The sequence below is a fragment of the Phoenix dactylifera genome, unplaced genomic scaffold, assembly GCF_009389715.1.
Source record: "Phoenix dactylifera cultivar Barhee BC4 unplaced genomic scaffold, palm_55x_up_171113_PBpolish2nd_filt_p 000427F, whole genome shotgun sequence".
In the NCBI taxonomy this organism is placed as follows: domain Eukaryota; kingdom Viridiplantae; phylum Streptophyta; class Magnoliopsida; order Arecales; family Arecaceae; genus Phoenix; species Phoenix dactylifera.
In genome coordinates, this window is record NW_024067863.1 from 218,595 (window position 1) to 362,773 (window position 144,179).

Consider the following 144,179-nt stretch of genomic DNA (forward strand, 5'->3'; position numbering starts at 1 on the left):
TTTTTTAAAAAAAAAACAAAATCGTATGCCAAGAATGATTCTTGAATGTTGAGTTTATAATGTAAGAGGCTAGTTCCTAACAATTAGGTCTTCAAGTGAATATAAAATCGTTACCTTGAGGAAAGAATTTTTTTTTACTGAAATATTTTTTCTTAAAAGCTGATGCCTAAAAAGATGGTTTTTATAGAATAGTTTATGTTTGATTGAGCATTTACTTTTCTGAAAAAGTTATAGAAAAAATTTTATTACGTCCTTAATAAAGAAAAAGATCTTATTACATTCTATCTAAAAGCTTCAGGGTATTTTTGAAAGAAAAAAAATTATCTCAATTTTCAGTCCATAAAAATTGGATCTTTCTATGTCTCACATAGGATTTTTTTTTTAAATTTATTTTTATAAAAATTATTTTTCTATCTCTCTCCTCTGACTCTAAATGAGGCATTTTTTTTATTTTTTTTATTGATCATATTTTTCTTTCTTCTCTTTTCGCGAACCAAAAGAGTCCTCAATGCAAATTGGATTGCAGCCTGCGGTTTCCTAGCTAGCATGGTAAATAAGTTTTGTCCTAGACCTAGCTATAAGTTTTACTCTAGTTTCACTTCCTGTAGACAAGCTCTTTATGTTGTTGTTTCTTTCCTTATCTTGGATTTACACTCAGCATTCTAGATAAGTAGAAAATATTGATGCAGCTGAAAGAATAGCCGTGGAATTCGTGAGAACTAATCACCCTGCTAAGCGACAAACTTCTTCGTTGGTGACGGCCTTAAGAGCTTTAAATTCTTAATGGCAGATTACTTAGAAGGTAGAATAAATTTATTCAGGATATTCTGGTGCACAAAAGAAAAGTGTCGTCTAAAATCAATAGTTCTAAGACAGGGTTGGCACGCAGACAGGTGGAAACCGCATCACGGCCATGGCTTATGACTGGTTCAGCACTGCTAGCGAAAAGGATAAGTGCATCCTCTACTTCTGGATATCTGACAATTAATATGCCAAAAAGTACACTATTTTTGAGGCAAATCAAATTTACCGTAATACAAGTAGAGCTTCTAATTGAATAACTTCCTTCGTAGCCGATCACCACTCTGAAATATTATGGACGGCCGGCAGCCTTGCCATCATCATTTTGGAATATTTTGTTTGTTGATTTTTTTAAGATGTACTCATACTAAATATATACGATTCATTCGTCTCAGCAATAATAATAATAATAATAACAATAATAATAATAATAATAACAATAACAATAACAATAACAATAACAATAATTATAACAATACAAATAACAATAATTATAATAACGATAACAACAACAACAATAATAATAATAATAATAAATAATAATAATAATAATACATAAGTCATGCAACTCTATATAAGAAAGTCGAGGGCAAGTTTGGAGCTATGCGAAAATACGGTCATCTTGACTTGGTAAGCTCTAGATGACACATTAAATGAACAAAACTTCCATGCTTGCTTGTCCGAAATGTCTGCTTATAATTTCCATAAATTAGCTATAATTTGGCTCATGTTTGTCCTATTTGTTCAATTATTTCTTTCTTTCCAAGTCTTGAGTCAACATATCGCTTTTTTCATGAATCCAAGGCTATATTTTCACCTAACTAAAATATGAGGACTACATTTTCACCAAACTTTGATCTTAATCATCAGTTTTAATATTTAAGTGGTGGTCGTCAGCCGGAAAGCTTAGGCATTTGATCAGTGGGCTCTTGAGAAAGACTTGTAGATTAAATGGTAATTTATCAGCATGATGAATTAATTAATATTCAGAGCACTCAACTTGTTGGCGATCTCAAGATCAAAACTAGGTGGTAATTTTCGCCTGTTTTAACTCAACTAGTTGGCATTTTTTTTTATTTGAAAGATATCCTGGTTTTGAACTCTAGTGATGCCACCCTCATGGTATTTAAAAAGAGAAAAAAAATAATATTATTTTTTTTCGCTTTTTAAACCAATAGTTCGTAGTTGATTTGTAAGAAAGGCAGTCGATGATTTTAACAAACAGTGCGTGCTTGAGTGTATATTTATGCATGCGAAAAATATTTTTAGGCTCAAATTTAAAATTCTAAATGTTTACATACTTGATGTACCCGATATGCTTCTACTAAGATGATCAAAAAAAGTGCTGAACATGTATATCGGACGGCAAATAGAACTACTGATTGAGCCGCCTCCAATATAGCACAGCATTTTGAAGGGATCTTTTGGACAATCTTTTTCATAGTTATGTCAGATTATGGCTTTTGATTTTATTGATTGCATCTATAATACAATAGAGGGAGCAGTCGTTGTAGTAAAAAAAAAAAAAAAATGAAGAGGTAGAAGGAGAAGAAGAAAGAAAGAATAAGAAGAAGAAGGTTCCTAAATATATTCGGAAGGTTCCTCCGTGTTCCGAGTCCCTCTTCTACGTCACTTAAATTCTACAGGGGACAAGTCCCAAGGACCAGCTGCACGAATCCCGAGGAGAGGAGCATTAACCTGGTAAACCCTGGAATGCGTGCTTTCACATAAAGAATTAGATTAAGAAACCCTAAGCTAACTAAGCCATGATTAATTAGGACTAATAAATCCAAAAACGTCATTCCGGTTGGCATTATCTGAGCTGGTAAAAGTCAAGCCTTACGGTGTTGTGGGCCCGCCCGCTGCTTCCCTGGCTGCTGCTCCTCGCCGGATTTTCCAAGGACTGGGCTATCTTTATAAGCGCTTGTACGCCTTCCCCTTTCTTGGCCACAAGAGAGGAGTCCATAGAGGAGCTCTAAGCCTGAGCCAATAAATTATCTCCCAACCTCTCTATAACCATACAAGGAAGAGAGAGTAGCAGCATGGAACTTCCGGGCTTCAGATTCCATCCTACGGAGGAGGAGCTTCTGGACTTCTATCTTAGAAGAGCAGTCCTGGGGAAGAAGCTCCAGGTTGACATCATTGGCACCCTCAATCTCTACCGCCATGACCCTTGGGAACTACCTGGTATGCTCTCTCTCTTTCTCTCTCTCTCTCCCTAAAATGGCTTCTCACAGCCTGAACTCGTCAAGGGCTCGCAAAGAGTTCGAGGTTAATCTCATGAACATGGCGAAGCCGAGATTATATAGTAGCTATTTTTAAACATTGATTTTGATTTTTTTAATAAAAAATAGTTTAGAAAATAAAAGAATTAATGAATGAAAAAATATTGGCTGATATCTTTATATTTTTCGGTCAAGATATCAGAATTTGCAAATTTATATTGGTTGAAATGATAGGAGCTGAAAATTTTCTATATATCATATCAAAGCAAAATTATGGCCATGGAAACTTTTCATCTTCTTTATACGAACGTATGTGCTTTGCGATGCATGCCATGTGGGGCATTCAGTGGACTGCACAAGTCTCATGAATTGCATGTATCGATCCCATGTAGAGCAGTTCTCGGGAAGTACTGCCGTTGGATTCACTAGGATTAGGTGAATATAACGTGAGATTAAGCCGTTCCAAGAATCCAGTGTTAGCACTTGTCAATTGCTGCATTAAAATTTGACAACGAAGCTTCAATCCATAGAATTTTACCTCCATGGAGCTATTGGAAGCACTCCATGGCGTTTGTGATGCATGATGAATGGGGAATTCCACATGCATGTATCTATAAAGGAATCCGCATCCTGGATAAACTTCTATAATTGGCAAATTTCTAAGAATCACCACATAGGACATCAAAAACTCCATCACCTTTCCTCTTTTTCGCATTTAATCAAAAGAAATGTTTCATTATGTATATGTTAATGTAATAATATTATTGAGGCAGGGCTGGCGAAGATAGGAGAAAGAGAGTGGTACTTCTTTGTGCCAAGGGATCGGAAGCAATCCAATGGCGGTCGGCCGAATCGAACGACGGAGCATGGGTTTTGGAAGGCCACCGGTTCAGACCGACCGATCCGTAGTGCGGCGGACCCGAAGCGGCTTATTGGCCTCAAGAAGACCCTGGTCTACTATGAGGGCCGAGCCCCACGTGGCTCCAAGACCGACTGGGTCATGAACGAGTACCGCCTCCCCGACCCTACCACCCCTCCCAAGGTATCACATCCACCATCTGATCACCATCAAACAGCCTAACATGTTCTGATTTTTCTTTTTCATCCATTAGCTAGCAAAGTTATAAGATTTACACTATTAAAAAAAATTTCAGGAGGATATAGTGTTGTGCAAGGTCTACCGAAAAGCAACATCACTGAAGGAGCTAGAGCAAAGAGCGGCAATGTCGTCACCGAATTCTAGGTCGACCATAGAGTCACCATCGGATCAAGAGAGCTTGCAAAAATTGACGGCCGTGGATGATGATGGATGCATCAAAGAGGCTAAAGAGGAGGAGGTACAGAAAGAGGTGGTGGCCAAGTCGACTCAATTGGTGAATTTGCCTAAGCTTAAGGTTCCGATGTACAATGGTTTAGAGTGGATGCAGGACCCTTTCTGGAGTCAGCTTAGGAGTCCATGGTTTGATCCATGGTCTCCTTCCTATGCCAATGTGCTTAATTTCTGAATTTTGAGATATATTTATATCGACAAGTTTTCATAGAAGGTGTTAGCCAAAGAGATGGTCTTGGATGTAGAGGAGGAGAGGTGGAAGGAGTTGAGGTTTGACTTTATTGATGTTAAATTTGTGAATAGAAATGTATATTATTAAGTTAATTTGCATTTATTGTAGCTGCAATGGATCAATTTGCATGTGTAATGTTATAATTATTTATCAAATTAAAAGAAATGTAAATTACGATCCAAATTTCCTTGGTGAAGAGGTATGTTCATTTGCTCAAACGTAGGTGCATGTAGTATTGCCACGTTGATTCTTATCAGTTCCTTAAACCTTGAGCTTCAAAAATCTAAATAAGGGGCAGTTTTATACGGTCAAAAGGATAATGGCCAGATTGTGGAGCATTGAGTAAGATCTTTGAAGTATTAAACCATTGAAAAAAAAAGGAATACAAAGGAACTATGGATTTAATTAGTTGAGGTAGGATGAACATACTGGCGTGCACATGCGCCTGCATGCACACACAAACACGCGTAGTGTGCATGCATATGTATATGCATATATACATATATGTACATATATATATGTATGTATGTATGTATGTATGTATGTATATGCATGTATGTATATATGTGTGTATGTATGTATATGTATAGACACACATTATAAAGTTACACAATTTTTAATTGAATGATAAATGGCCTATATTGATGATTCGAGCTATTAGAATGATTTAATACCTTTAAACTATTTACATATAAAAAATCATATGATTTGGAGTCCTCTAGTGTATGCATGAAGTGATCAAAATTCGGACAATTCAAGTAATACAAAAAAATGTCTACTTTATGCATAGATGGTGGTTTCTAAGTCATATATATTTTGGTATACAAGGAATATTTATCATCCAATTCAAAAAAAACAGAAGGTGTATTTGATTGTGACCCAAAAGACTAATATATGTATATGCGTGTGTGACAACAAAAGGCTAATATGAGCTCATGCAATATTGGCGAACATCTTAAATAAATTGAAAAGAACTTGCTTTTGTTGATACAGATACTGGATGTGGACCCATTGCCCATCTTCTTGAGGTATTGGCAAGGGATTCTCGATCAACATTTGACAATGAGCATCCTTCTTGATCAAATTTTGTTTTCATTTTTTTGCCTAACAAAAAAAAAAAAAAGTACCGGCTATTGTTTTGCCCCTACTAATGTACTTTTACTTACCGAAAGGCGGAAAAGAAGGTGTTTCATCCCGGGTTAGGCTAGTCCTTTAAGAGGTGTTCTTCTGTCGTCACTAAATCAAGCCGATGTTATGCATTAGCCGCCCTATGTTGCCCTATTAAGTAAGGTAAGTCCAAAATCCAAAAGGAAAAGTCACAAACGCATGATTATATTACAGAATTCCATGTTCAAGGATAAGTCGACCATGACTTTGCTGAATCCAGAAGTAGTTATCTGGTGCCAATGCATAAAAAAATAAAATTTTTAAGTGGAACTTGTCACTGGCTTAGTAGACATGAAGTTCACTTCACAGAAGTGGTAAGCCACGCATAATCCATAAGTCAAAGTCGCCCACGTTCCTTTCACTCTCCCCATATGAAATATACTTATAAAAAAAGGGGAAACGTTACCATTCCCAATATCAATATCTATCCATCCATCCATCCATCCATCTATCTATCTATCTATCTATATGTATGTATATATGTATATATATATATATATATGTGTACCGTCTCTATATGAATTATAGAAAACAAGAAAAACACTACTGTTACGGGGGAACTTAGCCACCATGCCCCACGTGACCGGCACGCGCACCCAGGAAGACTACGGCAGCCCCTTGATCCAGCAATCCGACCCCGAGTCGGACATCTTCGGCTCCGCAGCCCGACCCCGAGTCGGCAGCCCCTTGATCCAGCAATCCGACCCCGAGTCGGACATCTTCGGCTCCGCAGCCTGACCCCGAGTCGGCTGCCCCTTGATCCAGCAATCCGACCCCGAGTCGGACATCTTCGGCTCCGCAGCCCGACCCCGAGTCGGCTGCCCCTTGATCCAGCAATCCGACCCCGAGTCGGACATCTTCGTCTCCGCTGCCCGACCCCGAGTCGGACATCTCTCGACAACGACAGGCTATTCCCCAGAGGCACGCCGCAGCCTCCTGCTCCACTACTCCCTGCAACGGTTGTATCAGGCGCTGCTCCACGATCCCCTGTAACAGCCGTACAAAGCGGAGCTCCACTACGCCCTGTCATGGCCGTACCCAGCGCTGCCCCACGACGCCCTGTAACGGCCATGTCAGTGGCGGCTCCATCGTGCTACACGATGACCAACCCCCCAAAAGGACCCCCCAGCCTGGTATATATGCGGCTGGGGGGAGAAGGGGGGGTAAGCAAGAACTTCCAGAGCATTCTCTTACTTGCTACTATTATCTCTCCTTCTCCTCCAATCTTCTCTGACTTGATCGTCGGAGGGCCCCCACTACCCCAGTGGTGGTGCGAGGCTTGCTTGCAGGTTTCCCGGTGGAAGGTGGAGCGCAATCAACATGTCACGACCCCCGCCCCGTTCCCGGCGGGCCGCCGCGACGGTCCTAGGGTGCGGGTAGGCATAAGGCCACCAGCCACCGCGTAGAACCCTACTACCTATCAATCATCAATAAATCTTGAAAAATTTGGCATGATGCATGCACAAAATGATCACTTTTCCTATAGTGACCTGTCAGGATTATCTCAATACATACAACACACTACCTGTCAGAGCAGCAATCACATAATCCGTCACATAATGAACCTGGACAATATATATTAATACATTATCTCAGGCATATAACTCATCTGTATAAAAATCTGGTTCCCATTCCATCCATGGTCAAACCCATATCCACAACAGGATCTATGACTGTAACTATACACTATATACAATAGAAGGTTTATAATACACCAAAAGGGTATAAACCTCTATCTACATTATACTATACTATACTATGGAGCGGCACAGCTAGCAGGCAACCACTAATCCTGCTCTTCTCTATACAATACCTGCCCTGCAATCAAAAACACCAAACTGGGGAGTGAGTATATAAATACTCAGTGAGTGGAGTAGAGAATACTATGCACATGAGACAGAATATAATCATGGCTCGAGATGAAATCTCAAGATCAATAACAAGATGAACATGAACTCAACATAAAGAATATGGAGTAAATCATCAATATCACCACAATCAATATCAACTCATCTGAAGCATATATGGAATAATCAAGTCAACATATATGCTACTCATGAATATGTTCAACAGGTCATAGTACTGAATCATATAAATCAGGTGTCAATAGGCTGAATCATCAACAAGACAGCTATCGGGAGGTGGGTTTTACGCCCCAGGCGAACCAGCAACAACTCCCTACTGCCATATGCATACATCGAATATGACACCACACCAATATGTAAATCATCACTAGACAGCTGTCGGAAGGTGGGTTTATGCCCCAGGCGAACCAGCAACAACTCCCTACTGTCACATGCATATGCAGGATAAGACACCATATCGATAATGTAAATGCTAGACAGCTGTCGGAAGGTGGGTTTTACGCCCCAGGCGAACCAGCAACAACTCCCTACTGTCACATGCATATGCAGGATAAGACACCACACTGATCATATAAATGCCGGCCAGTATCCAGAACAGAAATCCATCTCACATCTACATACTAAACGGCACCTCGCGGGAATTCTACATCCGCGGAAAGCCATACTGCACCTCGCGGGGTCTTACTATGCCCGGCGGCAAGCAGAATATAAGTCGTAGGACCGGCCGATCCTACGCCTAGGGCCGTGTCCCCCCCTAGGAAGGGACTGGGCTCCGCCCACCCAGAAGGCTACTATGTGCACAAAGGCCGATGTTCAACCCCATCGACTATAGGTGTCCTGCAGATACTGTCAAGCCATGCATGAATGCCATAATGCACCTTCCCAATACTCTACTAAAAAGGAGTATAATCAAGACTACCACTCACTTGATCATGACCCAATCATAAACTAACATCAGGGTTAGGAGTGAGGGTCAAGGAAGTGCAATACAACTCAATATACCATTAAAAAGGCTCTACAAATCTTTGAAATAGAGGAAATGAAATCAATTTACAAAAGAAATCATTTCACAATTCAGAATCAATTTGATTACTCATCAACCCCTCGTAATTCCTCTCAATATTTCCTCAAATGCATGTACAGAATAATCAAGCATGGAGAATCAAAATATAGAGGAATATACAACAACAATTAATCAATAGGCTCAGGTGGAATCAATTCACACCTGGCGACATTCATGAAAATGAATTAAGGATGCTCATGGTGCAAAGTACATGACTCCCACTCACAAGTCTTTGAAATAGATGAAATGAAATCACTTTACAAAAGATGTCATTTCCCAATTCAGATCCATCATAATTCCTCTCAATGTTCCCTCGAATGCATGTATAGAATAATCAAGTATGGAGAACAAAATATAGAGGAATCTACAACAACAATTAATCAATAGGCTCAGGTGGAATCAATTCACACCTGGCGACATTCATGAAAATGAATTAAGGATGCTCATGGTGCAAAGTACATGACTCCCACTCACCTGTCAATCTGGCACAGCCCTGATACGCCTCCAAAAATCTACAGCAGGCAGTGGGGAACTTCTTCTTCTTGTTCCCTAGCTTCTTGCCCAACTGTGACATGCATTTACAATACATTTAGTCTTGTATCAAGGGCTATAATCTACGTGCCAATTATAACATAGGGAACTTTAATTGATTCAACTCCCCTGTTCCCTAAATCTTTTCTTTTCTTTCTTCTTTTCCTTTTTAATTAATTAACTCACCATTTATATGTATTAGGGACTCCCTTGCATGAGTACAAGGTCCCTTTTAGCTTGATCTAGGCTTAATACCCTATTATAGCATGAAATCCCCTATTTTCCACCCGGATGAACAGTAACCCGAACTGACAGTGGGTTACTTCATCCCGGTTTTGATCCACTTTCAGGACTCCAAATTTGATGAAATTTTTACCTAACATTCTACACTCATAGAGGATTCCAAAGAGATAATATGCATCATCATCGGAGGCCGTTTGACCCCCTAAATAATTCGCCGAAGTTGGGACTTCGACACAGCTTTTCCGTAGTGCCGGAAAAATTTGTTAAAATCCGATTCTTCCTCTTTTAACCACCTCTACAACCCTTATCCGACCCCTCTAGACTATATCCACCCTTTGTATAGCCTAATGTCATCAAAAGACTAGATAGGGATGGATATTTACCTTTTTCTTTTTGGAAATCGAGGTCCTTGCGTAGAGGGGAAGGAGATCTACACTTTTCCCTTCAGCTGGCAGCGCAACCGGGATCTCCTTCCTCTTCCTTCTTCTTTTTTCTTCTTCTTCTTCTCTTTTTCTTTCTCTCTGTGTCGTCTGAGAACCCTTCCCCTCTTCTCTCTGTTTCACTCCCGTGAGCCAGCTCAAACCCTCCAATTAAATCACATCAAAACACTATTCACCCTTTTTTTAATATTATTAATTTCCCATTTTGCCCTTGCCACTTCGATATATCTGCAATTATGCCATTATCTTTTGATTCCTTCCCATTTTGCCCCTAACACTTCAACGCATCTACTATTATGCCATTAACTTTTGATTCCTTCCAATTTTACCCCTTATATCAATTTTAAAGGACTATTCTATCCTTTTTTTATATAAAAAAAATATTTTGGGGTTATTACATCCTCCCCCCCTTATATAAAATTCGTCCTCGAATTTAAAAGAGTAAATTACCTGATTACTCAAAGGGGTGAATGTATCTGCTCTTCATATTCTGCTCGGTGTGGTATTGGGAATCAAATAAATTGGGAGTGTTTTACCTTCTATCTCTACCACACAGGTAGGATACACATACTTCGCTTTTATACTATCCCCTACAGATGTACTAATAGCTAAGGAAATATGCATTAATATCTTATCCTTAGCTAACTTCTTAGCAAAATAAGGGGACACAAATAAATGGGTAGCTCCAGAATCAAATAACACTCAAGCTTTAATCTTATCAATGAGGAGCATACCTGTCACAGCTGCATTCGATGCCTGTACCTCCGGTGGATTTACCGTGAACACCCTTCCTTGCCCTCTGCCTATTGGAGCTGACATTTGAGATGGTCCAGCACTCTGCTGTGATGTTTGTGCTTGACCTCTGCCTCTGCCTACAGGCTCCCTACTACTAGGCCTATCCATCTGCACAGAAGGGTAGGATGCCAAAGGCACAAACTGCTGGGTGGCACCCTGCAGGCATTCTCTGACAAAATGACCCGGCTGTCCACATCTGTAGCACACTCCCTGGCCCATTCTGCATCTGCCAGGGTGCTGCTTCCCACATATGCCACATACTGGCCATGATTGGAACCTAGATTCAGTTCTGGCCATAGTGACTGGAGGACGAGGTACTGATGGTAGAAAAGTATCTTGTGATTGACCTCTTTTCCTCCATTTCCTCTTACGTGGGACAGGTGGAGCTAAGCGTACAGACTGCTCCATCGGGCCCTCCGAGAGATCTACTCCCTCAGATCTATCTCTACTGCTTTGCCCTTTCCCCATACTCATTTTCCTCTGTTCTCTTTCAGCTCTTTCCTCTTTGTTTCTGGTCTCCCACTGTTTTGCTTTATCAATCAGCCTAGATAAGGTGGGGACCTCTACTGCCAGTACTGCATTATAAAGCGGGGAAATCAGACCTCGTCTGAACCTTTCTATCCTGGCAGCTTCAGTGGGGATGATGTAAGGAGCATACTTCCCCAATCTAGTGAACTCACGAGCGTACTCAGATATGCTCATTCCGGGCATCTGCTTCAGCCTCTCAGCCGGAGACAAGAACTCATCCATCACTGCTTGCCTGAACTCTTCCCAGGTTGGAGGATTCCTACTGTACAATCTGTCCTCCATATGCCTCTGGTACCAGTCCCAGGCATCTTCCTTCATTGTAAGCCCTACAAGTTCTATAGCTCTTGCATCAGAACAGGGCAGTCTCCGTATCATCTTTTCAGTCTCCTCCAGAAATCTCTGAGGATCTTCACCTTCTTCTCCCTTAAACTCCGGGGTTCTGAGCCTCAGAAATTCCTGTACAGTAATCCCCTCATCATCTAGAGCCCGTCTGGCCAAACTTCCTGGCACAGGTACAGGAGGTGGGATGGATACTACTGACGGGGCAGGAGATTTCCCCCGAGCAATCTGCTCCCTCAGAGCCTGATTTTCCGCCAGTAACCGTTCCATCAATGCATCTCTACTTCCTACCTCTCCTTGATCATTAACCCTCCGTCTATCAGCAGGAGGAGATTTTTCTCTTTGGGGCTCGACATGTGCAGAACCCGCATCCAATGCTATATCTGGCTCCATCCTCCTTCCAGGACGAGCAGGTCCTCTCCTTGGAGGTATTCTTTATATCTCTCTAAAAAAGTCAAAAAGAGAGGATGGTCGTTACACACTGAGTCATGATATATTTTACTGAGTTGTAAATGACTCATAAATTAACATACAGAAAAATCCTATGCTCCATAGTATAATCCTATACTTAATCCTGACTCATCCTATTGCTCTGACAGGACTCTTCTTAACCTTTGCTCTGATACCAAGCTTTGTCACGACCCCCGCCCCGTTCCCGGCGGGCCGCCGCGACGGTCCTAGGGTGCGGGTAGGCATAAGGCCACCAGCCACCGCGTAGAACCCTACTACCTATCAATCATCAATAAATCTTGAAAAATTTGGCATGATGCATGCACAAAATGATCACTTTTCCTATAGTGACCTGTCAGGATTATCTCAATACATACAACACACTACCTGTCAGAGCAGCAATCACATAATCCGTCACATAATGAACCTGGACAATATATATTAATACATTATCTCAGGCATATAACTCATCTGTATAAAAATCTGGTTCCCATTCCATCCATGGTCAAACCCATATCCACAACAGGATCTATGACTGTAACTATACACTATATACAATAGAAGGTTTATAATACACCAAAAGGGTATAAACCTCTATCTACATTATACTATACTATACTATGGAGCGGCACAGCTAGCAGGCAACCACTAATCCTGCTCTTCTCTATACAATACCTGCCCTGCAATCAAAAACACCAAACTGGGGAGTGAGTATATAAATACTCAGTGAGTGGAGTAGAGAGTACTATGCACATGAGACAGAATATAATCATGGCTCGAGATGAAATCTCAAGATCAATAACAAGATGAACATGAACTCAACATAAAGAATATGGAGTAAATCATCAATATCACCACAATCAATATCAACTCATCTGAAGCATATATGGAATAATCAAGTCAACATATATGCTACTCATGAATATGTTCAACAGGTCATAGTACTGAATCATATAAATCAGGTGTCAATAGGCTGAATCATCAACAAGACAGCTATCGGGAGGTGGGTTTTACGCCCCAGGCGAACCAGCAACAACTCCCTACTGCCATATGCATACATCGAATATGACACCACACCAATATGTAAATCATCACTAGACAGCTGTCGGAAGGTGGGTTTTACGCCCCAGGCGAACCAGCAACAACTCCCTACTGTCACATGCATATGCAGGATAAGACACCATATCGATAATGTAAATGCTAGACAGCTGTCGGAAGGTGGGTTTTACGCCCCAGGCGAACCAGCAACAACTCCCTACTGTCACATGCATATGCAGGATAAGACACCACACTGATCATATAAATGCCGGCCAGTATCCAGAACAGAAATCCATCTCACATCTACATACTAAACGGCACCTCGCGGGAATTCTACATCCGCGGAAAGCCATACTGCACCTCGCGGGGTCTTACTATGCCCGGCGGCAAGCAGAATATAAGTCGTAGGACCGGCCGATCCTACGCCTAGGGCCGTGTCCCCCCCTAGGAAGGGACTGGGCTCCGCCCACCCAGAAGGCTACTATGTGCACAAAGGCCGATGTTCAACCCCATCGACTATAGGTGTCCTGCAGATACTGTCAAGCCATGCATGAATGCCATAATGCACCTTCCCAATACTCTACTAAAAAGGAGTATAATCAAGACTACCACTCACTTGATCATGACCCAATCATAAACTAACATCAGGGTTAGGAGTGAGGGTCAAGGAAGTGCAATACAACTCAATATACCATTAAAAAGGCTCTACAAATCTTTGAAATAGAGGAAATGAAATCAATTTACAAAAGAAATCATTTCACAATTCAGAATCAATTTGATTACTCATCAACCCCTCGTAATTCCTCTCAATGTTTCCTCAAATGCATGTACAGAATAATCAAGCATGGAGAATCAAAATATAGAGGAATATACAACAACAATTAATCAATAGGCTCAGGTGGAATCAATTCACACCTGGCGACATTCATGAAAATGAATTAAGGATGCTCATGGTGCAAAGTACATGACTCCCACTCACAAGTCTTTGAAATAGATGAAATGAAATCACTTTACAAAAGATGTCATTTCCCAATTCAGATCCATCATAATTCCTCTCAATGTTCCCTCGAATGCATGTATAGAATAATCAAGTATGAAGAACAAAATATAGAGGAATCTACAACAACAATTAATCAATAGGCTCAGGTGGAATCAATTCACACCTGGCGACATTCATGAAAATGAATTAAGGATGCTCATGGTGCAAAGTACATGACTCCCACTCACCTGTCAATCTGGCACAGCCCTGATACGCCTCCAAAAATCTACAGCAGGCAGTGGGGAACTTCTTCTTCTTGTTCCCTAGCTTCTTGCCCAACTGTGACATGCATTTACAATACATTTAGTCTTGTATCAAGGGCTATAATCTACGTGCCAATTATAACATAGGGAACTTTAATTGATTCAACTCCCCTGTTCCCTAAATCTTTTCTTTTCTTTCTTCTTTTCCTTTTTAATTAATTAACTCACCATTTATATGTATTAGGGACTCCCTTGCATGAGTACAAGGTCCCTTTTAGCTTGATCTAGGCTTAATACCCTATTATAGCATGAAATCCCCTATTTTCCACCCGGATGAACAGTAACCCGAACTGACAGTGGGTTACTTCATCCCGGTTTTGATCCACTTTCAGGACTCCAAATTTGATGAAATTTTTACCTAACATTCTACACTCATAGAGGATTCCAAAGAGATAATATGCATCATCATCGGAGGCCGTTTGACCCCCTAAATAATTCGCCGAAGTTGGGACTTCGACACAGTTTTTCCGTAGTGCCGGAAAAATTTGTTAAAATCCGATTCTTCCTCTTTTAACCACCTCTACAACCCTTATCCGACCCCTCTAGACTATATCCACCCTTTGTATAGCCTAATGTCATCAAAAGACTAGATAGGGATGGATATTTACCTTTTTCTTTTTGGAAATCGAGGTCCTTGCGTAGAGGGGAAGGAGATCTACACTTTTCCCTTCAGCTGGCAGCGCAACCGGGATCTCCTTCCTCTTCCTTCTTCTTTTTCTTCTTCTTCTTCTCTTTTTCTTTCTCTCTGTGTCGTCTGAGAACCCTTCCCCTCTTCTCTCTGTTTCACTCCCGTGAGCCAGCTCAAACCCTCCAATTAAATCACATCAAAACACTATTCACCCTTTTTTTAATATTATTAATTTCCCATTTTGCCCTTGCCACTTCGATATATCTGCAATTATGCCATTATCTTTTGATTCCTTCCCATTTTGCCCCTAACACTTCAACGCATCTACTATTATGCCATTAACTTTTGATTCCTTCCAATTTTACCCCTTATATCAATTTTAAAGGACTATTCTATCCTTTTTTTATATAAAAAAAATATTTTGGGGTTATTACACAACACCAACCAAGGCAACTCAAACGGAACCCCGTTCACACCGCTGTGCCAATCGTTCTCGGTTTGGACCACCAGCAACAGTTGGCGCTAGAAGGAGGGCCGAATCTCAGAGCGATCGTAATGGCACGGCGAGGTGGTCGTGGAGCTTCCAATGCCTCCGGTCGCGGGGCCTCTCGCGCCTCCGGCCGGGAGGCCGCTGCGTCTCCAACACATTCTCAGCAACACTCCACCGCTCCACCTCCCATTCAGATGGTCGAAGCCGCTCAGTTCGACCAGTTAGCCCAGCAGGTTCGCACCCTCGCGGAGGCAGTGCAGAACCTGCAGGGTGTGATGTCTCGGGCGCCGCAGCGGGCCCAGGAGCCGCTGCTCCCTGAGCGCTCACCTGTCCTCCTCAACCCGTGCTCCTTCCTCTCCCATGGGGAGGAGCGCCGGTGCGAGGAAGATTCTCGAGCACGGTCCATTCTGGCGGGACCTTCCCATCGGAGCTGCGCGGGGTACGAGAGGCGGGCCCGGGCGCGTTCCCAGACCTCCCAGTCCTCAAGGAACCCGCGCTCCAGTCGGTCCCCCTCTCGGTGCTCCTTGTCTCCCACCCATCGGTCGCGCTCCCTGGACCGGCGGGTGGACGATCTCCACCGACAACTCCAGGTCCTGAAGGGCCACTCCAAAGATCCCTTCGCCGACTTGGAGATCTCCTCCCAGCCGGCGCTTGCCTCGAGGATCCTGCGGACCCCGAATCCGCCGGGGTTCAAAATGCCGGCGATCGAGCCCTATGACGGGGCGGCGGACCCGCGGGATCACGTCGAGAGTTTCAGGACCCTTATGCTCCTCCACGGAGCATCAGATCCTCTCCTCTGCAAGGCCTTCCCGGCGACCCTCCGTGGCCCGGCAAGGGCGTGGTTCGCCGGCCTGGAGGCTAACTCAATCCAGTCCTTCGACCAGTTCACTCGCCTCTTCATCACTCATTTCGCCGTCAGTAGCCGGCGGCGACTGGTCTCCGACTCCCTCTTTGATGTTCGGCAAAACGAGGGAGAAAGCCTGCGGGATTATCTCACCCGCTTCAACAAGGCTACGCTGGAGGTCCGGAACCTGAGCCAGGAGGTAGCTCTTTCAGCCCTGAAGCGCGGCTTCCGGAAGGGCAGACTCACCTTCTCCCTGGACAAACGCCTGCCGAGGAGCTTCCCGGAGCTGTTGTCCCGGGCGAACCAGTATGCGGACGCCGAGGAGGCGGCCGCCCACCGGAGCAAGGAGGCCGCCGAGATCCCTCCAAAGCTCGGGAAGAAAAGGCGAAAAGAGGCACGCCAGAGGAGGAGCCCGACGCCCCAGCGTCGGCGCAGAAGCCCGTCGCCGGCGAGGAACCACGGCGCCCCACGCCCACGTTCTCCGCCCCGACGTTTCAGCCGGTACACTCCTCTCCTGACTCCCCGGGCCCAGATCCTCATGGAAATCAAGGGGCGGGAGGACCTCCCGGTCCCGAGACAGATGAAGAAGATTCCTGGGAGGAGGCCCTCTCGGGCGTACTGTGAGTACCACCGGGACCACGGCTACGACACCGAAGACTGCTTCCAGCTTCGGGACGAGATCGAGGCTCTCATCCGCCGGGGGCGTCTCGGACGATATGTGAACGACCGACGTCCCCCCGCGGACCCGCGTCCAGCCGACCCGGCTCCTCCGGAGCCTCGGGAGCAGAATCGACCCGTTGCGGGCGTGATCCACACTATCACTGGGGGCTGCTCACGGCCCGTGAGGAACGCAGGGGGCTAGGTCCTTAGCGCACAAGATCATGAGGCAAGGCTATTATTGGCCTACCTTGTTGGAGGACTCGAAGGATCACGTGCGAAAATGCGGCGCCTGCCAGCGCCACGCCAACGTCCAGAGAGTCCCTTCTGTCCCCTTGGCCCCGATCATCGCACCCTGGCCCTTCGCACAGTGGGGAATGGATATCCTCGGACCATTCCCCGTCGCTTCAGCTCAGCGGAAATTTTTGATTGTTGCAATCGACTACTTCACCAAGTGGGTGGAGGCAGAGCCGCTGGCCACTATCACGGAGGCGCAAGTCCGGAAGTTCATGAAGAAGAACATCATTGTCCGATTTGGGGTACCTCGGGTCCTCATCTCGGATAATGGTCGACAGTTCGACAACAAGCATTTCCGTGACTTCTGCGAGGAGTTCGGGATCGAGCATCGGTTCACATCTGTGTCGCATCCCCAAACCAACGGCGAGGCCGAGGTCACAAATCGTTCAATCCTCCAAGGAATCAAAGCGCGAATCGGTCGGACGGGGCAAGCTAGGGTCGAAGAACTCGAGAATGTCCTTTGGGCGTATCGGACCACGCATCGGACCCCTACCGGGGAGACGCCTTTCAGCCTAACCTATGGCACGGAAGCCGTTGTCCCCGTGGAGCTCGGACTCCCCTCACCTCGGGTGGCCGCGCACCGACCCGAGGCCAATTCGGAGCAACTCCGAGGGAACCTGGATCTCTTGGAAGAAGCGAGGGAAATGGCGCAGGTTCGGATGGCGATGTATCAGCGGAGGGTGGCCCGATATTACAACTCCAAGGTCCGACCGAAGCTTTTCAGAATCGGAGATCTGGTGCTAAGGCGAGCTAAAGCATCTCAACCTGCGGAAGGTGGGAAGCTAGCGCCAAATTGGGAAGGCCCGTATAGGGTTCGCTGGGTAAACCGACCTGGCTCCTACCAGTTGGAGGCCCTAGATGGTCGAGAAATTCCAAGGAGCTGGAATTCCGCTAACCTGCGGATGTATTACCAGTAGAGCAACAATGCCAGAAAGACAGTTCAAAAATGTATAACACTTTTCATTTCAATAATTTCTGGTTACAATGGCGTGCTCGTGTGATTACAAGGAATTCCCAGAGGGAAATTAAGGTGTAAAGAAAGTAAAGAAGAGGTGGAGACTCCGAGGAGCTGAAGATCTGGGATCCCGAAACCTCCATCCGAAGCGGCTGCAATCCCACCGGAAGTGGGTGCTTCCAACCGGAGGCGCCATCGACGTCTCACGAAAAAGACGAAGAGCCGGCGCGGATGAAGAAGAAGTGGACGAAGGAGAAGTCCACACTGCTCCTACCCAAAGGCGCCATCCACGCCTCACGAAAAAGACGAGGAGCCGCCGCAGAAGAAGCTCCCGCTGCCTCCAGGGGAACGCCACCTCCAGGGGAAGGGATATTCCGGTCCTCCCCAGTGTTAGGGGAGAGAAGGGATACAAGGGAGAAGAGCATATGGAGGCGCGGTCCCGGATTAAGCGTCTGGTGCGGAGCTCAATCGGGAGGCTGAACTTCAAGGAGGGGAGACGTGATCCCGGATGAAACGCCTAGAGCGGAGTTCCGCCGGGGAGAACCTCCTTGTTGATCCCAGATGAAACGGCTAGTTGGCGGAAGTCGCGAAGGGCGCGCCTCCCGTTCCTTCGGTAGGGGTCTCTCAATCATGCGCCGGAGAGGAGGCCCACGATTCATGGCAACCTGAACAGCTCCGGCTTGGCAGGCTCCATCGCACCTGCACCTATATTTATAGCCAAACTGCGGCCCCCGGTCGTTCCGATGCGGGTGGCTCCAATAAATGCGGGCGCATTGAATCCGGAGCCGATCCGGCTCTCGAGGCGTATCTTCCCGCGATTTCCTAAGCGTTATTCTCCTTAATCGCATTCTTTGTGCAGGACACTCCGGGTGGCCTGTACCCCTAGGTCCACATATCTCCGCTCGCGCCCAGGCCGCATCCGCCTCGAAGAACGCGCGTATCGCGGCCGCTTAACTGACACTCCTCGCAAGCAGCAACTGGTGATCCGATTTCCCAGGTAACCCCTCAATTAGCATTTAATGCCCATCTGGTGTTCCCCAGGCGACGCTTGGAGAGGAGGAGAAACACGATCGCAGCTGGCCACGGAGAAATTCCGTCGGGCGGCAAGCAACAGGCGCACGACCAGCGAGCGGAATTTCCCGAGGCTCGGCCCTCGGATGCCAGGCTAACCCGATGATCATCCCGGGAGCAGACTAGCTTGAAGCCCCGACCGGTCGCCTCGGCTTGCGCCAGCCTTGGCCGACCAACGAGCGGAATTTCTCGAGGCTCGGCCCTCGGATGCCAGGCTAACCCGATGATCATCCCGGGAGCAGACTAGCCTGAAGCCCCGACCGGTCGCCTCGGCTTGCGCCAGCCTTGGCCGACCAACGAGCGGAATCTCCCGAGGCTCGGCCCTCGGATGCCAGGCTAACCCGATGATCATCCCGGGAGCAGACTAGCCTGAAGCCCCGACCGGTCGCCTCGGCTTGCGCCAGCCTTGGCCGACCAACGAGCGGAATCTCCCGAGGCTTGGCCCTCGGATGCCAGGCTAACCCGATGATCATCCCGGGAGCAGACTAGCCTGAAGCCCCGACCGGTCGCCTCGGCTTGCGCCAGCCTTGGCCGACCAACGAGCAGAATTTTCCGAGGCTCGGCCCTCGGATGCCAGGCTAACCCGATGATCATCCCGGGAGCAGACTAGCCTGAAGCCCCGACCGGTCGCCTCGGCTTGCGCCAGCCTTGGCCGACCAACGAGCGGAATTTCCTGAGGCCTGACAACCCTCAGATGCCAGGCTAACCCGATGATCATCCCGGGAGCAGACTAGCCTGAAGCCCCGACCGGTCGCCTCGGCTTGCGCCAGCCTTGGCCGACCAACGAGCGGAATTTCCTGAGGCCTGACAACCCTCAGATGCCAGGCTAACCCGATGATCATCCCGGGAGCAGACTAGCCTGAAGCCCCGACCGGTCGCCTCGGCTTGCGCCAGCCTTGGCCGACCAACGAGCGGAATCTCCCGAGGCTCGGCCCTCAGATGCCAGGCTAACCCGATGATCATCCCGGGAGCAGACTAGCCTGAAGCCCCGACCGGTCGCCTCGGCTTGCGCCAGCCTTGGCCGACCAACGAGCGGAATCTCCCGAGGCTCGGCCCTCGGATGCCAGGCTAACCCGATGATCATCCCGGAAGCAGACTAGCCTGAAGCCCCGACCGGTCGCCTCGACTTGCGCCAGCCTTGGCCGACCAACGAGCGGAATCTCCCGAGGCTTGGCCCTCGGATGCCAGGCTAACCCGATGATCATCCCGGGAGCAGACTAGCCTGAAGCCCCGACCGGTCGCCTCGGCTTGCGCCAGCCTTGGCCGACCAACGAGCGGAATCTCCCGAGGCTTGGCCCTCGGATGCCAGGCTAATCCGATGATCATCCCGGGGGCAAACTAGCCTGAAGCCCCGACCGGTCGCCTCGGCTTGCGCCAGCCTTGGCCGACCAACGAGCGGAATTTCCTGAGGCCTAACCCTCGGATGCCTGGCTTAGCACCGGAAGAAGTTCCTGAGGCCTAACCCTCGGATACCTGGCTTAGCGCCGGAAGAAGTTCCTGAGGCCTAACCCTCGGATGCCTGGCCTAGCGCCGGAAGAATTTCCTGAGGCCTAACCCTCGGATGCCTGGCCTAGCGCCGGAAGAATTTTCTGAGGCCTAACCCTCGGATGCCTGGCTTAGTGCCGGAAGAATTTCCTGAGGCCTAACCCTCGGATGCCTGGCCTAGTGCCGGAAGAATTTTCTGAGGCCTAACCCTCGGATGCCTGGCCTAGTGCCGGAAGAATTTTCTGAGGCCCAACCCTCGGATGCCTGGCTTAGCGCCGGAAGAATTTTCCGAGGCCTAACCCTCGGATGCCTGGCTTAGCGCCGGAAGAAGTTCCTGAGGCCTAACCCTCGGATGCCTGGCTTAGCGCCGGAAGAATTTTCCGAGGCCTAACCCTCGGATGCCTGGCTTAGCGCCGGAAGAAGTTCCTGAGGCCTAACCCTCGGATGCCTGGCTTAGCGCCGGAAGAAGTTCCTGAGGCCTAACCCTCGGATGCCTGGCCTAGCGCCGGAAGAATTTCCTGAGGCCTAACCCTCGGATGCCTGGCCTAGCGCCGGAAGAATTTCCTGAGGCCTAACCCTCGGATGCCTGGCTTAGTGCCGGAAGAATTTCCTGAGGCCTAACCCTCGGATGCCTGGCCTAGTGCCGGAAGAATTTCCTGAGGCCTAACCCTCGGATGCCTGGCCTAGTGCCGGAAGAATTTCCTGAGGCCCAACCCTCGGATGCCTGGCTTAGCGCCAGAAGAATTTTCCGAGGCCTAACCCTCGGATGCCTGGCTTAGTGCCGGAAGAATTTCCTGAGGCCTAACCCTCGGATGCCCGGCTTAGCGCCGGAAGAAGTTCCTGAGGCCTAACCCTCGGATGCCTGGCTTAGAGCCGGAAGAATTCCCTGAGGCCTAACCCTCAGATACCTGGCCTAGCGCCAGAAGAATTTCAAGAGTCGGGAGTCAGCGAGACGCTACCAAGAGTTAAAAAGAAGAAGGACGAAAGTGAAATGAAGAAACTCTATTTGCATTAACTTTCATTGTTTCAGGGCCGAGACCCATACAACTTGGCAAAACGCCAACACACAAAGAAAAGAACAAAAATACAGAAGGTCAGCTTGGAGGAACCCCCGGGTCGGGAACGCCGGGCACGTCCGTAGGGGGTAGGGAGGCGGTTGGAGAATCAGCAGGCAATGGCGCCGGAGAGGAGTCTAGAAGAGAGATCCCACTCAGGTCAATTTCGGGGTACTTAGCCGACACCCTTGTCAGGCCTTCCTCGAAGCCTAAGATAAAGGAGTCGGACCCCGCGTCCGACATGTCACGGACGAACTCGTCAGACTGACGATAGGCCTGTACCGCCTCCGACATATCACGGGTGAACTCGGCGGACTGACGATAAGCCTGTACCGCCTGACGCCCGATTTCCGCACTCTTCTCGGCCAGCGCCGCCTCTGCCCGCTCCATAATCTGAGCTTTCGCCTCCAAGACCTTCGCCACAATCCGGTCGTCCGCCTCGGAGGAGATCCTCAGCAGATCAGCCTGAGCCTCCTTGTGCTTCGCCTCGGCAGCAATGCGAGCAGCCTCAGCCTCCTCCAGGCGCGACTGAAGCTCCTGGTCGCTCGCGCGGGACTTCTCCAAGGCCGACTCCAATTCGCCCAGCTTGGCTTCAAGAGACCGGGTTCGGTTGCGGGCGTTGTCGGCTGACCGCTGGGCCTTCTCCCACCTCTCCCAGTAGTCGGCAGCCTTCCGGGACTGCTTCTCGGCCCGCTCCTCCGCCTTCTTGATCTCGCCCTCGAGACCCGAGGCAACCTTGAGTTGCTCCTGAGCCTCCAACAGTTGCTTCTCGAGGGTGACGAAGCCGAGTGCCCGCTCTTCGGCCACCTGGAGCCTCATCTCGAGGTCCCTGGTCGTCCTCCCCGCCGCAGCCTGACCTCCCTCCTCTACTGCCTTCAGTTGGCTCTCGGCCCTCGCCAGAAGCCTCGCCTGTTCCTCGTAGCACTCCTCCAGGCGGATCATGTACTGGGCGAGCTAAGAGATAGGAAAAACGAGGGCGTCAGGCGGGGATCAACAGAGCCTATAAATGATGAAAGCGACCAAAAGAACACTCACCGACATGAGACAGACGCAGCTGGCAGCCCCAATGTCAGGGACCCTCATCTCCCGGACCTGCCTGCGGTCCTTCTCCAGCAGCACCGTCTCGATGAGGTTTCGGGCGCCGGCGAAAGTGAAGGCCGACCCCGACTTCTCCCCGGAGTCGGACGGTGGTTCTGCAGCCTTACCCTTACCCATCGCTTGGGGAAGAGTCATGCTGACCATGCTCGGGGCGGGGACCGCCCCTGGAATTGACAGGGTCCCGCTCGGCCGGGGCCTCGGCGCGTCCCTCCTCGTATCATCCGGAGCCGACCGAGTCGAAGGCTGGGCTGGGGACCGATCACGTCCGACCCGTCCATCTCAGGCGCGCCCGGGTGATGCCTCCGGAGAAACGTGTCACGACCCCCGCCCCGTTCCCGGCGGGCCGCCGCGACGGTCCTAGGGTGCGGGTAGGCATAAGGCCACCAGCCACCACGTAGAACCCTACTACCTATCAATCATCCATAAATTCTGAAAAATTTTGGCATGATGCATGCACAAAATGATCACCTTTCCTATGGTGACCTGTCAGGATTATCTCATTACATACAACAACGCTACCTGTCAGAGCAGCAATCACATAACCTGTCACATAACGAACCTGGACAATATATATCAATACATCATCACAGGTATATAACTCAACTGTATAAAAATCTGGTTCTCATTCCATCCATGGTCAAACCCATATCCACAACAGGATCTATGACTGTAACTATACACTAAATACAACAGAAGGTTTATAATACACCAAAAGGGAATAAACCTCTATCTACATTATGCTATACTATGGAGCGGCACAGCTAGCAGGCAATCTCTAACCCTGCTCCTCTCTATACAATACCTGCCCTGCAATCAAAAACACCAAACTGGGGAGTGAGTATATAAATACTCAGTGAGTGGAGTAGAGAGTACTATGCACATGAGACAGAATATAATCATGGCTCGAGATGAAATCTCAAGATCAATAACAAGATGAACATGATCTCAACATAGAGAATATGGAGTAAATCATCAATATCACCACAATCAATATCAACTCATCTGAAGCATATATGGAATAATCAAGTAAACATATATGCTACTCATGAATATGCTCAACAGATCATAATACTGGAACATACAAATCAGGTGTCAATATGCTGAAATCATCACTAGACAGCTATCGGGAGGTGGGTTTTACGCCCCAGGCGAACCAGCAACAACTCCCTACTGCCATATGCATATATCGAATATGACACCACACCAATATGTAAATCATCACTAGACAGCTGTCGGGAGGTGGGTTTTACGCCCCAGGCGAACCAGCAACAACTCCCTACTGTCACATGCATATGCAGGATAAGACACCATACCGATAACATAAATGCTAGACAGCTGTCGGGAGGTGGGTTTTACGCCCCAGGCGAACCAGCAACAACTCCCTACTGTCACATGCATATGCAGGATAAGACACCATACCGATAACATAAATGCTAGACAGCTATCGGGAGGTGGGTTTTACGCCCCAGGCGAACCAGCAACAACTCCCTACTGTCACATGCATATGCAGGATAAGACACCACACTGATCATATAAATGCCGGCCAATATCCAGAACAGAAATCCATCTCACATCTACATACTAAACGGCACCTCGCGGGAATTCTACATCCGCGGAAAGCCATACTGCACCTCGCGGGGTCTTACTATGCCCGGCGGCAAGCAGAATATAAGTCGTAGGACCGGCCGATCCTACGCCTAGGGCCGTGTCCCCCCCTAGGAAGGGACTGGGCTCCGCCCACCCAGAAGGCTACTATGTGCACAAAGGCCGATGTTCAACCCCATCGACTATAGGTGTCCTGCAGATACTGCCAAGCCATGCATAAATGCCATAATGCACCCTCCCAATACTCTACTAAAAAGGAGTATGATCAAGACTACCACTCACTCGATCATGACCCAATCATAAACTAACATCAGGGTTAGGAGTGAGGGTCAAGGAAGTGCAATACAACTCAATATACCACTAAGAAGGCTCTACAAATCTTTGAAATGGAGGAAATGAAATCAATTTACAAAAGAAGTTATTTCACAATTTGGAACCAATTTAATTACTCATAAAAGAGTATAATCAAGCTACGACTCACAAGTCTTTAAAATAGAGGAAATGAAATCAATTTACAAAAGAAATTATTTCACAATTCGGAATCAATTTGATTACTCATCAACCCCTCGTAATTCCTCTCAATGTTCCCTCAAATGCATGTACAGAATAATCAAGCATGGAGAATCAAGATTATAGAGGAATCTACTACAATATCAATCAATATGCTCAAGTGGAATCAATTCACACTTGGCGACATTCATGAAAATGAATTAAGGATGCTCATAGTGCAAAGTACATGACTCCCACTCACCTGTCAATCTGGCACAGCCCTGATACGTCTCCAAAAATCTACAGCAGGCAGTGGGGAACTTCTTCCTCTTGTTCCCTAGCTTCTTGCCCAACTGTGACATGCATTTACAATACATTTAGTCTTGTATCAAGGGCTATAATCTACGTGCCAATTATAACATAGGGAACTTTAATTGATTCAACTCCCCCTATTCCCTAAATCTTTTCTTTTCTTTCTTCTTTTCCTTTTTAATTAATTAACTCACCATTTATATGTATTAGGGACTCCCTTGCATGAGTACAAGGTCCCTTTTAGCTTGATCTAGGCTTAATACCCTATTATAGCATGAAATCCCCTATTTTCCACCCGGATGAACAGTAACCCGAACTGACAGTGGGTTACTTCATCCCGGTTTTGATCCACTTTCAGGACTCCAAATTTGATGAAATTTTTACCTAACATTCTACACTCATAGAGGATTCCAAAGAGATAACATGCATCATCATCGGAGGCCGTTTGACCCCCTAAATAATTTGCCGAAGTTGGGACTTCGACACAGTTTTTCCGTAGTGCCGGAAAAATTTGTCAAAATCCGATTCTTCTTCTTTTAACCGCCTCTACAACCCTTATCCGACCTCTCTAGACTATATCCACCCTTTGTATAGCCTAATGTCATCAAAAGACTAGATAGGGACGGATATTTACCTTTTTCTTTTTGGAAATTGAGGTCCTTGCGTAGAGAAGAAGGAGATCTACACTTTTCCCTTCAGCTGGAAGTGCAACCGGGACTCCCTTCCACCTCGAATCCCTCTTCCTTCTTCTTTTTCTTCTTCTTCTTCTCTTTTTCTTTCTCTCTGTGTCGTCTGAGAACCCTTCCCCTCTTCTCTCTGTTTCACTCCCGTGAGCCAGCTCAAACCCTCCAATTAAATCACATCAAAACACTATTCACCCTTTTTTAATATTATTAATTTCTCATTTTGCCCTTGCCACTTCGATATATCTGCAATTATGCCATTAACTTTTGATTCCTTCCAATTTTACCCTTACCACTTCAATGCATCTACAACTATGCCATTATCTTTTGATTCTTTCCTATTTTACCCCTTATATTAATTGAAAAGGACTATTCTATCCCTTTTTTTATATAAAAAAAATATTTTGGGGTTATTACATCCTCCCCCCCTTATATAAAATTCGTCCTCGAATTTAAAAGAGTAAATTACCTGTCATAGCTGCATTCGATGTCTGTGCCTCCTGTGGATTTACCGTGAACACCCTTCCTTGCCCTCTGCCTACTGGAGCTCACAGTTGAGATGGTCCAGCACTCTGCTGTGATGTTTGTGCTTGACCTCTACCTCTGCCTACAGGCTCCCTACTACTAGGCCTGTCCATCTGCATAGAAGGATAGGATGCCAAAGGCACAAACTGCTGGGTGGCACCCTGCGGGCATTCTCTGACAAAATGACAGCTTCTTCTTGAAGCCTATTTCGAGACCATCCCGGCTGTCCACATCTGTAGCACACTCCCTGACCCATTCTGCATCTGCCAGGGTGCTGCTTCCCACATATGCCACATACTGGCCATGATTGGAACCTAGATTCAGTTCTGGCCATAGTGACTGGAGGACGAGGTACTGATGGTAGAAAAGTATCTTGTGATTGACCTCTTTTCCCTCCATTTCCTCTTACGTGGGGACAGGTGGAGCTGAGCGTACAGACTGCTCCATCGGGCCCTCCGAGAGATCTACTCCCTCAGATCTATCTCTACTGCTTTGCCCTTTCTCCATACTCATTTTCCTCTGTTCTCTTTCAGCTCTTTCCTCTTTGTTTCTGGTCTCCCACTGTTTTGCTTTATCAATCAGCCTAGATAAGGTGGGGACCTCTACTGCCAGTACTGCATTATAAAGCGGAGAAATCAGACCCCGCCTAAATCTTTCTATCCTGGTAGCTTCAGTGGGGATGATGTAAGGAGCATACTTCCCCAATCTAGTGAACTCACGAGCGTACTTAGATACGCTCATTCCGGGCATCTGCTTCAGCCTCTCAAACTGAAGAGCCCGATTCTGCCTCTCAGCTGGAGACAAGAACTCATCCATCACTGCTTGCCTGAACTCTTCCCAGGTTGGAGGATTCCTACTGTACAATCTGTCCTCCATATGCCTCTGGTACCAGTCCTAGGCATCTTCCTTCATTATAAGCCCTACAAGTTCTATAGCTCTTGCATCAAAACAGGGCAGTCTCCGTATCATCTTTTCAGTCTCCTCCAGGAATCTCTGAGGATCTTCACCTTCTTCCCCCTTAAACTCCGGGGTTCTAAGCCTCAGAAATTCTTGTACAGTAATCCCCTCATCATTTAGAGCCCGCCTGGCCAAACTTCTTGGCACAGGTACAGGAGGTGGGATGGATACTACTGACGGGGCAGGAGATTTCCCCCGAGCAATCTGCTCCCTCAGAGCCTGATTCTCCCGCCAGTAACTGTTCCATCAATGCATCTCTACTTCCTACATCTCCTTGATCATCAACCCTCCGTCTATCAGTAGGAGGAGGTTTTTCTCTTTGGGGCTCGATATGTATGGAACCCGCATCCAATGCTATATCTGGCTCCATCCTCCTTGGAAGTATTCTTTATATGTCTCTAAAAGAGTTAAAAAGAGAGGGCAGTCGTTACACACTGAGTCATAATATATTTTACTGAATTGTAAATGACTCATAAAATAACATACAGAAAAATCCTATGCTCCATAGTATAATCCTATACTTAATCCTGACTCATCCTATTGCTCTGACAGGACTCTTCTTAACCTTTGCTCTGATACCAAGCTTTGTCACGACCCCCGCCCCGTTCCCGGCGGGCCGCCGCGACGGTCCTAGGGTGCGGGTAGGCATAAGGCCACCAGCCACCACGTAGAACCCTACTACCTATCAATCATCATAGATTCTGAAAAATTTGGCATGATGCATGCACAAAATGATCACCTTTCCTATGGTGACCTGTCAGGATTATCTCATTACATACAACAACGCTACCTGTCAGAGCAGCAATCACATAACCTGTCACATAACGAACCTGGACAATATATATCAATACATCATCACAGGCATATAACTCATCTGTATAAAAATCTGGTTCCCATTCCATCCATGGTCAAACCCATATCCACAACAGGATCTATGACTGTAACTATACACTATATACAATAGAAGGTTTATAATACACCAAAAGGGAATAAACCTCTATCTACATTATGCTATACTATGGAGCGGCACAGCTAGCAGGCAACCACTAATCCTGCTCTCTCTATACAATACCTGCCCTGCAATCAAAAACACCAAACTGGGGAGTGAGTATATAAATACTCAGTGAGTGGAGTAGAGAGTACTATGCACATGAGACAGAATATAATCATGGCTCGAGATGAAATCTCAAGATCAATAACAAGATGAACATGAACTCAACATAAAGAATATGGAGTAAATCATCAATATCACCACAATCAATATCAACTCATCTGAAGCATATATGGAATAATCAAGTCAACATATATGCTACTCATGAATATGTTCAACAGGTCATAGTACTGAATCATATAAATCAGGTGTCAATAGGCTGAATCATCAACAAGACAGCTATCGGAAGGTGGGTTTTACGCCCCAGGCGAACCAGCAACAACTCCCTACTGCCATATGCATACATCGAATATGACACCACACCAATATGTAAATCATCACTAGACAGCTGTCGGAAGGTGGGATTTACGCCCCAGGCGAACCAGCAACAACTCCCTACTGTCACATGCATATGCAGGATAAGACACCATACTGATAACATAAATGCTAGACAGCTATCGGGAGGTGGGTTTTACGCCCCAGGCGAACCAGCAACAACTCCCTACTGTCACATGCATATGCAGGATAAGACACCATACTGATAACATAAATGCTAGACAGCTATCGGGAGGTGGGTTTTACGCCCCAGGCGAACCAGCAACAACTCCCTACTGTCACATGCATATGCAGGATAAGACACCACACTGATCATATAAATGCTGGCCAGTATCCAGAACAGAAATCCATCTCACATCTACATACTAAACGGCACCTCGCGGGAATTCTACATCCGCGGAAAGCCATACTGCACCTCGCGGGGTCTTACTATGCCCGGCGGCAAGCAGAATATAAGTCGTAGGACCGGCCGATCCTACGCCTAGGGCCGTGTCCCCCCCTAGGAAGGGACTGGGCTCCGCCCACCCAGAAGGCTACTATGTGCACAAAGGCCGATGTTCAACCCCATCGACTATAGGTGTCCTGCAGATACTGCCAAGCCATGCATAAATGCCATAATGCACCCTCCCAATACTCTGCTAAAAAGGAGTATGATCAAGACTACCACTCACTCGATCATGACCCAATCATAAACTAACATCAGGGTTAGGAGTGAGGGTCAAGGAAGTGCAATACAACTCAATATACCACTAAGAAGGCTCTACAAATCTTTGAAATGGAGGAAATGAAATCAATTTACAAAAGAAGTTATTTCACAATTTGGAACCAATTTAATTACTCATAAAAGAGTATAATCAAGCTACGACTCACAAGTCTTTAAAATAGAGGAAATGAAATCAATTTACAAAAGAAATCATTTCACAATTCGGAATCAATTTGATTACTCATCAACCCCTCGTAATTCCTCTCAATGTTCCCTCAAATGCATGTACAGAATAATCAAGCATGGAGAATCAAGATTATAGAGGAATCTACTACAATATCAATCAATATGCTCAAGTGGAATCAATTCACACTTGGCGACATTCATGAAAATGAATTAAGAATGCTCATAGTGCAAAGTACATGACTCCCACTCACCTGCCAATCCGGCACGGCCTCGATACGCCTCTAGAATTCTACAGCAGGCAGTGGGGAACTTCTTCCTCTCGTTCCCTAGCTTCTTGCCCAACTGTGACATGCATTTACCATACATTTAGTCTTGTATCAAGGTCATAATCTACGTGCCAATTATAATATAGGGAACTTTAATTGATTCAACTCCCCCGTTCCCTAAATCTTTTCTTTTCTTTCTCTTTTTCTTTTTCTATTAATTAACTCATCATTTATGTGTATTAGGGACTCCCTTGCATGAGTACAAGGTCCCTTTTAGCTTGATCTAGGCTTAATACTCTATTATAGCATGAAATCCCCTATTTTCTACCCGGATGAACAGTAACCCGAACTGATAGTGGGTTACTTCATCCTGGTTTTGATCCACTTTCAGGACTCCAAATTTGATGAAATTTTTACCTAACATTCTACACTCATAGAGGATTCCAGAATAGTAATATGCATCACTATCGGAGGCCGTTTGACCCCCGAAATAATTCGCCGAAGTTGAGACTTCGACACAGTTTTTCCGTAATACCGGAAAAATTTGTCGAAATCCGATTCTTCCTCTTTTAACCACCTCTACAACCCTTATCCGACCCCTCTAGACTATATCCACCCTTTGTATAGCCTAATGTCACCAAAAGACTAGATAGGGACGGATATTTACCTTTTTCTTTTTGGAAATCGAGGTCCTTGCGTAGAGGGGAAGGAGATCTACGTTTTTCCCTTCAGCTAGAAGTGCAACCGGGATCTCCTTCCTCTTTCTTTCTTCCTTTCCTTTCCTCTTCCTTTCTTCCTTTCCTTCTTCTTCTTCTCTTTTTCTTTCTCTCTGTGTCGTCTGAGAACCCCCTCCCTCTTTCTCTCGGTTTCACCAGCTCAAACCCTCCAATTAAATCACATCAAAACACTATTCACCCTTTGTTTAATATTATTAAATTCCCATTTTGCCCCTAACACTTCAACATATCTACCGTTATGCCATTAACTTTTGATTCCTTCCAATTTTACCCTTACCACTTCAATGCATCTACAACTATTCTATCCCTTTTTATATATAAAAAAAAAATTTGGGGTTATTACAGAAAGGTTCTGATTGCTAAGTCAGGTTTAGCACTAAATTGAACCTAAATTGGATTAGAGGTATTCTAATCAGGTTAGGTCAACTTGCATCTGCACCTACTGCTGGCTAAGATAAGGAATCCAATGGGTCACACACTAGGGAATTGATCAAGGTCTAATTGGATTAAATCATGTTTGCAAGATGAACATGCTAGCACGTGTTGCAAACCCTAGCTCCTGATTCAAATTAAATTCGAATCTGATTCTTAGATTAGGTTGATCTAATATGATTACATCATGACCTAATATGGGTTAGCCAAGAGTTGAAACTCATTTGGCTTTAATTAGACCTGATTTGATGAGGTTTAATGTTTCCTTTAAGTTGGTTAAACCCAATTTGATTGGTTTTGATAGGGCCTTCACTTCTGGACCATTGGATCGCTCCCTGGATGAAGGATCTGGTCCACTGGTTGGCGCCTTCATCTGGACCATTGGATGGCTTCCTGGATGAAGGATCTAGTTCACTGGTTGGCGCTTTATTCTGGACCACTGGATGGCTCTCTGGATGAAAGATCTGGACCGTTGCTCAGCGCTTGAATCTGGACCATCGGTAATGACATCTTGCTTCTGGACCATTGGATGGCACCCTGGATGATGATGCCTTGATCTGGACCATTAGATGGCACCTAGATCTGGACCATTGGCTTTGGTTCACTGCATTTGGGCCCTTGGATCTTCAGGATTTAAGAGGAAGACATGAGAAAGAAGTTGATACACCCTTCTCCTTAGCACCCCATCATGATGGGATGCCTCTCTTGGCACATGCCTCATCATGATGAGGTGTGTGGATGGGATGCATCCCTCCATCTCTTATAAATAAGGAGGTGCCTTGGGGTTCTAAAGATCATCCAAAAAAAAGCCTCTTCTTCTCTCTCCCTTATCCCTTCTTTCTTACAAGCCTCTCTCTTTTGTCCTAACCCAAAACAAGAGGGTCTTCTTTAGGACAAAAGGGCTAGTGAATGTTTTAGAGGTAGAAAGGAAGAAAGAAGTGAAGGAAAATCAGCCAATTAAATCCTTTGGAAGGATTGAATAACTAGAATCAAGTTTTGGTGGAGCTAGAGTCTTGAACCCATTCCTGTGTGGATCAACATTGAAGGGTGAACATTTGGGCACCTTAGGACATCTTCAGACATATTGGATATAGCATGACAGGTATTCTTCTATACCAAGATTATATTTTCTACATTATTTGGTTATACTATTAAGGTGATCTTGGCTTATTAGGATTTCATATAATGGGCTTTATAAGAAAATTTTATAATTCTGTATCTTCTGCTGCGCCCTAGGGCACTGGGAAACCCAACATCAACTCTAGCACAGTTGGAGTCGACTTGATCTCAGTGTATCAGAAACTGACCTTCTATCTTTGGAGTTGGCTCATCCTCTGTTGGAGTCGACTCGATCTCTGATTTGGTCCTTGGAGTCGACTCGGCCTTCATTGGAGTCAACTCGATCTCAGTGCCGTAGAAAACATTCTTTTATCATTCTTGTCGAAGTCGACTCATCCATAGCTGGAGTCGACTCGATATCAGTTGGCTTAAAAATGAGGCTTCTGTCTTTTCGTAGGAGTCGACTCATCCATAGTTCGAGATGACTCGATATCAGTTGGAGACGACTCGATATCAGTTGGCTTAAAAACTGATCTTCTGCCTTTTCGCAGGAGTCGACTCGCCTACAGTTGGAGTCGATTCGGGCACTGTACCTCAGAAAATACTTCTCTGTCTTTGCTCTTAGAGTCGGCTCGATCTCAGTCGGAGTCGACTTGTGCTCTGCACTTAGAAATTCTGCTTTCTGCCAATCCATCAGGAGTCAACTCGTCCGAACTGAGAGTCGGCTCGAGGGTGTGCCATTTAGCAACCTTTGTGCTAGAGTCAACTCGAGAATCTTCGGAGTCGACTCGAGTGTAGGGTAAAAATTGAAATGGTTCCAAACATAGTAAAGGTAGAATTTAAAAACCTCGAACCAATTTTTAAGTCATTCTAGCACATTCAACAATATTTTTTTTGAAACACTCATTTGAATTCATTAGTATAATATGAAATATACTCAAGTATTTTTGGCTCATCAAAATCAAATAGGGGAATAACAATCACTCAACAAAAACTATCCTTGGAATCTATATTTAGAGATCTCTTCTAGCTCGTATATCAAATATCTCATTCCTAAAGCTAAACTTTTTATCCTTGATTTTGGTGATATTTGTTACCCCTGAAATTGTTTCAGATTTACTCTTTTTGAAAAAGAGATAAAAGAACCTTAAAAGAATGTTAAAATAATCAAATTTGTTGTGATCTCATCATAATTTTGAAACTATCTTAATTGGCTCTGATCTATACTCATTATCTTGCCCTGACATTATTGCCTTGAGTTACATGATCCATATTCTTACAATAATTTGACATGCATTGAATGAAATGTTGCTTTGTGCTTAATATTTCATTATTTTGCAACCTTTTTGATGTTGTCAAAAAGGAGAAAAATCTGAGTATATGCTCATAATGCTTTATGTTTTGAATTGAATATAAATCAGCTTAGTTTGAAATATGTTGATTATGTTAAAGCTCATTAACTCTAAAGCATTGTCATGAAGTATGTTCTTAAAGTGTCTCCTCGATTTTGCATTTATTTTGACTAGTGTTTACTCTCTGTTATTGTCTGTATTTCTTCTCTAAAACATTGTACTTTTGGTTTGGATGAAATACAATGTTTCATCTTGAGTTATGATATTTGTGATTGCCATTACAATGCTATCCATTTCATTGTTATTCATTCTTTTTGATGATGACAAAAAGAGGGAGAAAATATAAGAGAGAAACTAGAAGCAAATTCTATAAGAAAGATTGTATAGGAGAGAAAATATGGGAGAAAATATGAGCATCAACCCTTAAACTAAGAGGCATATATTATATACTTAAGGGGGAGACATGTGACAAAAAGAAAATCTGAATTTTGACAAAAAGAAAAATCTAAATTTTGATGCATAATCATAGAGATTTTTCTTGCCTCGATACATAACATAAAACTCTTGTTTTGGCACAAACTTTTGAAAATTTTGCTTTTAATGATACACAAGAGTAAGGTGGGGGCAAAGCTGAAATTCTTTTGACATTCATTTGGATAAGATAGGGGGAGTTTTTGGTTCAACCCATGCTATATGATACGGCCTACCATGATACTATCTTGATACTCTTGAACCAAAAGCATTTTAGGAATGTTAAATCTAACTTTTCATATGAACGCCAATTTGCTTACACTAAATGTTTTGTAATCATCAAAAAGGGGAAGATTTAGTATCCTAGTGTGATTTTGATGTTTACGAAGCCATTGAGGCCATATGGAAGTACTAATGCCATTAACTCAATTGATCAAGTATATAAACACTCAAGTAAGAAAAAAGCAATACATTCTCGATATATTCTTGATCTTATACGTTTAAAACAACTCTCAAGAACTTTTATCTAAGGACAAATTTATTAGAAGAACTTAAGAAAAAAATCTAAATTTCACTTTGACAAAGTTAAGAGTGAAGTTTCCTTGTTAAGGGGCAATTCTGTTTTTTTTACTAGTCAAAGAGATGAAACTTTTAAGTGCCAAGCATCCTAAATTACTTGCAATGTCTTTTATTTGTTTTATGTGTAAAACTAACCTTAAGATGTAGAAAATCAGGATTAGAGTCGATCTAAAAAAGTTTGGAGCCGATTCTGATACATTTGGCACACTTTGGCACGCTTGGCATAGGGCTCGAGTCGACCGCCAAAAAAAAGGCACAGTACTCGGGTAGACCCCAACTATTTCCAACAAAAAATTGCTCTCTAGATTTACTGTCAGAATCGACCCTAAGCAAGGTCAGGTCGACCCCAGCCAAGGTCAGGTCGACCCCAGGAAAGCTCGAGTTGACCCCAGCTTGAAACATCAGAAAAATAGTTCTTTGGATTCTTTGTTAGAGCCGACCCCAAGAAAGTTGGAGTCGACCCCAACCATACTCGGGTCAACCCCAACAAAGCTTGAGTCGACCCCAGCATGTGGCACATTAGCTTTGGTCGACCCTAGATCTGCTCGGGTCGACCCCAGCTCGACTGACAGCCTAACGGCTAGTTCTGCAGAAGTACATTTTAAGGCTTCAACGACTATAAACAGCTAGTTTCTTCAATCCAACGGCTAGTAACTGATATTTGGAGGTTGGAGAAGTATTTAATAGCCACTATTCATCAAAGGAAAGCATCTTGGTGAGAATTTAAGTGTGCATTCAAGAAAAAAAAGCAAATCCAAGAGAGTTCCATTATTGCTTCAGTTCAAACTCAAAAAAAAAGTGTGTTGAGCAGAAATACAAGTGCCTTCAAGAGCTCAACCATCCATTAAAGTGTTAAGCAATCTCAGCAAAGAAGAGAAGAGCATCTTCAAAGCGATAATTATTTTCTTATCTCTTCCTTTAGTGCATATATTTGTTTTATTTGCTCATTTAGGAGTTTTACACCTTATTCTTCTGTTTCTTTGTAAGGTTTGTTGGTGAGCTCGTAAGACCAATGGTGTAGATTTGTTAGTGAGCCCATAAAACCAACGTTAAGGTTTGTTGGTGAGTCCGTAAAACCAACGTTTAGGTTAGTTGGTGATCCCATAAAACTAATTGTAAGGGTTTTTGGATTGTGAGTCCGAAAAAACAATCCAACTGTAATTCGAGGGGTTATAGTGAATTTCCAAATGGATGCTTGGGGAGTGGATGTAGGTGCCTTGGGGTGCACCGAACCATTATACATACTTGTGTTTATATAATGTTCTTTTCGTGCCTCTTGCTTACTCTCTTTGTTATATCGTGTAGTTGCTCTAGCTTAATTTCTAAAAGTGATTTAATTGTGCTTAACTAGAGCTTAACTAATTTTGCCTTCACTGTACTTATACACTTCACATAAGTCAAATTGCATATCCGTTTATAAATAAAATTTAAGGTCATAAAATTTAGAAAACCCAATTCACCTCCCTCTTGTGTTGTCACCTTGGGCAACAAATGTATAACCCCCAATTGCTAGGATTGAAAACATAATCAGGCTGAGAGTCGAAATCTGATAAATATTAAAGTTCTTTTTTTACAAAATAAATAAATATCATAATCTAATCAATATAACACTAGTATAGAAAATATTACTCTGAGTTATATATCTATTTTTTCATTCAAAAGACTATCTCATAAATTCATAATTCACATATAAATCGATTAATAATTTACTTGATGTAAAAATAATATTATATAAATAAAAAATCTAGAAAAGTCAGATGATTACTTACCTTGCAATGCAATCCAACTAATAGATCTTATTAATCTCAAAAATTCTTATTAGAGCCTAATATTCCAAAATTATACTTTTTATTAGAATTTTATCATAATTATTTTAAAATTAAAAATTTTAAATTTCAACACCCTCATAGGGCTGACTAAGAAGAAATGCCCAACATTTGGATTGGTCCAATCAAGATGATTTTATCGAATCATGTTCGAACTAGAACACAGATGGTTCAATAAGGAACTGGGGTGATCAAATTCAACAGTGTTTGGTATGGGCCAAGGTGGGCTGACACATCGTCCGACAACCTTGGATCGGGACCCTTCACCTAGGTCGATCCAGAAATCACTAAAAGTCGTACTTATAGGTCCAATCAACTCTAAAGAGAGAAAATCCAAATAGAGAGAGAAACTTTGTAGAGAGAAATACGACTGAGAAAGGATGGAAAAGAGAGAGAAATAGAGAGAAGAGGGAAGAATAGAGAGAAACCCCTCTCTTTTCTCTCTTCATGAATGGGGAAGTTTCTCTTCCCCTTCTCCTTTTCCTTTCCCCCTTCCCCCCACAAGTTCAAGGGGTTGACAGCCGCGGTGGCCCAGCCACACACCAGACAACATCCACAGGCGGCCGCAACCTATACTAAACCCAGCGACTGGTGGCAGTGGGATTGGAAGATGAATACCAAAACAGGGCACCCCTATTTCGAACGATTTTTCGGTGATTCGGTGGCTCAAATCGTGATGGTTCACACCTAAATCTTGGGTGACAGAGAAGGAGATGAGGAACACTTACCTCGGTCTGGCAAGATGGTCCGGTGACTCCTTTTGATGACAAATCGAGAAAGATGATCCAGAAAAGAAGCTTAGGATCGGTGGCTTAATTTTGGATGAACTTGAAAGAGGAGGAGGAGATCTCCAGCCTTATTCGGCCGGTTTTTGGATTATAATGAGCTTTTCGATCTTCGATGCAATCGGGAAGAAAGAAGACTCTCAGTTGAAGTTTTTTTTTTTTTCCTATCTTACTTACGTGCGTCACATGTGAAGGTTGGTCCAAAAATTGGCTGGCTCAGCCAAGTGGACCGGGCCTAGTCCACTGGTTTCAGTGGCCTGTTTTTTCTTAACGCAACCTAGTTCGCAGGTCCCAGCTTTCGCAGGAAAAGCAAAGGTAAAGGAGTCTCGCTCGACTCGGACTGGCGTGCGACTCCCTTCTCCCAATCCTCCATCTCTTCTTTCTCCGCCCTCGCGGCCTAGGGCGGAAAGAGAAGGCACGCCGGTCCAAGTGGCTCCTGCGAAAGCGGGGACCTGCGAACTAAATCGATAAACCCAGTCGCTCCGTGACCATCTCCGCCACAAGAATAACAGGAGCCCTTCACCTCCCATTCCCACTCCCGCCAGTACCATCCCTCTTCCGCTTCGCCCGCCTCCCCCACCTCCTCAAAGGACTAGTTGGGTTTCCTGTCCATGTTCTGCGCTTCCTGGGCTTCCACCTGTCTCCCAAGGCGCCAAGTGTTCGGCTGCTTTCCGGTCCTGCAGAAGGAGAAGTCTCATTTGAAGCTGTTTGTGGGCTGCAACGTTTTCTTGGACATGAGCGCAACCGGTGCGCTCTTTCTCTTGATACTAAATAACTCCGCTTATATATTTGTTGCATTTTGATGAGGTTGCTAGGTCCTAGAGATCACAATGCCGCGTGCTATTTAAAAAAACTTGTGCTCTCTTCATATTATGACTTTTGATGAAGCAGATATTTTCTCTAATTCCAAGGATTTCATACTGATTCACAGCAAGGAGTACATGTTGTTCTTTCTTATTATTTCAGACGATTGTGTAGTATTGTTTCATTGTTTCTGTTCTCCCATGTTGTGTCATTGCTTTCTGCTTCAACAAAGATTTTATGGTTTCCTTCTGCTAATGCAATTGTAACTACAGTACAGACGCTGACTTTACCCCCTAGAATTTTCTGTTTTGTAACTCAGACACATGATATATCATGTTCTTCTTGGGAATGCTTACTTACTAGTAAGTATTCTAGAGTAGTTATGCTATGTTATTGACGTTATAGACCTGCATCTGCTTTGATTAGGTGCAGTGTGAATGTCGTGAACTAGAGAAGATCATAGAACTAGGAATAGAGTAAATAGATATAGTTGTCGAACACATAAATTTTTCTCAATCCTTTTATGTTTTTATTTGCTAATTTTCCATAGGTATTGCAAATTATTGTATGCATGGTCTTGATGGGAGCACTGGCTGATTGGATCTGTATTCTGGAATGAACTGATGCGGTTGGATCCACTAGACCGCCTCGGACTTAATCATTTGGTTATTTTTGCTTTTGAGTCCTTGATGTTAATTTTATTTCAGCATAGCCTTGCTCGGGTTAGCCGACTTGGCCTTTATTAAAGTCGCTTTGGGTTTAGTTGTTTCTTGAATTCAATTAGATCAAGTCAAGTTAAGGGATCAGGTAGCCACCTATAAATAGATGTGGTGAGCACCTATTTCAGTATGCAAAAATTAATTGAAAGGCTTTTGCCCTAGCTCTCTTCCCTTCTCTCTTCTCTTCTTGCGACGCCTTCCCCCTCTCCCTAGGCCGCCGTCCAAGGCCGCCGCCCCCTCCTTCATCCGGCTGCACCACCTCTGTCCCGAGAGGCCAGCCACCTTCTCCCTCTTCTTCCTCTCCTCCTTGATCCCTTCCAGCCTCTACAAACAACTCCATCCCGTCGGATTTTCAGCCCGTCCTTCCCTACGCAGTCATCAGTCGGAGGCTGATATCTCAAGATCCCGACATCATCTCTAGACCCACGACCTACCGCTGGAAAGCTAACGTGGAGATCTACAACATATCCAAAATTGAGATCGATCTGACGGACGGATCTTCAGAAATTGTGTCTGCAATAAGGTCGGAACTACCCTTCCAGAAATCAAGAAGAGTCAAGAATCTTGAGATACGGATCAAATTCTATCGGATCGCATCAATTTGGTATCAGAGCAGTTCAATCCTTGGCCTTGGAAGATGGTGAACACCCGCTCTACAACCTCGAAGCAGCAAGAAGCGGCATCTTCAAAGGGCATTGACCCACATCAAGAAGGCTCGCGATCACCCGCGGCCTCGGCGGACCTGAGACCCGATCTTGATTCCACCGACCGTCTCTTGGAGTTCTTGCGTGGGAATCAAACAACTATGCAGCAGAGCCAACAACAATTGATGGAGAAGATGGATACCACGCAATGCCATATCGAGATGATGTTGCAACTATTGCTAAATCAGCGGCAAGAAACTCCACCGGGGGGAGCTCCGCGTCGGACCCGGGTGGAATCTCCGGCCCCTACCCGTGGACGACCAGGACGGAGGGGACCCCCTCCTCGTGAGCCTCTCCTTCCCAACCCACCAGAGGAGATGCGGCTGGACCAAGGAGAAGATCGACCTAGACCTCGACCCGAGCTCATACCGATTGGCGCACGCGCTAGGGCTCGGGGGATGAGCCCGATTGGCATCGATGACGGGTCGGATATGGAGGATGATCCCATCCAAAATTTTCAGATGAGGAACCAGCGTGTGGGAGAGTACCCACGCCGAGGATATGAACGAGATCGGGACCGTAATGGAGATCGAGAGGGAGGAAATCGCGGACTGACTCTTAGGCTGAAATTTTCCCAAGTTTAAAGACGGCGATCCTCTCGATTGGGTGTATCGAGCTGAGCGGTTCTTTCACTACCATGGCACAACGGAGGACCAAAAGGTATTGATCTCATCTTTTCACCTAGAAGAGACCGCCCTGCGATGGTTTCAAACCGTCGACCGAGCCCGACCTTTCAACGGTTGGGAGGATTTTTCTGCAGCAATTTGTCGGCGTTTCGGCCCTACCGAGTACGATGACTTCCAGTCTATGCTATCAAGGGTCACCCAAAAGACTACTGTTAGAGCCTTTCAAGAGGAGTTTGAGAGGATCAGCAACCGAGTGGTGGGGTGGAGCGACTCCGCGCTGAAAAGCGTATACCTCGGAGGACTTCGTGTCGACATTCAAGCCGAGGTGAGGACTTTGCGGCCACAATCTCTGGAGGATGCCTTTGCCTTGGCCCTAATGGTGGAAGAGAAGATCAAGACCACTCGATCAGCGGCACGGGGCAGCTGGACCAACCCCCGGGCCGGCCAAACCGCAGGGGGCTCCATCGGCCAGCCGAGAGCGCCGACGGTTGCAGCAGCCAACACAGGGCCGAGGACCCCTCTTCGCTTGTCAGGTGACGTCAAGAGGGTTGAGCGTCCACCCGGGAGGACCTTGACACCAGCACAAGTGGAGGAACGTCGAGCAAAAGGCCTATATTTTCGCTGCGACGAGAAATTTACACCGGGACACCGGTGCGCGCGGCCCGTCGGAGCGGTGATGTTGATCGACGGATTGGAGGACGAGGCCGTGGCTGAAGATGGTGATGAGGTTGCTGAGGATGAGTCCCAAGATTTAGAGGCCAAGGAAGAGGACGTGCCACCTCAGATTTCATTGCATGCCTACTCTGGATCGGCGACACCGAAAACGCTACGCGTGGACGGCATGATCAAAAGACGTGTGGTGCGTATCCTCATAGATACGGGCAGCACCCACAATTTTTTGGATGAGAGGCTCGTCAAACAGATCGGTCTCATAGCAGAACCGACATTGGGCTTCGACGTGGCATTGGGTGACGGAGCCACGTTGAGGGCGGAGGGGATATGCCGAGGCATCACTTTGACGATCCAGGGCAGCCAATTCAAGCTCGATCTCTATCCGTTGGCATTACGAGGAGCTGATTTGGTCCTTGGTACGCAGTGGCTGCAGAGTCTTGGCCCGGTTACATTCGACTTCGCCGAGATGTGGGTGACTTTCAGACGGAGCGGACGGCGAGTTAGATTGGATGGCATTCGGCCTAGCCCAAGGGCTGCACTTCAGCCCCTAGTCGGCTTGCCCGGACCCGACGCGCACAGCTACTTGATGCAGCTCTTACCTCTGTCGACGGAGACCACGACGGAGGCAGGTATACCTACTGATTTGGCTGCTCTCTTACAGGGGTTCGCAGATTTATTTGAGGAGCCTCATGGTCTTCCACCCGAGAGGGAGCACGATCATCACATAGAGATTGTACCGGGAGCAGAACCGGCGAATGTGAGGCCTTACCGCTACCCGCACGTTCAGAAGGAGGAGATCTCAAAGATGGTACGAGAGATGTTGGAGAGCGGCATCATTCAGCCCAGTAGAAGCTCATATTCATCGCCGGTGCTGCTGGTACATAAGAAGGACGGGACGTGGCGATTCTGCGTTGACTACCGGGCACTTAACGCGATCACCGTTAAGGACCGGTATCCGATTCCAGTCATCGAGGAGCTGTTGGATGAGCTTGCTGGTGCGGAATACTTCAGCAAACTTGATCTTCGTGCCGGATACCACCAGATCCGTGTCAGGCCCGAAGATGTGCACAAGACGGCGTTTCGGACACACGATGGCCATTATGAGTTCCGGGTGATGCCGTTCGGCCTCACCAATGCACCAGCGACGTTCCAGGGGCTCATGAATGACATATTCAGACCATTACTACGACGGTATGTCCTTGTATTCTTCGATGACATACTGGTTTACAGTCGTTCATGGCAGGAGCACCTAGAGCACTTAGAGGAAGTGCTGAAAATTCTGCGCAGAAATCAATTGAAGGTTAAGCGATCTAAGTGCCTATGGGCCGAGCCGAAGGTCGAGTACCTAGGCCATGTCATCTCTGCTGTAGGTGTGGAGCCGGACCAAGCAAAGATACATTGCATGACCGAGTGGCCGCTACCGAAGAACCAAAAGGAGCTGCGAGGATTTTTGGGCCTAACCGGTTATTACCGCCGGTTTGTGGAGGGATATGGAAAGATCGCCGCGCCACTGACCCTGTTGCTGCGAAAGGGCGAGTTTAGATGGACCGAGGCAGCGACGGAAGCATTCGAGAAGCTCAAGGAAGCCATGACGACGGCCCCGGTTTTGGCGCTACCCGATTTCGCCAAACCGTTTGTAGTCGAGTGCGATGCTTCCGGTGCCGGCATTGGTGCTGTTTTGATGCAGGAGGGACGGCCAATTGCTTTCATGAGTAAGGTGTTGTCCCCTAGGACCCGCTCGCTGTCCACATATGAGAGGGAGATGATGGCGGTCATCCATGCAGTCACAAAGTGGAGGCCGTACCTTATCGGCCGCCGATTCATCGTTCGGACTGATCAGCAGAGCCTTCCATTTTTTCTTGAGCAGCGCATACATACTCCAGCCCAGTAGAGGTGGGTGTCGAAGCTTCTCGGCTACGACTATGAGATGGTGTACAAAAAGGGCGCAGAAAATCGAGTGGCGGATGCACTATCGCGCCATCCCGAGTCCGGCGAGTTGGCGGCTTTGACTACGCCGGTTTTTCCTTTTATTTCAGACTTGAGGACCGCTACATGCCGGGATCCGGACCTAGTACAGATCCAGAGGGAGCTGGCAGCAGATCCGAGCAGTCATCCCGAGATGGAGGACCGAGATGGGTTGATTCTGGACCATGGGTTGATCCGCGTGCCCACCGATTCAGCCATGCGGCAGGTATTGATCCAGCACTTCCATGATACTCCTTTTGCTGGACACGAGGGATTTTTCAGGACTTACAAGAGGCTGAGCCAGAGCTGTACGTGGGTAGGCATGAAGGCAGCAGTCAAAGCTTATGTACAGCAATGCGATGTGTGCCAAAGGGCGAAGGCGGATTCACCGCGACCTGCAGGTCTACTTCAGCCTTTACCGATTCCTGATCAGGTTTGGGAGGATGTGTCGATGGACTTCATTGAGGGGCTGCCATTAGTTCGAGGGTACTTAGTGATCATGGTCGTTGTGGACCGCCTCAGCAAGTATGCCCACTTTTCGGCGCTCGCACATCCATTTTCTGCTCGACGGGTGGCAGAGGTCTACATACGGGACATTGCTCGATTACATGGTATGCCTCGGACTATTGTTTCTGATCGTGACCGCATTTTTGTTAGCGCATTCTGGCAGGCTTACTTCAAACAGCAAGGGACGAAGCTTGCCATGAGCTCGGCTTACCACCCTCAGACCGATGGGCAGACGGAGGTGTGTTGCCCAAGGTGACAAGCCAAGAGGGGGGGGGGTGAATTGGTTTCTTTTTAAATTTAAACTATCTTACTCAAGTCAAATGGATGGTTAGTAAGCTAAAGCAAATCACAACACAAACAACACAAAGTATAGTGGTTCGGTGCTCTCCTTAGCACCTACGTCCACTCCCCAAGCGACCCCTTGGGAATTCACTATAATCTCGCGGATTACAGTTGGATTGTTTTCCGGGCTCACAATCCAAAAACCTTTGTTGGTTTTACGGGCTCACCAACGAACCTTTACACTTTGGTTTTCCGGGTTCACCAAAAACCTTTGTTGGTTTTACGGGCTCACCAACGAACCTTTACAATTGGTTTTCCGGGTTCACCAATCAACCTACTCCGTTGGTTTTCCGGGCTCACCAACCAACCTTTACAAGTTGTTTAACAAATAAAGAAGGAAGATTTAAACTCCTAAATGAGCAAATGAAACAATATAAACTACAAAGAAGAGTATAGAAAATATTTATCGCTTTGAAGTGGCTTCTCTCTTCTTTGTCAAGAATGCTTCACTCTACAAGGGAGGATGGAGCTCTTGATGACTCTTTGAATCTGCTCAACCCCTTTCTTTGATTCTTGAATGAAGCACTTGGATGAAGAAGATTAGGGCACTTTTGTTTTCTTGTGTACTCTTTGATATTGCTTTCAAAAGGTTGTTCTATCTGATGAATAGTGCCACTTTAAATAGTCTCCTACATCCATTGAACAAGCCCCAATGGTTAGAATTCAAAAACTAGCCGTTACTGACTTTGGGAAGGACAAAAAGTACATCTGCAGAACTAGCCGTTATGCTTCAGCCCGTGTTTGGGTCGGCTCAACCTGTCCTTGGGTCGACCCAACTTTCACGTGGGTCGACTCAAACATTCCTTGGGTCGACTCTCTCAGAAAACACAGAAACTTGAAATTCAGCCTTCCTTCCCTTGGGTCGACCCAACCATTCTTTGGGTCGACTCAAAGTTCACTTGGGTCGACTCAACTTCTTCTTGGGTCGACCCTCTCAGTAATTCCAGAGAACCATTTTCTGTCTTCTTTTCTGTCTTGCCTTTGGGTCGACCCTCTCAGGGTTTGGGTCGACTCAAGCTTGGGTCGACTCAACTACTTCTTGGGTCGACCCTCTCAGTGAATCCAGAGAACCATTGTTCTGTCTTGTTTTGAGGATCTTGATGTTTGGGTCGACTCATGCTTTCCTTGGGTCGACCCAACTCACTGTTCATCTGTGCCATTTTTGCAGAAGTGTGCCAAATGATTTCTTGATGTGCCGGGGTCGACCCAATCATCCTTTGGGTCGACTCAATCCACACTTTGCTGCATCTCAAGGTTAGATTCATTCAAATAAACAATGAAATGTATCTATATCAATTTATACAAATATCCTGAGAGTAATAGTCTTATAAATGAAGTATCAATTTAACTTATAACATACTCTAGATAATTGCTTGTTAATCATCAAAATAACACTATCATCCTCAATCTCCCCCTTTTTGATGATTACAAAATAAAGAGTATGAGCCTATTGATACTTGTCTTTAAGATCAGTTTTTAAAAGGGCTTAACTTGCTGAATTTCAGCTTTTCATATATAAGAGTGAAATCTCCCCCTATTTCATTTAAATGTTGCCAATTTGACTTTTTGAATTGCTCCCCCTTTCATTTATAATTCATTAACGATGAAACTTGAAAAATTAGAGATAAAATATGAGTTTCAGGTTATGTATCGGGGTGCGAGAGGTGCGTGCCAAATTCTGAAATTATATGTGCCAAATTCTGAAATTTGATAGAAATTTTTGATTTGATGATTTTCATTGTTACAAATTGCTCCCCCTTGGATGTATAAGCTTTCTTATATGATTTTTAATTTGTTTGCCCAATTATTTCTCTTTTCTTGCATAAGTTCTTATTTCTCTTTCTTTACATAACTTCTTATTTCTTTTTCTTTACTTCTCCTTTCTTTAACTTTCTTTACTTTTGCTCTTATTGATCTTTCTTTACTTACTCTAAAGATATCTTTAGTTCTCCCCTTTTTGTTACTTTATTTACTCTAAACAATATCTTTACTTCTCCCCTAAGATCTTTACTTCTTCTAAAATAAATATTCTTTCTTTACTTCTCCCTCTTTTTGTTATCATCAAAAAGATACATGGGAAAGATGCAATAAATACCAAACTTCAAATTTCATTGATCAAAATGGGAACATTTTCATACATTCATGCCAAAAACAAAAACAGATACAATGTTCCTGAATCAAAGTTTAAAGATACATGATAAAAGCAAAATACATACGAGAACTAGATATCTAGCCTAGGCTCTAAACATAGATGCTAAGATCAGCCTAGGGAGACTCTAACGGCTGGGATCTAGTCCTCATCCTCCTAGTGTACGTGGCGAGGGGAGGTCGAGCCTGGTGAGACTGTGTCTGGCGTGGAGCACGACGAGCTGGATGACTCTGTGCCGAAATCTCTGACTCAGCAGCCTGTGGCACAGATGGTCCATGGGTCTCTCTCTCTCTCCGGAGTGCTCCTATCTGCTGCCTCAGATCACTGATCTCAGCAGACATGACGTCCAATCGGGCGTCCAATCGGCTCGTTAGCCCGTCAGTGATAGTCCTCGCCTGAGCTGACATGAGCTCAGTCATCCTGCTCCAGAACTCATCCGTATCTCTCGGAGGAACGGATGATGATGGTCCAGCCTCTGAAGGTGCAGTAGGATGATCCATATGCTCCTCATCCTCATCCTCTGGTGCATCTCCCTCTGGTGCCTCACCCTGAATGCCTGCTCCAGTGTGAATCCACTGCCCGTTCACTTTCTCATATCCCATGCATATAAGTGTCCGTGCAGTGTATGTGTCAGTATGATGCAGACTCTTGGATGCCTCCTCGAGAGCTAAACCGTGCTGTCGAAAAATCAAGGTGAGTATCATACCATAAGGTAGTGATACCCTGGAGTTGCACATCACCTTCCTCATCTGTCTCAGTATCATGGCCGGAAGATTTAGGGGAATTCCCTGAATCATACACTCCATCACTGCTAGATCTCGCTCTGTGATGAGATCGAATCTCCCGGTCTTTGGAAATAAGATTCTATTTATTATACTGAGCAGTAATCTCATTTCAGCAGTAAGAGAACTAGCTATTACCTTCGCGGAAAAGTCGAAGTTCTCATTTTCCATGATCAACTGTAGAGCTCTCATTTTGTTTTCAGGCTTTTCCGGAGTGGCTCCTACGCAGGGTAGATGAAGTAGCTCACTCAAGCTCTCCTCGGAAACTCGAACTCGAACCCCTCGAACTTCCGAAACAAGCCCTCCCGTACCAGTTTTGAGGAAGGCATAGAACTCCTGAACCAATCCGGGGTAGATCATCACGTCTAGGGAGCAAAGATACTCCCAACCTTGCCTTTGGATCCATTCCCTCAACCGAAACCCTTCTTGATCAAAGAACTCGGAATGGATCCTTCTCCCCGTTGTAACCGGTCTCCCCGCAAATCTTGCAAGTATCACTGAGGGAGAAGGAGGAGGAGGGGCCTCCGCACATGCCTCACGTCGTGGAGACACGGTAGATGGCTCCGTAGGTTGCCTTTCCTCCCGTTGGATCTGTGTGACTCTTCCGGATCTCTTGGCTACGGCTCTTTTGGGTCCCATTTCTCTAAGATCTCCAGGTAATCTACTGTTTGGAGGAGTTTGGAGGAGTTTGGAGAGTGGGGATTAGAGTATTCAGAAGAGGACAAGGGCAAACAGTGCCCTAACAATGCTCTCGGGTCCCCTTTTAACAGTGGGGTCCCGACGTTGGGTCGACTCAAGATTTTTCTTGGGTCGACTCAACGTTGGGTCGACCCTATTCAGGATTGGGTCGACCCAAGTGCAGAATTTTTTCTTTTCTCTTCCTTTTTGCTTGTAAGAATTTTCTTTGCTTCCAATCCTTATAAACTCTTTATGGGACAATGATACATGAGTAAGGAATCTCTAGATAACAAATTTGACTCATGTTTCATGGGATTTTAGAAATTGGAAGAATGTATCATGAGACTACTAGCTCCCTTTTATATTTCTTCAATAAAAAGGATCACATATGCCTAATTCCCTCCTTAGCATGCAGAATCTATCTTCACTCAATGGTTTCGTAAATATGTCGGCTAATTGTTTTTCAGTGCATATATGCTCAATACATATATTTTCATTTTGCACATGATCCCTAATAAAATGGTACCTTATTTCTATGTGTTTGGCTTTAGAGTGCTGAACTGGATTTTTAGTAAGATTGATGGCACTAGTATTATCACACTTAATAGGAATATTATCTAGTTTAACTCCATAGTCCTCTAGTTGTTGCTTAAGCCATAATACTTGAGCACAACAACTACCAGCAGCTATATATTCAGCTTCAGCTGTGGACAGTGCCACTGAATTCTGCTTTTTGCTAAACCATGATACTAAGTTATTTCCTAAGAATTGACATGTGCCACTTGTGCTCTTCCTATCTAATTTGCATCCGGCAAAATCAGCATCTGAATACGCAAGCAAATTTAGACAGGAGTCCCTTGAGTACCATAGCCCTATATTGGTAGTTCCTCTTAAATATCTAAGGATTCTCTTAACAGCACTTAAATGTGACTCCTTAGGATCCGATTGGTATCTAGCACATATTCCTACACTAAATACGATGTCGGGTCTACTAGCAGTAAGATAAAGCAAGGATCTAATTAGTCCTCTATAGAGCTTGATATCAATACAGCGGTTAAGGTACGCGGCAGTGAGGGAATATGGTGACAGCGGTTCGACCTCCCTTTTTCATCCTTGTCTAGCTTGCTAGTGGGATTCATTGGAGTGCCTACTCCCTTATGATTTTCATTCCCAAACTTCTTTAGTATTTCCTTTGTATACTTAGTTTGATGAATGAAAATGCCTTCTTTAGTTTGTTTGATTTGTAATCCTAGAAAGAAGCTTAGTTCTCCCATCAAACTCATTTCAAATTCTCCATGCATTAAATCAGCAAATTCTTTGCAAAGAGTATCATTTGTGGCACCAAAGATTATGTCATCTACATATATTTGTACCACTAATAGATTTTTGTCCTTTCTTTTGAGAAATAGAGTTTTATCTACATTTCCTCTACTAAAGTCATTATTAAGCAGAAATTTGCTTAATCGATCATACCAAGCCCTAGGTGCTTGCTTTAATCCATATAATGCCTTATATAGTTTAAAGACATGATTTGGCAATTCATGATTCTCAAAACCTGGAGGTTGTTCTACATATACTTCCTCCTCAATAAAACCATTTAAGAATGCACTCTTCACATCCATTTGATATAATTTGAAATCCATGAAACATGCAAATGCTAGAAGTAATCTAATAGCCTCTAATCTAGCTACAGGAGCAAATGTCTCATCAAAATCTATTCCTTCTTCTTGATTGTATCCCTTAGCTACAAGTCTAGCCTTATTTCTTATAACTAATCCATTTTCATCTAATTTATTTCTAAATATCCATTTTGTTCCAATTACTGAATTATGCTTTGGTCTTTCAGTTAATGTCCATACATTACTTCTTTTGAATTGATTTAATTCTTCTTGCATGGCATTTATCCAGTTAGTATCTTTTTCAGCTTCTTCATAAGTCTTAGGTTCTAATTGTGAAACGAAAGCAAGATAATCATTTAAATTCCTAAGAGATGATCGAGTTCTTACCCCTTGAGATGGATCACTAATGATTAAGTCTTTAGGATGTCCATATGCATACCTCCATTCCTTTGGCAAGTTTTGGGATTGTGGTGGCACACTATCATCTCCCTTATCTTGATTTGGCACGTCATCAATATTCAACTTTTCAAAATCGATAATTCCTGTATCATCATCAACAATATTTTCTTTTCTAGCAGACTCACTATCAGACTCATCAAATATAATATTGACTGACTCTTCCACTACTAAGGTTCTTTTATTGAATACTCTGTATGCCCTGCTAGATGTGGAGTATCCTAAGAAGATACCTTCATCTGACTTGGCATCAAATTTACTTAGATCCTCCTTGCCATTGTTTAAGATGAAACATCTACATCCAAAAACTTTAAGATATTTAGCAGTTGGTTTCTTATTCTTCCAGAGTTCATAAGGAGTTTTCTTGGTTATAGGTCGTATTAAAACTCGATTTAGAATATGGCAAGCAGTGTTTATAGCTTCAGCCCAAAAGTACTTTGGAAGATTTGACTCACACAACATTGTGCGTGCCATTTCTGCCAATGTCCTATTTTTCCTTTCAACAACCCCATTTTGTTGAGGCGTTCTAGGTGCTGAAAATTGATGTGATATTCCATTTTTAGTGCAAAATTCTTCAAAGTGTTGATTTTCAAATTCCGTACCATGATCACTTCGAATTGCTACTAAGGTGAGTTTCTTTTCATTTATGATATTATTATATAGTTTCAAAAATTCTGAAAATGCTTCATTCTTATGTGCCAAAAATGAAACCCATGTATACCTTGAAAAATCATCAACAATAACTAGTCCATATTTCTTCCCTCCTAGACTTGTAGTTCTAGTAGGTCCAAATAAATTCATGTGTATGAGTTCAAATGGTCTAGTTGTTGATACTACATTCTTCGATTTGAAAGATGATTTAGTTTGTTTTCCCAATGAACATGGTCCACATATTTTGTCCTTTTCAAAGATCAATTTTGGCACATCTTTTATTAATTCCTTCTTAACTAGTTTTGATATTAATTCCATACTAGCATGTCCTAATCTTCGATGCCAAAGCCAACTAGTTTCATTTTTCTTTTCTTCATTAGTAATTAAGCATAAACCATTTTTCCTGCCTAACTCATGAAGATCTACTAAGTAAATATTTCTTTGCCTTTGTCCTACAAGTACAATGCTATTATCTTTAGGATTAGTGATTATGCATACAGATGCTTCAAATGTAACTTTAAACCCTTTATCACAAAATTGACTTATACTAAGAAGGTTATGTTTCAAACCCTTAACTAATAAGACATTTTCTATAAAAATAGATGGAGCAATGAAAATTTTACCCTTTCCAATGATATGCCCTTTACCATTGTCTCTATAGGTTACTACTCCACCTTTCTTTGATTCCAAGGTGACAAATTGATCTACGTCACCGGTCATGTGTCTTGAACAGCCGCTATCTAGATACCATCGTTTTTCCACTTTATCAGCTGTAAGACACACCTGCAATCAAGATCAAGAAGAAACTTTAGGTACCCAAACTAAGTTGGGTCCTTTAGGGTTAGTACTCCATGTTCCTTTTGGAACCCAAACTTTCTTGAAGTTAATCTTTTGATTATAACTTGATTTGTTTTGACTGGACTTTCTAAAGTTACATTCATATGCTCTATGTCCGAACTTATTGCAGCAATAACAAGTAATATTTTCACTTTTAGCTTTTACAAAAATGTTCTTTAAGAATTTTTGTTTCCTATTTGTTCTATATCCTAAACCAGCCTTATCATATACAGCTTTTTGGCTATCAAGAATCATATTTAATTTGGTAGAACTAAGTGTAAATTTATCTACCAAGGATTTATATTTTTCAGCATCTTCTTTTAGCTTGATATTTTCAGCAATTAGATCCTTGGTTTCATTTGTAAGTTTCCTACTCAAAGTTTCACAGGTATGAGACAGTTTTAACTTGTCCTTAATAAGAGATTGATTTTCTTCTTTTAAAACTTTATTTCTATTAATTAGTTTCTTATGTTCTTCCATGAGTTTTAAGAATGCATCATGTAATTCATCAACAGTAAAATCACAGTCAAGTTCAGAATCTACCTCATCGTCATTGGCCATATGACACATTTGGGCCGTCTCTTGATGATCTTCCTCCTCCGAACTTGATTCCTCACTTTCACTCCATTCAGCCATGAAATTCTTCTTTTTCAACTTTCTTGCCATCCACTTCAAATCTGGGCAATCTATCTTATAATGCCCGGGTTTGTTACACTCATAGCAAATGGGAGTTTCTTTTTCCTTTTCTTTGTCCTTACCCTTTTCTTTGCTTGAGTTACCTTTAAGGAAGGGTTTCTTTTTATGGAACCTATTCTTACCTCTCATAAATTTTCTGAATTTTCTCCCAAGCACAGCCATCCCTTCTTCATCGATTTCTTCATCATCATCTGAATCTTCTGATTCAGTTAGTTGTTTAGGGGTGGTAGTCTTTAGGGCAATGGGCTTTCTTCTCTTGACCTCATCTTCTGAATTTTGCCTCATTGTCAACTCATGGGTCATGAGTGATCCTAGAAGCTCCTCTAACTGCAGTGTGTTGAGGTCCTTTGCTTCTTGAATAGCGGTTACCTTGGCCTCCCAATTCCTTGGTAGAGACCTGAGAATTTTTCGCACCAAATCAGAGTTAGAGTAAGACTTTCCTAAACTCTTAAGCCCATTTATAATATCAGTAAAACGAGTAAACATATCAGTTATGGACTCAGTAGATTCCATTTTAAACAATTCATACTTGTGTACTAATATGTTTATCTTTGACTCCTTAACTTGATTTGTCCCTTCATGTGTGACCTCAAGTCTGTCCCAAATTTCTTTGGCAGTAGTGCAAGTAGATATTCTATTAAATTCATTTACATCTAATGAGCAGTAAAGTATATTTATAGCTTTTGCATTTAACTGTGCTAATCTTCTATCACTTTCATTCCAATCCATTTCTGGTTTGGGTATGATAGTGCCCTCTATGTTAAGTGTGGGTGTGTGAGGTCCTCTAGTGATGATTTGCCATAGTTCATAGTCTGAAGCTTGAATGAATATCCTCATTCTAGCTTTCCAATATGTGTAGTTTGTGCCATTAAATAGAGGTGGTCTATTTGTGGATTGCCCCTCACTCATAGAACATCCCACTTGGGTTGTCATGATCTTTAACTCTTGATTGTGAGATCAATGAGTACTATTAGAGCACCTCGCTCTGATACCACTTGTTACCCAAGGTGACAAGCCAAGAGGGGGGGTGAATTGGTTTCTTTTTAAATTTAAACTATCTTACTCAAGTCAAATGGATGGTTAGTAAGCTAAAGCAAATCACAACACAAACAACACAAAGTATAGTGGTTCGGTGCTCTCCTTAGCACCTACGTCCACTCCCCAAGCGACCCCTTGGAAATTCACTATAATCTCGCGGATTACAGTTGGATTGTTTTCCGGGCTCACAATCCAAAAACCTTTGTTGGTTTTACGGGCTCACCAACGAACCTTTACACTTTGGTTTTCCGGGTTCACCAAAAACCTTTGTTGGTTTTACAGGCTCACCAACGAACCTTTACAATTGGTTTTCCGGGTTCACCAATCAACCTACTCCGTTGGTTTTCCGGGCTCACCAACCAACCTTTACAAGTTGTTTAATAAATAAAGAAGGAAGATTTAAACTCCTAAATGAGCAAATGAAACAATATAAACTACAAAGAAGAGTATAGAAAATATTTATCGCTTTGAAGTGGCTTCTCTCTTCTTTGTCAAGAATGCTTCACTCTACAAGGGAGGATGGAGCTCTTGATGACTCTTTGAATCTGCTCAACCCCTTTCTTTGATTCTTGAATGAAGCACTTGGATGAAGAAGATTAGGGCACTTTTGTTTTCTTGTGTACTCTTTGATATTGCTTTCAAAAGGTTGTTCTATCTGATGAATAGTGCCACTTTAAATAGTCTCCTACATCCATTGAACAAGCCCCAATGGTTAGAATTCAAAAACTAGCCGTTACTGACTTTGGGAAGGACAAAAAGTACATCTGCAGAACTAGCCGTTATGCTTCAGCCCGTGTTTGGGTCGGCTCAACCTGTCCTTGGGTCGACCCAACTTTCACTTGGGTCGACTCAAACATTCCTTGGGTCGACTCTCTCAGAAAACACAGAAACTTGAAATTCAGCCTTCCTTCCCTTGGGTCGACCCAACCATTCTTTGGGTCGACTCAAAGTTCACTTGGGTCGACTCAACTTCTTCTTGGGTCGACCCTCTCAGTAATTCCAGAGAACCATTTTCTGTCTTCTTTTCTGTCTTGCCTTTGGGTCGACCCTCTCAGGGTTTGGGTCGACTCAAGCTTGGGTCGACTCAACTACTTCTTGGGTCGACCCTCTCAGTGAATCCAGAGAACCATTGTTCTGTCTTGTTTTGAGGATCTTGATGTTTGGGTCGACTCATGCTTTCCTTGGGTCGACCCAACTCACTGTTCATCTGTGCCATTTTTGCAGAAGTGTGCCAAATGATTTCTTGATGTGCCGGGGTCGACCCAATCATCCTTTGGGTCGACTCAATCCACACTTTGCTGCATCTCAAGGTTAGATTCATTCAAATAAACAATGAAATGTATCTATATCAATTTATACAAATATCCTGAGAGTAATAGTCTTATAAATGAAGTATCAATTTAACTTATAACATACTCTAGATAATTGCTTGTTAATCATCAAAATAACACTATCATCCTCAAGGTGGTAAACCGCTGCATCGAGCAGTACTTGCGCTGTATGATTGGTGATCGGCCCCGAGAGTGGCTTTCTTATTTACCTTGGGCCGAGTATTCGTACAACACCGCTTTCACTCAGCCATAGGGATGACACCCTTTGAGGCGGTGTATGGACGAGTACCACCGACTCTGCGAGTTTATGATCCACTGTCACATGCGGACCGGACAGAGGCAGATTTTGAGCTCTTAGACCGCGATGCTACCTTACGGCGGTTAAAGTTCCACATAACGACTGCGCAGAACAGGATGAAGCAGCTGCATGATCGGAAGCACAGAGATCCAGTATACGTGGTGGGCGACTGGGTATACGTCAAGGTGCAGCCTTATCGACAGTTGACACTGCGGCCCATGGCGAACCAGAAGCTCTCTCATCGCTTCTATGGGCCCTTTCAGATAATGGAGCGCATTGGACCCGTGGCGTATCGCTTGGACTTGCCGACTACATCAAGAGTTCACCCGGTATTTCACGTGTCGCTTCTGAGGGCCCGGCTTGGACCCAAGACATCTGTCGGCCCAATCATACATGAGCCACCGGAGGACGAGGTAGTGGAGCTAGTTCGAGTGCTGGCGAAGCGCAGAATACGAGTAAAAGGACGACTGGAAACCCAGATACTAGTGGAGTGGCTGGGGAGAGCATCAGACCAGGCCACATGGGAGTTTGAGACTAAGATACTTGATCGTTTCCCTGACTTCCGACCTTGAGGACAAGGTTAAAGAAAGCGTGGTGGAGTGATGCGGTTGGATCCACTAGACCGCCTCGGACTTAATCATTTGGTTATTTTTGCTTTTGAGTCCTTGATGTTAATTTTATTTCAGCATAGCCTTGCTCGGGTTAGCCGACTTGGCCTTTATTAAAGTCGCTTTGGGTTTAGTTGTTTCTTGAATTCAATTAGATCAAGTCAAGTTAAGGGGTCAGGTAGCCACCTATAAATAGATGTGGTGAGCACCTATTTCAGTATGCAAAAATTAATTGAAAGGCTTTTGCCCTAGCTCTCTTCCCTTCTCTCTTCTCTTCTTGCGACGCCTTCCCCCTCTCCCTAGGCCGCCGTCCAAGGCCGCCGCCCCCTCCTTCATCCGGCTGCACCACCTCTGTCCCGAGAGGCCAGCCACCTTCTCCCTCTTCTTCCTCTCCTCCTTGATCCCTTCCAGCCTCTACAAACAACTCCATTCCGTCGGATTTTCAGCCCGTCCTTCCCTACGCAGTCATCAGTCGGAGGCTGATATCTCAAGATCCCGACATCATCTCTAGACCCACGACCTACCGCTGGAAAGCTAACGCGGAGATCTACAACATATCCAAAATTGAGATCGATCTGACGGACGGATCTTTAGAAATTGTGTCTGCAATCAGGTCGGAACTACCCTTCCAGAAATCAAGAAGAGTCAAGAATCTTGAGATACGGATCAAATTCTATCGGATCGCATCATGAACTCTAAGTAGCGTGATATAAACTTATTTTTACACAGGAGCAAAATTATATATGAGTAAAACAGGAGAGAAATTATATGAATGACGATATGAATAAATTAGATTAAACATTAGAGACAATGATTTCCTTTACTGAGGCAAGATTTCTACCAGTTTGACTATTTGAATCCACTTTCAAATTTATATAGAACCCTATCCTTTATGTTAGTAAGCTTCGGCGAATCCTTTCTCATAAATTTCATCCTTTTTTGGCCTACATCCTACATTTTTGTACATGGCATAACATTGGCGAAGGTAGAGTTATAGATCGGAGGAGGCTGGCTTTGGGTGATTCGACTAGGTTAGATTTCCTAAGAGCATGTTGTGGAGAATGATGCTGTTCTCTTTTGTTAGCTTTTCTCCTTTATTTTTTTTCCTTTCAACCATAAATGCAAGGTTTATCCAATCCAATAATGACTGGATGGCATGATCTGGATCGTTCAATTATTCTAGTAATTGGAGAGGGTCTGCATCTACTGGTAATCACCCTAATCTAAGGACATCTTGGGTATTTATAAATTGGGGATGTAGGGCTTTAATTAAGGGATTGTTTCATTTATACTCATTGAATCATGAGGCCTGTGAGACAAGAATTGAGGCTTTGTCATATTCTTCAACTCAAAAAGCCACTCTCCTCTCTCTCTCTCTCACATATTTTTAATTCTTATTTTAATCTTCTCATCCATCCTCTTCAAATTCTTTTCTTCATTCCCTTTATTAATTGTTGAAAATTTAACTGCTGTTTTCAACTGATAGGTGAGTGATGATTCACCTATCCAAATTAACATCCTACAATCGATATTTTCCATCATCAAGCTAAATCTCATATTTAACCTAGGTTCATAATGTTAATCTGAATTCTTGATATTCTTTCTGCTAGTACTTGTGGACTGATTATTTTTTTGCTAATAAACCCCTTCCAAATCCAATTTAAGATCCTTATAATCCATACACACAGTTTTAACATAGTTTTTATTAGTTCTTAAAGATTACTAATTATTACAGTAAATTCCCAAATTTCTGAACGTAGATTTTTCTGGACAGTAGCTACTTGTTTTCTGAACGTAGATTGGGGTAACAGCCTTCTTAAGCTCTGGATTAGTTGAATCTTCCAATTCTTTCTTTTCTGAATTCCCTAAAGCTTTATGTGCTTATCTACCTGACCTTCTTTAGTCACTTCTAATAAACTCCCGATACTCTGGTAATTAGTCCTTAACCCTATTGCTGGATTACTTTGCCGTCATTCAACCTGATTGTCACTTTTCCTTTGTTCTAGATCCTTTGCTTGCTCCTTTTTTTCCAATGACTTATAACACTGTGACTGATGATCCATCTGGTTTAAAGCCTTCAGTAGGATATTTAAAGCACTCGAATTCTGTTTTGCTGCTAAATGCAATGTCAGGTTAGAGTTAAGGAAACAGGAGAAAGAAAAAAATTTAGTGAGCTAGTTAGGTGCTAAATTAGGATTCTTAGCAACCGAAGAACTCAATATAGGAATATACTGAATGGAGCAGAAAGATTTTCCTGAATCTTTGCATGATTTAAGACAGAGATACTGCAACTTTCAAGGGATGATTTCAGACTGAAGGATGAGAGACCACTTTCAGAGGATACACCTAAACACATTATTGGAGGAGCATGTGCGATTTGAGGTGGCAGGCTTTAGGGAAAGATGGATCCTAAGAACATATTGCACTGATTGGATACTTGCAACAACTAATTTGTGAGGCACTATGACGCAGTCGGAGGAGGGGAGGTTGCTGAAACTTGGATGATGGCGGCTGATCTCCCTCTCTCTCTTTTTTTTCCTTCTCTTCAATGGCGGCTAGGGCTCTTTGCGGATGGAAGGGAGGAAGAGGAAGGGGATGGCTAATGGGTTCAATTGAGTTCAATGTGAGGTGGCCGAATTGGGGGTTTGGGCTTGAAGTGTTATGGGGCGGATGGGCTTTGGTTGAACCCAAAGTTGATTTGGGTTTGGGCGTGAGACTTGGAGGCATGACTGGAGGTTTAGGAGTTCTAATGGGACTATAACTCTGGGTGGGTGTGAGCAAGGTATGGTGTGAGATAAGGTTGGATAACTATGGGCTTGAATGAGAGAGTCTCCCCCTCATTCAATCCAAGGGTTGGCGTGAAAGGGAGTTGGCGTCTCACCTATCCCTTCAGCCACTTCTTGGCATTGCACCAAGGGAAGAAGAATCTCTCTTCTCATGTGAGGGGATCTCAAAACTCAATGAATTAATCTCTTTAAATTTTATTCTTCAACCTTTCCTATTTATAGAGTAAGAGGTTAGGACAAATTGGACTCCTACAATTTGAAATTTAAAGAACTCCTTCTAAACATGGACTCTTTTAATTTTAAATCAAATGATTGACTAAATCAAATAACTAACTAAGACTGCACTTGACTTTGGACTCTTCATGACGCATGGACTAGAGTCCAAGTCAGCTAGGACTCCTTCCCACACGTCATGAAACAAAATGAAATAGACTCCAACGAATCTAGGACTCCTCAATGCCATGGACTCAATGGGATTTTGGGCATTGGACACTAGGACTCAAAGGGGACTTGACACGCCCCAACAAATGGACTCAATCCTCGCACGCCCAAAGGGATTGGGCTCAATGCTCCTGCATCAATTCTCTTCTATTGCGAAAGAACTCGGCTCTGTCGAGTTATGCGACTGATAGAGCTCGTACAGGTCTGGGTTCAGGCGCTGGACCTCTTCCGTCTTCAACTACAAACAATCTGAAAGGGATCGGTTCTTCCACTTCACTAGAAATTTCTAGTATCCTCCTTGATGTGTAGAAACGATTTGATCATCAAGGATGTCTTCAATTACATCTTTCGGGGCTGATTGTCGAGGGAGTGCTGGTATTGGCGGGGTGTCTTTAATTTCAGCATGGTGGCCTTCATAGAGCTGCAAGTCTTCAACATTAAATATGGGGATCATTTGAAGATCCTCGGGCAACTCTAGCACATAAGCATTCGATCCCAATCGCTTCAGCATCTTGAATGGCCCGGCTCTTCTTGGATAAAGCTTCTGAAAATTTCTACGAGAAAACCGTTTAGCCTGCAGCCACATCAAAACTAGATCTCATTCCTTGAATTCCAGGGGACGCCTTCTTTCATCTGCTTGCTGCTTGTATAGCTCGGTATTGGTGGCTAATCGGTGTCTAACTTCAGCATGTAAGTTCTGGATGTGCCTTGAAAAGTCTTCTCTACTCTCGCTGATCCGTGAGTTGTTGGGTAGAGGGACTAGATCAATAGGCTGCCATGGCTTCATCCCTAGAACAACCTCAAACGGAGATAGCCCAATGGTTCGATTGATGGAATTGTTGTAGGCGAATTCTGCATTCGGCAAAATCAGATCTCATGAAGTCACATGATCACGAACCAAACAATGAAGTAGGTTGCTAAGGCTTTGATTCACCACTTCAGTTTGCCCATTGGTTTGAGGATGATAGGCGCTGGAATAAGACAGCCGCGTGCCAAGCTTTGCCCAAAGTGTCTTCCAAAACTAACTGATGAACTTGACATCATGATCTGAAACTATAGTCTTTGGTAGCCCATGTAAACGAACCACTTTTCTCAAGAATATGGCAGCCACTCAAGAAACATTATAAGTTTTGGAACAAGGCATGAAGTCTGCCATCTTAGAAAACCGATCGAAAATGACAAAAATCGAGTCATGACCACGTACCGTCTTTGGTAATCCTAGCACGAAGTCCATGCTAAGATCTTTCCATGGAGAACTCGGAAGAGGCAAGGGAGAGTAGAGCCCGACATTGGTCTTGGTGCCCTTGGCGAGTTGGCATGTCCAGCAGTGCTTGATGGCTCAACTGACGTCCTTCCGCAGGGTCGGCCAGAAGAAGCGATCCTCCACCATGGCAATGGTCTTATCACGACCAAAATGTCCAGTCCTCCACTATGGATCTCCCTAATGATATGGTCACGAAGAGAAATTTTTGGGACACAAAGCCTTGTGCCTCGAAAAAGAAACCCGTCATGAAAAGAATACTCCATGTGCTGCCGTTGGTTTCCTGTGGATAGATCCATGTAGATCGGCTGAAAATAAAAATCTGATGCATATAAATTTTTCAGGTCTTCAAATCCCATTACTTTTGCATTTAAAAGAGTTAGAAGATGGGCTTTTTGGCTTAAGGCATCAGCAACTTGATTCTCCACGCCTGATCGATGCTTCAAAACAAAAGTAAATTGCTGCAACACATCTATCCGTCTGGCATGTCGTGTATTAAGTTTTTTTTGGGAGTTGATGTACTTCAGCGAATTATGATCAGTATATAAAACAAACTCTCGATAAAGAAGATGGTGCTTCCAATGCTTGAGGGATATGGGCCGGTACGGGCTGGTACATACCAGTACCACCCCAAATCGGTACCGAATCAGCATGGAATCCGGTACCGGGTTGGTTTTTTTGGAGAACCGACCGGTACATCTTCTGTATCGGTCGATACCGGCCATGTACCGGTGACGTACCGGTGCGAATCGGCCGGTATGCACCGATATGTCAGTTTTTCAAATTTTTTTAAACCACAGCACGGCGTGCTGTGGTTTTTCAAACGAAGTGGCCGTTGTCGGCCACTTCTTTTACTGTGGCCGAAAGACCACAACGTGTTTAAAAAAGAAGTGGCCGACAACGGAAGGAACTTGTGCTTTAAATGCATGTAAATGATTTTATCTTAATTTGAAGATATTTTGTGTATCATTTTATCATTTGTATCATTTGGAACGGAAGGAAGTAATAAGATGCATCATCTATCTTCAACCCTAAACCTAAACATAGAAACATCAAAAATCATAAAAAATGCAAGAAAAAAACATCAAATTTCACTTAATTTGACACAATAAGATCTAACAGAGACAAAATTTAAAAAAAAAAAATCCACCGGAATCCAAAACTCGGCTATTCAACCAAGACCGGTACGAGACTGGTACGAGACCAATACGTACCGCTCCGGGCTGCTGCCGGTATGCCGATCGGTATCGGTACGGCGGACCTTCTTTGAGGGTTTAAACAACAACATAAAACGCAATGTTATAAGTAGAATACCTCTTCTTCGCATTGTTGAGTTTCACGTTGAAGAAAGCTACCGGGTGTCCTTGCCTCCGAACTCCTCCAATGCCGACATGGGAAGCATCACACACGACCTCAAAGAGCTGATTAAAGTCTGAAAGTCGAAGAATAGGGGCTTGAGTCAATCTCTCCTTGATCTCCTCAAATGCCTTGATAGCTGTAGGTGTCTATTGTAGAAATTTGGCCTTCATGCAGTTTGTAATTGGCGTGATAATGGTGCTAAAATTTCTGATGAACTTGCAATAGATGGTAGCTAGGCCGTGAAAGCTCCATACTTCATGGATGTTGCTCGGAGTTAGTCAATCCCGTATGGCCCGAACTTTCTCCGGATCTGCTGCAACGCCTTGATTTGAAATTATGAATTCTAGAAAGAAAACTCGAGATTTAGCAAAGGAACATTTTTTCAGATTTACATAAAGCTTCTCCCATCGTAGAACTTGAAGCACTTGTCGAAGGTGCTGTTTGTGCTTCTCTCGGCTTCGACTAAAAATCATTATATCATCAAAATAAATGACTATGAATCTTCCAATAAACGATTTCAGCATTTGGGTCATAACCCGCATGAAAGTGCTCGATGCATTAGATAGACCGAATGACATGACCAACCACTCGTAGAGGCCATCTTTGGTCTTGAAGGCGGTCTTCCATTCGTCCCCAGGTCTAATCCAGATCTAATGGTAGCCGCTTTGCGAGTCCAACTTGGAGAAGATAGAAGAACCAGGCAGCAAATCTAGCATATCATCCAATCATAGAATAGGAAAGCGATACTTCACCGTTATTTTGTTGATGGTCTGGTTGTCCGCGCACATACGCCATGTACCATCCTTCTTCGGAGTGAACAATGCTGGGATGACGCAGGGGCTGAGGCTTTCCTTGATGACTCCCTTGTCCAAAAGCTCTTGGACTTGGCGACGTAGCTCCTCATGCTCCTTGGGGTTCAGCTGGTATGCAGGAAGATTCGGTAGACTAGATCTTGGGACGAGATCTATGGCATGCTAAATGTCGCGCATCGCTGGAAGTTTCTTAGGAAGATCCTCAGGTGTGACGTCAGAAAAATCATCTAAAATAGTTTGAAAATCGGATGGTATTACTTCTGAAATTTCAGACCCAACTTTCCTCGAAACCAATGGGAACATGACACCAAACTCATGGCCGATTTCTTCAAATCACCTCGTAAATAAAATCCTTTGGATTACTAGATTTTCAGGTGTGAAATCAGCAATCCGAAGTGGTTTTAGAACAATTTTCTTATTGGCATACATTAAGGAATAATAGTTAAAATGTTTGTCATACTTCACCCGCCGATCATACAACCAAGTTCTTCCTAGAAGGATGTGGCACACCTTCATGGGTAGAACCTCACACCACACATCGTCATGGAAGTTCTTGCCTAGTAAAAAGCTAACTAGGCATCTTTACTTGACGGGAATAGAGGTGTCATCGATCCAACTTACTTGGTAAGGCTTGAGATGCGGTTCTGATTTCAGCTTCATCTTTTTCAACAAGTCATTGGAGACGATGTTCATGCTACTCTAGTTGTTGATGATGAGATTTAGGGCCTTGTTGTGGTACTCGACACGGGTGTCGAAGATGTTGGTGCGCCTCCAATCTTCTTCCACGTCCTCCTCTTGTTTGCTACCTATAAGGATCCTGCGAACAATGCAAACAGGCAGATTTGAATCTTCTAGCTCCACCGCAAGTGCCTCTTCTTTGTTGCATTCCTCCTCTTCTTCAACCTCAGCGGGTATAGGAGAAATTTCAGAGGGCTCCGCGATCTCATCTTCTTCACATACCAACACAAAGCACTGGTCTTTGGTAGGGCAAACAACGACGAAGTGGCCTCGCCCACCGCACTTGTAGTACTCGGATTGGCTCCCTCTTTGTGCCATAGGTTTCTTTTTTTTCCGCTGAACCTTGCTGCTCCTCGCTCCATATTTGGACCCCTATTTGTAGATGTATTAGATCTCATAAAAGGGAGGTTACCTTGAGGGAAAGGAGTGCCTTTGGTGCTGTGTTCTGGAGGCCATCACCCAACTGATGGATTGGCAGGGCGTCGTTGTCGCAGCTGCACCACCACGCGAAGAGTGATTTGATACGCCTCCTCCAAACTAAATATACGAGACGTTACCAACTCTCTTCGGATGTCCTCCCTCAACCTGGATGGGTATCGAGCCAAGGCTTGCCGCTTCGTCTCCGTAATATTGCTGTAGATCGTTAGTTCATGGAATCAGGCGATGTAGTCCTCCACAGATGAATTTCCTTGGCGGTGCTTCAGAAGATCTTTAAGGAGGGTCTCTTCATAATCAAGGGAAAGAAATTTTTCTTTCAATTGAAGTTTCATCTCTTCCCAATTGGTGATGGGAGGCTGACGAAGGCGATGAAACTTTTCCTCTACGCTGTACTACCAAACAAGTGCTTGGCCCTTCAGCTTCATCTTCACAAATCGAACCTTTCGCTCGCTGGTCATGTTTTACCACTTGAAATAATCTTCGAGCGACGTCAACCAATCCTAGAAGGTGCTCGAATCCATGCTTCCATTGTAATCAGAAACATTGACACATACCTGCTTCGATGCATCGTCGAAGTCATCACGTTCCTATTGTTGTTGCTGCCAATATGGGTTTCCAAAATTAACCCCCATGCGAGGATTGATTGGGGGGAGGTGCACGGGGACCCTTTGGGTGGCACTGGGGTGGAAGACCCCTAGGATAATGGATCTCGACATTGGAATCTCCTTGTGGCGCTTTTGAATTTTTTGGGTGTTCATAGGCGCCAAGGTCATCTTCATAGTTGTTTGGCTCGAGAAAGATGCGCTCCCAAATGGCTTCCATCCTGTGATTCAAGGTAGCCATTTGATGGAGAAGTTCAGCCATCTCCTTAGCATATTGCCTTTCGTTGTTGTAAGAGCAGCTGCTTCTGGTACTTAATGTGATTTAGGAACTTCGCTCGGATACTACTTGACGCAGTCGGAGGATGAGAGGTTGCTGAAACTCAGATGATGGCGGCTGATCTCCCTCTCTATTTTTTTTCTCCCTTCTCTTCAATGGCAGCTTGGGCTCTTTGCAGGGGGAAGGGAAGAAGAGGAAGGGGATGGCTAATGGGTTCAATTGAGTTCGATCTGAGGTGGCCGGATTGGGGGTTTGAGCTTGAATTGTTAGGGGGTGGATGGGCTTTGGTTGTACCCAAAGTTGATTTGTGTGAGCATGAGACTTGGAGGCGTGCTAGAGGTTTAGGAGTTCTAATGGGACTAGAACTCTATGTGGGTGTGAGCAAGGTATGGTGTGAGATAAGGTTGGATAACTATGGGCTTGAATGAGAGTCTCACCCTCATTCAATCCAAGGGTTGGCGTGAAAGGGAGTTGGCGTCTCACCTATCCCTTCAGCCACTTCTTGGCGTTGCACCAAGGGAAGAGAATCTCTCTTCTCATGTGAAAGGATCTCAAAACTCAATGAATTAATCTCTCTGAATTTTATTCTTCAACTTTCTCTATTTATAGAGTAAGAGGTTGGGACAAACTGGACTCTTACAATCTGAAATTTAAAGGACTCCTACTTCAATAATGACTTCTTCTAAACATGGACTCTTTTAATTTTAAATCAAACGACTGACTAAATCAAATAACTAGCTAAGACTCCACTTGACTTTGGACTCTTCATGCCACATGGACTAGAGTCCAAGTCGGCTAGGACTCCTTCCCATGTGCCATGAAACAAAATGAAATAGACTCCAACCAATTTAGGACTCCTCAATGCCATGGACTCAATGGGATTTTGGGCGTTGGACGCTAGGACTCAAAGGGAACTTGACATGCCCCAACAAATGGACTCAATCCTCACACGCCCAAAGGGATTGGGCTCAATGCTCCTGCATCACACTATATCTCAAATGTATGTCAAATGCTCGTTGAATTTAATTCACAACCCTAAATTTGAGAAGGGAAGCTTCTATGTGGTGGTGGCAGTGGCAAGATGATATTAGATGACATGATAGGGATACTGACATATAGGAGGATGAATATGGTGTAGAAGAGATGCAAAAAGATGTTCAGATTCAACACTGCAAGTTGCAATAGGATGACAAATGAAGCCATAATGACTAGTTCCATGAGTTGGCGATGGAGATCATTTTGTTGCATAATTTGGAGACTTTACCTGCCAAATCTTGTGTTAGACTTAGAGAAGATGAAAAGGATCATATGATTGGAAAGGAATACTGGACCTCAGGGAAGCAAGTTGATGTAGGAGCATGAGCCCAAGCCTGGAGCCTGCATAGAAATTGAGTCTCCTACTTGGGTGAGTACCAAGTTACATCAGGTCCACAAAGTTCCAGCACCGAATTACAGTAGGTCCAAGATTTTCAGCACCTAGTTATGTTGGGTTCGAGTGTTTCTACGCCCAATTACATTGAGTCTTAGTGGCGTTGAAGAGTCCTAAATAATTTGGAGTCTTTGTAATGGGCCCATGTGTCGTGTAAAAGAGTCCTAGCTGATTTGGACTTTTAGTCATGTGTCAATTAAAGAGTCCAAATTAATTAGAAGTCTTGAGTTTAGGAGTTTGGGTCCCAACACCATGAAACCACATTGCGTCCATGGCGTTGAAGAGTCCTTGAGTGATTAGGAGTTTGTCTATTTGGTCCATGTGGCATTGGAAAAGAGTCCTAGCTGATTTGGACTCTCTTTCATGCGCTATGAGGGGTCCTAGTTATTTGGAAGTCTTAGTTAGTTTAGTGGATTTTGTCAGTTGATTTTGTCAATTGATTTCGTCAGTTGATTTTGTGAAATAATTGATTTGATTTAAAAGAGTCCATGTTTAGTTGGAGTCCTAAAATTCTGGTTGTAAGAGTCCTTATTTTTCCAACCTCTTACTCTATATAAAGAAGAGGTTGAAGAATAAAATTCAGATTAGAGTGTTTTGAAAAACAAATTATGATCTTTTACTTGAAAGGAGAGATTCCTTTCTTTTCCTTGGTGCGATGCCAAGAGGGACTGAATAAGGATAGGTGAGACGCCATCTAGCTCTTCACGCCAACCATTGGATTAAGTGAGGGTGAGACTCTCTCATTCATTCCATAGTTATCCTAATTTTCCTGCACGCCATTCTTTACCCACGTCCATCTAGAGTCCTAAACCCTTTAGGACTCGACATCCTCATCCACGCCAACAACCATCACGCCCAAACCCAACCTAAGTTTGGGTCCCAACCAATTTCAGCCGCCACAACCTCTCAAGCACAAATCTCCCAATTTCAGCCATCAATCATTGAATCCAATTGAACCCTTTAGCCATCTTCTTCCATCATCTTTTTCCTTTTCCATCCACTAGAAACCCTAGCCGCCATTGATAGAAGAGAAAAGAAAAAAAAAGAGAGAGATCAGCCCCATCTTCTAAGAATTCAGCAACCTTCCCACCCCGACTGCGTCACAAGTGCAGCATTTTACCATTTTGGGAAGATAGGATGTTGAGCCAGTAAATTTTCATGTGGAAAATATTGTCTTTGGAGAGGAAATTGTTAATGAAAATACTGGAGAGCAGGGTGATGGTATTGCAAAAGTTGTGCTCAAAGGAGATACCAAGGTTGATGCATTGGCATTGGTAACCAACAGTGCAGATGATTGGAAATTGAGTAGCAATTGTTGCACTGTAGTCTCTTTCGAACAGATACCCTGTGCTTTAGTTTTTGATTTAGGGACTCCATGGAATGTGGTATAAGCTAATTTAGTGAAGATGCATACACTCAATGCCAAGCCACATCCTTTCCCTTAATATTTGCATGGGATTTGAAGGGATACTCAAGCTATATCTGCACACAGATGCATCATGCTCATTCAGCTAGTAGATGAGGTTATTCATGGATCTATTGTAGAGATACTGTATGTATTGATTGGACTATTAGTTACAGCATCAGGATCCATGAGAAACAACATTGGTTACATCTTGAAAAGATGAGGCCAGAGTTTAATCAATGAGAGAAGCTGCATTTCATGATAAATTTCGAATAATCTGATAAATTGCTAGTTCTCATCTTGGTGAAGGAGGAACTCCAAGAAATTACTATCTGCCTCAGCAACCTTATAAATGAGATGCCCAACCTCACCTATAGCTATGAATAAATTTTTCTAATACCTAGGTCAATATGATCCTCCTTGTTAAAAATACTTTATTTCAAGGTATGCCATATCATATCGAGCAGGCAGTGAGGGGTATATCGACACTCGGTACGCTGAACCAGCCCTTGTGCCTGGTATACCAACACAGTAATAGAGTGGCACCCATATGGGGCTCGGTATTGAGATGGCGTACCTTGCTCCATTTATTTGGATAAACCCCCTGGAGTATCCTATATTGTATGTGATCATGGAAAAGGCAAATTTCATGCATTAAACCAATAAGTATTTACAATAACATGCAAATAGCTTTGAGATCATACACTACTTTAACACCTGCTTCTTAAGTTTTTCTTACTAAAATTGCCTGTAAAATATTTGCTTCCCTGCACCTGCACTGGCTTCTGGTTTGGAAACTAAGATCCATCCTTCTTTGTTTAGCAAAGTCCAATGACTTCTACCAAAGAAGACAATAAAGAAGGGGATTTGAGGCTATCCTAGTGTTTCAATTGCAACAAAATGTAGGAGGATGAAGAAAGCAGTTTCTATGGTTTGCTTCTGATTTAAGAACCCCTCAGATTTGTTCTGCAGAATAGAAGGTAGAATTGAGAAAAAAAGAAAATAGGGTTGGTGAAAGTAGATAGGTGAAAAGGAGAACAATAATAGCTTAGCAAGGGAAGTGGAGGCCAAAAGGCATTTCTTTTCTCTTCTTTTCCATGCTAAAATAAAAATCTTGATTTCCTTTTCCTTTTTAGGAAATTATAATCCCATTCAATGTACTAAATATACCCCCTAATTTTTCCAATTTGACTCCATTTAAATCTCCTGCTAAGCAAAAAAATAAATAAAGGAGAGAAAACGTTGGTTGTCATATCCAATCTCACTTAGAAAACTAGAGAAGGAGATAAAAGCCATATGACTGGCCATACAATTCCCAAATTCTCTCCAACAGAAATAATAAAGTCATGACTAAAGTGCTCTCTAATCATTTGTTGAAATCTTTATAAAATATGGTTTGGATCTTTTGATGTTCGAGGTCCTCTTGCGCTCAAAAATGTGCTGTTTATAGCCTAGGCCCATCCTAACTGCAGCTTGCATTGACCACGGCCCATATAAATATAATAGTCCTGCTCTTCCATTCATGCATCTCAGTCTTAAAAAATTCCCAGCTGTATACTTTGGCAAAAAGGAATAAGGTCTTGCTGCATTCTTAGCAGTAGGAAGTACGGGTATCGCATTCATTTGAAAATCTCTTTGCAACTCATCTCTGCACCTTCTAAGCATTTTCTTATTTTATTTTAGTACTTTTAAAAGTCAGCTTCTACTTACCTGCCCCAAAATTTTGCTTGCACCATATCTCCTGCTTCAGGTAACTAAGATGAGGTCACTTAATTTGTACCGGGATCTGTTGTAATATTCGAACGGCACACCTCAAGATTGATAATTTGGGCCACATTTGGGAAATAATTTTAGAAACTTCATCAGGTGCTATTTGTTACATTATGATAGTAAAATATCTAGAAGTGATGTTATATATATGAAAAGTTAAAAGGATTTCCTGGATAGAACTTTTACATCAGTTAGGGCAATCTGAATATTTTCCACAAGTGGAAGTTGTAGATCAAAGGAGCAAGTATCTTCTGAACATTCTCTAATGACATTTTATCAAAGATAGTCATTGTCTACTCAAAGCAATTCCTATAGATGCTCAGATAAATCGGAATTTAGTATTGGTTGTTGATAAGGAACCTTTAGGAAAAATATATTTTTAAGAAATCACCTTTTTTAAAATGTAGGGAAATTTGAGGTTGTCTTGTATGCTAACTCAGTTAACCATTAATGAATTGGATGTTTTGTTTTCTATTAATTTTTAGGCATGCCCTTCAAAGATTGCTAGAGGTGGATTTGGCTGCATGGTTGTCTTATGTTTACTATAGGTATATGTAAAAGAAAGGAAAAGAGTTTCATGGTCAGGTCAAGTGCGGTAGTAAGGGCACATATATTGGCTATTTGTAATAATTAAAATGTCTATTGAATATGAACATTATTATTAAAAGAACCAATATATTTCTACCCTGATCATTAAATAATTGTATATATTGCAAGTAATTTACGTGCTTTCTTAGGGAACTAAGCTCTGAAGTCAATTGCATGGATTGGTATGATGGCCCATGCTAGTCAGCATTGTATGGCACATGCTGCATTAGCATTGGACTAGCATGTGGCACGGCTGTGTGCCTGCCTGCAACCAGAAGGGAACCAGTATGCTAGTTTTCTAGTGGGTAACAGGCACTGACATAACACAAAATGACATGTCCTTCAAAAGATTAAAAGTAAATAATATGACTGCTCCATTTGTTAGGTCCTGAGAATAGATTGTGTATATGTTAATGAGAGCGCTTAGAAAAGATTGTCATTTGTCACTCCAAGATTGGATGCTTCAGTATCTATGCTGCACCGCGAGGATCCTTAAAAAGCAAATTTTATTAAATTAGTTTATGCCATTATATCTCCTATATATTTTTTCTTAAATTAGCTGAACCTTGGTTAATGGATTTCAGGCCTACTTTACATGAATTTATCAAGTCCGCACAGTACTGCCCCAAACTAGGGTGTGTACCATACTGTACCGACCCATACTATTTGGTTTCAGGTGGTACTATGACAAAAGTGAGAAAAAGGGATCTCGGTACGGGATGAATATCATATTGCACCAGCCATATCGTACTGAACTGGTAATGTACCAGTATGGTGCTTGATACTGAGATTGAGGACCTTGATACAAGTTGCAGCCGGATCATTAGGAACGTTTGGTCTTTTAGCTATAGTTGTTGCTCCCTGATGAGGTAAAAGCAAGGAAGGGCATGCCGCCTAAATAATCTAGCGAAGAACCGCAATTCCTCTCTTCCCATTCATCTTTCTTCTCTCACGAGCTATTTTAATCCTCATAGAACATTTATAGTTTATTATTTCTAAGTTTCTTATCGATAGATTAATGGGTATCCTTTCAAGGTTACTTTTTCCTACTATTCATGAGGTTTTCTTGGGAGAAGTACTATAAACACTTTGTTTTGGCCTTTAAGGATTGTATGATCCATCGTGTTAAATTTTATGAGTTTTTACAACATGAAACAGCAGATTCAATTGAATACTTTACAATTACACAGATTTTAAAGTTTTAAGGACAAAATTGCTTATGTAACATACTGTTTGTAATGCATTTCCAGCCTAGACAAACACGTAGTTTAACGAACCTGTTAATGTAGAAAGAAAGTATAAGAAATCTTAATAGCTGGAATCTTCTATCTAGATTTGGAATCCTCTTAGAATCTGGAACCCGCACTCACTTCCTAACCACTTCTTATTAGAAGTGTTTGTGCAACATCCGCTTCCCATATCCCGCACCTGCGTTCACTCCTGCACCCCCTCCCCAGTCTGGCAATTAAGTGAAAAATATCTCTACACCACAATTGTAGAAATGATATAACAAATTAGCAGCAAACCAAACAGAAAAAAACTCTTACATCATCTAATTTTGTTTTTCTCTCTTCTCCTCTAATACCTTTTATTATGTAATTATCTTTGCAGATATCTTTACTTCTCATCCTGTGTTTAGAAAGCATCTAGGTGCACTAAAGACTCAGCCCCAATGTCATGGCAAAATTGCACACGGACTTTCTTCAGTAAAGGAAAAAAGAGTGGGCTCTTTGTGGAAATACCCTATTCAAATAGCAAGGAAGACAAATTTCAAAGGATGGTCTCTTGACAAGAAACAGGCGCCTCTTATTAAAGCAGTTGCTACTGTTGAACCAAAATACTTGGTTCCCACTGAGAATGACAACAGATATGATTCCATGTTGAAATTTTGTTCTAATTCAGATTCTCAACTGTTCCAAATTTCAAATGATGAGTCTTCTGAAATAGATGATAAAGAGAGACTGAGACGAATGAAGATTTCTAAAGCAAATAAGGGGAATGTTCCATGGAACAAGGGAAGAAAACACAGTGCAGGTATTTACATGAATCTCACAACATGTGATATTTTGCATTCTTTGCTCACTGTTTCTTCTTCCATATTTTCCCCTTGTTATTTTATTCATGTTGGATGCAGCAACACTTCAACGCATTCGAGAGAGGACCAGAATAGCAATGCAGGATCCCAAGGTGATGCCATGTAAGAATATTGCAAATTGTCACAAATGAATTGTTAGCTGTAGTAAAATAGTGAAGATCTAATAAAGGGAGTTCATCTCTAAAGAAAATGCCAACTCCTGCATGACTATCCTAAAATAGTATTTTACATGTGCCATGAACATGACTTTTGAGAAGGGGGAGGGGTGAGAGAGACAGAAAAGAAAAGGCATGTGGAGTCACATGGACTCTGTAGCAGACTTCTTTTTTTCAAAAAAAGTTAAATAAGACACAAGAGGCTCAACTTTTGTGTAGTCTGGCTTCAGGTCTCCAACTCCTAGAGTTCTCATTACAATATAGTAGATTTTCATGCTGGCAATATGACAATCTATATAATTTTTATTATTCTTCTGTACTAGTTTCATGCAATACATATTATTTTTCCTTTTTGCATGCTAATGATGATTATAATTTTTGAACAAGAATATTTGAAATCATATTTTCAATTTGGCCTAACTTATTCGGTGCAAATTTATAATTAATATACTAAATTAGTCAGATTTCAATGTTGAGTAACTAGTTAAGTTCTATTGGAACTTTTCTGAGTGCCATATATCTATGTTTCTATGTACAACCTATGTTGCCCAGACATTTAGCCTAAAGTACCTGCAACTGACATCTAGACATGGACAATCTATGACCCTTTGGACACGACCCTGTAAGAACTTGGATATTGAAAGGTCCAATGCTTAGGCATGCACCCACGCCCAAGTTTATATTGTTGGGATCCCCCGCACGCCGCAGAAAAATCAGAACGCAGCGGAAGAGGCATGCACGAGATCCTGTTCATCGCATGAACATTTTTTAAAACCGTCATTCATAGATAGATTAGGACTAAAACTTTTTTATAAGATTAGAAAGATCAAATCTTCATCTTGTGCGAGTAGATCACCGCAAACTGATAATCGTGGTATTTGTTAGAAGGTTCGCTTGAAGCTGCACACGCGTCCGGCCTCTATGGGTATCCACACGAGGCAGAGGACCAATCAAAGCCTTTGAATCTCTTCGGGGTGCTAGCTCCCTTGCAGAAATTACTTTTGATGGCTGAAATCCTCTCTTGATCTATCAACTCTTTGATTGATCTCAAGAGGAAGAAGAAGAAGGATGGATCAAAAGGAAGAAGGCAAAGCTCCTTTGCAGCCTTTTCCTTTTCCCTTGCATTGGAACCAAAGAAGAAGAGGGAGGAAGGGATGCACACCTCCTTTTCTTTCCCTTGTTGCTGGTGGCTGAAAATCAAGAGGGAGAGAGGCTCACGGCTGAAAGGAGAGAAGAAGAGAAGGCCCTAGGGGGTCGCCCCCTATTCTTCTTTTAAGACGTGTGGAGCTTCTATTTTTTAGGAGCTCCAAGTCTATCCCTAGGAGGGGCGTACGCCCCTCCTATTCCCCTCTTACGTCTTGGCCAAGGGAGGGGCGTACACCCCTCCCTTTTATCCCTTCATCACGCACGCCCAAGCCCTCATCTCATAAGGGGCGTGGGCTGATTCAATTTTGGGTAGAAAGAGTATTAAGTGGCTCCATGACTTATCCATATGAGTCCTAATCTAATTAGGATCCAATTGGATCTTGACTCAATTGAACTCTTCAATCCTAATCCAATTAGGAGTCATCTTAATCTATTAGATCAAAATTAATTAAGACTTAAGGATTTCTAATATAATTAGGTTTCATATAATTTTAGTCTTAATCCAATTAGGACTTTAGGAATCCTACTCCAAATAGGATTCTAATTTAATTTGAACTCCTAATCTAATTAGGACTCTAAGAGTTTTACTCTAAGTAAGACTCTAATTAAATTAGATCAAGCCCAATTAATTAAGTCCAATTGATTCAATTAAATTGCAATCCAATTGAAATTATTCTTTTTTCAACTCACTAACTCTTAGTGGGTTACACCAATTATCGATCAAATTGATAATCATGAACTATTTGTGACTCCAAATCACAATTCAACCATCGGATCGGTTAATACCTCTAATGTGTGTGACCCTATAGGTTCTATTCTGTTTGATAGTGAGATTTATTGCGATCTTTATCACAATATCATTAAAAACTTTTTTCAGTGGGTTGGAATAATTTCAACTCATCTCACCAGAGATTATCGATCATCAAGATAGTTCCTGTGAGTCTTACCATCCACCAGTGACACCTAGCAGCATGTAGTGGCAATCCAACAGAATGGAATAACGAACCTCTAGGTGCAGTTATTGTATGATACAGTCATTCTGTCGTGGATCTCTACAAGACGGAGGTCATTGATGAAAGGTTTTATCATGTCCTAATGGGCAGCGGAAGCTAGGAATTTTAAAAATTTCTTAATAAAATTCCTTAACATGAAACCCTTTTAAGCCTAGATCACCTTAATGGTAACAATCAAATAACATATAAATATAAATGTAGGAATAGAAGAATACCTTTAATGCTAATCCAATATGAATGATCTCCACGAGGCGTCCAAGTGTCCGCCCTCCAATGGTGATCCACATGAAAAACTTGATTCAAGACCTTAGCTCCAAAGATTTTGATCTTTAATGCAGAATTCTTCTAAAGAACTCTAATGGCTTGCTTTTCTTCCTTTCTAATTTTCTTCTTCTTTCTAAATTTGCTTCTAATCCTCTTGTCCTAAAGAAGACCACCTTGTCTTGGCTTAGGACACACTAGAAGCAATGTAAGAAAGAAGGGAACCAATGTAAGAAAGAAAGGAAGAGAGGAATACGGTGGATTGGGATGATGAAACCCATGGAGCGCTAGCCTATTTATAATAGGCATGGGGATGCATCTCCAAGGGATGCATCCCATCCACACATCCTCTCATGAAAGCGCATCATCTAAAGGGCCATATCAAATAAGAGGAGGCACAGATCAAGTGAGGAGGTGTATCAAATGATATGTCCTTTCATGTGGTGCCATATTTTGACCAAGTCAACATCACATGCCAATCACATGTCCATCACGCCTTACCTCTTGATCTTTCATGATGATGATTCAAGGGCTCCAATGCAAGGCGCCATTCACTTGACCCATTATGTCTTCATCCAATGGTGGGATTAAGATCCAATGGTCAATTATGATAGCCATCCTTTAACCCAATCCAATTGGGTTAAACCAACTCTCCATTATATCTTCATCCAACGATAGATCAAGATCTAACGGTCTAGATTGAATGATTTATCAAATCTAATCCAATTAGACTCAAACCAAGCCAATTAGGTGCTAACTCTTGGCTAACTCATATCAGAACATGATCTAATCAAATTAGATTAATTAAGAATCAGATTCGAATCCAATTCGAATATGGAGCTAAGGGTTTGCAACACCTGCTAGGATGTCTATCTTGCAAACATGATCTAATCCAATTAAATCCTTGATAAGTTTTCTTGTGTGTGACCCATTGGGTTCCATACTTAGCCAGCAATAGGTGGGAGTGCGAGTTGACCCAACTTGATTAGAACTCTTCTAATCGATTTAAGTCCAAACTGCGCGAACCCGAACTTAACAATTAGAATTCTTTCTAATTGGTGATCGAATTAAACTCTTTAATTCGATCAAACCTATAAGACAAGATTGACGTCTAGCTACGTGTCATGTCTACTCGGAAAATATGAAATTTGGTAGAAATACCAAAAATATCCTTCAGTGGCAAGTTACCGTGCAATTCAATCCTTCAATCAAACTGCATCCTGAATATGTATATGAGTATGAATATATGTCAAACTCAATTTCATATTCATATATTTCTCAATCTTCTAATGATAATTCGAATAATGAAACATTACAAACTTTTTCTAATTTTCATTCTGCTTTGATCAAAGGCTCTCTGAATTATCATATGATTAGAATAAATAGGATACGATCTTCTTTCACTAGAAGTGATTAATTTCTTGTTAACCTGCTCATAACCTTCGCACACAATCCACCATATCCAGAAGACCTCGTACACAACTTACTGTCATGAATGAGTGTAAACCAAAATATGGATTTATGTGCACAAGATATCATGGTGATCTCAGGTCAAAGGATTCGTTGCACAACTCCCACTAAGAGAATCATCTTTTGACATGTAAGTAAGACTTAATAAGATTTTTCTTTGTAGGTCAATTCAGTGAACTCATTCCTCTAATGAGCACCCATATCTTTATATTAGTGTCTCCACACAAGTGATTGTAAGATCAATCACCCTCTGCATCGAGCATACATAAGATGTGCCAATCTTGCCGGTAAACATTGATCCCCGATTCAATGTACTAACGACTGGGAATATTTAAGATTAGGATTTTAGAATTTTAGGTCTCACTAGTATGATCTCATCATAGCCTCAAAACCATTGCCCTAATCTAAGGGTTTCATCACAAATATAATCAATAGCATATGATAAAACACAATGCCTTTATTCATATTTAAATGTCATGTACATGATTTGGAAAATCAAAAGAAAATCCTTTGCAATACATATTGTGATTGGTTTGTAGGGTATCTACTCTTTCAATTGATAACTCGTCAAACCCCAATGTCTGTCATATGTTAAGATTTATTCGACTTAAGTTCGAGAGTGGAAAACTCCTTTTGCACTATACATACTGTTCCAGCCGAGGTCTTATGAACTCAGTCTTATAAATCACATAGAATCACTTCTTATCTACCAAGGTCGATAGATTCCATGTAGGTGCATATCCTACTCTTATAGTGAACTTACTGCAACCAATCTACACCACAAGGATCCATATGGCTAGAGACCATGTATATGTGTAGTCAAACTACAGTAACCTCACTGTTAATAGCCGAAGCACCACAGGTCAAAGGACCAGTGATGCGGAACCGGTCACGGGAAGGATGCTGTGGTGACAGATCAATCTCGGGGTGACTGTTGCTGCTGCAAAACCAGGAGACAGAGGAGGGAGGAAGAAGAGGCGGAGAAGAAGAGAGGCAGAGAGGAGACGAGGGAGAAGAAGGGAGGCGGAAGAGAGAGACGGGAAGGAAGGAAGAGACGTGGGGGAAAGAAAACTTTAATCACTTCATTAAACCTTAATCATGAAGATAGTTCCTTATATATAGGGCTCAAATAAACACAATTAGCGTAAAACCCCCTTACACAGAAATAACTCCAAATAAGCCCAAAAATAACACAAATAAGCCCTAAAATGCAAACAAGCGCAGAAATAAAAAAAATAAATATGCAAATAAGATGGTGGACTAGGCGGGTAGATAATCAGCTCCGATGTCCCCATCAACTCCTTCCGAATGGAAAAAACTCGACCCGGTCAAATGCAAGTCTGGCCGGTTATCGTATTGCTTCAGAAAGTCAGGATCAAGGCGCTGCAACTCGGCTCGCGAAATCTACGTCACATCCGATTCGGATCGACCTTTCCATCGAACAAGGTAACGTCGGTAACTTTCTCTCCTGGTAGATATAACCTGCTCATCTAATATATGTTCTATGTATTCTCTGATGGTTTATTTACAGGTGCATGCTGAAAATTAAAATTTTTTCTTAAAAACCGTGGCTGCACCTGATCGGATTGCCTACGTACCCCTTCGAAAGGAGGATCAAGCCACACGTAGTTCTTAATGTTTAAATCGCAGTGGAAAGATAGAATTAAACAATTTAATTCTAGCATGCAGAATAGATCATAAATAAATACCAAGACTGTTTAAACGATTATGCATAAAACCAACTATGCATGATTATCATTAGATCTGAAAATAAGAGCATAAGTAAAGTTCTAAACTCAACTAATTTTGGATCCAATCTATCTCCGAATGCTCATTGAATGAGATCTGGAGATCACTCCATGAGGAGCCCTAAAAGAGGTATGAACCCTCGAGGGATTGAACCCGATCAGAACTTAGCACAAAATTATATCTCTAAATTTATACCTTTATGAATTACAGAGACAAATGAATATGATGCTCGAGCTTCGTAGCCACACAACCGTTTAGCCTCCACGGGTGATCCACGCGAAGCTCATGGATGATCGACATCCCCGGGATTGCTAGCTTGCGAGGATGTGCTGTAATCTTGAAACAATCAACCCTTGATCGTTCCTTTGAAGGCGACAGAGGAGGAGATGAAGGAGATCAAAGAGAGCTTGTGACCTTCACGTGTTCTCTCCTTTTTCAGAACTTAGGCTATCTAGAAATTCTCACACACCTTGAGGAGATCGCATGGAGGGCCTCTTTTTGCTAAAAAAACCCACACCTTCCTTCCTTCTTTGCACCAATTAATTGCCATCAAATGGCAATTGAAATCCCCATCAAATACGGACCATGTGCGGTGGAATAAAAGAGGAGGTGTGGCCATTGAATGCTGCATTTGAATCTCTAAGGAATAGGGATTCATTTCTTCCAAAAGAAGCAGCCGCTTGCCCCCTAATTTTGCGTCCCCTGCTAGGATCTCACCACATGTCACTTGGCGCCATCAAATGAAGGAATTAAAATCCTAATTAAATCAGGATAAATTCTCTTCATGGCGCCACACAATAGATCCTTGCCATGTGTCATCATGCGCCATCAACTAAAAAGAAAAAATCCCATCTATGGCGCCATTGATGTGAGGGTGACATGTGTCATCTGATTTCCAAAACTGGGTTCCTAATTTTCAGGAATTGATCTCGAATTCAAATTTCAAATATTTGAATTCAGAATCTTCATCAGATGAGGACCTTGGATCATGCCCAATCCAATTGGGTCAAGTCCTATTAATTAGGTTAAGCCCAATATTCTTGGTTTAAACCCAATCTAATTAGGTCAAACCCTAATGTAGCCCAAATTGAATCTAATTCAGTTTAGCTCAACCCAAGCTCTATTACTCAATCAAATTGTGTCAATTAACAATCTAATTGCATATTAATCCTCCAATAATTCATTAATTATTTTATAGCAATATTTTACTTAGGATAATTTGTCAATTGAATTGACCAAATTACCTCTGTATGATTCTTAATTGTCCATCAACCTTTATGATCAACCTAGAAAACTTTTATGCGTGTGACTCCATAGGTTCGAACCTAAGCCGGTAGCACAGAAACGATTTTCTGTACTAATCGATGTGACCATCTAGCAATGGTACCCGACGTCCGGATAGGCCGAATTATTACGAAGCAATATTCTGAAACCCTGAACTATGGTTACCGTATAATTCATCCCTATGACTCCTAATGCCAGGATGACATCAGAGTTCTGTCAACTCTGTAATAGTACATCCACTCTGTGATTCAATTTTTACAAATTTTGTGACTCCTCACAAGGATTACCCTGGCCAATGTTTTGCTAAATTGAACACAAGGGCATTATCTCCTGTCACCAGGTTGGGTCAATTCCATCTTGACTCGCACGCCGACTTCGCAAGTACTTGACTGCACCCAGTGACCTTCTGTCCTTAAATTAGAAATTCAGTTAGTCCGATACCAAAGTACAGTGAGTTGCTTACTAATCACCGTGGTGATCTCAGGTCTGAGGGACACATATACCCATATCCACTTGGAACATCTCTTGACAGCAGAGCATTCCGGAATTAGTCACGTTCAGTGAAATGTACTCCTACACTTCACCTGTGTGACATATTAGTGTCTCCACACTCCTTGGTTAAGAGGACAACCAACGTATATGTCACAACGACCTAAACTCGATAATGCTGTTGTCCTATTAACAATATATCATTTGGTCGTGAACTGGTTTAAGGACTCAGATAAATCCTCCTTTATCATAAAAGAATCCTAAGGATTTCATCATACTACAAGAGTTCATTTAAAGATGTACAAAAAAAATGATGAATAATGCCAAAATAATACTTTATTAATTTGTCAATTCATTTACAAAATCAATCATCAACATGCTGACGATTGACTCTTAGGGTACAATTCCTAACATTCTCTGCATGCATGAAACTTTGGAGGTGCTCAATAACAGGTGATGGGTCAAGGTGATCAATAAAGGCGGGTGTATCAACAAAAGGGTCAAAAGGAATGAATGTTGACCTTCTGTATGGGACTAAATCTTCAATATTAAATGTTGTACTAATTTCATAGTCTTCAGGAAGATCTACAACCTAAGCATTCGAACTGATTTTCTTTAAAACTTTGAACGGTCCCGCACTACGAGATTGCAACTTTTTGAACGTTTCCGAAGAAAGTCGTTCAGGTCTAATTTTCACCATGACATAATCTCCTACATTCAACTCTTTATAACGTCTGTGCAAATCAGTAAGGGATTTATATTTTAAGTTATTAGAGTGAATACGTTTGCTGATTTTCTGATGCAATGAATGCAGGTGTGATGCAAATAATTGTGCAGACTCAGAGACTCTATGTTGATGAGACATGGGAATCAAGTCTATAGGCTGCCTAGGTTTATAACCGTTCACCACCTCGAAGGGACTCATGCCTAAGGACCTATTGACCGAAGTATTATATGCAAACTCGGTGGTCGGTAACACTAAATCCCAAGTCCTAGCTTGCTCACCTACCAGACATCTTAAAAGATTTTCTAGACTTCGGTTAACAACTTCTGTCTGGCCGTCAGTTTGTGGATGATAGGCAGACGAAAATTTTAATTTGGTGCCCATCATGTGCCAAAGGGTTTTTCAAAAGTAACTCATGAATTTAACATCCCTATCAGACACAATAGATTTTGGGAGGCCATGGAGTCTAACGATTTTCTCAAAATAAAGTTTCGCAATCCTAGAAGCATCAGAAGTCTTAGAACAGGGAAGAAAATGAGCCATCTTGAAAAATTGGTCCACAACCACAAAAATGGAATCGTGTTTGGTGGAGGTACGTGGAAGCCCTAACACGAAATTTATACTAACATCTTGCTAGGGACAATTGAGAACGGGTAGTGGAGTGTAAAGACCAGTGTTTTGCTTACGTTGTTTGGCTAGATGACATGTGCGACCCTGACCGACAATTTTGGCCACGTCTCTCTTGAGACTCGGCCAGAAGAAACGTCTCTACCATTTCAATCATTTTGTCTCTCCGAAATGCCCAGACAGTCCTCCAACGTGTATTTCCCATACTAGAAAATCTCTCAATGAGGTTCGGAGGATACACAATCGGTCGGAGCGAAAGAAGTAATCATCTTGTAGGAAGAAATCATCTTGTTCTCTCTCTACTCCATCTCGAGGATCAGGTATACTTCACTACAGTCGGGACTGGTGGTATATTGTTCCCTTATCCTTTCAAAACCAATTACTTCAGTGCTCATCACGGATAGGAGGAAGATCTGTCGACTGATCGCATCGGCAGCCTTATTTTCAACTCCGGCTTTATGCTTCAGGACAAAAGTATAGGCTTGAAGAAACTCGATCCATCGACCGTGCCGATGGTTCAGTTTCTTTGAGGAATTGAGATACTTTAAAGCATCATGGTCTGAGTACAATATAAATTTTTGCGTTAGCAAATAGTGTCGCCAATGTCGCAAAGCTTGCATTACCGCATAGAATTCCTTATCATAGGTGGAATAACGCAATTTGCTATCGCTTAATTTTTCGCTAAAGAATGCAACAGGATGATCTTCCTGGCTCAACACGCCACCTATGCTAACACCAGAGGCATCACATGCGACCCCGAATATCTTCGTGAAATCAGGAAGGCGCAAAACAGGAGCTTCGGTCATCCATTTCTTAATTTCATTAAATGCTTGGGATGCCGACTTAGTCTAGATAAAGTCTCCTTTCTTCATACAATCTGTAATAGGAGACATTATTGAACTAAAATTTCTAATGAAGTGACGATAGAAAGTAGCCAAGCCATGAAAACTACGTACTTCCGCTAGGATCTTGGGCTCAGGCTTATCGACTATCGCGCTTACTTTTTTCGGATCAGTGGAGACACCCTTAGAAGACACTATGGACCCTAAGAAAGTGACGCAATCGGTCAAAAAGGCACACTTCTTGGGATTTGCAAAGAAGCTTTCTCTTCTAAGGACATCACAGACCCGCCTTAAGTGTGAGAGATGGAGCTCTTGAGTTTAACTATAGATGAGGATGTCATGAAACTATACAATGATAAATTTATTTAAAAAAGGTCGAAAGATCTGTGTCATCATCCTCATAAAAGTACTGGAAGCATTTGTTAACCCGAACGGCATCACTAACCATTCGTAGAGTCCATCTTTGGTCTTTAAGGTAGTTTTCCATTCATCCCCAAGACGAACACGAATTTGGTGGTATCCCTTTTTTAGGTCGATCTTGGAAAAAACTGTAGCACCAGATATAAAGTCCAAAAGGTCGTCCAGCCTAGAAATGGAAAAATGATATTAACCGTGATTTTATTGATGGCACGACTATCGATGCACATCCTCCAAGAGATATCTTTCTTGGGAGTGAGGAGTGCGGGTACAGCACAGGGGCTCAAACTCTCACGAATATACCCTCGGGTGAGGAGTTCGTCAACTTGATGTTTCAGTTCAGTGTGCTTGTTTGGGTTGAGCCTATGATGGAGAAGATTTGGCAAGGATGCTTCAGGAACGAGATCAATTGCGTGCTGGATATCACGCATCGGAGAAAGTGTATCTAGAAAATTCTTAGAGAAAACAGAGTGAAACTCCAATAGGAAAACTATTGCTGGTGGGTGCTCAGGATTCAACTCCACATTGATAACTCTATCTACAAGGGCAAACACAGGTGATTGGCTTTCGATTTCTTTCATTATCTCTTTCGAAGTAATGATGTAAAGTAATTCATCTTTCCGTAGTGTAGCACTCTTTTTTTCAGGGTCGGGCTCTCTAGGAGGCAATGAGTTCAGTATAATTTTCCGACCATGAAACATAAAGCTACACGAATTCGAACGTCCATGAAGTGTGACGTCCATATCGTATAACCAAGGTCTCCCTAAAATGACTTGACCTACGTCAATTGGAATGCAGTCACACCAGATTTTGTCTTTATAAGAGAGGAATTGAATCGGGACGAGGCATCTTTCCGACACCGAGATGGACGTCTTATCTACCCAAGCTACCTTACATGGGTTGGGAAGAGGGATTGATTTCAGGCCGAGGCAGGAAACAACTCCGGAAGCAATGACGTTGATGCAACTTCCGCTATCAAAAAGGATTTTGCACGTTTTACTATTGATCTTAATAAGCATGTAAAATAGGGAGGTCTCTAGAGTACACCTAACGACATGAACCCTAGGGTTTTGGTCATTCCGAGTAGTGGGTTCCTTTTGGGTTCAGCCTTGATAAACTCTAACCCGGTCTGTTCGTCTCCAAAGTCTTCTATAAAATCCTCGATGTTTGGTTCATAGACTTTTTCGACACATTCATTCTCCTGGGTCCCAACTTCAAGTTCAGTCATTAGATAGGTTTTGGTATTACATTGGGACGCTATATGGCCAAATTTTTGGCATCTGAAACATTGGGTTTTGCTTCTAGAAGGAGGGTTGGAACCTAGTATGCCTTTTCCTTTATCATTTAACAGGTTCTGGACAGGCATCAGGGATGTTCTAGTCGATGCTTGGCTAGAACCAGGCTGGTTAGGAGGGTTGGGAAATGGCTTGGATTGCGGGAGATAATTTTGATTAGGTCGGGCTCCTCGAGCTATGGGTCAAGGTTCGGTACGCCTTACTGCAAGGATCCGTAAGAAACTATCCACATCTTGAGCCAACTGGTATGCTTGGCCAAGGGTGGTAATCTCTCGGAGGATTAATTCTTTCTGGATCTCCTTGTGGAGTCCTGCTCGAAACCTAGAGAGAGTAACAGTCTCCTCTTCGATTACACCGCACCTCATATGAAACTCCTCAAATCGTGTAATGTAATCCGCAACGGTTGATGTCTCTTTAGTTAGTTTCTGCCACCTATCCATAAGGCGTTGTCGGTAAGAGAATGGCAGATACTTCTCATTCAGCTTTTTCTTTCATATCCTCCCAGGTGGTGATACGAGGAAGCCTTTGGGTCTCACACATATATTCAACATTATGCCAGTACCAGTGAGCTTGCCCAATAAGCTTCATTTTAGCAAATCGTACTTTTCTATCGTCAGTCATTTCGTACCACTCAAAATAATTATCCATGGCTGCTCTCTAATCAAGATACACGCTTGGCTCTAGTTGACCAGCAAAGGTGGGGGCATCTACTCTTACGGTACGAAGTGGCCGTTCGTCAAGATCGCATTGGTGATCAGGAGGATGTTGGTTCTTAGGGGGATGGGGAAGACCTACAGGTGGCGTGGCCAAACCAAACTCAGGATAGGCTGCGATTGGGGTTGACGGTTCAGGAGTCCTAATGTGTTGCATTAGAGCATGGACCTCTCGCTTGAATTCTTCATGGTTAGCTTGTAAGGCAGCAATGCGTTCCACGAGATCTTGCAGAACCTTGGAATCTATTGTAGCTAAAGGGGTCTTAGAATGAGTGAGGAGGTACTCTTTACCACTACGGGTTGGCATGCAAAGACTACACTAGTTGATGATATAACATGTAATGCTACTAATGATCCCTAAATGACCAAATATGATGCAGGACAACCTACTAATGCAACCTACTATGAATTCGGAAATCAGCAAATTTTCACAAAAGTAAATTAAAATTAAATGTTACCAATTTGTACTTCGGTTATTTCAGAATTAAAGTATGAAATTAGTCACTATAAGAAGTTAGGTTGCAAGCACGTATTACAGTCGTTCTAATCCTAAAGTAATCTGATCGATGGATGTTGAAAAATATCCTATCGCTAAGGTGTGGTAATTTAATATCTAGATTTAAATGGTGAGCAGAATGGGTGTGGTAGTAGATGTTCTAGATTTTGAAGTTTGACAGAAAAGTAAGTTTTCAAAATAGGACTGTCATGCAAGAGAATTAGAACATAATTAGATAAACAAGCCCAAAGGAAAGAACTTGTTACCTGTGGTGGATGCAGTCAACCGGAAGCGTCCGTTGTAGAGTCTCGAGCACGAAGATGGCGCCGGGCGGAGCTAGCTGGAGCTGTGGATCTGGATCTGCAGCACAAGGGGCTCTTGGGCTTCTAAAATGGACTGAAAAATATGCTGGATTGGGCCTGAAATAGGGCCTGCGGCCGATTGGGCTTGGGCCGCTCTCCAGCAAAAGGGCGCGCGGGCCTGGACCAAGCCGGTCTTGTGGCCGCCTGGGCTTGGGCCGCGCTCAGAGGGGCTAGCGCACGGGCCGGGCTATTGGGGTGGTGGCCTGCGGATCTGGGTTTGAAACCCGGACCCGAAAAAGGGAAAGGGGTGTGGGGGCCGTGGAGCGAACGCAGGATTTCGTTCTGAGATGAGAGAGGGGAATGGGTTTCCGTGGTGTTGCCAGTGGAGTCAGGGAGCGGTGAAGGAAAGGCTGTGAGGCGGGTGTGGCGGAAGGGCGGATTTGAGAAGGCGGTGAGGCGGGTTCGGACGGGAATGGCGAAACGGGAGCGTGGCGACGATGGTGGCGAACGTGGCGACGGCGGTGGCAAACACGGCGGCGCGGCCCGGAGAAGAAGAATGGCGAGGGCTGGCGGGGCTCGGCGTTTGTGGGATGCTCGGTGGCGTCGATGGCGGAACAGCGGCAAAAACCCTCTAGGGTTTCCTCTTCGTCGGGAATAGAGGTAAGTAGTTTTTTTTTATTTTTAGGGCACGTGCAGGTCATGTGCCTTCACCTGAACCTTTCACGCGCGGCTCAACACGTGCGGGAGTCACGTGCAGGTCACGTAACCCTACGAATTTTTTTTCTGACCCTTTACGAGTTTGGGTTATCGGGTTCGGATTTTCGATCGCAACCCGCTCCGATAACCATTATCTTCAGCACGTGCAGATCACGCACACTTTTTTTTCCTCAGGAACGGATCCAGGTTGCTAAAAAAAAAATTGAGTCACGGGTCTATACTTGACCCATTAGCAGACTGAAACCTCCCTACGGTTTTAGGAGGCCGCATCGAGATCCGTGCCAGTGGTTGCGGCGGAGCTCTGCGACCTGTGGTGGTGGCCGGCGACCGGTCACCAACTCCGGTCACCAGCAGATCTGGAGACTCCTTCCCTGTGGTTGATGCCTGCGGCTGTCATAGTGGACCTGAGAGTTGCTGCTTTCGGTGGGGCTCAGGGACAGTGACGTGAGAAGGTTGGTGATTCCCCTTCTTTTTTTGGCAGTGCGAATTGCACGGGGGTCTTCAACCCGCTCCGGTGTCCGCGAGGCGAGAGGAACGAAGAACTCGTGCGGCAGCCTGATATGCGGGATCGGGGGCTGCTCTGCCATGCACCAGGATCCGTTGCTTTGGCACAGAGGCAAAGCACGGCTCTGATACCAAGTTGATGCAGAACCGGTCACGGGAAGGATGCGGTGGTGACAGATCAATCTCGGGATGACTGTTAATTGATGTAGAACCGGTCACGGAAAGGATGCTGTGGTGATAGATCAATCTCGGGGTGACTGTTGCTGCCGCAAAACCAGCAGTCAGAGGAAGGGGGGAAGAAGAGGAGGAGAAGAAGAGAGGCAGAGAGGAGACAAGGGAGAAGAAGGGAAGAGGAAGAGAGGGAAGGGAGGAAGAGACGGGGGGGGGAAAGAAAACTTTAATCACTTCATTAAACCCTAATCATGAAGATAGTCCCCTATATATAGTGCCCAAATAAACACAATTAACGTAAAACCCCCTTACACAGAAATGACTTCAAATAAGCCCAAATATAACACAAATAAGCCTTAAAATGCAAACAAGCCCAGAAATAAAAATAAAATAAATATGCAAATAAGATGGTGGACTAGGCGGATAGACAATCAGCTCCGATGTCCTCATCAACCAGTCACACTACTGCAATATCAAGTAAGTCATTGACGAGTGGATAGACATCCAAGTGACTTCTTGCTTTGGTCACGCTCAGTACCTTGTTCTCTAACAAGCACCTGCACTATCACTTCAGTGTCCCTACATTGTGGATTCGAGACTCGTCCACCCAAAAGAAAAGTGATCTGTGCACTAATCTCATCGGATCAATCATCGTCCTCATGATGATCCATCGATCAGGAACATTTAGGAATTAATCACCCATAACACATGGCTCAAATTCTCAACTCTTGAGAATATGCATCATCATCTTATTAATTCCTTGGATGATTCATAGACGCATACACAATATGAATGAAAAAGATGCTCATTTATTATTCAATAATAATAAAGTCAAGTACAAAACTATATTCCATAATTAATAATGTGTTAGCCAGATTGGCTTCTAGGGCATACATCTAACACATATAACATAGCAAACAGTTATATATACTAGGTCTTAAGCAATCGTTTCTTATCTAGCCCCCTCACTTTACACCATTATATGCTTACACAACTTTATATGAAATACTATAGTTTTTTGATCTGTTCAATTTTTTCATCTACATCTTTGATATAATGGTGATTTTGGTGTGCAGGTCAAAATGAAGTTAGTGAATTTGGGACATCGTCAGAGGTCGGTAACCCTTTATATTATTTATTTGCATTTCAAAAGAAAAGCTTATCAATATGTTTTTCTCACAAATATCACCAATAAAATTACTAACGGCTAGAGTTAATAGCAACCAGTACTTCTTTTTGTAGATCGAATGCCTGAACCAATTCTCAAACAAATTCTCTTGCACAAAGCCTCTCTTGTTTTCTCAACAATGAATTTTGTTGGCATACTCGTTCATGTTGTTGAGAATTATGTTTGGAATTTGGTTATATCTCATCCTTTCTTGAGAGGAAAATGCTTGGTGGTCGTTGATTGTTTGTATGCTAATGTTATTCAGATTGTTTTTTGCAGAAAATTTGGTTCTCATATATAATTTTCATTGGCATTTTTCATTTCTGAGGTTATTGTGCTTTTGGCAATAGATTAAGCAATTGAGCCTTATTGTGCTTGAAACATAACTTGAGGGAAAGTACTAATCTTGCAAAAGCCCATCTGTTATCAGTTATCACCTTAAAACTACTATAGCAGCAGCCATGGTTTATGATTTTCTAGCCCTTGATAGGAACAAATGACAAAGAAGATTTGCAAAGATGTAATAAGTGCGACGACTTGTTAGTTTTTATTTTCTTAACCTTAATGATACATAAATACCTTCCCAAGTACAGCATATTCCTTACAAACACGTCATATCAAGAAAGATCTTAATTAGATCTTATTTATAAAGATACTATGTTTTCTAAGCCCATATAGGCCAAGTACTTAATACATATTCTGATCTAAAAAGGTTTATTGTACATGGCCATCATTGTTAGGAAATCTAGCATGCGTATCCTACATACCTATCACATAAATGTTCCACCTCATTGTGGTATTCATGCCTGACAGTTTTTGAAGTTTTCACTCATAATAGTAGTAATGCATTTATAACTTGGATTATTTTATTGCAAAATCTTGGTTTTGTAGAAAAGAATCTTATAATTCTAGAATCTAAATATCAGAAAATATGTCTTTCTTCTATTGATCTCTTTTTACCCTTTAACCTACACGAATACTTCAATGTGTTTAATAAGCAAAAGTATGTATTTAAGAATCTTCAAGAATGTATATATGTTGCAGTTATTGTTAGAACCCGCCCATACTGCAGAAAATTTTAAAAAAATTCAGATGCAGCGGAAGAGGCATGCGCGGGATCAACCGTTCATCGCATGAACGTTGTTCAAAAACCGTTCGTAGTTAGATAAGGATTAAAAACTTTTAAAAACATTAGGAAGATCAGATCTTCACCTTTGTGCGGGTAGATGATCACTGCAAACTGATGATCGTGGTTTTGGAAGAAGGTTCGCTTGAAGCCGTTCAAGTGTCCGGCCTCTACGGGTATCCACACGAAGCAATAGGTCGATCCAAACGCTTCAATCTCCCCGGGGTGCTAGCTCCCTTGCAGAGATTGGTTTTGATGGCTGATCTCCTCCCTTTCTTTCAACTCTTGAATGTGCTTGGGAGGAGGAAGATGAAGGACTCAAGGAAGAAGATCACCAAGCCTTGCGGCCTCTTTCCTTTGCATGCGTTGGAAGGAGGAAGGTAGGAAGAGGATGCCGCCAACACTTTTTCTTTGCTTTTCCTTGCTTGCAGCTGAAACAAGAGGAGGAGAAGGGAGGCCACGAGTTGGAGAGGAGGGCTTCACATAAAATGCCCTATGTGCTGCCCAAGTCCCCTTTTATAGATATCTAGGGCTCCTACAAATTAGGAGCCCTTGACCCTTTTCAAGAGGGGCGCCGGCCCCTCTTGTGTTGCCGCACCAACAAAGAAAAGGAGGAGGGGAGGAGGATTAGGAGGCCCCTATTTGGTTTAGTCCTAATCCAATTTGGGTTTAACCAAATCATGAATCAATTGGGTTCAATCTATACTAGTCCTAATCCAATTAGAACTTGAATGAACCATGACTCAATTGAACTCTTCAATCCTAACCCAATTAGGAGTCATGTTGATTCATTAGATTAATAATTAATTAGGACTTAAGAAACCCTAATCGAATTAGGACTTATTTAATTTTAGTCCTAATCCAATTAGGACTCTAATTTGAATCCGAAGTCCTAATCCGATTAGGACTCTGGGAATCCTACTCCAAGTAGGAATCCCAGTCCTACTCCAAATAGGATTCCCAGTCCTAATCCAATTAGGACTTTAGGAATCCTACTCGAAGTAGGATTTGTGTTTAAGTCCATTTAATTAATTCCATTGTTCCTTCTTCAACTGATTATCAATCGAATTGATTACTTGTGATTCCTAATCACGATTCAACCATCGGATCGGTCAATGCCTCTAGTGTGTGTGATCCCATAGGTTCTATTCTGACTGATAGTGAGATATATTGTGATCTCTATCATAATATCATTGAAAACTCCTTTCAATGGGTTGGAACGGTTCCAACTCTACTCATTAGGGTTTATCGACCATCGAGATAATCCCTGAGTCTCACCATCCACCAGTGATACCTGGCAGCATGTAGTGGCTACCCAGCAGAATAGAATGATGAACCTCTAGGTGCAGTTATCGTGTGATACAGTCCTTCTATCGTGGATCTCTACAGGGCGGAGGTCATGGACAACTCGTCAAACCCCATCGCCTGTCATATGTCAAGATTTATTTGACTTAAGCTCGAGAGTGGAAAACTCTTTCTCCACTGTACAATCTGCCCCGGCCGAGGTCTTACGAACTCAGTCTTATAAATCACATAGGATCTCTCCTTATCTATCAAGGTCGATAGATTCCTTGTAGGTGCATACCCTACTCCTACAGTGAACCTACTGCAACCAATCTACACTGCATGGACCCATATGGCTAGAGACAATATATGTGTGCAGTCAAACTACAATAACCTCACTGTGAGTAGCCGAAGCATCGCAGGTCAAAGGACCAGTCATACTACTGCAACATCAAGCAAGTCATTGACGAGTGGATAGACATCCAAGTGACTTCTTGTCTTGGTCACGCTCAGTACCCTTGTTCTTTAACAAGCACCTGCACTATCAGTTTAGTGTCCCTACACTGTGGACTCGAGTCTCGTCCATCCGTAGGGAAAGTGATGTGTGCACTGATCGGATCAATCACCGTCCTCGTGATGATCGATCGATCAGGAGCATTTAGAAATTAATCACCAATGATATATGGCTCAAATTCTCAACTCTTGAGAACATGCATCATCATCTTATTAATTCCTTGGACGATTCATAGACACATAAACAATATGAATGAAAAAAATGCTTTTTATTTATTTCAATAATAAATAGTCAAGTACAAAATTATGTTCCAGAATTAATAATGTATCAGCCTTATTGGCTTTTAGGGCATATATCTAACAATCTCTCACTTGCACTAAAGCCAATTAGTTATATATCTAAGCCCCATCTTCTCAAGGTGGGCTTCAGTCTTCTGCTGACTCAGCTGCTTAGTGAACGGGTCCGCCATGTTATCCGCAGAGTCTACTCTCTGTACCTCAACATATTTCTTCTCAACGTATTCGCGTATGAGGTGATAGCGCCGCTCTATGTGCTTCGACTTCTGATGAGACCTTGGTTCCTTAGCAAGAGCTATGGCGCCATTATTATCGCAGTTGAGTGTTATAGCATCTGATGTCATCACATCCAATTCTGCAATGAATTTCTTGTACCAGAAGCCTTCCTTAGCAGCTTCAGATGCAGCGATGTATTCAGCTTCCATAGTAGAGTCAGCAATGATCGGTTGTTTAGAACTCTTCCAATTCACCGTACCACCATTGCACAAAAACACATATCCGGACGTAGACTTTCTATCATCGACATCTGTCATGAAGTCTGAATCCGTGTATCCTTCTACCTTTAATTCTGATGCTCCTCCAAAGACCAAGAACAAATCTTTAGTTCTTCTTAAGTACTTAAGAATGTTCTTCACAGCAGTCCAGTGCTCCTCGCCTGGATTTGACTGATATCTGCTAGTGACACTCACTGCAAGTGCTATATCAGGTCGTGTACACAGCATGGCATACATGAGGCTTTCTATTGTTGAAGCATATGGAATCTTACTTATGCGTTGAATCTCCTCAGATATGTTAGGGCACATCTTCTTTGAGAGATGAATTCCATGCCTAAGGGGTAAGAGATCCCTCTTGGAGTTTTCCATGCTGAACCTCTTCAGCACCTCCTTTATGTACATCTTCTGTGATAGGCCAAGCATCCTTTTAGATCTATCTCTATAGACCTTAATCCCCAAAATATAGGATGCTTCTCCAAGGTCTTTCATGGAGAACTCTTTTGACAACCAGACCTTGACCGAGGTTAGCATGGGAATATCATTCCCAATCAGGAGAATGTCATCCACGTACAGTACGAGAAAAACGACATCACTCCCACTAACCTTTTTATAAACACACGGTTCCTCTTCGTTTTTGATGAAATCAAACGTTTTGATTGCATCATTGAAATGAGTGTTCCAACTCCGAGATGCTTGCTTTAGTCCATAAATGGACCTTTGCAGCTTGCAGACCTTGTGATCTCCATCACTGGAAGTGAATCCCAAAGGTTGTTCCATATAGATATCTTCATCAAGATATCCATTCAGGAAAGCAGTTTTCACATCCATCTGCCAAATTTCATAATCATGAAATGCTGCAATGGCCAGCAGTGTACGGATGGATTTCAGCATGGCTACAGGTGAAAAAGTCTCTTGATAGTCAATGCCTTCGCGCTGACTATACCCTTTCGCCACAAGCCTTGCCTTATAGGTCTCTACCTTTCCATCCGAACCTATTTTTCTTTTGTAGATCCATTTACATCCAATAGGTACAATACCTTCTAGTGGATCTACTAAGGTCCAGACTTGGTTGGAATGCATGAAGTCTAACTCTGACTTCATAGCTTCCAGCCATTTCTTAGAATCGATATCTGATATCGCCTCGTTGTAGGTTTTGGGATCTTCTATGTGTTCCCTATCTCCCATGAGAAACATTTCCTCAGTATCCTCTTCAAGCATACCTAAGTATCTATCAGGAGGATGGGAGACCCTACTTGATCTACGAGGTGGAGGGGGGACAACATGTACTGGCTCTATATGAATGGGTTCTATAGGATCCATGACTCGTTGTTTTTCAGAGACTCTCTTCAAGCTCAATTTTCCTCCCACTGCCTCTATCAAGGATAAACTGTTTTTCTAAGAAGATGGCATGTCGGCTCACAAATACATTATAATCCTCTGAGATGTAAAAATTATACCCTAAGGATTCTTTAGGATATCCGATAAAACGAGCATTTATGGTCCTAGCCTCTAACTTGTCTGCCTGTAGTCGCTTGACATGGGCCGGACATCCCCAAATCTTGAGATGACCAAGACTTGGTTTCTTACCATGCCATATCTCATACGGTGTGGTAGGATCGGATTTAGAGGGAACTCTATTCAATAAATAAATTGCTGTGAGTAAGGCATCTCTCCAAAGAAACATAGGTAAATCAGTGAAGCTCATCATGGACCTGACCATATCCAATAGAGTCTGATTTCTTCTTTCTGACACCCCGTTGAGTTGAGGTGTACCAGGAGGTGTCCATTGTGAGACTATGCCATTTTTCTTGAGATAGTTCCGAAATTCCCCACTAAGGTATTCTCCTCCTCGATCTGATCGAAGAGCCTTAAGAGGTTTTCCAGTTTGTTTTTCTACTTCATTTTTGAACTCTTTGAACTTTTCAAAAGATTCAGACTTGTGTTTCATAAGATACACATACCCATATCGTGAATAATCATCGGTAAAGATAATGAAGTATGAATAACGTCCCCTAGCTAGCACATCGAATGGGCCACACACATCTGTGTGTACTAGGGTAAGTATTTCAGTGGTCCTCTCCCCATGTCCTATAAAGGATAATTTAGCCATTTTTCCTTGAAGACAGGACTTGCAAACTGGATATGACTCGGAAGTCAATGAGTCGATAAGCCCATCTTTCTCCGTTTTGTTCATTCTGTCTTCTCCAATATGGCCAAGCTTGAGGTCCACAAATACTTCTGGTTTATTTCATCCCTGGATCTCTTGGATCCTTTGACATTCACTTCTTACTCAGAAACATTCACAAACTCATCAATATGTAAATGATAGAGACTGTCAATCATAAAACCACGTGCGACTATTTTATTTCTGAAATAAATAGAACAGCAGTCTTTGTCAAAAGTAAAAATATGACCATCCTGTGCTAGACACGAAACAGAAATCAAATTTCTGCTAGCAGCAGGTACATAATAACAGTCTCTAAGTAATAAACTAAAACCAGACGGTAGTCGCAGAGGATAGGTGCCCACAGCCACAGCAGCAACTTTTGCTCCATTGCCAACCCGAAGGGTTACTGCACCTTCCGCCAGCCTTATATTTTTCTTTAGACCCTGCATGGTAGTGCACAAATGAGCACTAAAACCAGAATCTATAATCCAACTAGAAGTAGTAGAAATCGTTAGATTAGTTTCAATTACGAGCAAGTCTATACCTTCTGAAGGTGTGTCTCCCTTCTTGTTCTTCAAGCTCTCGAGATATGAAGGATAATTTCTTTTCCAGTGGCCATCGACATTGCAGTGGAAACATTTTTCTTTGTCATTAGCCTTTTTCTTTTGAACTTCCTTCTTTGGCTTCTTGTCTTTCTTCTGCTTCTTTGCAGGCTTTTTTTTCTTCCAAGTAGACTTTCTCTTGGAACCAGAAGTCAGCTCAGCAGCAAGGACATTGCCCCTCGAACCTTTCAAGGCTCCCTCAGCAGTTACCAACATGTTTAACAGTTCAGTCTTAATTCATTCAATCTTATTCATGTGGTAGTTTACTATAAACTGTCCAAATGAATCAGAAAGGGATTGAAGGATCAGATCGACTTGCAATTCCTTGTGCATGTTCATACCGAGCTTCTCAAGCTCTTCTAGGTCCTTGATCATAGTCAGACCGTGATCATGGACAGACTGCCCTTCGCACATCTTTGCTTTGAAGAGTCTCTTGGACACTTCAAAACGAGCTGTGCGACTCTGCTCACGATACAACTCTTGCAGGTGTGCCAGTATGTCCCTAGCAGTCTTCATATTCTTATGCTGGCATTGGAGTTCATTGGACATGGATGCCATGATGTAGCACTTGACTCTAACGTCATCATCCGTCCACTTTTGATGCGTCTTACGCTGATCATCAGTAGGACGTGCTGGTAGTCTGAGGATATCTGTTTCGAGTATGTAGCCTAATTTCTCACAGTTCAAAACAATTTTGAGGTTTCTAAGCCAGTCCTTGTAATTGGTTCCAGTCAATCGGTTGGTCTCAAGAATACGGGTCAAAGGATTTGAAGCTGACATTGTGATCTGCAGAGATTAAAGATTCTAGTTAGACTTTGTACTTGATCTAAATTTGTCCTAAGGTCTTTTAGAACAAATGTTCCTCCCACTATTTTCTCGAATCCCTTACACTCCCCTGGTAGGAAAAACGGAAAACCTTCGCGACTAGGGTTTCTAGTGGGTACTGCGGTCCCACCGATTTACATGGCACCTCACCTAACAGTTATTAGTGACACATAAATAGATGAGTGTACAACTCTTGTACAATGCTTCTCAAGCATGTTGCAGTGCTACTTGGTCTCTAAGCCATTAAGACCTTACCTAACAGTTATTGGTCCCATTTCTTAGTTAAGTCAGACCCACCGTATTACCATAGAAATAAAGTCGTTATTGGGTCCTCACCTAACAGTTATTGGTGCCCAACCCCACCTTTACCCTACAACATCTCATGTCTTTAGAGAGGTCCAGCCCCCCGATGCAACTTGCCCACTGTATCCAGCCGAGACAAATCATCAAAAAGACCTTAGCAGCTTTACTACAGTGGAAGACTTATTGACTTAATATTGGTTAATCATGTCTTAGTGTTTGCAACCTTGAGCTCTTCATAAGAGGTAATCGAACAATTGGCCAGGTAAGCAGGTGGGAGGCTCCCCTTACTCAGAGAGTAAGGTCCTAATTAAGTAACCACCTTTCATGCTTTCCTAGACACCAATTAGATCAATTAATCTAATATGACTTGCTCATGTTGGTTCACTCTTGACTTGATTGAGGAGGTTTTAGTTTAGGTCTCATTGGGTTTGCTACGTCACATGTAAACCTATCTACCCCGTTCTCATTCACATCACATGCAAACGGCACATCGCAGGTAGTTATAATCGCAGCAATAAATAAAGCTAAACTTTAAATAGGTGATGATCATGGATTCTAATTAGGTCATATTATAAGCACATGCACGTCAATTGATCAACTGGTCTTCAACTCTTGAATTGGTTCCAAGCCTCCTTGATTCGATGCTTGATCAACTCTTGATCCAATTGCCATCAATTGCTCAGATCGCCGTTCATCTCATGCACTGTCTTCGACTTGATCGTTGACGTACATCACATCACAGAAATACAACTAGATATAAAATAAAAATAATAATAAATTACATCTCCTTTTAGGAGGCACGCAGGCCTCTCAAAACATCAAATAAGATGCATGCAAGCATCTGAAAAATTACATGACATTACAGATCACATCGCAGGTCATTACATTTGATACCAAAAGGGTTTGAATCCTATGATCATCACCACATGCAGCAAATATACTTTTCAGATCTGAAACTTAATTGATTATGTTATGACATAGGTTGCTGATCATGCTAATCATGATTATAAACTTTGTAATCCCATTAACAATGCAATTAGAATCATTGATTTATCACATAAAAATCAGCATGCAAAAATCAGCATGCAAAAATCAGCAACCCTGAAAAATCTGCATGCAGAAAATTTTCAGCATGCATAACCTTTTAAATTTCAGATCCAAGATGCCTATTAATAATTAATTCTTACCTTAATCTACGATGCCTAGGCTCTGATACCACTGTTAGAACCCGCCCATACCGCAGAAAATTTTAAAAAAATTCAGATGCAGCGGAAGAGGCATGCGCGGGATCAACCGTTCATCGCATGAACGTTGTTCAAAAAACGTTCGTAGTTAGATAAGGATTAAAAACTTTTAAAAACATTCGGAAAATCAGATCTTCACCTTTGTGCGGGTAGATGATCACCGCAAACTGATGATCGTGGTTTTGGAAGAAGGTTCGCTTGAAGCCATTCAAGTGTCCGGCCTCTACGGGTATCCACACGAAGCAATAGGTCGATCCAAACGCTTCAATCTCCCCAAGGTGCTAGCTCCCTTGCAGAGATTGGTTTTGATGGCTGATTTCCTCCCTTTCTTTCAACTCTTGAATGTGCTTGGGAGGAGGAAGATGAAGGAGGACTCAAGGAAGAAGATCACCAAGCCTTGCAACCTCTTTCCTTTGCATGCGTTGGAAGGAGGAAGGGAGGAAGAGGATGCCGCCAACACCTTTTCTTTGCTTTTCCTTGCTTGCGGCTGAAACAAGAGGAGAAGGGAGGCCACGAGTTGGAGAGGAGGGCTTCACATAAAATGCCCTAGGTGCCGCCCAAGTCCCCTTTTATAGATATCTAGGGCTCCTACAAATTAGGAGCCCTTGACCCTTTTCAAGAGGGGCGCCGGCCCCTCTTGTGTTGCCGCACCAACAAAGAAAAGGAGGAGGGGCGTGATCCCCTCCTTCTTGTGTTGCCCTAATCCTCCTTTAAGGTTGATTAGGAGGCCCCTATTTGGTTTAGTCCTAATCTAATTAGGGTTTAACCAAATCATGAATCAATTGGGTTCAATCTATACTAGTCCTAATCCAATTAGAACTTGAATGAACCATGACTCAATTGAACTCTTCAATCCTAACCCAATTAGGAGTCATGTTGATTCATTAGATTAATAATTAATTAGGACTTAAGAAACCCTAATCGAATTAGGACATTTAATTTTAGTCCTAATCCAATTAGGACTCTAAATTTGAATCCAAAGTCCTAATCCGATTAGGACTCTGGGAATCCTACTCCAAGTAGGAATCCAAATTTAATTCAAAACTCCTAATCTAATTAGGATTGTAGGAATCCTACTCCAAATAGGATTCCCAGTCCTAATCCAATTAGGACTTTAGGAATCCTACTCGAAGTAGGATTTGTGTTTAAGTCCATTTAATTAATTCCATTGTTCCTTCTTCAACTGATATCAATCGAATTGATTACTTGTGATTCCTAATCACGATTCAACCATCGGATCGGTCAATGCCTCTAGTGTGTGTGACCCCATATGTTCTATTCTGACTGGTAGTGAGATATATTGTGATCTCTTTCATAATATCATTGAAAACTCCTTTCAATGGGTCGGAACGGTTCCAACTCTACTCATTAGGATTTATCGACCATCGAGATAATCCCTGTGAGTCTCACCATCCACCAGTAACACCTAGCAGCATGTAGTGGCTACCCAGCAGAATAGAATGATGAACCTCTAGGTGTAGTTATCGTGTGATACAATTCTTCTATCATGGATCCCTACAGGGCAGAGGTCATGGACAACTCGTCAAACCCCATCGCCTGTCATATGTCAAGATTTATTTGACTTAAGCTCGAGAGTGAAAAACTTTTTCTCCACTGTACAATCTGCCCCGGCCGAGGTCTTACGAACTCAGTCTTATAAATCATATAGGATCTCTCCTTATCTATCAAGGTCGATAGATTCCTTGTAGGTGCATACCCTACTCCTACAGTGAACCTACTGCAGCCAATCTACACTGCATGGACCCATATGGCTAGAGATCATGTATGTGTGCAGTCAAACTACAATAACTTCACTGTGAGTAGCCGAAGCATCGCAGGTCAAAGGACCAGTCACACTACTGCAACATCAAGCAAGTCATTGACGAGTAGATAGACATCCAAGTGACTTCTTGTCTTGGTCACGCTCGATACCCTTGTTCTTTAACAAGCACCTGCACTATCAGTTCAGTGTTCCTACACTGTGGACTCGAGTCTCGTCCATCCGTAGGGAAAGTGATGTGTGCACTGATCGGATCAATCACCGTCCTCGTGATGATCCATCGATCAGGAGCATTTAGAAATTAATCACCAATGATACATGGCTCAAATTCTCAACTCTTGAGAACATGCGTCATCATCTTATTAATTCCTTGGACGATTCATAGACACAAACAATATAAAATGAAAAAGATGCCTTTTATTTATTCAATAATAAATAGTCAAGTACAAAATTATGTCCCAGAATTAATAATGTGTCAGCCTTATTGGCTTCTAGGGCATATATCTAACAGTTATGCCCCGGACCTATAGCCCGCATGACTCTATTCTTATAACAGATTAATTATGCTTATAAAATGTCTCCATGTGTCTAGCTTTTCCTGAATTTTAGTTTGAAAATGCTTTATCTATAGCAATTTTGAAGAGTTTTAATGCTTCATTTAAACCATTTTCTTCATCATTTTCTAATAAATTTGACAATCTAGTGATTTATGTACTTTTTTGAATTTTTAAATTAAAGCAACTATTCTAGTAAGTGGATGTGTTTAGAGAATATGATATTGTTTTACATAGAAAACATGCACCATTATATTGAATATGGGTGTCTTCTTTTTACTTGTTTGCTTTAGTCTTTACTCTGTATGAAGTAAGGTTCGTCGATCCGACATCAAGACCCGTACCGGTCGGCAACTGGTATGGTTCGGTACCGGATGGAACCGCCCGGTTCTCTTTTAGTGCTTTCAACTCCTATCTTGGTTGCAACTTTTGAAGGAGTTTTAAAATTCACATAGTAAAACCTGATAGGTTGTACTACATGAACATGCTGATCTTTTTTATCTACTACATGAACATGTTGATTTTAATTACCAACACATAGTGTTTGCTACTAGCACTGAAGTTCAATAACTTTCTAAAAATTTACATCTACCTAGCAGGGCCAATGTTTGCTAGATGCCCTATATCCTGATCGCCTAATCCACTATCTTGAATCTTTTTTCTATTTGAGCTGGTTTTTATTAAACTTTTTTAAGTGTCAGACAGAACGTCTCTTTAAATATTTTTTTTGTAATTGTATAGTGAGGAGACAAGGATTAAAATTGGGGCTGGTGTGAGGCAAGGTTGGCGGCGGCGACGTGAGAAGTTGATGTTGCAGGAGAGCTGCTTCATAGAGTGGCAGAATATGATTGCAGAAGCAGCTAGGAAGGGTTATGCTGGTGAAGATGAGCTGCAGTGGGATTCATACAGAATCTTGGACGAACAGCTGAAACAGGAGTGGCTGGAGAATGTTGAGAAGAGAAAAATGATGCCTAGGCCGAAAGGGAGCAAGAGAGCACCTAAATCACTTGAGCAGCGTAGAAAGATATCAGAGGCCATTTTTGCAAAATGGGCAGATCCTGTAAGCGCGTGCCTTCCTACTTTGGTGGGGTTTATTTTGCATCATTATTAAGGAATTGATCATATATGCTTCCTCCTTCATAGATGCACAATCCTTATGTCAAGCTCTCTTATGACAATGTTTGGAGATGTACATGGAGATGAGCTAGCGTCTATCAGAAGAGGGGAGCATTTATGGTGCACTGTTTTTATGTCTTTGATTGTTTTATACTCTCCTTCAGTTTTCCATGATTTTTTCTCCCTTTCTATTAGGAATATCGTGAGCGAGTATGCACTGCACTGGCTAAGTATCATGCTACAGCCATTGGAGCTGAAAGAAAACGAAGGAGAAGACCAACTGGCAAAACCCCCTTGAAAATGGATTCTGTGGAAAAGAAACTCACACAATCTAAAAGCATTAGGAGTGAGGCAAAAAGTATCCAGAAGACAATTTCTAAGAGAAAGAGAACCCCTACTCCATACAAAGACCCAATGGCAGGATCCAAGTTGGAGATGATAAAAAGAATTAGAGCACGAAGGGTAGCTATGGAAACAAAAAAGAGAAAAGCTGTGGAAAGGGCAAAGTAAGTCTACTATATTTACTGGGGTCACATTTATCTGGAGCTATAGAATCTATATATAAAGAGAACTCCAATAATTGGACATGGAAAGCTGGACTCCATGGGAGAGTTCTCTTTTAATTTCCCATCTCCCTAGACCCCCACCCCCCTTTCCTTTATTCAAAGGCACGTTCATATTACGTGCAAAATACTCATATATCTATTGAGCTCTTATATATAGAAATATTATTGGGACATAATGTACCACTAACATCCTACTATTTAGTTGAATAATGTCCTGCAACTTGTTTCTGAACTTCTATACGGCTATTAAAGCAAGAAAAGATCTTCTATTTGGCTATTGTAAATTTTATGCATGTATTTAAAATGACGGTCATCATCATCATTGGTGAAACCATAACCTCTTAATTGGATTTCAGGTTATTAATTGCTGAAGCAGAGAAGGCTGCAAAGGCTCTTGAGATGGCTGCACTAAGGAGCCCTCTCGCACAAGCTTCGCTTATGGAAACCAGGAAGCTGATTGCTGAGGCAACACGTTCCATGGAAAAAATAGAGAATGGACAATTGACATTGCAGGATGTTGGAGATGATGCATCTTTAAGTTCTGTTGGACCAATAAACCATTTGCAGATTAATCGAGAAACTCAAAGCAATGACAAATTCTTGGATGAGCAACTTGTAAATGGCACTCATCTTCTTGCTTCAGGTGAAAGTAATCACAAAGATTTTGATTTTCAAAATTTCACTCTGCAGAATGCACTGAACGGCAGGGAGCCCTTGACAGCAGAAAAGTGTACAGAGAATTCCTCTGATGCAACCTGTGGATATCTCTCATCTCAGTCTAGATGTGTGAGAAAAGAATCGGAAACAAATAATTTGCAAGCGGATCAATTGACGGTAAATGGATCTGTCAGGTACGACGATCCTGCAGCTAATAGAGAAGAATGGAGAACTTCAGAATTAAAAGAAAGTGAGAGCTCCACAAAATTTGTGACTAAAACTAAGAAGAAATGGGTGCATGGAAAGTTACTTGAAGTCGAAGAAGATTAAGCGCGAGGTAAACCATACGGTGGGATGTACATAGAAGTCTCGTCTTTAAACAAAATCTTTCTCATGTTCAGTAGTCTGTGGCCTCAAGGGTTGGTAAAGTGAATGTATGATTATGGTGTTATATATTTTGTCAAGTTATGATCCCCAGTATTCAGTTCCGGCCAATACAATATTGCAGCGGGTTAATTTCTTGGCTTATGTTGCTAGTATGACCAGGAAAGACTAGGATTGCTGACAGGAGGGTAACTCACTAGAAACGAAAATTTTATTGTATCTTTCCCTATGTTCAAGGATTGGTGCAATGCAATATGCGTTTTTTAGATGTATGTGGGGGATTCCAGTATTAAAAATATAAATCAATTTGGAAGAAGGGAGAATTTCTGTATCAATTAATTTAGAGCTATCATCATAAAGAGCTAATGGATTCCTTAGTAACATGGTTCCTTGTGATGCATTTCATGAGTCTCTCTCTCTCTCTCCTTTGATTTGAAAAATGTGGTATTAAGTGACTTTAAGAAATTAGTGCTTTCGATATGAAATTTAATGGCATGAAGTGCATACAGCACGTCCTTTTTGGCCAACCAACATGAGATGTACTTGGGGCAATTAACTTTTTGCAGTCAATTTTGATTTGAAAGGATTTACCTGAGGATTTCCAGCGAAGTAGCTAAATCAAACTGCTAATATAATGCATAACTGTTTTAAGAAAGCTATCGCAAACATTATGTCCTACTAATGCGTTCAAAATAATCATTCTATTTTGCGCATCTGTAAGTTTCAGTTACATGATAAACCATTGCCATCTGTGCTAAAGAATATCTTAGCATGGAGAATGATATTTCGTATTTCAAAATAAACTTTTGTGATTTTTCCGTTTCCTGGTAGATCATTACATAGGTTAGTATGCTATAGAAAAGGCTTTAGCCCACTGCAAGTTTATAAGCGGTTGCATCCACTCGGCCTTGGGCTGTTCTCCGCTATTTTACATTAAAATGAACACTTTTCCAAAGATGGAACGCATTTTCCACCAAGTGGAGAGGCGCCAAACACTAGCCCAATGCCTGGCGGCCAAGATAATCGACGGTGTCCAACCATAAACGATGAAATCATCCCGTATCAAACTCCTCTAACGTGCTATCTAGCATATCACAAACGGAAATGCATCAATCTGCTCTTTCTTCTAAGAACAAGGTTGTGGTCTTTAACCCATACAACATGTGTTTGCACCCTACCCATCAATTTTTGAAGTCATGCAATACATAAATTGGAAGGGTTAATTACTGAAAAAATCCTGTAATTTAGTAAAATTTTCAATTTTAGCACATCGTTCCGACTTTTACAACCGGATATGTGTACTTTATAAAATGTTGCAATGTTAGCCTATCGTCAATCAGCATCCAATTCTTCCGTTAAAATTTTCTTATGGAAATGATGTGGAAATTTTGAAAAATGATATGGAAAATAACAATAATGAGATGGAAATGATGTGGAATAAACCAAGTTAAATAGATAATAAAAAGCTTTTTCCTCCAGCTTACTCCTACCTTCTTCCCTGTCTCTCCTTTGCCTCCCCTTCAGAACTCCCTCTAACGCCACCTCTCCCTTCTTCCAAATCACTCGCCATCTCCTCCTCTCTCGACTCTCCTGTGCTGCGACCTCCCATCCTTTCAAATTTTCATTTAATGTTGGAATTTTAGAGTAAATCCCACATTGTAAAATTATTGTAACCCCTACTTCATTATCTATAAACTTTTTGTTGACCTAGGGATTAATGTTGATGATTACAAAATAACTGAGTAGGTTACTAATGATCATATGTTTTGGACTAGTTTAAATTGTTTTTCAGGGAAGCCCTAAAAGCTTAAACGACTAAAGTAGCATGGAGAAACTCAAGAGATAAAACTTTCATGTTGGAGATAAGTTTGAAGGAGTTTGGAGGCTTTTGAAGTATGAAAGCGGACCCTACTCCGCTAGGAGTCGATCTTGGAGTGTCTATTGGATACAACGATGAAGAATCAACACGCTGAACATTAGGAATCTGCCCCTGGAACATAGGGGTTGACCCCAAGGTCGACTCCGACACTTTGGTGATGAGTTGCATGCTTGGCATAGACTAGGAGTTAATCCTGGGGTCGACCCCTAGACTTGGTATTGACCCCCAGGTTGTCCCTTGACGTGTCATAAGCGAGAAATAGAGAAATAGTTTTTCTGGTTTCCTTTGGGGTCAACCCCTGCATCAAGTGTTGACCCTTAACGTGCCATAGGCAAGAAATAGAGGGATAGTTTTTCTAGTTTTCTCTGGGGTCAACCCCAGCACCAAGGGTCAACCCATAGGGCGACCACTGCACCAAGGGTCAACTCTCCGGTCAACCCCTCTAGGCTGGTAGATTGTAATAGCTTATTTTTCAATAGAAAAGAAGCACATTTAATAGGATCTAACCTTTCTCCAATGGTCTTCAACGACTGGTAATTACTCTCCGGCAACTTCTCTTTATAAATAGGCCTCCAAAAGGTAGAAAACAACAAGTAGAATTAAAGAAAAATCAAGAGAGAAAACATTCAAAGCAAGAAAGCTATTCATTGAGTGAGAAGTATTCAATCCAACTTCAACAACCACTTCAAGAGCATTCATTGAGCATTCTCAACTAAAGTGCACATCAAGAGGCTTCTCCCAACATTTCAAAGGGCGCTTAATTAGTTTTCTTTTTCCTCCGAGGAGCTTTAATTGTATTCATTATTGTTACATTGTATTTCATTGTATTCATGGGGACAAGTTTTGGTTGAGCTGAGACTTGGAAATGTTGATATGTAGCTTGAAACGGAGTGTGTATATGGCTTGCTCGTGCCTAGAAAACTAGTGACTAGCTTGGGAGAGCCAGGGTTGTTTGGTCAGTGGTATCCGACATTATAATCATTTGGAAAGTAGATATTAGATTTTCCAAGTAGAGAGCTTGGGAATGGGTGTACATATTAGATTTGGTACCGAACCACTATGAATCTTTTGTGTTTATGGTGTTTTAATTGTATAACTTATTTGTTGACATAAAAGATTTGATTTTGATGATACAAAATGTTTGAGTAAAAAATTTACCAACCACTTATTTGCGGTACATAAGAATGCTCATAAAAAGCTAAGAAGATATCAAACTAGATCTCTTAATGTGAAAGAATAAAACTCAAGATTATGAAGCTCTGAGCTAAGAGGAGTTAGCCCTAAGAATACTACGAACTGACTCCTAAATGTCCATAGGTAAAAATAGAAGACTTCAATTTTGGACAGTTTCAAGAGTCGACTTTAGAAAAACACGAGTCGACCCCTAAATTAGTTGAGTTGACCCTAAAACAGTCTTAGAGGAAAGATAAAAAGAGGTAAAAACTTGCGCTTTCATAAGTCGACCTTTGAAGATCATAAGCTAACTCCTATTGACCGAGAGTCGATCCCAGAATTTGATAAATCGACCCCAAAATAGTCACAGATAGAAGACAAAAAATAGTCAAAATTAGCATAACAACAAGTCAACCCTGGAGGACAATGAGTGAACCCTGAGTCATGAATGAGTCCACCCCAAGGAATAGAAGAGTCGACCCCACAATGACCATATACGAAAGATAAAACGTAGCAAAAACAAGAGCTATCTCGAGTCGACCCCTGAAAATTACGAGTTGATCTTTTAAGAAGTTGAGTCAACCCATTTGTACTCAACAATAGTAGTGACTAGTTTTTCTGTAAATCCAAAAGAACTATTTCACCTCCCTCCTTTTCTTGCATTGGGTCTCTTCATGGATCAGGGAATAGATGGTGTCCCCTAGAGACTAGATTCAGTTTAGTGATATGTACTTAGATCAAGGCTCTACTTGTCGCCAAGACTAAGAGAGAGCAAAATGGTAGATTTTTCAATGAATTTTTTTTTCATTAGTCGAATAAAAGATTTATTTTATTTCTACACTGGTAATTTAGGAAGGTAAATTTACTTTGATTGTTTATATGTAGTATATGAATATTTATTTTTTCGTAAATATTGTTTTTATTTCTTTGAAAGCTATCTACATTTTTCTTGTTCTCTTGTTCTATTTGAAAAAAAAAAACTGTTATATGTTCACATTTGATCAAGTCTAAAGACAACAGCTATTGGATTATTTTTTGGCTATGAAACTATTAATATTTTAAAATTTTCTAAGTGTTTTAGTTTTACCACTGCGTATGAAGATCCATCTGAAAAAAATTAATATTGTAGGTAGGCCTTGCATGTCCTATAAGTCAAATCTTGGAATACGTGGGGTGGTCTATCATCTGCCCGCTCGTGCTAGAGTGATGGGGCATGACAGCTCGGTCAAAGGATTTCCCAAAAAAGAAATTTTTGCTTTTACCAACCTATTTCAAGGTTCAACAAATGGAATTCAATAATCATTTACTGCATCATATCCTTATGAGGAGGCACCATGTCATAAAAATCAAAAGTTATCTAATATATAAAAAAAGAACCTCAATCAGACGTTGTATGGGCAAGTTAGATCCTGTCTAGTCCTTCTTGTAGTGGGTAGAGTAGTCCATATATTGATCCTGGTGAACGTCCTAGTTCAGAAAATGAGGGAGGTGAAGTAGTATGTTTTAGCATGGGAGATGCACAGCCAAGAAAAATAGGAGAAAAAGCAAGGGGTGGTAATGTTTAGTTGTTAGGAGAGGCATCTCTCAATCATGTTCTTTATGCAATGGCTTACTGGAAGCAGAAACTGAATAGAGAAAAATGTTTTGATATGATGCCAATGGAAATAAATCTTGTTTCATGCAGAACATTACTTTTTCTAGCCCAAATTATCGTTGTGCGCACATAATGATTCATACTTTTGTGCCATTTGCTTGCACCCATATATATGTTTGTATGTATGTATGTATGTTTGTACATATGTATGTAGTTATGAATGTATGTATGTTTGCAATATGCATATATATATATATATATATGCGCATGTATGTATGTATGTATATGTGTATTTATATACATATATATAAATATACATACATATATATATTAAATACATATATATATATATATATATATATATATATATATATATATATATATATATATAGATCTATGTGTATGTATAGATGTATATATTTATATAACTGTGTTTGTATGTATATTCGTATGTATTTATGTATGTGTGTTTGTATGCATATGCATTGGATGACTCTTCATGTGAATAAATTATTGGTATGTCTACATTTTAAGCCATTTCATATGCAAATCATAGCACAATTAGTCTGGTAGATGGGTGGTTGAGGACTTGTGTTGTCAACAAGATGTATCTTCAGTGGATCATGTTGCAAGCAAGATCCATCTTTAGTAGTATTGACAAATGGTGTTAAGGTGTGGATTAGAATCCCAACATACCTAATTGCTGGGCTAATTATTAATGTTTTGGGCTAGCCCCATGTTGATTGGACCACATGATACTAATAGGTGTTCGACATAAGCCTTGCTAGGAAGGCATATATTTTTAAGCAGTAGCCTACACAAGCAGGGCCGTGAGCCCTAGGCCACCGAGGCGGTAGCCTAAGGCCCCGGGCCAATGGAAGGCCCCAGGAGGCTGACCAAAAGGAAGCAAAGGCCCCATATAAAACGGGATCTGGAGCTGGCGACGAGTCTTCCCCCTTGACGGAAGGGAGGTGGAGAGTTTCCTAGCCTGCAGAGGGGCAATTTGGGAAGTTGGGGACAGTAGTTTTGTTTTGGGTGGGGAGAGAGAGAGGAGGGATTTGGTTGGCTTGATAGACGCCTGAAGCCACTCTTATCTTTCATCCCTTCTCTTTTTTGGTTTTGGTCTTGGTTTTCCTTCCCTCACATTACTCCTGATCCAGCTGGGCCATTCGGAAGAAAGATAGGGGGATTGGAGATGGACTTCTTGGAGGGTGGAGATTCTTTTAGTTTTCTCCTCTCGATTTCTTCTCCCCTCTTGGGTGGTAGAGAGAGAAAAGGAGGGAGGGGGTTGAATGGCTGCCGTGCTGTGATGTTGCAGTTGCCGCTTGGGCACTCACATGAAGGGGGAGATGGTGGGATGGGGTGAATTTTCCATAATGACCCTACTTTCTCTTATAGAGAGATTCCTTTATGGACAAATTTTTTTCTTTACCTTGACCATGCAGTGCCATGGGATAACCTTTTCATGGTAAACAGTATTGCTAAGCATTATCTCAATTATTTAATCAGTTTCATGGCCCTTCATTTAGAGTAATTACTTTTATGTGCTTCCATTCAAGAATTATATTAAATTGAAAAGGCTTCTTGTCTATCTTTGTTAGATTCATGTATCTTTATTGAAATAATGTACTTGATAGCTATCTATTTATATATATATTTTTTAAGTATTTTATATTTATTAAAAAAATTATTATTAAAACAAAGGCCCCGTTCATTGGATTCGCCTTAGGCCCCAGAATGTATTGAGCCGCCCCTGTACACAAGGAGAAAATACATAAGAAGAAAAAGGGAAGAAGCAAGAAGAGATAGAGTTTTGAGTTTCTACATGCAATAAGAGTCTCTCATATGAGGGTGGTCTTGGATTGAAGTTCAAGGCACAAGGGGTTGTTTTTCTTCACTTATTTTATCTATAAGAGTGTTTAATGCTTCTAGAAAGTTGGGTTTTCTCTTTTTGAGGCCATACTTTGCAAGTTAAAAGCTTGTTGATGATTTTCTTGTAGTGGTTTTCCTGCGCCCTTGAAATTTTTTAGTTGTTGTAGAATTTTTGTACTCTATAGTTCATTGATTAGTGGATTCTTGCTTGGTGTCCCTTAGTTTTTTCCTTCTTTATAGGGTTTTTCACATTAGAGTTTGGCGTTTCTACTCTCTTGGTTGCTTTGTTTTGCTACTTTTATTGAGTTATTGATTGTCATTGTGCATTGGGCATGTGAAATATTGCCCATGCTTGCCTGGTGGGGAAGGGTGCACTTCCCAACAACTGGTATTAGAGTTATGGTTGGTGTCTACAATGTGTTTGATGAAACTTCTATGTCAGTTCTAGAGGTGAATACAAGTAGAATCATGAGCCTAAATAGTGGCAATTGGAGAACATGGAAGGGTAAGAAGTTAGACTTTATTGTAAGGAGATGCATGCTCCCATGGAGGGTAATAATGCTAAGACTAAAGATATGATTGACGAGAATTGGAAACTCTTGAACCAGCAATGTGTTGGCTTAAATTGGTAATGGTTGGGTGACAATGTTTGCCCCCATATAGAGAATGCAACATCAGCTAGTATACATTGGAAGAAGCTGGAATATTTGTGTTGCTGGAAATTGGACCCGGGGGCGGCCGCGGACCGAGGAGAAGGAGCTCCGGCGAGAGTGGCGGATGGCGGTACGTCGGCGGGCGGCGTCCTCCGGAGGACCTGCAACAAGCCGGTGGTCGGGGTTTTCGGCGCCGGCCCTCCGATGCTTAAGTCAGAAGGGGAAATATAAGTAGGAGCAATATGTCCAGAGTTTCAGCGTCCAGCCCCCTTTAAGGTAGAGGGGTTCTCCTTTTATAGTGGGGTGCTGGGTTACGTATGATGCGACGGGACCAGGCTGCTATATGACTGAGCACGTCGCATGAATTGGTGCATGACCATGTGAATTAATGCCTTATCGTAGAGGATGAGGTCGGAATCAGGAAGTTGTCACGGTTGATTGAACGCGGCCGAGCTGACTTGCTATGGAGGACTGGAGATCCGTAGACAGCAGGAGCTATGTGCATTAATTGTTGAGTAAGCCGGAGGTCTGCGGAGACCATGTGCATTAATTGTTGAGTAAGCCGGATGTCTACGGAGACCATGCGCATTAATTGTTGAGTAAGTCGGAGGTCTGCAGAGACCATGCGCATTAATTGTTGAGTAAGCCGCCTAAGGCGTGGTCCCGAATCGGGCCGTAGGAGGATGCGACTGCAGTGGGTAGTCAGTGAGGTCCGACTTCTGGGATCGGATGCCTTTCGAGATCGGGTGCTTTTTAGGTCGGACATTCCGAGGTTGAGAGTTCCAGGGTTGGGCGCCTGGTCGGGCGCCAGGTCATCCGAGGTCGGGCGCCAGGTCGGTCGTCCGAGGTCGGGCGCCTCCAATCAAGTGTTTTGGGGTGACTTGTATTTTCCTCAACACTACCCCCCGACTTCCGAGTCCGAGCTGCTAGCGAACTGGGACGTGGGAAGTAATTGCTTTTGTTGCAGTGGTGGGGGTTGGGGAGGCTTAAATTATGCCGGTGCTTCGCGCGCTTCGGGGTGCTTTAATGAGGGGAGAGGAGGCGGCGCCCTTTCGTCCTTCGAGGTCATTTCGAGTAGTGGGCTCATGATGGGGCCCCGAGATCCGATGGGACGGCGCCTTGATTCCGTATCCGAGGCGCCCGTCCAGAATAAATGCACTGTTTCGGTTCTCGGGGCCGATACGTGGCGTATTCCGGACGGGAGGCGGGTTTTAGCCCTGCCGATCTGGGCCGTCGGAAGGGTCTATATAAACCTCCGATTTTACCCTAAAAAGGTCTCGCTTGTTTGCTATTGCTTTTGTCTTTCTTTTTTCTTCTGGTTGCGGCCGAGCTCCCCGACGGTGTTCAGATGCGATTTTCGGCGGTGTTTAGAGGCAGTTTCCGGCGACCCCATAGTAGGTCGTTTTTCCGCATTAGCTCGGAAGTCCTTTTCTTTTCCTTAAATACCTGCTTTCTTCCTCTTTTTCGTTTTCGTTTATCGCTTCTTCCTTCATTCCCCCTCTTTTTCTTCTGAGATGGGTCTTGGTCCCGGTGAGGTTGGGTCTACTTTGACCGAGGAGGAACTGGAACTGGTCCGTTTCCGGTTTTTCTTCCGGCCCGGGTTTCGTCTGGAACTCGCAGGGTCGGAAGATCGGGTAACTAGACCTCCGTCAGGTCGGATCGGAGTGTACATCGATGCGCTCTGGGCCGGCTTGCGGTTTCCCCTTCATGAGTTCGTGAATGACTTGCTGGTGGAGTACCAACTCGCCCTAGCACAGCTCACTCCGAACTCATGGAGGACCATTGTTGGGTTCGCGTCCCTCTGCCTTGCGCATGGGATCCTGACCTCGGTGAGTGTCTTCCGGCGGTGTTTCATGTTAAAGACGAACCTGGCGGATATAGAGTGGTTGTATTTCGCCTGGAGGAGCGGTATGTCGCTTTTTCGAGGTACCCCTTCCTCGATTCACGAGTGGAAAGGGAAGATTTTTCTTTCTTTCTTCCGAGCTTTCGTGGGGGTTCGATCCGAGCTGGGGGCGTCTCGGGCTGAAGGCCCTGAATAGGCTCAGCGGCCTTTCGGTGGAGGAGCAGAGGGCTTTCGACGCTCTGCGGGGGCTCGGGAGGGACATCCTTCTGACCGAGTTTCTGACCGAAGAAGCTCCGGTGAATGTCGGCCTAAGCTCGGCGCGCTCCGAGGGTAAGGGCAGTCGTACTGCTCTTTCATTTTTCAGTTTTTGCCTTATCTGTTCCTTTCCTTTGTTCTCTTGAGGTTAGTTCGATACTTAGTAAAATTTTTCCTTTTGTTTGTTTCAGATATTCCCCACGTGCCGACCAGCAACGCATCCCTCTTCGCCTGACTGAAGAGGAGGTCGGACGAGACCGGCGAAGCTCTCCCCAAGCCCTGAAAGAAGGCTAGGCTGGCTGCTACTTCTGCCTCTACTGAGGCGAGGGGCTCGGGGGCCGGAGCTTCGGGGTCTTCCCGGGGGAGAGCTCTAATTATTGAGCGCGCAAGCTCGGGCTCCGGGGGAGCATCGGGCTCGGCTTCTTCGACCCGCCCTGCTCCCATTCCTCAGCAGGCGAGCCGGCCAGTCATCCGTTTGCGGCGCTCGGGGCCCAAGCCGAGCAGGGGCCCCGGGGTTCCGGGCGCGTCCCGTTACCATGAGCTCGGGCGGGGCGAGTTCTTCAGGGGCCGGAGGACGCTTTGAAAGGAGATCGGCCGACCCAGAGTCCTCGATCTCGGAGGGTAGCTCGGCCTTCCGGGATGGTGATGTCGCGCACGCCGTATTTCACCGCGCGATGCTCCTGGCGGACCAGGTCGAGTTCGGAGCCCTCGGCCTTGAAGAAATTGTCGATCAGACGTACTGCAACACTGCTCGGATAAGCTGCTCTCTTATCTTGTCTTTAGTCGTCGGTATTTTCTTCATTCTTACTTATTGCTATTTTTCTGCAGCATATTCACGAAGTAGATACTCTGGTATTCATTGCCTTGGAATACCAGAACGAGTCTCGACGATTCCAAAAATAATCGGAGTCAGCCGAGAAGAGGCTTGTGGAGGTGGAGGCCGCGCTGGCGGAAGCCATAGCATGGAGGGAGGCCACTGAGGCGGGTCGGCAAGCTGTTGTCGACAAACTCGAAGAGGAGAGGGCTGCGCACTCCTTGACGAGATCAGCACTGCGCGCCTCCGAGGTGCGTCTTGCCGAGCCCCGCTCCGAAGCCGCCGGCCACAAGTACGAGGGCAGGGTCCCCCACCTAAAGGTCGAGCAGCTCGAGGCCCGAGAGAAGAGGGCACTCGAGCGAGTTGAGAATGCCGTGGAGCTCTTTAAGGAGTCGGAAGAGTTCCGCGACATGCAGGAGGAGGAAACTGTGGACGGGTTTCTCTGGGGATTTGAGAATTTTTGAAGACAAATGGCTTGGTATTGCCCCCAGTACGATCTTTCATGTTGCCCAAGAAGACAACCCAAGAAGGGGGGGGGGGGGGGTGAATTGGGTTATGATTTAAATTTCGACCAATTAAAAACTACGTTTGGTTAATATCCAATTCTATTGCAAGTATTTCGGTTAAGTAACTATATGCAGTGAAAGATTAGAGAGAGTGTAAGAGAGAGTGCAGCAACCAACACAAACACAAAACAATTTATAGTGGTTCGAAGCTAACCCCTGCTCCTACGTCCACTTCCCAAGCTACACTTGGGAGTTCACTATAATCCCTCGGATTACAGCCAGTTGTTTTACAAGTTCACAACCCAACTTGTTGTTTTATGAGATCACAACGAACTCGGTCGGTTTTCACAGGCTCACCGACTAGAACCACCCGATTGTTTTTTCCGGGATCACAATCGTGTTAGAAAACCCGTCCATGCTGCAGAAAAATTTCAAAAATTTCAGATGCAGCGGAAGAGGCATATGCGGGATCAACCGTTCATCGCATGAACGTTGTTTAAAATCGTTCGTAGATAGATAAGGATTAAAAACTTTTTAAAACATTAGAATATCAGATCTTCACCTTGTGCGGGTAGATGATCACCGCAAACTGATGATCGTGGTTTTGGATGAAGGTTCGCTTGAAGCTATTCAAGTGCCCGGCCTCTACGGGTATCCACACGAAGCAGGAACCGATCCAAACGCTCCAATCTTCCCGGGGTGCTAGCTCCCTTGCAGAGATATATTTTGATGGCTGATCTCCTCTCTTTCTTTCAACTCTTGAATGTACTTGAGAGGAGGAAGAAGAAGGATGAAGAAGAGATGAAGAAGATCAAAGCCCTTGGCAGCCTTCTTCTCTTCTCATGCGTTGAAGCCAAGGAAGAAGCCCAAGAGGAGGGAGACGCCTCCTCTTCTTTTCTCTTGCTGTTGGTGGCTGAAACAAAGGGGAAAAGGGTGGCCACGGCTAGAGAGGAGAGGGCTTTCACATCATTAGGTCAGCCCCCAAAAGCCTCCTTTAAATAACATGTGGAGCTCCTAACTTTTAGGAGCTCCCTTGAAATTATTCCAAGAGGGGCGCCGGCCCCTCTTGTTGCCGCAACAAGGAATCAAAGGAGGAGGGGCGTGATCCTCTCCTTCTTGTGATGCCCTAATCCTCCTCTAAGGAGGATTAGGTGTCCCTCTTATGGCTTAGTCCTAATCCAATTAGGTCTTAACCAAATCATGAATCAATTGGGTTCAATCTATGCTAGTCCTAATCCAATTAGAACTTGAATGAACCATGACTCAATTGAACTCTTCAATCCTAACCCAATTAGGAGTCATGTTGATGTTGGGAACCCGCCCATGCCGCTGATATTTCAAAAATTAAATCAGATGGCAGCGGAAGAGGCATGTGCGGGATCGACGTTCATCGCATGAACGTTGTTTCGAGACCTTTCGTAATTAGGTAAGAATTAAAACTTTTAGAACTATTAGGAAGATCAAATCTTCACCTTGGGCGGGTAGATGATCACCGCAAATCTGAATTCGTGGTGTTGGAAGAGGGTTCGCTTGAAGCCGTTCAAACGTGCGGCCTCTACGGGTATCCACACGAAGCAGGATCCGATCCAAGCTCTCTATCTCACCGGGGTGCTAGCTCCCTTGCAGAGATAGCTTTTGATGGTTGATCTCCTCTCTTTCAATCAACCCTTGATTGTGCTTGAGAGGAGGAAGAAGAAGGATGAAGAAGAGGAAGAAGATCAAAGCCCTTCGCAGCCTTCTTCTTTTCTTATGCGTTGAAGCCAAGAGGAAGGAGAAGGGACGCCGCCAAGCTTCAACTTGCTTGCACCTTGCTTGCGGCCCAACCAAGGGAGGAGAGGGGCTGGTGGCGGCAGCAAGAAGAGGAAGAGAGAACTACCTAGGGCGCCGGCCCTAGGTCCCTTTTATAAGCATCAAGGGCTCCTCCAAAGTAGGAGCCCTAGATGATTTTCCAAAGAGGGGGGCACCGGCCCCTCTCTTCATGCCGCACACAAGGAGAGGAGGAGGGGCGTGATCCCTCCTTCTTGTGATGCCCTAATCCTCTTCCAAAGAGGATTAGGTGCCTCTCTTATGGTTTAATCCCAATCCAATTAGGATTAGCCAATTAGGTTCAATCTATGCTAGTCCTAATCCAATTAGGACTTGAATGAACCATGACTCAATTGAACTCTTCAATCCTAATCCAATTAGGAGTCATGTTGATTTATTAGATTATTAATTAATTTAGACTTAAGGAATCCTAATCCAATTAGGATTTGTTTAATTTTAGTCCTAATCCAATTAGGACTCTATTTGAATTCGAAGTCCTAATCCAATTAGGATTTCTAGGAATCCTACTCCAAGTAGGAATCCAATTTTAATTCAAAACTCCTAATCTCATTAGGATTTTAGGAATCCTATTCCAAGTAGGAATTCCAGTCCTACTCCAACTAGGATTCCCAGTCCTAATCCAATTAGGACTCTAGGAATCCTACCCGAAGTAGGACTCTTGTTTCAAGTCCAATTAATTAATCCCCTTTTCTTCTTCAACTTCTTTATCAATCAAATTGATTACTCGTGATTCATAATCACTTTTCAACCATCGGATCGGTCAATACTTCTAGTGTGTGTGACTCCATAGGTTCTACTCAGACTGGTAGTGAGATATATTGTGATCTCTATCTCAATATCATTGAAAACTCCTTTCAATGGGTTGGAACGATTCCAACTCAACTCATTTGGGTTTATCGATCATCAAGATAATCCCTATGAGTCCCACCATCCACCAGTGACACCTAGCAGCATGTAGTGGCTACCCAGTAGAATAGAAAGATGAACCTCTAGGTGCAGTTAACGTGTGATACAGTCCTACTATCGTGGATCCCTACAGAACGGAGGTCATGGACAACTCGTCAAACCCCATCGTCTGTCATATGTCAAGATTTATTCGACTTGAGTTCGCTAATGGAAAACTCTTTTTCCACTTTATATTACTGCCCTGGCCAAGGTCTTAGAACTCAGTCTAACAAATCACATAGGATCACTCCTCTTCTATCAAGGTCGATAGATTCCTTATAGGTGCATACCCTACTCCTATAGTGAACTTACTGCAGCCAATCTACACTGCATGGACCCATATGGCTAGAGACCATGTATGTGTGCAGTCAAACTACAATAACCTCACTGTGAGTAGCCGAAGCACCGCAGGTCAAAGGACCAGTCACACTACTGCAACATCAAGCAAGTCACTGACGAGTGGATAGACATCCAAGTGACTTCTTGTCTTGGTCACGCTCAGTACCCTTGTTCTCTAACAAGCACCTGCACTATCACTTCAGTGTCCCTACACTGTGGACTCAAGTCTCGTCCATCCAGAAGGAAAGTGATCTGTGCACTGATCGGATCGATCACCGTCCTCGTGATGATCCATTGATCAGGAGCATTTAGAAATTAATCACCAATGATACATGGCTCAAATTCTCAATTCTTGAGAATATGTATCATCATCTTATTAATTTCTTGGACGATTCATAGACACATAAACAATATGAATGAAAAGATGCCTTTTATTTATTCAATAATAAATAGTCAAGTACAAAATTATGTCCCTAGAATCAACAATGTGTCAGCCAAATTGGCTTCTAGGGCATACATCTAACAATCTCCCACTTGCACTAAAGCCAATTGGTCATATATCTTAGGCCCATCTTCTCAAGGTGGGCTTCAGTCTTTTGCTGACTCAGCTGCTTAGTGAACGGGTCTGCCACGTTATCCGCGGAGTCTACTCTCTGCACCTCTACATATTTCTTCTCCACATAGTCGCGTATGAGGTGAAAGCGCCGCTCTATATGCTTAGACTTCTGATGAGACCTTGGCTCCTTAGCAAGGGTTATGGCGCCATTATTATCGCAGTAGAGTGTTATGGCATCTGATGTCATCACATCCAACTCTGCAATGAATTTCTTGAACCAGAAGCCTTCCTTAGCAGCTTCAGAGGCGGCGATGTATTCAGCTTCCATAGTAGAATCAGCAATGATCGGTTGTTTAGAACTCTTCCAATTCACCGTACCACCATTGCACAAGAACACGTATCCAGATGTTGACTTCCTGTCATCGACATCAGTCATGAAGTCTGAATCTGTGTACCCTTCTACCTTTAACTCTGATGATCCTCCAAAAACCAAGAATAAATCTTTAGTTCTTCTCAAGTACTTAAGAATATTCTTCACAGCTGTCCAGTGTTCTTCACCTGGATTCGACTGATATCTGCTTGTGACACTCACAGCAAGAGCTATATCAGGTCGTGTACATAGCATGGCATACATGAGGCTTCCTATTGCCGATGCATAAGGAATCTTGCTCATGCGTTGAATCTCTTCAGATGTGTTGGGGCACATCTTCTTGGAAAGATGAATTCCATGCCTTAGGGGTAAGAGACCCCTCTTGGAGTTTTCCATGCTGAACCTCTTCAGCACCTCCTCTATGTACATTTTCTGTGACAGGCCAAGCATCCTTTTAGATCTATCTCTATAGACCTTTATTCCCAAAATATAGGATGCTTCCCCAAGGTCTTTCATGGAGAATTCTTTTGACAACCAGACCTTAACCGAGGTTAGCATGGGAATATCATTTCCTATTAGGAGAATGTCATCTACGTACAGTACGAGAAAAACGACAGCACTCCCACTAACCTTTTTGTAAACGCACGGTTTCTCTTCGTTTTTGATGAAATCAAACGTTTTGATTGCGTCATCGAAACGAGTGTTCCAACTTCGAGATGCTTGCTTTAGTCCATAGATGGACCTTTGCAGCTTGCAGACCTTGTGATCTCCATCACTGGAAGTGAAACCCAAAGGCTGTTCCATATAGATATCTTCATCAAGATATCCATTCAGGAAAGCAGTTTTCACATCCATCTGCCAAATTTCATAATCATGAAATGCTGCAATGGCAAGCAATGTTCGGATGGATTTTAGCATGGCAACAGGTGAAAAGGTCTCCTGATAGTCAATGCCTTCGCGCTGACTATACCCTTTCGCCACAAGCCTTGCCTTATAGGTCTCTACCTCTCCATCCGAACCTATCTTCCTTTTGTAGATCCATTTGCATCCAATAGGTACAATACCTTCTGGTGGATCTACTAAGGTCCAGACTTGGTTGGAACGCATGGAGTCTAACTCTGACTTCATAGCTTCCAGCCATTTCTCGGAATCGACATCAGATATCGCCTCGTTGTAGGTTTTGGGATCCTGTATGTGATCCCTATCTCCCACCAGGAACATTTTCCTCGGTATCCTCTTCTAGTATACCTAAGTATCTATCGGGAGGATGGGAGACCCTACTAGATCTACGAGGTGGTCGAGGGACATCGTGTACTGGCTCTGTATGAATGGGTTCAATAGGATCCATGACTCGTTGCTTTTCAGAGACTTTCTCTTCAAGCTCAATTTTTCTCCCACTGCCTCTATCAAGGATAAACTGATTTTCCAAGAAGATGGCATGACGGCTCACAAACACATTGTGATCCTCTGAGACGTAAAAATTGTATCCTAATGACTCTTTAGGATATCCTATAAAACGAGCACTTATGGTCCTAGCCTCTAACTTGTCCGCCTGTAGTCTCTTGACATGGGCCGAACATCCCCAAATCTTGAGATGACCCAGACTTAGTTTCTTACCATGCCATATCTCATACGGTGTGGTAGGAACGGATTTAGAGGGAACTCTATTCAATAAATAAATCGCTGTGAGTAAGGCATCTCCCCAAAGGAACATAGGTAAATCAGTGAAGCTCATCATGGACCTGACCATGTCCAACAGGGTCCGATTCCTCCTTTCTGACACCCCGTTGAGTTGAGGTGTACCCGGAGGTGTCCATTGTGAGACTATGCCGTTTTCTTTGAGATAGTCCCGGAATTCCCCACTAAGGTATTCTCCTCCTCGATCTGATCGAAGAGCCTTAAGAGGTTTTCCAGTTTGTTTTTCTACTTCATTCTTGAACTCTTTGAACTTTTCAAAAGATTCAGACTTGTGTCTCATAAGATACACATACCCATACCGCGAATAATCATCGGTAAAGGTAATGAAGTAAGAATAACGTCCCCTGGCTAGCACATCGAATGGGCCACATACATCTGTATGTACTAGGGTAAGTATTTCAGTGGTCCTCTCTCCATGTCCTACAAAGGGCAGTCTAGCCATTTTTCCTTGAAGACAGGACTCGCAAACTGGATATGACTCGGAAGTCAATGAGCCGAGAAGCCCATCTTTATCTATTTTGTTCATCCTATCCTCTCCAATATGGCCAAGTCTGAGGTGCCACAAATATCTTTGGTTTATCTCATCTCTGGATCTTTTGGATCCTTTGGCACTCATATCTTGCTCGGTAACATTCACAGATACATCCATATGTAAATGATAGAGACTGTCGATCATGAAACCACGTGCGACTATTTTATTTCTTAAATAAATAGAACAGCAGTCTTTGTCAAATGTAAAAACATGACCTTCCTGTGCTAGACATGAAACAGAAATCAAATTTCTGCTAGCAACAGGTACATAATAGCAGTCTCTAAGTATTAAACTAAATCCAGACTGTAGTCGCAGATGGTAGGTGCCCACAGCCACAGCAGGCAACTTTTGCCCCGTTGCCAATCCGAAGGGTTACCGCACCTTCCGCCAGCCTTCTACTTTCCTTTAGACCCTGCATGGTAGTGCACAAATGAGCACTAGAACCAGAATCTATAACCCAACTAGAAGTAGAAGAAACCGTTAGATTAGTTTCAATTATGAGCAAGTCTATACCTTCTGAAGGTATGTCACCTTTCTTGTTCTTTAGGCTCTCGAGGTATGAAGGACAGTTTCTCTTCCAGTGGCCTTCCACATTGCAGTGGAAACATTTTCCTTTGTCGTTAGCCTTTTTCTTTTGAACTTCCTTCTTTGGCTTCTTGTCTTTCTTCTGCTTCTTAGCAGGCTTCTTTTTCTTCCAAGTAGACTTTCTCTTGGAACCAGAAGTCAACTCAGCAGCAAGGACATTGCCCCTTGAACCTTTCAAGGCTCCCTCAGCAGTTACCAACATGTTGATTAGTTCAGTCTTAGTGCATTCAATCTTATTCATGTGGTAGTTACTATAAACTGACCAAATGAATCAGGAAGTGACTGTAGGATCAAATCCACTTGTAATTCCTTGTGCATGTCCATACCGAGCTTCTCAAGCTCCTCTAGGTCCTTGATCATGGTCAGACCGTGATCATGGACAGACTGCCCCTCGCGCATCTTCGCTTTGAAAAGCCTCTTGGACACTTCAAAACGAGCTGTGCGACTCTGCTCACCATACAACTCTTGCAGGTGTGCCAGTATGTCCCTAGCAGTCTTTATATTTTCATGCTGGCATTGGAGTTCATTAGACATAGATGCCATCATATAGCATTTTACTCTAATGTCATCATCCAACCACTTTTTATGCATTTCACGCTGAACATCAGTAGGACGTGCTGGTAGTGTGGGGATATCTGAATCGAGTATGTAGCCTATCTTCTCACAGTCCAAAACTATTTTGAGATTTCTAAGCCAGTCTTTGTAATTGGTTCTGGTCAGTCGGTTGGTCTCAAGAATACGGGTCAAAGGGTTTGAAGCTGACATTGTATCTGCAGAGAGTAAAGATTCTAGTTAGACTTTTGTACTTGATCCTAATCTGTTCTAAGGTCTTTTAGAACAAATGTAACTCCCACTATTTTCTCGAATTCCTCACACTCCCCTGGTAGGAAAATGGAAATCCCACACGACTAGAGTTTCTAGTGGGTACTGCGGTCCCACCGATTTACATGCCACCTCACCTAACAGTTATTGGTGACACATAGATGGATGAGTGTACAACTCTTGTACAATGCTTCTCAAGCATGTTGCAGTGTAACTTGGTCTCTAAGCCATGAAGACCTCACCTAACAGTTATTGGTCCCATTTCTTAGTTAAGTCAGACCCACCGTATAACCGTAGGAATAAAGTCGTCATTGGGTCCTCACCTAACAGTTATTGGTGCCCAACCCCACCTTTACCCTACAACATCTCATGTCTATAGAGAGGTCCAGCCCCCCGATGCAACTTGACCACTGTGTCCAGCCGAGACAAATCAACATCAGAAAGGCCTTAGCAGCTCTACTACAGTGGAAGACCTATTGACTTAATATTGGTTAATCAGGTCTTAGTGTTTGCAACTTGAGCCCTTCATAAGAGGTAATCGAACAATTGGCCAGGTAAGCAGGTGGGAGGCTCCCCTTACTCAGAGAGTAAGGTCCTAATTAAGTAACCACCTTTCATGCTTTCCTAGACACCAATTAGATCAATTAATCTAATATGACTTGCTCATGTCGGTTCACTCTCGACTTGATTGAGGAGGTTTTGATTTAGGTCTCAATTGGGTTTGCTACATCACATGTAAACCTATCTACCCGACTCGCATTTACATCACATGCAAACGGCACATCACAGGCAGTTATAATCGCAGCATCAAATTAAAGTTAAACTTTAAATAGGTGATGATCATGGATTCTAATTAGGTCGTATTACAAGCACATGCACATCAATCGATCAAGTGGTCTTCAACTCTTGAATTGGTTCCAAGCCTCCTTGATTCGATCCTTGATCAACCCTTGATCCCATCGCCATCAACCGCTTGGATCACCTTTCATCTCATGCCTTTGCTTCAACTTGATCGTTGATGTACATCACATCACAGAAATACAACCAGATGTAAAATAAAAATAAAAATAAATTACATCTCCTTTTAGGAGGCACGCAGGCCTCTCAAAACATCAAATAAGATGCATGCAAGCATCTGAAAAATTACATGACATCGCAGATCACATCGCAGGTCATTACATTTGATACCAAAAGGGTTTGAATCCTATGATCATCACCGTATGCAACAATTATAATTTTCAGATCTGAAAACTAACTGATTATATCATGACATAGGTCGCTGATCATGCTAATCATGATTCTAAACTTTGTAATCTCATTAACAACGCAATTAGAATCATCATTTTATCACATAAAAATCAGCATGCAAAAAATCAGCACCCCTGAAAAATCTGCATGCAGAATTTTTCAGCATGCATGATCATTCAATTTTCAGATCTAATATGCCTTTAGATATTTAATTCTTACCTTAATCTACGAAGCCTGGGCTCTTATACCACTGTTGGGAACCCGCCCATGCCGCTGATATTTCAAAAATTAAATCAGATGGCAGCGGAAGAGGCATGTGCGGGATCGACGTTCATCGCATGAACGTTGTTTCGAGACCTTTCGTAATTAGGTAAGAATTAAAACTTTTAGAACTATTAGGAAGATCAAATCTTCACCTTGGGCGAGTAGATGATCACCGCAAATCTGAATTCGTGGTGTTGGAAGAGGGTTCGCTTGAAGCCGTTCAAACGTCCGGCCTCTACGGGTATCCACACGAAGCAGGATCCGATCCAAGCTCTCTATCTCACCGGGGTGCTAGCTCCCTTGCAGAGATAGCTTTTGATGGCTGATCTCCTCTCTTTCAATCAACCCTAGATTGTGCTTGAGAGGAGGAAGAAGAAGGATGAAGAAGAGGAAGAAGATCAAAGCCCTTCGCAGCCTTCTTCTTTTCTTATGCGTTGAAGCCAAGAGGAAGGAGAAGGGACGCCGCCAAGCTTCAACTTGCTTGCACCTTGCTTGCAGCCCAACCAAGGGAGGAGAGGGGCTGGTGGCGGCAGCAAGAAGAGGAAGAGAGAACTACCTAGGGCACCGGCCCTAGGTCCCTTTTATAAGCATCAAGGGCTCCTCCAAAGTAGGAGCCCTAGATGATTTTCCAAAGAGGGGGGCGCCGGCCCCTCTCTTCATGCCGCACACAAGGAGAGGAGGAGGGGCGTGATCCCTCCTTCTTGTGATGCCCTAATTCTCTTCCAAAGAGGATTAGGTGCCTCTCTTATGGTTTAATCCCAATCCAATTAGGATTAGCCAATTGGGTTCAATCTATCCTAGTCCTAATCCAATTAGGACTTGAATGAACCATGACTCAATTGAACTCTTCAATCCTAATCCAATTAGGAGTCATGTTGATTTATTAGATTATTAATTAATTTAGACTTAAGGAATCCTAATCCAATTAGGATTTGTTTAATTTTAGTCCTAATCCAATTAGGACTCTATTTGAATTCGAAGTCCTAATCCAATTAGGATTTCTAGGAATCCTACTCCAAGTAGGAATCCAATTTTAATTCAAAACTCCTAATCTCATTAGGATTTTAGGAATCCTATTCCAAGTAGGAATTCCAGTCCTACTCCAACTAGGATTCCCAGTCCTAATCCAATTAGGACTCTAGGAATCCTACCCGAAGTAGGACTCTTGTTTCAAGTCCAATTAATTAATCCCCTTTCCTTCTTCAACTTCTTTATCAATCAAATTGATTACTCGTGATTCATAATCACTTTTCAACCATCGGATCGGTCAATACTTCTAGTGTGTGTGACCCCATAGGTTCTACTCTGACTGGTAGTGAGATATATTGTGATCTCTATCTCAATATCATTGAAAACTCCTTTCAATGGGTTGGAACGATTCCAACTCAACTCATTTGGGTTTATCGATCATCAAGATAATCCCTATGAGTCCCACCATCCACCAGTGACACCTAGCAGCATGTAGTGGCTACCCAGTAGAATAGAAAGATGAACCTCTAGGTGCAGTTAACGTGTGATACAGTCCTACTATCGTGGATCCCTACAGGACGGAGGTCATGGACAACTCGTCAAACCCCATCGTCTGTCATATGTCAAGATTTATTCGACTTGAGTTCGCTAATGGAAAACTCTTTTTCCACTTTATATTACTGCCCTGGCCAAGGTCTTAGAACTCAGTCTAACAAATCACATAGGATCACTCCTCTTCTATCAAGGTCGATAGATTCCTCATAGGTGCATACCCTACTCCTACAGTGAACTTACTGCAGCCAATCTACACTGCATGGACCCATATGGCTAGAGACCATGTATGTGTGCAGACTACAATAACCTCACTGTGAGTAGCCGAAGCACCGCAGGTCAAAGGACCAGTCACGCTACTGCAACATCAAGCAAGTCACTGACGAGTGGATAGACATCCAAGTGACTTCTTGTCTTGGTCACGCTCAGTACCCTTGTTCTCTAACAAGCACCTGCACTATCACTTCAGTGTCCCTACACTGTGGACTCAAGTCTCGTCCATCCAGAAGGAAAGTGATCTGTGCACTGATCGGATCGATCACCGTCCTCGTGATGATCCATTGATCAGGAGCATTTAGAAATTAATCACCAATGATACATGGCTCAAATTCTCAACTCTTGAGAATATGTATCATCATCTTATTAATTTCTTGGACGATTCATAGACACATAAACAATATGAATGAAAAGATGCCTTTTATTTATTCAATAATAAATAGTCAAGTACAAAATTATGTCCCTAGAATCAACAATGTGTCAGCCAAATTGGCTTCTAGGGCATACATCTAACAGTTGATTCATTAGATTAATAATTAATTAGGACTTAAGAAATCCTAATCGAATTAGGACATTTAATTTTAGTCCTAATCCAATTAGGACTCTAAATTTGAATCCAAAGTCCTAATCCGATTAGGACTCTGGGAATCCTACTCCAAGTAGGAATCCAATTTTAATTTAAAACTCCTAATCTAATTAGGATTGTAGGAATCCTACTCCAAGTAGGAATCCCAGTCCTACTCCAATTAGGATTCCCAGTCCTACTCCAATTAGGACTCTAGGAATCCTACTCGAAGTAGAATTTGTGTTTAAGTCCAATTAATTAATTCCATTGTTTCTTCTTCAACTGAATATCAATCGAATTGATTACTTGTGATTCCTAATCACGATTCAACCATCGGATCGGTCAATACTTCTAGTGTGTGTGACCCCATAGGTTCTATTCTGACTGGTAGTGAGATATATTGTGATCTCTATCACAATATCATTGAAAACTCCTTTCAATGGATTGGAACGATTCCAACTCTACTCATTAGGGTTAATCGATCATCGAGATAATCCCTGTGAGTCCCACCATCCACCAGTGACACCTAGCAGCATGTAGTGGCTACCCAGCAGAATAGAATGATGAACCTCTAGGTACAGTTATCATGTGATACAGTCCTTCTATCATGGATAACTCGTCAAACCCCTTCGTCTGTCATATGTCATGATTTATTCGACTTAAGTTTGAGAGCGGAGAACTCTTTCTCCACTGTGCAATCTGCCCCGGCCGAGGTCTTACGAACTCAGTCTTATAAATCACATAGGATCTCTCCTTATCTATCAAGGTCGATAGATTCCTTATAGGTGCATACCCTACTCCTACAGTGAGCCTACTGCAGCCAATCTACACTGCACGGACCCATATGGCTATAGACCATGTATATGTGCAGTCAAACTATAATAACCTCACTGTGAGTAGCCGAAGCATCGCAGGTCAAAGGACCAGTCACACTACTGCAACATCAAGTCACTGACAAGTGGATAGACATCCAAGTGACTTCTTGTCTTGATCACGCTCAGTACCCTTGTTCTCTAACAAGCACCTGCACTATTACTTCAGTGTCTCCACACCGTGGACTCGAGTCTCGTCCATCCATAGAAAAAATAATGTGTGCACTGATCTCATCGGATCGATCACCGTCCTCGTGATGATCCATCGATCAGGAGCGTTTAGAAATTAATCACTAATGATACATGGCTCAAATTCTCAACTCTTGAGAATATGCATCATCATCTTATTAATTCCTTGGACGATTCATAGACACAATAACAATATGAATGAAAAAGATGCCTTTCATTTATTCAATAATAAATAGTCAAGTACAAAATTATGTCCCTAGAATTAATAATGTGTCAGCCAGATTGGCTTCTAGGGCATACATCTAACAATCTCCCACTTGCACTAAAGCCAATCAGTCATATATCTTTGTCCCATCTTCTCAAGGTGGGCTTCAGTCTTTTGCTGACTCAGCTGCTTAGTGAATGGGTCTGCCATATTTTCCGCGGAGTCTACTCTCTGCACCTCGACATACTTCTTCTCAACATAGTCGCGTATGAGGTGGAAGCACCGCTCTATGTACTTGGACTTCTGATGAGACCTTGACTCCTTAGCAAGAGCTATGGCGCCATTATTATCGCAGTAGAGTGTTATGGCATCTGATATCATCACATCCAACTCTGCAATGAATTTTTTGAACCAGAAGCCTTCTTTAGCAGCTTTAGAGGCGGCGATGTATTCAGCTTCCATAGTAGAATCAGCAATGATCAGTTGTTTAAAATTTTTTTAATTCACCGTACCACCATTGCACAAGAACACATATCCAGATGTTGACTTCCTATCGTCGACATCAGTCATGAAGTCTGAATCTGTGTACCCTTCTATCTTTAACTCTGATGATCCTCCAAAGACCAAGAATAAATCTTTAGTTCTTCTCAAGTACTTAAGAATATTCTTCATAGCTGTCCAGTGTTCTTCACCTGGATTCAACTGATATCTGCTTGTGACACTCACAGCAAGGGCTATATCAGGTCGTGTACATAGCATGGCATACATGAGGCTCCCTATTGCTGATGCATAGGGGATCTTGCTCATGCGTTGAATCTCTTCAGATGTGTTGGGGCACATCTTCTTGGAGCGATGAATTCCATGCCTTAGGGGTAAAAGACCCCTTTTAGAGTTTTCCATGCTGAACCTTTTCAGCACTTCCTCTATGTACATCTTCTGTGATAGGCCAAGCATCCTTTTAGATCTATCTCTATAGACCTTTATTCCCAAAATATAGGATGCTTCCCCAAGGTCTTTCATGGAGAACTCTTTTGACAACCAGACCTTGACCGAGGTTAGCATAGGAATATCATTTCCTGTCAGGAGGATGTCGTCCACGTACAGTACGAGAAATACGACAGCACTCCCACTAACCTTTTTATAAACACACGGTTCCTCTTCGTTTTTGATGAAATCAAACGTTTTGATTGCGTCATCGAAACGAGTATTCCAACTTCGAGATGCTTGCTTTAGTCCATAGATGGACCTTTGCAGCTTGCAGACCTTGTGATCTCTATCACTGGAAGTGAAACCCAAAGGCTGTTCCATATAGATATCTTCATCAAGATATCCATTCAGAAAAGCAGTTTTCACATCCATCTGCCAAATTTCATAATCATGAAATGCTGCAGCGGCAAGCAGTGTACGGATGGATTTTAGCATAGCTACAGGTGAAAAAGTCTCCTGATAGTCAATACCTTCGCGTTGACTATACCCTTTCGCTACCAGCCTTGCCTTAAAGGTCTCTACCTTTCCATCCGAACCTATTTTTCTTTTGTAGATCCATTTACATCCAATAGGTACAATACCTTCTGGTGGATCCACTAAGGTCCAGACCTAGTTGGAATGCATGGAGTCTAACTCTGACTTCATGGCTTCCAGCCATTTCTCAGAATCGATATCTGATATCGCCTCGTTGTAGGTTTTGGGATCCTGTATGTGATCCCTATCTCCCACTAGGAACATTTCCTCGGTATCCTCTTCTAGTATACCTAAGTATCTATCGGAAGGATGGGAGATCCTACTAGATCTGCGAGGTGGTTGAGAGACATCGTGTACTGGCTCTGTATGAATGGGTTCGATAGGATCCATGACTCGTTGCTTTTCAGAGACTTTCTCTTCAAGCTCAATTTTTCTCCCACTGCCTCTATCAAGGATAAACTAGTTTTCCAATAAGATGGCGTGACGGCTCACAAATACATTGTGATCCTCTGAGACGTAAAAATTATATCCTAATGACTCTTTAGGATATCCTATAAAACGAGCACTTATGGTCCTAGCCTCTAGTTTGTCCGTCTGTAGTCTTTTGACGTGGGCCGGACATCCCCAAATCTTGAGATGACCAAGACTTGGTTTCTTACCATGCCATATCTCATACGGTGTGGTAGGAACAGATTTAGAGGAAACTCTATTCAGTAGATATACTGCAGTAAGTAAGGCATCTCTCCAAAGAAACATCGGTAGATCAGTGAAGCTCATCATGGACCGGACCATATCCAATAGAGTCCGATTTCTTCTCTCTGACACTCTGTTGAGTTGAAGTGTACCCGGAGGAGTCCATTGTGAGACTATGCCATTGTCCTTGAGATAGTTCCGAAATTCTCCACTAAGGTATTCTCCTCCTCGATCTGATCGAAGAGCCTTAAGAGGTTTTTCAGTTTGTTTTTCTACTTCATTTCTGAACTCTTTGAACTTTTCAAAAGATTCAGATTTATGTCTCATAAGATACACATACCCATACCGTGAATAATCATCGGTAAAGGTAATGAAGTACGAATAACGTCCCCTGGCTTGCACATCGAATGGGCCACACACATCTGTGTGTATCAGGGTAAGTATTTTAGTGGTCCTCTCCCCATGTCCTACAAAGGGTAATCTAGCCATTTTTTCTTGAAGACAGGACTCGCAAACTGGATATGACTCGGAAGTCAATGAGCCGAGAAGCCCATCTTTATCCATTTTGTTCATTCTGTCCTCTCCAATATGGCCAAGCCTGAGTTGCCACAAATATTTTTGGTTTATCTCATCCCTGGATCTTTTGGATCCTTTGGCACTCACTTCTTGCTCAGACACATTTACAAATACATCCATATGCAAATGATAGAGACTGTCAATCATAAAACCACGTGCGACTATTTTATTTCTGAAACAAATAGAACAGTAGTCTTTGTCAAATGTAAAAACATGACCTTCCTGTGCTAGACATGAAACAGAAATCAAATTTCTGCTAGCAGGTACGTAATAGCAGTCTCTAAGTAATAAACTAAAACCAGACGGTAGTCGCAGATGGTAGGTGCCCACAGCCACAGCAGCAACTTTTGCCCCGTTGCCAACCCGAAGGATTACCGCACCTTCCGCCAGCCTTCTACTTTTCTTTAGACCCTGCATGGTAGTGCACAAATGAGCACTAGAACCAGAATCTATAACCCAACTAGAAGTAGAAGAAACCGTTAGATTACTTTCAATTATGAGCAAGTCTATACCTTCTGAAGGTGTGTCACCTTTCTTGTTCTTCAGGCTCTCGAGGTATGAAGGACAGTTTCTCTTCCAGTGGCCGTCGACATTGCAGTGGAAATATTTTCCTTTGTCATTAGCCTTTTTCTTTTGAACTTCCTTCTTTGGCTTCTTGTCTTTCTTCTGCTTCTTAGCAGGCTTCTTTTTCTTCCAAGTAGACTTTCTCTTGGAACCAGAAATCAACTCAGCAGCAAGGACATTGCCCCTTGAACCTTTCAAGGCTCCCTCAGCAGTTACCAACATATTTATCAGTTCAGTCTTAGTGCATTCAATCTTATTCATGTGGTTGTTTACTATAAACTGACCAAATGAATCAGGAAGGGATTGAAGGATCAGATCTACTTGCAATTCGTTGTGCATGTTCATACCAATCTTCTCAAGCTTCTCTAGGTCCTTGATCATAGTCAGACCGTGATCATGGACAGACTGCCCCTCGCGCATCTTTGCTTTGAAGAGCCTCTTGGACACTTCAAAACGAGCTGTGCGACTCTGCTCACCATACAACTCTTGCAGGTGTGCCAGTATATTCCTAGCAGTCTTCATATTTTCATGCTGGCATCGTAGTTCATTGGACATGGATGCCATGATATAGCACTTGACTCTGATGTCATCATCCGTCCACTTTTAATGCGTCACATGCTGATCATCAGTAGGACGTGCAGGTAGTCTAGGGATATCATTTTCGAGTATGTTGCCCAGTTTCTCACAATTCAAAACAATTTTGAGGTTTCTAAGCCAGTCCTTGTAATTGGTTCCAGTCAGTCGGTTGGTCTTAAGAATACGGGTCAAAGAATTTGAAGCTGACATTGTATCTGCAGAGAGTAAAGATTCTAATTAGACTTTTGTACTTGATCCTTAATCTGTTCTAAGGTCTTTTAGAACAAATGTACCTCCCACTATTTTCTCGAATCCCTTACACTCCCCTGGTAAGAAAACGGAAATCCTACGCGACTAGGATTTCTAGTAGGTACTGCGATCTCACCAATCTACATGGCACCTCACCTAACAGTTATTGGTGACACATAGATGGATGAGTGTATAACTCTTGTACAATGCTTCTTAAGCATGTTGCAGTGCAACTTGGTCTCTAAGCCATGAAGACCTCACCTAACAGTTATTGGTCCCATTTCTTAGTTAAGTCAGACCCACCGTATAACCGTAGAAATAAAGTCGTCATTGGGTCCTTACCTAACAGTTATTGGTGCCCAACCCCACCTTTACCCTACAACATCTCATATCTATAGAGAGGTCCAGCCCCCGATGCAACTTGCCCACTGTATCCAGTCGGGACAAATCAACATCAGAAAGACCTTAGCAGCTCTACTACAGTGGAAGACCTATTGACTTAATATTGGTTAATCAGGTCTTAGTGTTTGCAACTTGAGCTCTTTATAAGAGGTAATCGAACAATTGGCCAGATAAGCAGGTGGGAGGCTCCCCTTACTCAGAGAGTAAGGTCCTAATTAAGTAACCACCTTTCATGCTTTCCTAGCACCAATTAGATCAATTAATCTAATATGACTCGCTCATATTGGTTCACTCTCGACTTGATTGACGAGGTTTTAATTTAGGTCTCAATAGGGTTTGTTACATCACATGTAAACCTATCTACCCCGCTCACATTCACATCACATGCAAATGGCACATCACAGGCAGTTATAATTGCAGCATCAAATAAAGCTAAACTTTAAATAGGTGATGATCATGGATTCTAATTAGGTCGTATTACAAGCACATGCACGTCAATCGATCAATTGGTCTTCAACTCTTGAATTGGTTCCAAGCCTCCTTGATTTGATCCTTGATCAACTCTTGATCCCATCGCCATCAACCGCTTAAATCATCGTTCATCTCATGCCTTGTCTTCAACTTGATCGTTGACGTACATCACATCACAGAAATACAACCAGATGTAAAATAAAAATAATAATAAATTACATCCCCTTTTAGGAGGCACGCAGGCCTCTCGAAACATCAAATAAGATGCATGCAAGCATCTGAAAAATTACATGACATTATAGATCACATCGCAGGTCATTACATTTGATATCAAAAGGGTTTGAATCCTATGATCATCACCACATGCAGCAATTATAATTTTCAGATCTGAAATCTAATTGATTATCTCATGACATAGGTTGCTGATCATGCTAATCATGATTCTAAACTTTGTAATCCCATTAACAATGCAATTAGAATCATCTTTTTATCACATAAAAATCAGCATGCAAAAATCAGCACCCTAGAAAAAATCTGCATGCAGAAAATTTTCAGCATGCATAATCATTCAAATTTCAGATCTAATAAGCCTATTAATAATTAATCCTTATCTTAATCTACGATGCCTAGGCTCTGATACCACTGTTAGAAAATCCGCCCATGCTGCAGAAAAATTACAAAAATTTCAGATGCAGCGGAAGAGGCATGCGCGGGATCAACCGTTCATCGCATGAACGTTGTTTAAAACCGTTCGTAGATAGATAAGGATTAAAAACTTTTTAAAACATTAGAATATCAGATCTTCACCTTGTGCGGGTAGATGATCACCACAAACTGATGATCGTGGTTTTGGATGAAGGTTCGCTTGAAGCCGTTCAAGTGCCCGGCCTCTACGGGTATCCACACAAAGCAGGAACCGATCCAAACGCTCCAATCTTCCCGGGGTGCTAGCTCCCTTGCAGAGATATGTTTTGATGGCTGATCTCCTCTCTTTCTTTCAACTCTTGAATGTACTTGAGAGGAGGAAGAAGAAGGATGAAGAAGAGATGAAGAAGATCAAAGCCCTTGGCAGCCTTCTTCTCTTCTCATGCGTTGAAGCCAAGGAAGAAGCCCAAGAGGAGGGAGACGCCTCCTCTTCTTTTCTCTTGCTGTTGGCGGCTGAAACAAAGGGGAAAAGGGTGGCCACGGCTAGAGAGGAGAGGGCTTTCACATCATTAGGTCAGCCCCCAAAAGCCTCCTTTAAATAACATGTGGAGCTCCTAACTTTTAGGAGCTCCCTTGAAATTATTCCAAGAGGGGCGCCGGCCCCTCTTGTTGCCGCACCAAGGAATCAAAGGAGGAGGGGCGTGATCCCCTCCTTCTTGTGATGCCCTAATCCTCCTCTAAGGAGGATTAGGTGTCCCTCTTATGGCTTAGTTCTAATCCAATTAGGTCTTAACCAAATCATGAATCAATTGGGTTCAATCTATGCTAGTCCTAATCCAATTAGAACTTGAATGAACCATGACTCAATTGAACTCTTGTTGCCCAGAGATGGTCACCCAAGAGGGGGGTGAATTGGGTGTTTTAAAAACTTTTGACTGTTTAAAAATAGAACTCACAAATGTATGAGCTAAACAAAAATAAAGCTATGAAGACAAGCAATCGCAAACACAAGCTTTTATAGTGGTTCGGAGCCTCCACCGCTCCTACATCCACTCCCCAAAGCACCGTTGGGAATTTTCACTATAATCCACGATTACAGTACGGTAGTTTTGCGAGTTCACTACCCAACTCGTTGTTTTACACCGGGCTAACAACAAACCCTAAAACCCCCAATTACACTTAGGCTTGGGACGCCTTTCCCTTGTTCCAAGTCCCTTGACTGGAACAAGCACCACAATAGAAGATTTTACAAAGGATTAAAAAAGCTCTAAATAAGCAAATAAGACAATGATGAACAATAGAACCCGGAAGAATCCTTTTGCCGTTGGAAGCGTAGGAAATGGTGATTCTTCCGATGTGGATCGCATAGGTTTGAGTGTGAGCTTTGAATTCCGAGCACGCGAGAGTGGTTGAGCTTGAAATCGCTTGGGAAGCTTGAAAGCACTTGACTTCTTCACTTGAATGCACTCACTTCCTTGAACTTCTCTCTCTTGCTTCTCTCTTAAATGATCTAGCTTTTGGGTTTGTGAAGAGTTGTTGAGAAGCACTTACGTGGTCCCTTTTATAGACCAAAAAGCAAATATAGCCGTTAGAGATAAAGTTAGAGAGATTTGAAATTCAAAACAACCTGCAAAAAGTTGTCAGTCGTGTCCTAGGCGCTCCGGAGACGTCTCCGCTTCAACGAGAGACGTCTCGGCTACAAGATTTTACTTTTAACGTTGTTTGGGGTCGACTCGGCGCTTTACGGGGACGTCTCGGCTTGTTTGCACTTTCTGCATGGGGACGACTCCTCTCCCTCGGGGACGACTCCGCTTCTTTATCTCAGAAAGACATGTCTTCTGGAATTTCCTGAGAGAGTCGACTCCGCTCTTTCAGGGGACGTCTCCGCTGCCTTATCACCGAAAAAATCATTCTCTGGAAAACCCTGAGAGAGCCGTCTCCGCTATCTTGGGGACGACTCGGAAAGTCTGCTTTTTACTTGCGGGGACGACTCCGCGTACGGTGGGGACGTCTCGCGCATATCTCTTGAAAAACTGTCTTTCTGCCGCCACTGAGAGAGTCGACTCCGCTATCGCGGAGACGACTCGGCAGGTGCCGGGGACGTCTCCCAACGTGCCAGTTCTTCCTGTTTGTGCCAGAGACATCTCTGAGACTATCAGGAGACGTCTCGGCTTTCCCTGATCTATTTTCTTCATCTCAAAACTTCTTTAATAAATTCATAAAAATTATGGGAACTTGCCTAGACATTTCTTAACAATATTCTTAATAAAGCACATGAATTCCTCAATTAAATTATTAAGATAAATGAAATTATACTCTAGTGTTTTGTATTCATCAAAATCCATTAGGGGGTCAACAATCTCCCCCTTTTTGATGATGACAAAACACTGAGTATATGCAAAATTCGAAATTTAAACATATACACAGTATTTGCTCAGATGTACAGGTATAATGTTTTGATTAGAACTAGATACAATGTGAAATGAAATATTGATGCTAAAGATAATTGAAAGCTAAGTTCTTTTTGACTCCCCCTTTCTTTTCCAGAAGGGCAATTATCTTAAAGCCAATATTCTTCAATTTTATCTCTTCTAATTCAACTTTTAATCATGAATTTTGTATTTTGCATTCCAATGTATCCATATTGGTTCTACTCCCCTTATCCATATTGGTTCTATGGTTCTACTCCCCTTATCTATATATCTACTCCCCCTTTTTGTCATCAACAATGAAGGGGACAAATTATCTGTAGGTGCTTAAAGCATACTTCCTAGTAAGATTCAGCATATTTCCATGAACCACTCAAGGATATTCAAGTTGTGCTCCCCCTGTCCAAGTCATTTCTATTAATGAATTCAGTCATTCATATCACTCCCCCTTAGTTTTGGAATTCATTTTAGACTCATCTTTTTGTTTAACGTTGTTATCACAAGATGTGCTCCCCCTGTTTTATGTGCATTGTTTCTTTGTATCAAATTTGAACACTCAAGGTATGTGATAAGATTTTTATGGCACATCACAAAATCACATACACAATCACAGAAACATATACACAGAGTTGGCAATGTACACAAAGTTTTCAAAAGAGATTGTATTCATGTATCATTGTGAACCTTTGAAGTCAGTACATAGTCAAGAGAAGAAATCATTACAAGTATTGATTTCTTAATACAAGAAGTGTTTCAAAATAGCCTAGGGTTTACAAAAAGAAGATCCTACAAGATGTCCCTCATCGGCGACGTTGCTCGTAAACCCTACAAGCTGCATCTATGAATGCATTGATGGAATCCATTAGGGTCTTAAATTGATCTCCCTGTGACTTGTGGAAGGCTGCCACAAAGTGCTTCAAATTCTATGGTTGCCATTTCAATTCTTCCTCTGAGTTGGGCAACCAAGGTGCCCACGTTGCCTCCTGGGCTTGTCAACTCTTTGAGACTCTTGGAAATGGTCTTCAAGCTGTCCTTGAGCTCAATTGTCCTGCAGGTTTGGGTGGCACCCACACCAATTATTTCTTGCGTTGTAGCTTCAATTTGAGCTCTAACTTCCTTCAGCTCTTGTAGAAGCCCTTCATGTGAAGCTCTGATGGGGGCCAACTCAGTGGAGATCATGGATCTCATCTCCTCCCTCATCTGCTGGCAAATGACAGATGCTAAGGTGCGCATCTGATCCTCTGATAGGAAGGAAGGCCCACTGACTGGAGGAGGTGGTGGCATGGATGTGGAAGGTCCAGCTGAGCTGGAGGGTATATCAGGGATATCCATGTGGCTAGGTGGAGGAGAGTGGTGGTCAGACTCATGATGTGGGATCTCAGGCTCTAGGGTTTGTGCTTTTCTTTTTGGAACTTTGACCCAAGATCCATCTATCTTATGAAACTCCATTCTTCTCATCGTGCCCTCATTGTAATAGTCGGTGTTTCTCAAGGGCTTTGCAGGTTCATTTTCGGGAATGTGAACCTTAAAGTGTTTGAATACTAAGGTAAAGATCATGCCATAGGGTATACTAAACCTAGAATACCTATGAAATAGTGCAATATAGTTTAACATAAGTCTAGGAAGGTTTAGAGGAATCCCTAGTAGGATATGATGCATAACAACTAGGTCTCGCTCCGAAACAAAATCGAAGCGGCCGGTTTTAGGAAACAAGACCCTGTTGACAATACTTAGAAGTAATCTCATCTCTGCATTTTGGTCTTGGGAATTGACAACATCAAGAGGGCCGCAGTCCTCTCTTCCTAAAATTAAATTTAGGGCTATTTCCCTTTGGGGATGTGAGGTTGGAGCCTCACCGTCCTTAGGGATTTGTAAAACAGTGGATAGGACATCCTCATTGATTTCTACTAATGTCCCCCGGACATATGCAGTGTACCCTAAGTCCCCTAATGCCATATTGCTAAAAAGTTCTCTAACTAGGCCGGGGTAGGTCGAGGTATTGAGGGTGCAAAGGTGCTCCCACCCTTGGGCTCGGAGTCTCTCTCCAATAGAGAACTCCTCATTATCTAAAAAGGCAAAATCTATGTACCTACCGGTCGTGACTGTGCGATTTGCACAGGAGATGGTCGTGGTTGGCGGAGCAACCGGAGGAGACGGCGCGGAAGGTTCTTCCCTCCGTTCCTCACCGTCGGCCGCTGCCCTAGGTCGCCTTCCACCGGTCCTCCTAGCTCTTTTGGGTGCCATTGAGTGGAAATCCTAGGGAAATGTGGAGAAGGAGGCTAGGGTTTGTGATGGAGAACAAGTCCGGGCTAGGGTTTTTGGTTTTGGTCGGGGATGAGAGAAGATAGCTCGGGTCGGCTCGAGCTGTTTCACTTATTTTAAAAGACCTAGTTCGGTCCCCGAGACGTCTCCGCGACTAAGGCGAGACGTCTCGCCTGGGGGGACGTCTCTGCGATTTGCCAGAGACGTCTCCGGCACTGAAAAATTTCAGACTGAATTCTATCTTTTCCCAATTTTTGTTTAATCATCCTAATCAACATGATCTCTTTTGACAAACTCAGAGTGAATTTGTTTGTGATCCTCCCCCTTAATAATACATCCTATAATAATTTGATAATGATTTTTGAATTATTAATATTAAAATGAGGAATGTTTGACCAAATTTCGAATACCTATGAAATAGGCTCTGAAAATATCTCCATGAAGAGTCCAAGGGAGGGTAACCATCCTTCGGAAAGTCAAACAGTTCGTCATTTAGCTTAGGTGAATTCATGTTTTTCACTTATGTTCACCTTGAGGTGGATTACTAGTTTGAGTAGCAAAGCAATGCAATACAAGTTCAATTCATTTGCTAGGATCATACAAGCTCAAGGCATTCCTTAAGAAGTTGAATCTATCTTTACAAAGGGGCTTTGTAAAGATATCGGCCAATTGATTTTCAGTGCATATATATTCAATCATCACATCATTTTTCAGCACATGATCCCTAATAAAATGATGCCTAATCTCTATATGCTTTGACTTAGAGTGTTGAACAGGATTTTTGTTAAATTAATTGCACTTGTATTATCACACTTAATTGGTATATTATCCATTTTCATACCGAAGTCTTCAAGTTGTTGCTTAATCCAAAGAACTTGGGCACAACAGCTTCCAGCTGCTATGTACTCAGCCTCAGCTGTAGACAAGGCAACTGAATTTTGTTTTTTGCTAAACCAAGAAACCAAATTAGCACCCAAAAATTGACATGTGCCACTTGTGCTTTTTCTGTCGAGTTTGCACCCGGCAAAATCAGCATCGGAATAAGCAATTAAATTTATGTCAGATTGTTTAGAATATCATAAGCCTACATTAGATGTCCCTACTAGATATCTGAAAATTCTTTTAACAGCTTGCAAGTGTGATTCCTTAGGACATGCTTGGTATCTAGCATACATACAAACACTGAATAATATATCTGGTCTACTAGCAGTAAGGTAAAGTAGAGAGCCTATCATACCTCTGTACAATTTGCAGTCTATACTTTTACCTTTTTCATCTTTGTCAAGCTTGCAACTTGAGCCCATGGGTGTGCTGATTTCCTTTGCATCCTTCATCTTGAATTTTTCCAACATTTCCTTGATGTATTTGGACTGACTGATGAAGATGCCTTCCTTTGATTGTTTTACTTGTAGCCCAAGGAAGAAGTTGAGCTCACCCATCATGCTCATTTCAAATTCTCCCTGCATAAGCTTGGCAAACTCTTGACAAAGACTATCATTAGTAGCACCAAAAATTATATCATCCACATAAATTTGTACAAGCAATAAGTCATTTCCTTTTCTTTTAATAAAGAGGGTTTTGTCTACATTTCCTCTCTTAAATTTGTTTTCAATTAGGAAATTACTTAATCTTTCATACCATGCCCTAGGGGCTTGCTTAAGTCCATACAATGCTTTATGCAATTTATACACATAATCTGGATGTAAGTGATTTTCAAAATCTGGAGGTTGTCCTACATAAACTTCCTCCATTATATAGCCATTTAAAAAAGTACTTTTTACATCCATTTGATAGAGTTTAAAATCCATGAAGCATGCATATACCAAAAGTAGTCTAATAGCCTCTAACCTAGCAACAGGAGCAAAAGTTTCATCAAAATTTATTCCTTCCTCCTGATTATATCCTTTGGCCACTAGCCTAGCTTTGTTTCTTATTACTATTCCATCTTCATCTAGTTTATTTCTATACACCCACTTGGTGCCTATAATTGAAACATTAGGGGGTCTTTTCATTAAAGTCCAAACTTCATTTCTTTCAAATTGGTTTAATTCCTCTTGCATAGCATTCATCCAATTATCATCTTTTTCAGCTTCTTCTAGTGATTTAGGCTCTATTTGTGAAACGAAAGCAAGATAATTACTAGTATTTCTTAGAGAGGATCTAGTTCTTATACCTTGTGAAGGATCACCAAGGATTAGATCCTTTGGATGACCATGTGCATACCTCCATTCCTTAGGAAGATCTTGATTTCTTGATGGAGGTTGATCTTCTTCATCTTGTTGATTTGTATCTTCTTTGATCTCATCCTCATGTTGTTTGTCTTGTATGGAGAATTCCTTCATTCGGTCTTCAAGTATACCTGCATCACCATCTTCTTCTTTTCTAGAAGAATCTCCATTAGCTTCGTCAAAAACAACATGAATGGATTCTTCAACAACGAGAGTTCTCTTGTTGAAGACCCTGTATGCTCTACTAGATGAGGAATAACCTAAGAAGATCCCCTCATCTGATTTAGTACTAAATTTGCTTAGATTGTCCTTTCCATTATTTAAAATAAAGCATCGACAACCGAAAACATGAAAATAGCTTATATTTGGTTTCTTACCTTTTATTAACTCATAAGGTGTTTTCTTCAAGATGGACCTAACTAATGCACGGTTCAAAATGTGACATGCAGTATTTATTGCTTCAGCCCAGAAATATTTTGGTAGATCCGATTCGCACAACATGGTACGAGCCATATCTGCTAGTGTGCGATTCTTCCTCTCTACCACCCCATTTTGTTGGGGTGTCCTAGGTGCCGAGAAATTATGATTGATACCATTTTCGTCACAAAACTTTTCAAAGTGCTGATTTTCAAACTCGGTACCATGATCACTCCTAATTGCTTTTAGTTTAAGATTGAGTTCATTCGAAACTCTATTATGAAACTTGATAAAAGCGGAAAAGGACTCATCTTTATGTGCAAGAAATGAAACCCATGTAAAACGTGAAAAATCATCAACAATTACAAGACCAAATTTCTTACCCCCTAGACTAGCAGTTCTAGTGGGTCCAAACAAGTCCATGTGAATTAGTTCCAAGGGTTTTGTTGTTGAGACTATGTTCTTAGACTTGAAAGAGTTTCTTGTTTGTTTCCCTAATTGACATGCAGCACAAATTTTATTCTTTTCAAAGTCTATTTTTGGTAGTCCTTTAACTAGATCCTTTGTAATTAATTTAGAGATTAGATCCATGCTAGCATGCCCTAACCTACGATGCCATAACCAACTAATTTCATTGACTTTGGGATTCATGGCTACAAGACATTGGCCATCCTTCATGGTGAGATCATCAAGATCTACCATGTAAACATTTCCATGCCTATGTCCTGTGAGTATGATCTCATTGTCAATTGGACTACTAATTATGCATAGTGATGATTCAAATGACACTTTAAAGCCCTTGTCACAAAATTGACTTATACTTAATAAGTTATGTTTTAGCCCGTTAACTAACAATACATTATCAATAAATGAGGAGGGTGATATGGAGATTTTACCAATACCAATGATTCGGCCTTTAGCATTATCTCCAAATGTGACTACTCCTCCTTCTTTTGATTCCAAGGTGACGAAGAGACTCTTGTCACCGGTCATATGCCTTGAGCAACCACTATCAAGATACCACATTCTCTTTTTATTTCCGGCTGCAAGGCATACCTGCAAAATGATCATGTGAAGCTCTTAGGTACCCAAGTTTTCTTGGGTCCTTCTTGGTTAGTGTGGTTGGTTCCCTTAGGCACCCATACTTTAGTTATGTTTTTAGCTTTCACAAATGTACTCTTGTTAGTTTGGATCTTTCTTTGAATACAAGAGTAGGCTTTATGTCCATTCTTTCCACAATGAAAGCATGTAGGTTTTTCAGTTTTTACATTTTTTGCTTTTACAAAGAAATTCTTTAGATATTTTTGTTGTTTGTTAGTTTTATATCCTAATCCGGCTTTATTGAAAACAGCTCTTTGATTTGAAAGAATAAGATTTAATTTTTCAGAGCTTTGTGTGAATCTTTCAACAATTGGTTTGTACTTATGTACCTCATTCTTAAGATTCAAATTTTCTTTAACTAGTTCTTCCTTATCTTTTTTAAGAGATTCAACATTTTGTGCAAGTGAGGTATTATTATCGAGTAGGAATTTTATTTTTAGATTTAATTTCTTAATTAGTGTTTTTGCCTTTTCATTTTCAATGCTAAGTTTTGAATTTTTGATTTCTAGGTTAGTAGTGTTAATATTTTTAACGCTCTCCTTTTCAATTAATAGGTTTTCAATATCTTCCTTCAGTTTTTGATTGGAGGCTTTTAATTCTTCATTTTTTGCTCCTAACATACTACAATCACCCATAAGTTCTTGAAAAGCTTCATATAATTCTTCTAAAGTAAAATTTATAGTTGGGTTTTGACATACCTCGTCGTCTTCGAACGCCATGAAGCATAAATTGGCGGTCTCTTCCTTCTCTTCCTCGGAGGATGATGTGTCACTATCATCCCATGTTGCCTTCAATGCCTTCTTCTTCTTCTTTCCAAAATACTTCTTTTGTTGAGGGCATTCGGAACGAATGTGTCCCGGTCTCTTGCAGTCATAGCATATGATTGGGTCTCTTTCTTTTTCTTTTTCTTTTTCCCAATCATTTCTCCCTCCAAACCTTTTCTTAGGGAAGGGTTTCTTTTTCCTCATGAATTGTTTAAACTTTCTAACTATCAAACCCAAGTCCTCGTCCTCACTTTCTTCCTCACTCTCACTACTTTCTTCTTCACACGCACTCGAAGCAGCCTTGAGTGCAATTGTCTTCTTCTTTGGCAAATCATCTTCATGTTGCTTCATCGTGAGCTCATGCGTCATTAATGAGCCCAAAAGTTGTTCTAGCCCCAAGGTGTTGAGGTCTTTGGCTTCTACGATCGCCGTGACCTTTGCTTCCCATGCTTTTGGCAAAGACCTGAGAATTTTACTCACAAGCTCCGGGTTAGTATAAGATTTACCCAAACTCTTTAGACCATTAATTATATCGGTAAAGCGTGTAAACATGCATGTGATGGTTTCATTGGGTTCCATCTTAAACAACTCATATTTGTGAACTAGAATGTTCACTTTGGACTCTTTGACTTGATTTGTACCCTCGTGGGTAACTTCAAGCCTATCCCATATTTCCTTAGCGGAACTACATGTAGAGACTCTATTGAACTCATTTACATCTAAAGAACAAAATAATGAGTTCATGGCTCTAGAATTGAGTTGAGCCATCCTATCATCATTCTCATCCCAATCCTCCTCAGGTTTGGGAACTCGAATGCCATTAACTACGTGTGATGGTTCTTGTGGTCCCTTGACTATAACCCTCCACAAGGCATAGTCTTGTGCTTGAATGAAGATTCTCATTCTAGTCTTCCAATAGGTATAATTTGTCCCATTGAAGAGTGGAGGTCTATTGGTTGCTTGCCCCTCGGCAGGAACATTGTTAAAGGGTGTTGCCATCTAGATCTTTGGCTAAGACGGTTAGGTCTTTTAAGAAATAAATAGAGCACCCGCTTTGATACCACTTGTTGCCCGAGATGGTCACCCAAGAGGGGGGTGAATTGGGTGTTTTAAAAACTTTTGACTGTTTAAAAATAGAACTCACAAATGTATGAGCTAAACAAAAATAAAGCTATGAAGACAAGCAATCGCAAACACAAGCTTTTATAGTGGTTCGGAGCCTCCACCGCTCCTACATCCACTCTCCAAAGCACCGTTGGGAATTTCCACTATAATCCACGATTACAGTACGGTAGTTTTGCGAGTTCACTACCCAACTCGTTGTTTTACACCGGGCTAACAACAAACCCTAAAACCCCCAATTACACTTAGGCTTGGGACGCCTTTCCCTTGTTCCAAGTCCCTTGACTGGAACAAGCACCACAATAGAAGATTTTACAAAGGATTAAAAAAGCTCTAAATAAGCAAATAAGACAATGATGAACAATAGAACCCGGAAGAATCCTTTTGCCGTTGGAAGCGTAGGAAATGGTGATTCTTCCGATGTGGATCGCGTAGGTTTGAGTGTGAGCTTTGAATCCCGAGCGCGCGAGAGTGGTTGAGCTTGAAATCGCTTGGGAAGCTTGAAAGCACTTGACTTCTTCACTTGAATGCACTCACTTCCTTGAACTTCTCTCTCTTGCTTCTCTCTTAAATGATCTAGCTTTTGGGTTTGTGAAGAGTTGTTGAGAAGCACTTACGTGGTCCCTTTTATAGACCAAAAAGCAAATATAGCCGTTAGAGATAAAGTTAGAGAGATTTGAAATTCAAAACAACCTGCAAAAAGTTGTCAGTCGCGTCCCAGGCGCTCCGGAGACGTCTCCGCTTCAACGAGAGACGTCTCGGCTACAAGATTTTACTTTTAACGTTGTTTGGGGTCGACTCGGCGCTTTACGGGGACGTCTCGGCTTGTTTGCACTTTCTGCATGGGGACGACTCCTCTCCCTCGGGGACGACTCCGCTTCTTTATCTCAGAAAAACATGTCTTCTGGAATTTCCTGAGAGAGTTGACTCCGCTCTTTCAGGAGACGTCTCCGCTGCCTTATCACCGAAAAAATCATTCTCTGGAAAACCCTGAGAGAGCCGTCTCCGCTATCTTGGGGACGACTCGGGAAGTCTGCTTTTTACTTGCGGGGACGACTCCGCGTAAGGTGGGGACGTCTCGCGCATATCTCTTGAAAAACTGTCTTTCTGCCGCTACTGAGAGAGTCGACTCCGCTACTAAGAGAGTCGACTCCGCTATCGCGGGGACGACTCGGCAGGTGCCGGGGACGTCTCCCAACGTGCCAGTTCTTCCTGTTTGTGCCAGAGACGTCTCTGAGACTATCAGGAGACATCTCGGCTTTCCCTGATCTGTTTTCTTCATCTCAAAACTTCTTTAATAAATTCATAAAAATTATGGAAACTTGCCTAGACATTTCTTAACAATATTCTTAATAAAGCACATGAATTCCTCAATTAAATTGTTAAGATAAATGAAATTATACTCTAGTGTTTTGTATTCATCAAAATCCATTAGGGGGTCAACAACTCTTCAATCCTAACCCAATTAGGAGTCATGTTGATTCATTAGATTAATAATTAATTAGGACTTAAGAAAACCTAATCCAATTAGGACTTATTTAATTTTAGTCCTAATCAAATTAGGACTTTAATTTGAATCCGAAGTCCTAATCCGATTAGGACTCTAGGAATCCTACTCCAAGTAGGAATCCAATTTTAATTCAAAACTCCTAATCTAATTAGGATTGTAGGAATCCTACTCCAAGTAGGAATCCCAGTCCTACTCCAATTAGGATTTCCAGTCCTAATCCAATTAGGACTCTAGAAATCCTACTCAAAGTTGGATTTGTGTTTAAGTCCAATTAATTAATTCCATTGTTCCTTCTTCAACTGAATATCAATTGAATTGATTACTTATGATTCCTAATCACGATTCAACCATTGGATCGGTCAATACTTCTAGTGTGTGTGACCCCATAGGTTCTATTCTGACTGGTAGTGAGATATATTGTGATCTCTATCACAATATCATTGAAAACTCCTTTCAATGGATTGGAACGATTCCAACTCTACTCATTAGGGTTAATCGATCATCGAGATAATCCCTGTGAGTCCCACCATCCACCAGTGACACCTAGCAGCATGTAGTGGCTACCCAGCAGAATAGAATGATGAACCTCTAGGTGCAGTTATCATATGATACAGTCCTTCTATCGTGGATTCCTACAGGACGGAGGTCATGGATAACTCGTCAAACCCCTTCGTCTATCATATGTCATGATTTATTCGACTTAAGTTCGAGAGCGGAGAACTCTTTCTCCACTGTGCAATCTGCCCCGGCCGAGGTCTTACGAACTCAGTTTTATAAATCACATAGGATCTCTCCTTATCTATCAAGGTCGATAGATTCTTTATAGGTGCATACCCTACTCCTACAGTGAGCCTACTGCAGCCAATCTACACTGCACGGACCCATATGGCTATAGACCATGTATATGTGCAGTCAAACTACAATAACCTCACTGTGAGTAGCCGAAGCATTGCAGGTCAAAGGACCAGTCACACTACTGCAACATCAAGTCACTGACGAGTGGATAGACATCCAAGTGACTTCTTGTCTTGGTCACGCTCAGTACCCTTGTTCTCTAACAAGCACCTGCACTATTACTTCAGTGTCTCCATACCGTGGACTCGAGTCTCGTCCATCCATAGAAAAAGTAATGTGTGCACTGATCTCATCGGATCGATCACCGTCCTCGTGATGATCCATCGATCAGAAGCGTTTAGAAATTAATCATTAATGATACATGGCTCAAATTCTCAACTCTTGAGAATATGCATTATCATCTTATTAATTCCTTGGATGATTCATAGACACAATAACAATATGAATGAAAAAGATGCCTTTCATTTATTCAATAATAAATAGTCAAGTACAAAATTATGTCCCTAGAATTAATAATGTGTCAGCCAGATTGGCTTCTAGGGCATACATCTAACAAATCGAACCCTTACACCGTTGGTTTTAACCTTGGCTCACCAACAAACCTTACAACCCTTGATTCAATCCCTTGATTGAATCAAGTAAGAAAATAGTTTGGGAAAAGTTACAAGGAAAGCTTCTTAATAAGCAAATATTAAACAATATGAAAAGAGAAGAGTTAGAAGCCCTCAAACAGATTTTGGAAGAGGAAGAAGGGGCTTTTCGAACTCTGAGTCTCATCTTTGAATGCGCTAAAGATTTGATGTCAGAAGGAGAGCCTTGAATGCGAAGAAAAGAGTTTGTTGGATGGAGTTCAATGCGCTTCTTCCTTCTTTCTCTTGTATTTACTCTTGAGAGCCTTTGGTAGGTGAAAATCCCTTTTTGTTTGAATGGAATGGCTCTCTTAATGTCTACTACTGTTCACTTTGAAAACTAGCCGTTGACACTAATTTGTGGCCGTTCTGCACAATCTGCAACTCCTGACAATGTATCCGTTGGGGTCGGAGTCGACTCGCTCGATCTGGAGTCGACTCGGCTGTTGCTGGAGTCGACTCATGCTTCACTGGAGACGACTTGCCCATTGTTCCGGATTTGAATTAAAGTGCTGTCCCGTTCTGGAGTCGACTCGGCCAAACCCGGAGTCGACTCGCCAGTATCAGGAGATGACTCGGCCCTCTGGAGACGACTCGTTCTCAGGGTTCCAGAGATCTATTTTTCTGCATTTCTTTCTCGAGTCAACTCGGACCATCTTGGAGTCGACTCGGCTCTCAGAGCCCGAAAACTGATCCTCTGTCTTTAGAGTTGAACTGCCTCGGAGTCGACTCGGATTATCTTGGAGTTGACTCGGCTCTCAGAGTCACTTTGTTTGATTTTCTACCTTTCAGTCTGCTTTCCTCTGAGAGTCGACTCGCCAAACGTTGGAGTCGACTCGCCAAACGTTGGAGTCGACTCGAATTCTTCTGGAGTCGACTCGGTAACAGGATCTAGAAAATACTTCTCTGTCTTTCTATCTGTTACTCCTTGGAGTCGACTCGGAATTGTCGGGAGTCGACCCGGTAAGCATCAGAGTCGACTCGAAACCGTTCGAGTCGACTCGGTGACAGGGTCTGAGATTCATCTTTCTGTCCTTCTGTCTGTTCTCAGTCGGAGTCGACTTGTAGTGTACCGGAGTCGACTCGAGCTCGTGCCAGAACCTCTGAAACACTTAGAGTCGACTCGCAAGCTTCCAGAGTGGACTCGAGCTTCAGACTTTGGCTTAATTGTGTTCAACACTTAGCCAAATAATCTTGGACAATAGCTCGATGCTTTTAAAGATAAATTCACATATATTTGCCTGAAACACTAGATTGAATTCATTAGTACAACATGAAATATACTCAAATGCTTTGAGCTCATCAAAATCAAATAGGGGTATAACCAATCACTCCACAATCTCCCCTTTTTGATGATGACAAAATATTGAGTATTTGTAAAGTGAATTGCTCAACCAAAAGGTGATTTATAGTAAATTTTTGAATTGAATTCAAATGTCTAGTCATTTAATTTATCCAAAATTGAAAGGTATGAATCAGTAAATCCTGAAATTAAAGCTCCC

At 42.7% G+C, this 144,179-nt stretch overlaps 2 protein-coding genes across 3 annotated transcripts; both read left to right on the forward strand.

Annotated features, from left to right (window-relative positions):
- The first annotated feature begins 2,756 nt into the window (after window positions 1-2,756).
- LOC120106006 (NAC domain-containing protein 22-like) lies at window positions 2,757-4,710 on the forward strand. The gene is made up of 3 exons (XM_039118831.1): window positions 2,757-2,988; window positions 3,800-4,068; window positions 4,181-4,710. The coding sequence occupies exons 1-3, from the start codon at window positions 2,844-2,846 to the stop codon at window positions 4,529-4,531; spliced, it is 765 nt and encodes a 254-aa protein (XP_038974759.1). The 5' UTR covers window positions 2,757-2,843; the 3' UTR covers window positions 4,532-4,710.
- Window positions 4,711-37,703: 32,993 nt separating this feature from the next.
- LOC103697567 lies at window positions 37,704-100,701 on the forward strand. Of its 2 annotated transcripts, XM_039118833.1 has the most exons (8): window positions 37,704-38,129; window positions 70,382-70,804; window positions 70,905-70,957; window positions 86,317-86,354; window positions 98,339-98,657; window positions 98,909-99,219; window positions 99,636-99,894; window positions 99,970-100,701. In XM_039118833.1, the coding sequence occupies exons 1-8, from the start codon at window positions 37,994-37,996 to the stop codon at window positions 100,264-100,266; spliced, it is 1,836 nt and encodes a 611-aa protein (XP_038974761.1). In that variant the 5' UTR covers window positions 37,704-37,993; the 3' UTR covers window positions 100,267-100,701. The 2 variants fall into 2 exon arrangements, with proteins under 2 accessions (XP_038974761.1, XP_038974760.1); XM_039118832.1 differs by having other exon boundaries at window positions 99,636-100,701.
- Window positions 100,702-144,179: the final 43,478 nt, after the last annotated feature.

Excerpts from the sequence above, each read along its gene's own strand:
- LOC120106006 (XM_039118831.1), top strand. The coding sequence starts at position 2,844 with ATGGAACTTCCGGGCTTCAGATTCCATCCTACGGAGGAGGAGCTTCTG. Across the intron at positions 2,989-3,799 it reads TGACCCTTGGGAACTACCTG|GGCTGGCGAAGATAGGAGAA; the intron begins GTATGCTCTCTC and ends TTATTGAGGCAG. Across the intron at positions 4,069-4,180 it reads ACCCTACCACCCCTCCCAAG|GAGGATATAGTGTTGTGCAA; the intron begins GTATCACATCCA and ends AAAAAATTTCAG.
- LOC103697567 (XM_039118832.1), top strand. The coding sequence starts at position 37,994 with ATGTTCTGCGCTTCCTGGGCTTCCACCTGTCTCCCAAGGCGCCAAGTG. Across the intron at positions 70,958-86,316 it reads TAGCAATGCAGGATCCCAAG|GTCAAAATGAAGTTAGTGAA; the intron begins GTGATGCCATGT and ends TTTGGTGTGCAG. Across the intron at positions 98,658-98,908 it reads TTGCAAAATGGGCAGATCCT|GAATATCGTGAGCGAGTATG; the intron begins GTAAGCGCGTGC and ends CCTTTCTATTAG.